This window comes from Gopherus evgoodei, chromosome 1 (genome assembly GCF_007399415.2).
Source record: "Gopherus evgoodei ecotype Sinaloan lineage chromosome 1, rGopEvg1_v1.p, whole genome shotgun sequence".
Taxonomy (NCBI): domain Eukaryota; kingdom Metazoa; phylum Chordata; order Testudines; family Testudinidae; genus Gopherus; species Gopherus evgoodei.
In genome coordinates this window covers 308,263,336-308,407,514 of record NC_044322.1, presented here as the reverse complement: position 1 = coordinate 308,407,514, position 144,179 = coordinate 308,263,336, and the positions used below count along the sequence as shown (strand labels likewise).

General features: G+C 43.8%; 1 protein-coding gene across 4 annotated transcripts; it reads right to left on the bottom strand.

Moving 5' to 3' along the window:
• Window positions 1-38,535: 38,535 nt before the first annotated feature.
• On the bottom strand, window positions 38,536-110,333 carry SLC38A4 (solute carrier family 38 member 4). 4 transcript variants are annotated; one of them, XM_030548888.1, is made up of 17 exons: window positions 68,539-68,618; window positions 68,155-68,216; window positions 63,200-63,418; window positions 61,301-61,391; window positions 58,954-59,069; window positions 55,457-55,530; window positions 55,249-55,341; window positions 53,779-53,860; window positions 53,595-53,677; window positions 53,426-53,484; window positions 52,732-53,007; window positions 52,531-52,610; window positions 51,336-51,436; window positions 50,321-50,445; window positions 47,657-47,801; window positions 46,306-46,403; window positions 38,536-42,017 (listed from the first exon to the last, which is right to left on the bottom strand). In XM_030548888.1, exons 3-17 carry the CDS (start codon window positions 63,316-63,318, stop codon window positions 41,916-41,918), a joined length of 1,644 nt encoding a protein of 547 aa, XP_030404748.1. In that variant the 5' UTR covers window positions 63,319-63,418; window positions 68,155-68,216; window positions 68,539-68,618; the 3' UTR covers window positions 38,536-41,915. The 4 variants fall into 4 exon arrangements, with proteins under 4 accessions (XP_030404748.1, XP_030404750.1, XP_030404747.1 ...); XM_030548890.1 differs by lacking the exons at window positions 68,155-68,216; window positions 68,539-68,618 and adding an exon at window positions 110,248-110,333; XM_030548887.1 differs by lacking the exon at window positions 68,155-68,216.
• Window positions 110,334-144,179: the final 33,846 nt, after the last annotated feature.

Here is a 144,179-nt window from a genome sequence, read left to right as displayed (position 1 = left end):
ACCTACCTTGGCCGCGGCACCACCAGCAGGGATTCCGTCGACTCCGGGCCCTGGAGATCCGTCGAGTCCGGTCCCTCCTAGCTCCCCTATAAGATCTGGGGTGGAGCTATTGGTCCCTTCGATGCCAGAGACTTTCACTTCGGCGTGGGACCTAATTGCTCTCACAGAGCCTACCCAGCCTCAACCCCCGGTACTCCCGGTGCTGGTCATATCCAGAGGCAAGCCTGCGACAATGCGAGCACCGTCTCCGGACTCGCCCAACCAGCACCGATCCCCTTCGAGGTCCCGGCACTGTGGACGTTCTTGCTCCAGGCGCCGCTCGCAGTCCCGGCACCGCTCCCCTTGGCGGTACCAGTCGCACTCGCGGCGCTGGTCATCCTCCAGACAGTCTCGCTACTCCCGGCACCAGTCTGGATCGAGTCGCCACTACCGGCACCGAGACTCCAGGAGCCGTTCCCCTCGGCGATCAGCACCCCGGTCGACCTCCCGGCACCGAGCTGGTGGCAGGTCCCGGTCGACCTCCCGGCACCGCGCTGGACGCAGATCCCAGTCGACCTCCCGGCACCACGCCGGAGGCAGGTCCCAGTTCCGATCCCGGCACCGGTACGATTCCCGGTACCGGTCCCTGGCATTGAGAAGATCGTCGACGTCAAGACCGAGGGAGCCCTACCAGCCACGTTCGGCCCCACCATGGCCCTCCCGGCAGCTGTCTGTCTCATCGCAGACAGACAGCATGTAAGCCCTAGACGCAGACAGACCCGCGGCCCTCTTCCATGTCCCTCCTCCGCAGGATCAGGGACCGCAGCAGTGGGGTTTCTGGACACCCTGGGCGTATCATCAAGCCCAGGGCCCTCAACACATTCCACCTCAGCCTGTGACGTCTGAGCGCAGGGCTCCGGAGGCCTTGTTGTCTCGCCCTCCCCCCTCTCCGGCGGGGGAAGACCGATCCAACCAGCAGGACCCTGAGCTCCCTCCAGAATCAGAGGCGCTGGTACAGATGGAGCCCCCCGTGGACCAACTCCTACCGGGGGTTTCCTCGTCGTCCTCCCCCGATGAGGCAGTGGCGGGAACGTCATCCTCCAGTCCTCCCCCACTCGACCTCAGGGCACACCAGGACCTCCTCAGGCATGTAGCGCAAAACTTGAACTTGCAGGCTGAGGAGGTTTCAGAAATCGAAGATCCTGTGGTGAGCATTCTCTCAGCAGATGCTCCCACCAGAGTCGCCCTTCCCTTTATCAGGACTATCCAAGCCAATGCTAATACCATCTGGCAATCACCGGCCTCCATCCCTCCTGCTGCACGTGGGGTGGAGCGCAAGTATATGGCACCCTCCAAAGGATATGAGTACCTGCATATACACCCAACCTCGTGCTCCCTCGTCGTGCAGTCTGTGAACGAGAGGGAGCGCCACGGGCAGCAGGCCCCAGCACCGAAGTCCAAGGAGGCGAGGCATATGGACGTGCTAGGCCGGAAGGTCTACTCAGTGGGCGCCCTCCAACTCAGGGTCTCTAACCAACAGGCCCTCCTTAGCCGCTATGCCTATAACTCCTGAGTGGCAGCGGATAAGTTCAAGGAGTTGTTGCTTCAGGATGCGCGTCAAGAATTCGAGGCAATTCTTGGTGAAGGCAAGAAGGTCACAAGAACTTCATTGCAGGCATCCTTGGACGCGGCAGACTCGGCCGCCAGAACTCTGGCTTCAGGGGTTACAATGCGCCGCATCTCCTGGCTACAGGTTTCTGGCCTTCCTCCGGAGCTCCAACACACCATCCAGGACCTCCCGTTCGAAGGTCAGGGCCTGTTTTCAGAGAAGACGGACCCCAGGCTGAAAAGCCTGAAAGACAATAGGGTCATCATGCTCTCCCTAGGGATGCACAAGCCCGGGACACAGCGTAGACCCTTCTGGCCGCAACAGCAACGACAGCACTTGCCCTATCCCCAGTACCGCCAGTGGCAGGACTTTAGTAGACGCCGAAGCAGGAATGGCCAGCGCAGACAATCGGGCAACCAAGGGGGGCAGAATCAGGGCTCCTCTAAAGCCCCACCTGGCCCAAAACCTTCGTTTTGAAGGTGCGCCCGAGGATGCTGTACCAGTTTCCCCCACGGATCTGTCCCCCCCGTTTTCCAACCGCCTTTCATTCTTCCTCCCGGCATGGACCCAAATAACTTCCGACCATTGGGTCTTACGCACTGTGCAAACGGGATAACGTCTGCAATTTATTTCATACCCTCCCTCCCACCCCCCACCCTCGTCCCTTTTCAGGGACCCCTCCCACGAGCAATTCCTTCTTCAGGAGGTGCGGATGCTCCTCGACAAAGGAGCCATAGAGGCGGTTCCGGAGAACGAGAAGGGCAAGGGGTTTTATTCCCGCTATTTTCTGATCCCCAAGGCCAAGGGAGGCCTCAGACCTATCCTCGACTTGCGGGAACTCAACAAACATATGGTGAAGTTGAGATTCCACATGGCATCCCTGGGGACCATTATCCCATCTCTGGATCCTGGAGACTGGTACGTCGCCCTCGACATGCAGGACGCTTATTTTCATATAGCCATTTTTCCGCAGCACAGACGCTTCCTTCGGTTCGTGGTCGACCGCCACCATTATCAATTTGCGGTCCTCCCATTTGGCCTCTCCACGGCCCCGAGGGTATTCATGAAATGCACGGTGGTCGTCGTCGCATATCTTTGGCGCAGTCGCATACACGTATTCCCCTATCTCGAAGACTGGCTGATTCGAGGCACGTCAGAGTCGCAGGTCCGCAACCACGTCCGCAAGATCAGCAGACTATTTGGAGCGTTGGGCCTCATTATCAACGTGGACAAGTCCACTCTGCTCCCCACGCAGAGGATAGAGTTCACCGGGGCCATTCTGGACTCCACCTTGGCCAGGGCCGTTCTGCCGCTGCCCAGATTCCAGTCGCTGTCGGCCATCATTCGGCGCCTACAGACGGCACCCTTGACCTCTATAAGGACGTGCCTAACCCTCTTAGGCCACATGGCGGCCTGCACCTTTTTTACGGGTTATACGTGGTTTTGCATGAGGCCCCTCCAGTCTTGGCTTATTGCACAATACCGTCTGGCCAGTCTTCGGCTGGACGCGGTTATCACCATCCCCCAGGAGGTATTGGATTCCCTCTGGTGGTGGCTAGACCAGTCCGTAGTGTGTGCGGGGCTCCCGTTTCATCCGCCCCAACCCTTGGTATCCCTAACAATGGATGCCTCCGACCTGGGCTGGGGGGCCCACCTCGGAACCCTGAGGACGCAGGGCCAGTGGTTTCCTCAGGAAGTGGCCCTCCACATCAACATACGGGAGTTGAGAGCAGTCCGTCTTGCTTGCCAAGCGTTCTCCCATCAGCTTCAAGGTCACTGTGTCTCAGTATTCACCAACAACACGACGACCAGGTACTATATCAACAAGCAGGGCAGCATGAGATCCTCTCCCCTATGTCAGGAGGCGATGCAGCTCTGGGACTTTTGTATTGCCCACTCCATTCACCTCATGGCTTCCTTTCTCCCCGGAGTACAGAACACACTGGCAGACTGTCTGAGCAGATCCTTCCTTTTGCACGAATGGTCCCTTCACCCGGACGTCGCCCTCTCACTCTTCCAGAGGTGGGGTTATCCCCGGCTGGACCTCTTCGCGTCCAGAGGGAACAGGAAATGACAGATGTTCTGCTCTTTTCAAGGGCGGGAACCAGGGTCGGTAGCGGACGCCTTCCTTATCCCGTGGACGACTCACCTGCTCTATGCGTTCCCTCCGTTCCCACTTGTCCACAAGGTCCTTCTGAAGGTGCGCAGGGACAGGGCCCGCTTGATTATGATAGCTCCAGTGTGGCCCAGACAGCATTGGTATCCGATGTTGCTGGACCTGTCTCTGGCCGACCCAGTTCCCCTGCCCCTTTACCTGGAACTGATCACCCAGGACCACAGCAGGCTCCGTCACCTGGACCTCCAGTCTCTACACCTCCCGGCGTGGCTTCTGAGTGGCTGACCAGGTCGGAACTTCGGTGCTCTACCCCTGTACGTCAGGTACTACTGGGCAGCAGGAAACCTTCCACTAGAGCGACGTACTCGGCCAAGTGGAAGCGTTTCTCCTGTTGGTGCACGGAGAGGGGTTCCCTCCCTATGGAGGTTTCTATTGCCAGTATTCTCGATTACATCTGGTCCCTCAAGCAGCAGGGCCTGGCGATATCGTCCCTTTGAGTTCACCTGGTGGCTATCTCCACCTTTCATCCGGGAGGAGACAGCCGTTCGGTTTTCTCTCACCCTACGGTGACTAGATTCCTGAAAGGTCTAGAACGTCTCTACCCCCAGGTTCAACTCCCTGCCCCTACCTGGGATCTCAACCTGGTTCTGACTCAGCTCATGGGCCCTCCATTTGAGCCGTTAGCGACTTGCTCCCTGCTCTATCTCTCCTGGAAGACTGCTTTCTTGGTGGCCATCACCTCAGCCAGACAGGTGTCAGAACTCCGGGCCCTTACGGTAGATCCCCCGTATACGGTCTTCCATAAAGACAAGGTGCAGCTGAGGCCACACTCTACCTTTCTCCCCAAAGTGGTCACAGCCTTTCATGTCAACCAGGAGATCTTTCTCCCTGTCTTTTTCCCAAAGCCCCATTCGTCCTGCAGGGAGCAATAACTCCACTCGCTTGATGTCCGTTGGGCACTCGCGTTTTATGTGGAGAGGACCAAACCTTTCCGTAAATCCCCCCAGCTCTTCATGGCAGTAGCGGACCGAATCAAAGGGCTTCCCATTTCCTCACAGAGGATATCTTCGTGGGTAACGTCCTGTATCAGGACCTGTTATGACTTGGCTCACGCCCCTACGGGCCGTGTGACTGCACACTCCACCAGGGCACTAGCATCATCGATGGGTTTCCTTGCCCACGTGCCCATCCAGGAGATCTGTAGGGCGGCGACCTGGTCCTCAGTCCACACCTTCGCTTCCCATTATGCCCTGGTCCAGCAGTCCAGAGATGACGCGGCCTTCGGCTCTGCAGTGCTTCATGCCACGGCTTCTCACTCCGACCCCACCGCTTAGGTAAGGCTTGGGATTCACCTAACTGGAATGGATATGAGCAATCACTCAAAGAAGAAAAGACGGTTACTCACCTTTGTAACTGTTGTTCTTCGAGATGTGTTGCTCATATCCATTCCACACCCGCCCTCCTTCCCCACTGTCAGAGTAGCCGGCAAGAAGAAACTGAGGAGCAGGTGGGCAGGTAGGGGTATATATCGAGTGCCATGGCGGCGCCACTCTAGGGGGCGACCTGCCAGCCCTCTGGAGTTGCTAGGGTAAAAAGTCTTCCGACGAAAGTGCACGCGCGGCGCGCACACCTAACTGGAATGGATATGAGCAACACATCTCGAAGAACAACAGTTACAAAGGTGAGTAACCGTCTTTTTTAACTCTGAGTCTTGAGCTGAGTCACTTAGCAATTCAAGGAGCTACAGTTTTGTCAGTGAAAGCAAAATCAGGATTTTAATAGACTTGGATGTAATTGTTCCATGGTTCACTCTCTTTTGTGTTGCTCATCACAGCAGCAGTTTAAAACAATACGTCACAGAACTTCAACCTTCGGGCCAACAGAGGCCACCGTAGTTCTGTATCTGAGGTCGCCCATCTATAGGCTCTTAGAACAGATTATTTTCTTTGCATTTCAATCAAACAACTGGAAGCAGTTCAACACTAGCAAGTCTGTATGCTGCTTGTGACAAATGGGTGCTTTCTCCTTCTCCACCACAGACATTCAAATTAGCTCAGTCAATGGTGGTCCTGAACATTGGTGGATCTGGGTCCTCATGCCCTAATATTGCTGGAGCACGGGAACCATGGGCCCATATAACTCCTGGCCCCTGCTCTAGGGAAATTACAGTGTGTGTCAACTTTGGAGGCCCCTTGTTCCATGCTTTGTTTAAAGCCCACAGTTCCACCCTAGTACCAAAACATTCTACCCCTGGTTGTATAATAGAACATCCTAAACACAGGATCTGGTCAAATCTCGTGCTTGCTGGAGTGCCTCTATCCTGGGACTCATTGCTATGTCTTTGCTAGCCATGTGTGTGTATGTGTATTGATGTCCAGTAAAGTACTATATATGATTGTCTAACCAGTGGGTATCGATCTCTTCCATAATGGTATCTCCTCCCCTTCCAGCCATCTCTCCCATCTGATGGCTGGAAGTTGGGAGTTGGCCAATGTGATTGCAGAGCCATTGGCCATTATCTCTGAAAACTCATGGTGACTGGTGGAGGTCCTGGATGATTGGAAAAAGGCATATATAGTGCCCACCTTTTAAAAAGGGAAGAAGGAGAATGTGGGGAACTACAGACTGGTAAGCCTCACCGCAGTCCCTGGAAAAAGCATGGAGCAGGTCCTCAAGGATTCCATTTTGAAGCAGTTGAAGGAGAGGAAGGTGATCAGGAACAGTCAGCATGGATTCACCAAGGGCAAGTTATGCCTGACCAGCCTGACTGCATTCTATGACAAGATAACTGGCTCTGTGGATATGGGAAAGCAGTGGACGTGATATACCTTGACTTTAGCAATGTTTTTGATACTGTCTCCCACAGTATTCTTGTCAGCAAGTTAAAGAAGTATGGATTGGATGAACGGACTATAAGTTGGATAGAAAGCTGGCTAGACCGTCAGGCTCAACGGGTAATGATCAAAGGCTTGATGTCTAGTTGGCAGCCAGAATCAAGCAGAGTGTCCCAGGGCCCGGTTTTGTTCAATATCTTCATTAATGATCTGGATGATGGGATGGATTCACCCTCAGCAAGTTCGCAGATGACACTAAGCTTGGGGGAGTGGTAGATACGTTGTAGGATAAGGATAGGATACAGAGTGACCTAGACAAATGAGAGGACTGGACCAAAAGAAATCTGATGCGGTTCAACAGGGAGAAGTACAGAGTCCTGCACTTAGGACGGAAGAATCCCATGCATTACTACAGGCTGGGGACCAAGTGGCTAAGCGGCAGTTCTGCAGAAAAGGACCTGGGGATTACAGTGGACGAGAAACTGGAATTGAGTCAACAGTGTGCCCTTGTTGCCAAGAAGGCTAATGGCATATTGGGCTGCATTAGTAGGACCATTGCCAGCAGATTGAGGGACATGATCATTCCCCTCTATTCGACACTGGTGAGGCCTCATCTGGAGCATTGAGTCCAGTTTTGGGCCCCCCGCTACAGAAATGATGCGGAAAAATTGGAGAGAGTCCAGCGGAGGGCAACAAAATTGATTAGGGGCCTGGGGCACATGACTTATGAGGAGAGGCTGAGGGAACTAGGTTTGTTTAGTCTGCAGAAAAGAAGAGTGAGGGGGGATTTGATAGCAGCCTTCAGCTGCCTGAAGGGGTATTCCAAAGAAGATGAGACCATTACTCCTTGTTCTGTCATCTGGTACCACTGAGAACAGCCTAGATCCATCCTCTTTGGAACCCCCTTTCAGGTAGTTGAAAGCAGCTATCAAATCTCCCCTCATTCTTCTCTTCTGCAGACTAAACAATCCCAGTTCCCTCAGCCTCTCCTCATAAGTCATGTGCTCCATCCTTAGATGTTTCTAAGGCCCGGATTGACAAAATCTGACTGGGAAGATTTAGTTGGGATTGGTCCTGCCTTGAGCCGGGGGTTGGACGAGATGACCTCTTGAGGTCTCTTCCAACTCTAATCTTCTATGATTCTATGAGCTAGGTTCCTCCCAAAATGGGAAGGGTAGGGTAGCTATGATCTAGGTTCTATGATCTAGGTTCCCCCCAAAATGGGAAGGGTAGGGTAATTACAACTTCCTGACACTTGTTTAGGACCTGTGTGTTACACAATTGCCTTCATTCTCCAACAGATACAATAAGTTTGTACAGCAGGTCTCTTAAAAACAAAGGAGGCATCTGGCTATGGGGCCACCTATTGATAAGATAATGCGGGGGATGACTTCTCATTAAAAGGAGGATAGCATGTATCATCTAGCAAGACTAGGACCATTTGGTCTTTCCTTTTAGACTAGGAGACACGCAAATTCAGCTTCTATGTCAATCAATGTCAGCATTAAACAAAGACTGTGAATGGCTTGCCAACTACAATACCAGTTTCTCCTCCCTTGGTTTTCACACCTCAACTGCTAGAACAGGGCCTCATCCTCCCTGATTGAACTAATCTCGTTATCTCTAGCTTGCCTGCATATATATACCTGCCCCTGGAAATTTTCACTACATGCATCTGATGAAGTGGGTATTCACCCACGAAAGCTCATGCTCCAAAACGTCTGTTAGTCTATAAGGTGCCACAGGATTCTTTGCTGCTTTTACAGATCCAAACTAACATGGCTACCCCTCTGATACTATGTCAATCTACTTACTCTTTCCTTCAGCCTCACTGTGGGAGATCTCCCCTCCTTTTCCTCCTCCAGGGCAAAAGGTGCAATTTGACTCCCTGTTGAGTCTTGGATGCTCCCCAGCTTGAGAACTAAAAGATTAGGGAGCTAAAGACCTAACCATTTTGTCTGGCTCTTCCAAGGAATTACTATTTGCCTACTTATCTGATTACTCAGAAAATCCTAAGTGATGTGAATTCTAGTACAATCATGTATATTTCTCCATTGAAATAAACCCGCTGGGCTGTGTTCTAGCCATCAGGAACTGAGGAGGCTCCATTCCATCTCAAGTACATTTTGTGAAAAATTCAGAGGACAAATTCACAGACAGCTGATTTCCCGTGACCTGCTCTGCTCATCATCAGATCAGCAACTGTGCTGGAAATTCTTAAACCCACCACGTGTCAACCAGACTTACAATAAGCTAGAAGTGGTAGCTTTGATCATACAGCAAACATGCCCTAATGATTACTTCAAAATATCAAATTAGGGAAACAGATTTTGGCTCAGCTTGTGTTCCCACACAAGGCACAAAGAGATGCAAGGTGGGGCACTGAGAACTTGCCCTACACTGGCTATTTGATTCTCCCAGGCTTTACTTTTCTTCCCCCCCCCCCCCCGTGAATGGGGCTGCATAGCTGTGCTGGGATACCAGGGCTTGTATGCTGCAGTAGGTATAGGGCTGGCACAGGTTACACACTGGAGCAGGGGAGAACTGGAGTCTGCTTCCCAAGCTGCTCCGGGTTTAGCATAATGACACATTACCCCATACACAGGGCTTTTGGCAAAGCCACAACTTGTCCTTAGTTAGAGATGGAAAAACCTATTGGATCAAATCTATGTCCCTGGAAATGCAACTGATTATCCCAGATAGAGAACATAAGTGTCAGATATCAAGACTGACAGTACATTTAATCTTACTTAAAAGAGCAAGATGAAAGCGCTACAGCTTTTCAAACAATAAATCTGGATTTTGATATATTTTTTAGCTTAATTTCCAAATTTCATCTCATCTTGGCTAGCATAGCAAACCCACCTAGTGTTGACTTTATCAGATATAATGAAGTTGCTGTTGTTGAATTATTCTTTGATGCATTATACTTCAATGTATTTATGGCCTCTCACTCATAACATGAGGATTCATGATGTGTGTGCCAATGAGTTTGAGGACAGCTGCAGAAAAGAGGTCAAAAGCAGGCTGTAAGGTGGCATCATGTTATAGAACAGTGTGAACTGTATCATTCATTCCCATACCCAGCTTTTTGTCAAGCAGTTTGAAAGAGAAACTTAAAGGGACAGAAGTACATGTGGTGGCTCACAAAAGAAATTTCTTGCTAGCTCCTTTTTATTGGATATTAGGATTAGATGTCATATCCTGCAGGAATTCTCAAACTTGTCACTGATGCCTAACTGATTCTTTGTTTATCATTTCCAAAATATTCAGGGAGGGGAAGAGACTTGGTTCAGGGCAAACTGAAACTGAAATTTTTCAGCAAATCAAAAATGTTGGAGAGGACAAGTGTCTGTTCAAATGAAACATTTCATCTCAATTTTTGGTGTTTTAGGTCTTTTGTTTAATAAAAGCAAGGAAATGAAGTTCTAAATTCAGAAAACACAAGAAGGTGATGGGCACCTTCTTTTGCCTGATAGTCCAGTGGCTGGACCTTCACCTGGGATGCAAGAGTTCTGGATTTGAAGTCCTGTTCTGGAGCATGGACTTGAATGCAGGTCTGCACACTTCCAGGTAATTGTCTTAACCACCAGGCTATATTGGTGGGAGAGGGGAAGGGTGGCCTTTCGATTTCTCCTGTTAGTACATAGATCTGGCACTCTTTCCTCATGGTAGTGACACAGTAAGTTCTACCTGTAGAAAGAGACATACAGGTGTTGTGCAAAGGTCAGTTCCTCATTGAAGATACTATGAAGCACAAGTTCAAGTGTTGCAGATTCCTTCAGTTAAAGATGTCCTGTTGGCTTTAGGAAGTTAATAGTTTAAATGGAAACAGTATGAGCAAGCAATGAGTATTATGAAAGAACATGTATCACAAAGACCTAATCAGATTGCATAACTAAGAGACACATCTTTCCTTATGTCAACAATTGCATCTCACACAAGGATAAAATTTACTCCAAAATATGAAACAGCAAAATGATTTTCATAATGGCATAGAGAGTACACTTATAAAGTTTGCAGATTATGCCAATCTGGGAGGCGTTGCAAGTGCTTTGGAGGATAGGATTAAAATTGCAAATGATCTGGACAAACTGGAGAAATGGTCTGAAGTAAATTGGATGAAATTCAATAAGGACAAATGCAAAGTACTCCACTTAGGAAGGAACAATCAGCTGCACACATACAAAATGGGAAATGACTGCCTAGAAAGGAGTAGTGCAGAAAGGGATCTGGGGATTATATGGATCATAAGCTAAATGAGAGTCAACAGCGTAACACTGTTGCTGAATAAGTGACCAGCATTCTGGGACTCATCAGCACGAATGTTGTAAGCAAGACGAGAAGTAATCCTTCCACTCTACTCCGTGCTAATGAGGCCTCAGGTGGAATATTGTGTCCAGTTCTGGGTGCCACATTTCAGAAAAGATCTGGACAAACTGGAGAAAGTCCAGAGGAGAGCAACAAAAATTATTAAAGGACTAGAAAATGACTTCTGAGGAAAGGTTGAAAAAAAGGCTTTGTTTTGTTTGAAGAAGAGAAGACTGAAGGGCAGGGCCGTAGCAACAAAGAACGTGGCCCCCTCCGAACATATGTCCGGGGCCCCTTACAATGCAGAAACTGGAATGCGGTATTTATTTTATACAATATACAGGGTTCATATTATGTATACATAGGCCTACAGTGTACATGTATTCCATATTTATGCAAAGCGCTTCTTTCAAGCCTTGTTCTCCGCAAATTGGTTAATCAATGCGTCATAGTCCAGAGCTCTGGCAATCTTGTTTTCGACTGAGATAACTGCAAGCGCAGAAAGCCTGTCATCTGTCATGGTTGAGCGCAGGATATTCTTGATCAGTTTCATTCTGCTGAAGCTCCTTTCAGCACCAGCAACAGTAACTGGTGTGGTCAGAAGAATTCTGATGCAAATGCAAAGATTCGGATATATCTCCTGAAGGCTGTTCTTGTATATGTACGTTAAAAAATTGTTTGCCATGACAAGTCCATTATGAGTTCAATTCCATTATGAGTTCGTTGGCATCAATGTCTCCCATTTTTCTTTCAAAAATTTTGCCGTGATTCTCCAGTTCATTTTCTCTGTGACACTGCTTCAGGCTGTTAGTGTTGTGCAGAAATCCAAACAACTTATACCACTCCACGAGTTGGTCAAATCGCGACGAAACAGAAAATATGGCCTGATCAGTGAGAAAAAGAAAGAACTGCGATTTGAATTTTTCTTCGGCAGAAAGACTACTCGAATCATCAGCACATTCGTAATCAAACATTCTCTTCTTACGTCGCACCCTGGTTTCTGGAAACACCTGCTCAATACCCATATGCTCTGCTATTTCATGTGCATTTGTGACCACAGAGTTATATCCTGTATTTTGATAGTCTTCCAAAAACTTCACTGTAGCACCGACTTCTGCCTGCAGTACGTCAATTGACACATCTGGTGACTGAATTAATTTGCTGGTTTTATTGACGTGAAATAGTATATCGTACCACGTGTACACGGTCAGAACAAAAGGCCACGTAGTAACATGGTCTAAAAGCGCACCGGCTTCTGTTGCTGTATTGCCATCTTTCTTTTCAAGCGCATATTCTTGCAAAGATGACAAAGCATTGCACAGTTCTTCAAGGTGATAATGCAATGGTTTCATAGCATCAATTCTTGACTCCCAACGAGTATCCGATAACCCTTTAACAGATATTGGCATGTGTTCTTGAAGTATATCCCAACGTGAAGGTGAAGAAGAAAAGATAACGTATATTCTGTTAATCAGACCGAAAAAGTCAACGGCATATTTCGATTACTTTGCCGCGTCTGAGATCACAAGATTCCAAGTGTGAGCTCCACATGGTACATACAAGGCACGGTCATTTATTTCTAGCACGCGGGCTTGAACTCCTTTATTCTTTCCTCTCATATTTGCACTGTTATCATAAGCTTGGCCTCTCATGTCAGCAATGTCTATTCCTAAGTTGTTTGCCTTTTCAAGAAACGCTTCCAATAAGCCCTTGCCAGTTGTATCATGAACATTAAGCAAACCAACAAACGCTTCACGAATATTGACACCATCTTCACCATTGCATTCAACAAAGCGTAACACCACAGACATCTGTTCTTCATGTGACAAGTCGGGAGTACAGTCCAAAATAACTGAATAATATTTTGCTTTTTTAAGCTGCGCTCTTTTGGCCTCTTGAATGTTACTGGCAACAAGTTGGATCAGCTCATTTTGGATCTGTGGACTGAGGTACTGAACATGTGTCTCTGCCTTCTTAATCCTCTGTAAAAGTTCGCTGAGGACAGTATCACACTTTGCAAGCAATTCAAACAGTCCCAAAAAGTTGCCATTCGAAGGATCGCCGAGCTTTTCATTACTTCCTCGAAATGCCAAGTTTCTTTCGGACAAGAAAATAACGACATCAACCATGCGTTTGACAACATTTCTCCAGAAATCTCTTTCTTTCAGAAAAGCCTGCAATTTGAGTTGGTCAATAGATGTACGGTTTACTATGCCTGACCAAAGGTCAAACCATTTCACCATACAGTCTTGATGACCTTTGCCTGTTTCATGCTGCTGAAGTCTTTTTGACAGTGCTTTCCAAGCAGATGTTCCATGACATAGCGGTATGTCGCCAGTGCCAAATAATTTACAACAAAAACAAAAAATGGCATCTTTCTGAACTGAGTACACTAACCATGAACATCTTATTTTCTCGCCATTTGCCATGGTTCGATAGAAATGAGTACTTGTGAACCTCCGTCTTTCCTCATTAAATGGAAATTTGTAACTTTCATTCTGCGGTGGGCCACGTGCAACAATGTCACACACTTGCCTGTCCGATATTATAGACGGCCAATCTCCTGGATCATCAGTCAGTGGTTCAGATTCAGATACTTCTTTCCCGGAAGCAGCTGGAATATCTGTCACAGTTTGTTTGATAGAACAACTGGCTTCACCTTCGACATCACTTGAAGCACTTCTGAATACTTCTGGATATGATTCGTCGCTGCTAGAGCTGTCCATTTCATGTGCCTGTACCTGTACGTTGGATTGCAGCTCAAAATACGTTCACAACTTTGGAATTTTCTCAAGTTCCTTCTTGGCATCTTTTGCTGCCTTTCGTTTACTAGCTCCGCTCTTATACATTCTCTTAAACATCACAAAGCACGCTTCTGGGTTGGAAATGATAAAAAACTAAACAACTAAATTAATAATATTTATCTGCCAACCGCCATTATGAATGCAAATGCACATTCTTTGAATGGGTCCAACTAAAATTCAAAACTGACCAACAGACAACTGATGTAGCCAATAGCATTATGATGTATCATAATGACTTCACGGTTTTGTCAGGAAAACCGACATGGATTGTGCAATAGCGTCAATAAATGTCACTTACCTAGTTATACCTTACATTTTTTTTTGCCACTTTTAGGGGCTCCCTTCCTTGCGGGGCCCCCTCCGGTCGGAGGGTATGGAGGGCGCTCGCTACACCTCTGCTGAAGGGACAAAACAGCATTCAAGTACATAAAAGGTTGTTATGAGGAGGAAGGTGAAAAATTGTTCTGAGGCTAGGACAAGAAGCATGGCCTTAAACTGCAGCAAAGCAGGTTTAGGTTGGACATTAGGGAAAATTTCCTAACTATCTAACCTGTTCTTAAAAAGCTCCAATGACAGAGATTCCACAGCCTCCCTAAGCAATTTGTTCCAGTGCTTAACCACTTGACAAACTGCTGTCAGGAATGGTCTATTATTACTTTGCCCTGCCTTGAATGCAGGGGACTAGACAAGATGACGTATCAAAGTCCCTTCCAGTCCTACACTTCTATGATTCTATATGCAAAGTTGCTTATGCTATTCCTTCAGAGGCTGCTGGTGGTCTTGAAAATGCCATTTCTCTAAGGAGAGGATCATTAGATGAAAGACATTGTCAGATGAGGGATTCCCAGAGCTGGGGAAGGGGTCCCATGTCCCAGCCACAGGCCACCACACAAACACCTACTCCCTCCTAGAGTTAACTCCTGGAACAAGTACAACATCTAACAATAGAACAACACTTTTATCTAATCCAGGCAAAGAATCATAGAATCATAGAATATCAGGGTTGGAAGGGACCTCAGGAGGTCATCTAGTCCACCCCCCTGCTCAAACCAGGACCTAATCTACAACTAAATCATCCCAGCCAGGGCTTTGTCAAGCCTTACCTTAAAAACTTTAAGGAAGAAGATTCCACCACCTCCCTAGGTAACCCATTCCAGTGCTTCATCACCCTCCTAGTGAAAATTTTTTTCCTAATATCCAACCTAAACCTCTCCCACTGCAACTTGAGACCATTACTCCTTGTCCTGTCATCTGCTACCACTGAGAACAGTCTAGATCCATCCTCTTTGGAACCCCCTTTCAGGTAGTTGAAAGCAGCTATCAAAATCCCCCTCATTCTTCTCTTCTGCAGACTAAACAATCCCAGTTCCCTCAGCCTCTCCTCACAAGTCATGTGCTCCTGCCCCCTATCATTTTTATTGCCTTCTGCTGGACTCTTTCTAATTTTTCCACATCCTTCTTGTAGTGTGGGGCCCAAAACTGGACACAGTACTCCAGATGAGGGCTCACCAGTGTCGAATAGAGGGGAATGATCACGTCCCTTGATCTGTTGGCAATGCTCCTACTTATACAGCCCAAAACGCCATTAGCCTTCTTGGCAACAAGGGCACACTGTTCACTCATATCCAGCTTCTAGTCTACCCTAACCCCTAGGTCTTTTACTGCAGAACTGCTTCCTAGCCATTCGGCCCCTAGTCTGTAACAGTGAATGGGATTCTTCTGTCCTAAGTGCAGGACTCTTTTGGCCCAATCCTCCAATTTGTCTAGGTCTCTCTGTACCCTATCTTTACCCTCCAGCATATCTACCACTCCTCCCAGTTTAGTGTCATCTGCAAACTCTCTGAGGGTGCAATCCACACCATGCTCCAGATCATTAATGAAGATATTGAACAAAACCAGCTCCAAGACCGACCTTTGGGGCACTCCGCTTGAAACCAGCTGCCAGCTAGACATGGAGCCATTGATCACTACCCGTTGAGCCTGATGATCTAGCCAGCTTTCTATCCAACTTATAGTCCATTCATCCAGCCCATCCTTCTTTAACTTGCTGGAAAAATACTGTGCGAGACCATATCAAAAGCTTTGCTAAAGTCAGGGTATATCATCTCCACTGCTTTCCCCAAATCCACAGATCCAGTTATTTTGTCATAGTAGGTAATTAGGTTAGTCAGGCACAGCTCGCCCTTGGTGAATCCATGCTGATTGTTCCTGATCACTTTCCTCTCCTCAAAGTTCTTCAGAATGGATTCCTTGAGGACCTGCTCCATGATTTTTCCAGGGAGGTGAGGTGAGGTGAGGCTGACTGGCCTGTGTTTCCCCGGATCCTCCTTCTTTCCTTTTTTAAAGATAGGCACTACATTAGCCTTTTCCCAGTCATCCAGGACCTCTCCTGTTCGCCATGAGTTTTCAAAGATAATGGCCAATGGCTCTGCAATCACATCCACCAACTCCTTTAGCACCCTCGGATGCAGTGCATCCGGCCTCATGGATTTGTGCTCGCCCAGCTTTTCTAAATAGTCCCGAATCACTTCTTTCTCCACAGAGGGCTGATCATCTCCTCCCCATGCTGTGCTGCCCAGTGCAGTAGTCTGGGAGTTGACCTTGTTCATGAAGACAGAGGCGAAAAAAGCATTGAGGTCATTAGCTTTTTCCACATCCTCTGTCACTAAGTTGCCTTCCTCATACAGTAAGGGGCCCACACTTTCCTGACCTCCTCCTTGTTGCTAACATACCTGTAGAAACCCTTCTTGTTACTCTTAACATCCCTTGCTAGCTGCAACTCCAACTGTGATTTGGCCTTCCTAATTTCACTCCTGCATGCCTGAGCAATATTTTTATACTCCTCCCAAGTTATTTGTCCAATCTTCCACTTCTTGTAAGCTTCTTTTTTGTGTTTAAGATCAGCAAGGCTTTCACTGGTAAGCCAAGCTGGTTGCCTGCCATATTTACTATTCTTTCTACACATTGGGATGGTTTCTTCCTGCAACCTCAATAAGGATTCTTTAAAATACAGCCAGCTATCCTGGACTCCTTTCCCCCTCATGTTATTCTCCCAGGGGACCCTGCCCATCAGTTCCCTAAGGGAGTCAAAGTCTGCTTTTCTGAAGTCCAGAGTCTGTATTCTGCTGCTCTCCTTTCTTCCTTGTGTCAGGATCCTGAACTCGACTGTCTCATGGTCACTACCTCCCAGGTTCCCATCCACTTTTGCTTCCCCTACTAATTCTTCCATGTTTGTGAGAAGCAGGTTGAGAAGAGCTCTGCCTCTAGTTGATTATGATAATTAATACATTTATGTTGTGGAAAATGTAAGAAAGAATGATTCCAGAACAGACCCCGGATTTGGCCTGACCATTAGAAAGAAATATGTCTCTCAGCCTGCTCTCTCAACCTGCTGAGTTTGTGTAATTGAAACAGGCCTGCCAGTTTGCAAAGTCTGTGCTAATTGTAGAAAAACATCCAGAGACAAAAGAGTTTGTTCTAAAAGTATGGCTGGTACAACTTTGTTTTTCTGAATTGCAGAATTAGATTTGTGAACCCTCCCCCCCACCTCCACCCACACACACTCCTGCATGCTTATCTTGTTTGTTTCCTTTTAGATGTAACAAGTGTGATGAATAGACTTATTGAAGTCTGCCATGTTCCACTGATTTTAGAATGGTTATGTTAAAGGATGGGTAGCTGATAAAATGCAGATGTGACAGGATATACGTTTGCTTTTGAGTGTTATTGTCTGTATGATTGAATGAGGAATGAAAGATTAAAGGTTGTGGTACCAGCCTTAAAATAAGACCGTTTGGCTGAAGAAAACAGCAGACAAGATACCCTGATAACCCTGAGGGCATACTTGCCTCAAAGACAGGAGGGCGGAAGAATCGAAGAACAAGATAACAACATACTGTCATTCCTGTGCCATCTGCGTGATTTACTATCACTTAAAACGTGAGACCTGTCATTGATTATCACTTCAAACATGACAACAGCATGATGAGGCAAACACATGAGGATGGATCCCTATAAGAACAGACCCTGAAGACTGAGGACTTTGGGTCTGATTCTGCAAACCAACTTCCAGGAGCATCAGATGTGTATTTGATAAGGCCCTGCTTCCTCCTTGTGTCCAGGCCACCTGGCCAGTGGCTTGGCAAGAGCAACTCTAAGGCTGGTAACTATGATAATAACCTTGCAGAACCTGTGTGTGTGTGTGTGTATGAATGAATGTATAAATGAATGTGGAATTGAATGGATGTTATAGCTATAACTGACTGCTTACTATGATTCTTTCTGTATTCACTATAAATGTGGCATATTGCCTTATACCCTTCAATAAGATCCTGCTGTTTTTTATTTTCTTAGTATAGCAGTTCCTACAGCACTTGCACCAGGAAATTGTCCCCTACACTTTCCAAAAACTTTCTGGATTGTCTGTGCACTGCTGTATTGCTCTCCCAGCAGATATCGGGGTGATTGAAGTCCCCTCTGAGAACCAGGGCCTGTGATCTAGTAACTTCTATTAGTTATCTGAAGAAAGCCTCATCCACCTCATTCCCCTGGTCTGGTGGTCTAGAGAAGATTCCCAACACAACATCAGCTTTGTTGCTCACACTTCTAAATTTAATCCCGAGACTCTCAGGTTTTTCTGCAGTTTCATACTAGAGCACTGAATGGTCATACTGCTCTCTTACATACAATGCAACTCCCCCACCTTTTCTGCCCTGCCTATCCTTCCAGAACAGTTTATATCCATCCATAACAGTACTCCAGTCATGTGAGTTATCCCACCAAATCTCTGCTATTCCAATCACATCATAATTCCTTGACTGTTCCAGCACTTCCACTTCTCCCTGCTTGTTTCCCAGGCTTCTTGCATTTGTGTATAGGCTCTTAAGATAACTCGCTGATCATCCTGCTTTCTCAGTATGAGGCAGCAGTCCTCTCCTCTTGCATTTTCCTGCTCATTCTTCCTCCTGGTATCCCATTTCCCCACTTATCTCAGGGCTTTGGTCTTCTTCCCCTGGTGAATCTAGTTTAAAGCCCTCCTCACTAGGTTAGCCAGCCTGCTTGCGAAGATGCTCTTCCCTCTCTTTGTTCGGTGGAGCCTGTCTATGCCTAGCAATCCTTCTTCTTGGAACACCATCCCATGGTCAAAGAATCCAAAGCCTTCTCTTCGATACCATCTGTGTAGCCATTCATTGACTTCCACAATTTGACGGTCTCTACCTGGGCCTTTTCCTTCCACAGGGAGGATGGACGAGAACACCACTTGTGCCTCAGACTCCTTTATCCTTTTTCCCAGAGTCACGTAGTCTGCAGTGATCCGCTCAAGGTCATTCTTGGCAGTATCATTGGTGCCCATGTGGAGAAGCAGGAAGTGGTAGCGATCCAAGGGCTTGATGAGTCTTGGCAGTCTTTCTGTCACATTGTGAATCCTAGCTCCTGGCAAGCAGCACACTTCTCGGTTTTCCTGGTTGGGACGGCAGATAGATGACTCAGTCCCCCATAGGAGGGAGTCCCCGACTGCCACCACCCATCTCCTTCTCTTGGGAGTGGTGATCGTGGAACCCCCATCCCTAGACAGTGCATCTTATGCCTTCCAGTTGGTGGAGTCTCCTTCTGCCTCCTTCCCTCAGATGCGGCATGGGCCACAGGGACATGCTGGCTGCCGGTTCCTGCAGCTCCCATTGTCCAGGAACGGCAAACCACGGTCACTGGGAGCTGCGGGCAGCCATGCCTGCGGATGGTCAATGTAAACAAACTGTCTCATGGTCCGCCCCGCGGATTACTTTGATGGGCCACATGCGGCCCGTGAACCACAGGTTGCCCACCACTGTCCTAGATAGACACACACAGACTCTCTGCCCTGCACTCTGCTGCTGCTGTGTGCTCAAACTGGCAGGGTTCTCTGTGTGGTCAGTCTTAGCTGTCCTGTCATCTTATGGCTATGTATTTGTAAGAGTCCCCTTTTGCAAGCACCAATGCACCAGCTGGTTCTTCCACCAAGCAACTTCTAGTTCAGACACTGTCTCTGTCCCTCCAGCTCAGGGCTGCTGCTGCTCTGGCTCTCTCTTTGTTCTCTCTCCAAATCTTCCCGAGATCATCATCGTCTTTGCTCATTGGCTCAACCTCCTCCCATCATGCCAGTTCATTCTGTGTCCTTGCTTTGAAGTGGCACTCCTCACCGCATCTACAGCCAGTCTGGATTTTACAGAATAGCAGGGAGCGGCTTGGCCCATTTCCACAGTTGCAAAGAATAAGGGTGCAAAGAAAACATCTTTGAACTATGTGGTTTTTAGAAGTAAGTTCAGTGGTCTAAATTCTTCTCTCAGTTACACCTATGCAATCTCTAATGAGGATGAAATCGATGGATATAAACGAAGGGTAAATGTAACTTTCTGTTCCAAGTGCTTTCTAATAAGGGGGCAACATTTCATGAAATGTTAAAACTTCTCATTTTTGTATGATTTTCTCTGATCAGAAAGCTGCCTGACATAGTTTAGGTTGTAGCTGAATTTTGGGTATATCTGAACTGTATGTGATTTAAAGGAGTTTTGTTATAGCCACGTTGGTCCCAGGATATTAGAGACACAAGGTGGGTGAGGTAATATTTTATTGTACCAACTTCTGTTGGTGAGATAAACTTTTGAACTACACAGAGCTCTTCCTCAGATCTGGAAAATGTACTAAGAGTGTCACAGCTAAATACAAGATTGAACAGAAAGTTTAACATAAGTAGTTAGCACATATTCTAAGGAACCATGAAAGGAAAAGTGGCCTGTTAACACTCCTGTAGTCATAGGAGAAGAAAGTGGGTTAGTGAGTTACAGATTGTAAGACCATAAAGGCTGTAAATCCAGTGCCTGTATTAAGACCATGATTTTTAGTGTCTCTAGCAAAGTTACGAATTTAAGCACCCAGGTTCAGCTTTGGAAAGAGCTGTGTAGGTTTTCTTTGAGGATGAGTAGTGAGAGGTCAGATATAGCGAGATCGCTTTGTGAAAAGTGTTCACTCATAGATGATAGGGTGTTTTTGTCTTTTATTATTATTATTATTATTTTATTTTATTATTCTCTATATCTCAGTGATAAAGTTAGTAGGATCACTTTATGTGTTTATATATATGTTTATATGCAGCTGCCGTATTATACAGTTGATTAAGCCTTATGACCCAATACATTTTGGTGGGTTCAGCTTAAAAACTATTCACATTGGCTTCTCAACCTATGCCCTTAAATATATCAGCTTCTTAATATAAAACAAATACCTTGATATATATACACACCTTTGTCACAGATCAGTAAAACATTTCAGTATGGTTGAATGTAAAATAGAAGAAAAAGGTAAACGAATAAGCTACCTCACAACTTAGCAAGAAGTTCTGGTTAAGCCTAGCTTGCTAGCTGTTGTAGTTACTCAACCTGTGTAAAACACAAACAGCATCTGCTGTTAGGCCTAAGGCTTTAAAACATGTCTAAGTTATGCTAAGATTCTGGCCTGTGTATAACTGTGTGTGACATTAAGAGGTGCCATATTTTCTGTATTGTCACTACTAGAAATGGAGGTGGGTGAGAACATGGTTTTCCTGGCCTGCAAAAATGTGAGATTTCAAGAACTTTTACCATTCCACATCATGTCAAACTTAAGACCTTCCAAAAAAAATTGAAAAAGTATTGCACCCCACTCCAGTCTCTCTGGCCCAATGAATATTTATACAAAATGGAACAGCTCCAACAGAACAACTGAGAAAGACCAACCCCAGAATAGCCAGATGGTCAGGGCACTGATCTGGGAGATGCAGGGTCAAGTCCGTGCTCTGAATCAGGTAGACCAGAGTCTAGACTCTGCACCTCTCTTTTCCCAGGTGAGCACTCTAACCAGAGGGCTATTGGCTATTCTGGATAGGGTTGCTAGTTTTGGTTGAACGTATTCCTGAAGGTTTCGTCACATGGCATAATCTTTAATTACTGGAAACTCCAGGCAACCCTAATTTGGGGGTTAGGCCCAGGGGCGGCTAGACATTTCACCGCCCCAACCACGGCGGCATGCCGTGGGGAGGGGTCTGCCAGTCGCCAGTCCCGCAGCTCTGGTGGACCTCCCGCAGGCTTGCCTGCGGGAGGTCCACTGAAGCCGCGGGACCAGCGGACCCTCCTCAGGCATGCCTGCGGGAGGTCCACTGGAGCCACGGGACCAGTGAACCCTCCGCATGTCGCCAAAGGCTGGTTGCCTGCAGCCCTCCCGGCGACTGGCAGAGTGCCCCCCGCGGCATGCCTCCCCAAGCACGCACTTGGTGTGCTGGGGCCTGGAGCCGCCCCTGGTTGGGTCAGTCTCTCTTATCTTGATCATGAATTGCATCGTGGACCTGAGAAACCTTCCCGATGAAAGTTTGTCCGCCATTTCAGTTCCTACAAAAAGTTTCAGTTTTGACAAATTGGCATCTTCTAATGAAAAGTCATTTTGTCAAAAAATTCCTGATCAGATCTAGTTACTATATGATACTATTTTGGAACAGGGACAGTCTGTTTTTTGCATACTATCCATCAAGGAGCATGTGCATTTCCAAACAAATAGTGGTAACTCTAGTAAATACATCTCCACACCAGCATTCCCAAGTGGAGACAGGTTCCCTTCACTCTGTATTCCTTCTCGTGGATGAGTCTGGGAGTTAGCTCTCACCCCATCTGGCACACCTTTCTGTTCATTGCTCACATTGCAGCCCCTCTTTCTATAACTTATGGTTCTCCCGCTTCATGATTTAGCCGTCTGGCCAGGTCACTTTATAGTCCTTTCCTTCCAGAGTAACAAAGTCCCACTGGACAAACTGTCTGGACAATATCCCAGATGGCCTTCCATTCCACATATTCAGGTTCTGTGGCATGTCCCACTGGCTGGCAGGGGAACCTGGGCCCACCCACTACTCCAGGTTCCAGCTCAGGGACCCTATGACTAGCAACCTGGGTCTGAGACTGAGAAGGCCTTGTTGCTGTTTCCTTGAGCTCCTTCCTACCCCACCTCTCTATCTGCTTACCAATCTCTAGAGTTGTCCTCAGAACTTCCTCTACTCCCCATGGCTATTTTACCCCTCTAATCCTCTTGTAAGATGCCCCAGTCATGGGCAGGACCCCAGGGCTTATTATCACTCTGGATCACCTCCTTGTCCCTGTCCTTTCCCTTGAGCAAGTGACAACAGACCTTATTTCTTCAGATTCTTCCAGGTTTATAATCCTATCCCAGCTTCTCCCCCAGCTGGTCTTCATCTATAGTTAGGCTTTATCCAGCCCTGGCTTTCCACCAGGTGCAACATATACAGTTAATTGGTCCCTTATGGCCCACATTCACTCACTCAGGGCTTGTGTGGGGTGGATAGAATTCTTGTGAACAAACAATTGCACTTTTGCAAACATTTCTAAAGCAGAGAAAAGGCATCATGAATACCACCAGAACACATTTTTGGTGTTTTTTTGAACAAATGTTTAAATACTTTCAGTATTTGCCCAGCTTTACTCATTCTGACCTCTAAGCCATCTAGTTGAAAGAGGACTGTTATTAAATAATGGGTGTAAAGAATTTTCAGATCTTGTCTCTAAACTAAGGGTCAGATTGTAGAATCCTTACTCATGTTGGTGAATATTTAGTTTTGCAAGTAATCCCATTGATTTAACTGGGATTATTCATGTGAATAACTATTCACCAGCACAAGTTCAACAGTGTAGCTCTATGTATTAATAGTTCTAATAAAGCAAATATACAAAAGAACATGTTATTCATTTGAATTTTTCATGAGGAAGCAGAGATAAAAATGGCCTTTTTAATTATGAGTTTTCTGGAGACCTCTATTATAGACATGCTTTGAAATGCTGATTAGGTGACTATGGTAAATGGGACGGACCTCAAATTAGAATGTTAGGTAATAACCAAGGGCAAAGAAAGGCCAGGAGGAGCTGACAGAATAGTTTCAATTTCCATTGCTTAGGTGAAAGCAAGCTTGTTACTAGATATTGTACCACAGCGTACACAACCTGAAAAGCAAAACAATTGGAAGTCTTGGTTCCCACATATTTAATTCTGAACTACAGACTTTTGCATGAACTGAAAAAGGTCCCCCAAAATCACTATATATTTTAAAAAATGTCCTCCCTATTTCACAGTCCTGTAGTGTCCGTCTTACTGAACCGATTTGTAGAAAATTATTTTAAGCCTTTAGGGGTGGAGGAACAAGTAATTACAGGTCTCGTCTCACAGAAAGAGGAATTCATTGTTTCGAGATTTAACTTACATTGCATTTCATTGCATCTCCCAGTAAGCAGATGATGATAACACATCACCATGATAAGAGTGGAAATATACAACAGAAACAGGAGTGGGAATGTTCAGACATGCTGGCAATGAGGCTGTGCTGTTGAGCTCTTCTTGTAGGAGTAGTGCCAGAGTGCTTGAAGGAGGAAGTTTTATAAAATGCCTTTTTGAAGGTATTATGAATATTTTGCTTTGGTCACACATCACTTTTCATTTTTGGTTTTTGTTAGGTGATACATGTTTGTGAGCAATTTTAGGGACTAACTTGTAAAGCAGTGAATATATGACTGTTGAAACATTAAAGGAGATCTTCATTAAGCTGTGCAAATTAATCATGTTGTAACGAAATCTGAAATCAGGGAAAACTTCATTACAAACCTGAAAGTTTAACAAACTTTATGGTGAACCACAGCTGAGTTTACCTGTGCTGATTTATAGTTTCATGTTCAGCTTCATTTGGTTTTGACTCCAAACCAGGCAAAACTTGGCAGTTTCAGTTGGCACTAGTTTGAGATGACAAAATTAATTCCACATGTGGGTTCATGGTGCCAGAGGAGAATATTAGCTCCTCTTTGGGGCTCTTCTAATGATAGGGTTCGATGTCTAGTGTCATTTCACACTCGCAATTGAATTTTTTTTTTCATTATTCATAAATCCTTAGAATGAAAACTGAAAGTAAAGATGAAACTTAAAATAATATTCTGCATGGGTGCAAACAATCCAATTTAATTAGCCCATCTGTTATAGGAAACTCTTCTCTTCTTGTTTTAATTATTTGTTTTTTCCACAATTGAAGAAAATTGTCAAGCAACCACAAACTCTGTTAAACTGTTCTTACTATTCTAAAATCAATTATCTGGTATGCACATAATTGGTGGGTCTAGCGTGACCAGATAGCAAGTGTGAAAAATCAAGACAGGGGGTAGAGGGTAATAGGAGCCCATATAAAAAAAAAGCCCCAAATATTGGGACTGTCCCTATAAAATCAGGACATCTGGTCACCCTCGGTGGGTCCTCATCTGAGGATGTAGGAAGCTGGTATTGCATCAGAAATTAAATGCTAAATGAAGGGTTTTGTATACATGATTAGACGTAAGTGTTTTAGCAAGCAGATTATTAGCTTGTCATTGTTTATTTTTTGTCACAGAAAGATATATGTCTAGCTTTTGTTATTAATTAGTGGCTCAGGACTTGATGGTTATCACTATGCTGCACACCTTGGATGCTCAAACTTTATGGTGATAGTGTGGCGTTAATCCAAATCTTGCTGGTCTAAAGTCCAAGCCCCTAATACCGGAGTTAAAGGACATGCTTACGTAACTGTTAGTAGTACAGGACCTAGAACATACAGTTAACTAGTTCTGATTCCATCTGAGAGAGAGCAGTACTATATGCTAATGGGAGAATTACAATATTATTTTTAACAGGAACATAAGAATGGCCATACTGGATCAGATGAAAGGTCCATCTAGCCCAGTATCCTGTCTTCTGACAGTGGCCAATGTCAGGTGCCCCAGAGGGAATGAACAGAACAGTTAATCATCAAGTGATCCATCCCCTGTTGCCCATTCCCAGCTTTTGGCAAAGAGAGGCTAGGGACACCAACCCTGCCCACCCCGGCTAATAGCCATTGATGGACGTATCGTCCATGAATTAATCTAATTTTTTTTGAACCCTTTTATAGTCTTGGCCTTCACAACATCCACAAAGAGTTCCTCAGGTTGACTGTACATTATGTGAAGAAATGCTTCCTTTTGTTTTTTTTAAACCTGCTACTTGTTAATTTCATTTTGGTGACCCCTAGTTTCTGTGTTATGAGAAGGAGTAACTTATTTACTTTCTTCACACCAGTCATGATTTTATAGACCTCTATCACATTCCCCCTTAGATGTCTCTTTTCCAAGCTGAAAAGTCCCAATCTTAATAATCTCTGCTTACATGGAAGCTGTTCCATACCCCTTATCATTTATTTTTGCCCTTTTCTGAACCTTTTCCAATTCTAAAATACCTTTTTTTAGACGGAGTGACCAGATCTGGACACAGTAGTCAAGACATGGACGTACCATAGATTTATACAGAGGCAATATGATAGTTTCTGTCTTATTATTCATCCCTTTCTTAATGATTCCCAACATTCTGTTAGCTTTGTTGACTGCTCCGGCACACTGAGTGGATGTTTTCAGAGAACTATCCATGTTTCAAAGATCTCTTTCTTGAGTCGTAACAGCTTATCTAGACCCCATCATTTTATATGTAGAGCTGGGATTATGTTTTCCAATATGTATTACTTTGCATTTATCAACACTGAATTTCATCTGTCATTTTGTTGCCCAGTTACTCAATTTTGTGAGATCCAATTGTAGCTCTTCGCAGTCTGCTTTGGACTTAAATATCTTGAGTACTTTTGTATCTTCTGCAAATTTTGCCACCTCACTGCTTACCCCTTCTTCCAGATAATGTACGAATATGTTGAATAGGACTGATCCCAGTACAGAACCCTGGGGAACATCACTATTTCTCTCCCTCCATTCTGAAAACCGACTATTTATTCATATCCTTTCTCTCCTATCTTTTAACCAGTTATTGATCCGTAAGAGGTCCCTCCCTCTTATCCCATGAGAGTGTACTTTGTTTTAAGAGCCTTTGGTGAGAGACCTGGCTCTGCGGGTAAGGTGCTGTGATGAATGCAGATGGCTGTTGGCTGTTCTGGTGTCACAGCAGCTTCTGGTGGCTAAAAGGCTGAACTGCAGCACTTCTCAGGCAGAATGTATTTTCTGCAAGGGAAAAATTCTGTGCCAGTCATCAATTCCACGCCTACTTAGTGGTGCAGAATTCCACCAGGAGTGTAAGGGCAAAAGGGAACTTAAATAATCTACTCTGACTTCCTGCATATCACAGGCTATTATATTTCACCCAGTTACCCCTGTACTGAGCTCAAAAACGTGTGTTTGGCTAATACATATCATCCAGAAAGGCATCCAGTCATGATTTGAAGACATCGAGGGAGGAAGAATCTACCACTTCCTTTAATATTTTGTTTCAGTGGTTAATGACTTACTGTTAAAAATGTGTACCTTATTTCTTATTTGAAATTGTCTGGCTTCAGCTTCCAGCCATTGATTCTTGTTATGCCATTTCTCTGCTAGATTAAAGAGTCCTTTGTTCTGATTTATGCCTCTTTATTCCATGCAGATCATAGACCCTTCACCATTGCCTTCCATCTTTGACAGTCGCTTGCTGCAGTCTTAGTTTCTTCCCATGTCGTTTTGCTGGTTTTCACTTCTACTTCTATTGTGTATTTCCATGTTATATCTCATTGCCTCTTGCCCTAGGGGTTTCAGTCCAATGCCTGCTTTATGTTGTTCAGGTCCTTCCTCCATGTATATCCTAACCATCTCCATTTTTGTTCCATAATGTCCTGTTTCACCCTCCTTCGGAGTTATTTGTTGTTTGTTTTTCCTGGCAATCTGATATTGCGGAATTGTCTAATGCAGCTGTTTATGAAAATGTGGAGTTTATTGACATCTTAATAAATCTCTAAGTTTCAGCACCATATAGTACAATCAATTTTACAATTGTGTTAAATAGTTGAAGTTTCATTTGAAGGGCAAAATTTCTGTTTCTCCAGATTAGCTTTAGAGTTATGAAGGCATGCTTGGTTTTTGCTATTCTGACTTTAATGTCTTTGTCTGTTCCACCTGTCATACTTACAATGCTGCCAAAATATGTGAAATAGACCACTTCTATGTCAACCCCAGAAAGTGTTATTGGTGGTGTCCTCTAAGTAATTGGAGATATGAATGCTAAAGTAGGGAGCAGCAACACTGGCAGGGAAGTAATTATGGGGAAACAAGGCACAGTGAAATGTTTGCTGATTTTTGTGGAACGAACTACCTGGTCATTGGAGGAACTATCTTCCCTCACCATACTATTCATAAGATAACGTGGAGGTCACCAGATCACAGAAGAGGGTACCAAATTGATCACACTACAATTCAGCACAAATGGAGAAGAACTTTAGATGTACCTAGCAGGAATGAGGCATATGTGGGAACAGACCACATATTAGTGGTAGCTAAAGTGAGAATAAGAATAAGAACAGAAAAGAAATCTGAACCACAGAGATGCCCATGTTATAACATCTGCAAGCTAAAACAGATGACAATGCAATAAAAGTCCAGAATTGCTTTAGCAAATAGATACTAGGTCCTTGAAGATGATGGAACAGTAGAAGGCAAATAGAAACAGGAAAATGAAACTTGTGAAGTGGTGGGATTCAGGAAGAAACACTACAACAAACGATGATCTGAGAATACATGGCAGAAAGTAGAGATGCAAAATTAATTGAAACTAAATCAAGTAAGAACACAGATAAAGCAACTCCAGGAGGAATATACTATAAAGAACAAAGAAGCCAAAAGAAGTGCTAGGAATGCAATAAGATTTAATAGACGAAATGGCAATAGATGCACAAACTGTGGCAGCACAAAATGACATGAAGATACTGTACAACATTATTAGACAGTTGTCAGGGGGAAAAACAATATCAACCAATCGGTTCAAGACAACGAGGGCAACTTAACAAGGAAGACATCTGAAACATTAAATAGATGGAGGCAGTATTTTAATCAACTACTGAATGGTGAGCCAGTAGCCAATCCCCCAGAGAGAGGGGAAAAATCTGGATCTGAAAATAGGTCCTATCGCCAGAGTAGAAGTAGAATGGGCAGTCAATTGGTTAAAAAATGGAAAGGCACCAGGTCTGGATAACATCCCAATGGAGATTCTTAAGGCAGACTTGAAGAACACAGTAGACATTCTGATATCAAAATATATGGGACGAAGAAATAATACCAAATAAGTAGAAAAAGGTCATAATGAAGCTGAGAAATAAAGGAGACCTCAGTCAGTGCAAAAACTGGATGCTGTCTATCCCAAGTAAGGTATTTACAGGTATTATTTTCTATAGAATAAAGAAAGCAGTAGATTCAAGGTTGCAACAAGAACAGGCAAGGTTCAGACAGGAGAAATCATGTACAGATCAAAGAGTAATACTACATATCAGCATAAAACTGTTGATTGAATGGCAGTCACTACTTTCCATGAATTTTATAGATTTTTCCAAAAGCTTTTGATACAGTGGATACAACAGTTTTATGGAAGTTGCTACACCACTGTGGAATCTCTCAGAAATTGTGAACATCATTCAGAGCTTCTTTGAAAATGACATGCTAAGTAATACGTAACAGTGAACTGACTTAGACATTCGAGGCTACTATTGGCATCAGGATGTCGTATGTCACCCATGATCTTTTTACTGGTAATGGATTGGGTGAAGAGAGAGACCACAGCACAACCAAGGATCATACAAGTTAGAAGACCTTAACTTTACAGATGACATCTACTTGCTATAACCCATAGAGGTGTGCAAGCCAAAACAAATGTTCTCCAAGCCTAGGCATAATTAGTAGGGTTGAAAATCAACACAGAGAAAACTAGAACCATGAGATTTATTGCACAAAGCCTTTTACTATCCAGTATTTTGTCCCGATGAAGGCACTTGTCTAGTGCAATTCAATCACCTGTCAATCTTCTATTTGATAAACTGAACAGCTTGAGCTCTTTAAGTGTCTCTCTCTCTGAAAGGCATATTCTCCAGACCTTTAATAATTTTGTGGCTCTTTTTTCACCCTCTCTAATTTTTCAACATCCTTTAAAAAATGTATGCAGTATTCATCTCACCAATGAGTGAGTCACTGTTTTTTCAGAGCCACTGTTCTCCAGGATGCAGTCCCCTATTTTGTATTCTTGCATTCCTTCTTCCTAGATGTCTGACTTAGTAGTTGGCTGTATTAAAACACATATTGTTTGAATGGGCCTGTAACAGTGGAGCCTGCTTGGGGTTAAGCCAAGCTTGATTACTAGATGATCACCACCTGAGAGGAATCAGGGATTCCAATAGAAAAGGCTGCAGGAAGTTTCCGGGAAGGGGGTTGTTGAGAGAGGAGCTGAGACTGCCAGAGGCAGGAAGTTCAGTGGCAGAAGGAGTAGCTATGGGGATTAAGTTTGGCTCCTGCAGAGCCCTACCCAGATAAAGCCTGTAAGTTAAAGAAGTGAAGATAAAATGAAAAACTCTGTATGTTTTTGATTTTGAGTTCTGTTTTTGTGACAAACTGTTGCCAGCCTGAGGAAAACTGGTGGAATTAAAGGATTGATCTTAGAAGGAGCCTGAGAGTTGTTGAAGAGGCCCAGATGAAGGGGAGAAAGAGGCAGGATGGCCACAGAGGAAACCTTAGTCACGAAGGAGCATGCAGGAGGCAGTAAATAGCCATCATGCTATAGGGCCCAACTTATCAAGCAATCCAGTTCACTCTGTATGACTGTCATGTCCTGCTCATTATTTACCACTCTGCCAATTTTTGTGATCCACAATTTTATCAGTAATGATTTTATATTTATTTCCAGATCACTAATTAAATTATTGAGTAGTACTGGGCCTAGTACTGATCCCTGTGGAACCCCACTAGCAGTACCTTCATTTGATGATGATTTCTCATTGACAACTACTTCTTGAGATCTGTCAGTTAGCCAGTTCTTAATTCAACATCAGTAGAGCATATGTTACATATATAGTGCTAATTTTTAATCAGAATGTTGTGCTGTACTAAGTCAAAAGCCTTACAAATGTTGAAGTACATCCATGCAGTTACCTTTATCAACCAAATTAGTAATCTCATCAAATAATTAAATTGGATTTGTTAGACAAGACCTATTTTCCATAAATTATATTTCTTAAATTCTTAATCAATTTAATCCTAGATCAGCTTTACCAATATTTTGCAGGGAATTGATGTCAGGCTGACCTCCCTCTAGTTACCTGCTTGCCCTTTTAGAACATTTGGACTCTTGCCGTCTTCTAGAATGTCCTCAGTATTCCAAGATTTATTGAAACTTAGCATCTTAAGAAAGATCAGGAATGGTGTGGGTCTGCTGCTCAGTGGAGAAGGTGAGCTGGTAACAGAAGATGATAGAAAGGCAGAGCCGCTCAATGCCTACTTTGCTTCAGTCTTCACACAAAAAATAATGTGACAGGACAACTAACAAAGTTATCATAGACAATAAAAGGGACAGATTAGGACAAGTAAAGAACACATCAGAGGTCTTCTGACTAATTTGAATGAATTTAAGTCAGTGAGGTCTGATGCCATTCATCCCAGAGTGCTTAAGGAATTAGTTGAAGAAATCTTGGAGCCACTGGCAATAATAATTGCAAACTCATGGATGACAGGAGAGGTCCCAGAAGACTAGAGAAGGGCTAATGTAGTGCCCATCTTTAAAAAGGGGGTAAAGGAGGAGCCAGGGAACTTAGACCAGTCAGCCTGACCTCGATATCTGGGAAGCTACTAGAGCAATGTATAAAACATTCAATTTGCAAATACATGGAGACTGATCACTACCAAGCAGCATGGATTTACTAAGAACAAATCATGCTAAATCAACTTGATTTCCTTCTTTGTCAAGGTGATTGGTTTGGTTAATAGTGGGAATGGGGTGGACATAATATACCTAGACTTTAGCAAGGTTTTTGACACAGTACCACATGACATTCTGATAAGTAAGCTGGAGAAATGTTGGCTTAGTGGAACTATCATTAAGTGGATACATAATTGGTTAAAGAACCACAAACAAAGAGACTATTAACAATGATAACAGATTGGAAGGAGGTCTTAAGTGGGGTTCCACACGGATCTGTTCGGGGTCCTGTGTTATTGAACATCTTTATTAATGACCTGGATATAGGACTAAAGAGCATATTGATCAGATTTTCAGATGACACAAAGCTGGAGATAGAGGATAGAGCTAAAATTGCAAGAGATCTTGATAAATTGGAGAACTGGGCTATAGACAACAAAATGAAATTCAACAAAGACAAATATAAGTTGCTACCTTTAGGGAAGAAAAGCCAAATGCACAAATACAGAATGGGGAATAGATAACTGGCTTGGCAGCGGCACTGCTGAGAAGGATCTTGGAGTTGTGCTGGGTCACAACCACAATATAAGTCAACAATGAGATGCTGTTGCAAATGCAATTTTGTGCTGCATTAACAAAGGCATAAAATGCACATCCTGGGAAGTGATAGTACCACTCTATTTGGCACTGGTTAGGCCTCAGCTGGAGTACTGTGTCCAATTTTGGTCACCTCTGATAGAAAGGATGTAGAGAAACTGGACAGGGTTCAGAGGCAAGCGACAAAGATGATCAAAGGGATGGAATGCAAGTCATGTGAGCAAAGGCTGAAGGACCTTAGAAAGGAGGAGGTTAAGGGGGGAGGGGCATGATAGTGGTCTTCAAATACTTGAAAGGCTTCCATAAAAAAGTTGGAGAAAAATTGTTGTCTCTTGCCACACAGGAAGGACAAGAGGCAATGGGTTCAAACTACAGCATAGCAGATTTATATTAAATCAAAGGAAAACTTCCTAACTGTGAGAACAGTAGGACAACGGAACAAACTTTTTTAGGGAAGTCATGAAGCTCCCTCACTGGGCATTTTGTAAAAGAGGCTGGATAGTTATCTGTTTTGGATGGTTTAGACACAACAAATCCTGCATCTTGACAGGGGGTTAGACTAGATGACCTTTGCTGTCCCTTCTAACTCTATGGTTCTATGATTCTATAATCAATGAGACAGATCTCCTCAGTCAGCTCTTTTAGGACTCTTTGGTGCAAGAAATCTGGGTCTGCTGATTTTAAAATGTTTATCCTAGTAGATGTTATTTAACAACCTCCTTGGTTATTAGAGGACTGGAAAGTACTTCATCATCCTCATATGCTATGAGTACATCATCCTACTTCCTTCCAAATAGGAACAGAAATATGTATTGAACACTTCTGCCTTTTCTGCATCAGTATTAACATTTTTACCATCTCCATCTACTAACGGGCCTATACCATTGCTAAGATTTCTTTGATTCCTAATATACTTAAACTCCTCGTCCTTAATCCTACCAGACATGGATTTTTCCCTGATGACTTTAGCTTCCATTATCAATCTTCTGCCCTGCAGAATTTACAATTTCTAAAGTAAGACACTTTCTTTGCTCCAAATAATTTACACCATAAGAAGCACCACGCCAGGATAGACCACAGAACAGAACTTCAGGTGAGGGAGTGTATGTGGTCACTGGTGATGAGAACAAGCTGGGAAAATTTTTTGCATGAAGTGTCAGGGAAGAATTTGAAAGACGATGATGCCAGAAAACTTGAAAGGGAGAGGATTTTTCATATGGCTTTAATCACACTTGTTTTCTCTTCATTGAATTGAAACTCAATATTTGCCTTAGGTAAGTGGCAAATCACAGTGGGCCACTTATTTTTCTTATGTGTATAACTATTTATGGCCCAAATCCATGGGTATTCTACATGCCAGCAAGAGGCCCAAATAATTGTGAGTAGTTTGCAGTTGTGTATAGTACTAGTAGCAGAGATGTGGCGCTCTGTGCTGTGTGTGGAGGATTAGGGATGATTTAAAGATGAGGAGAAGGAATGTTTGCACTAGGTGAGTCCACTGAGGGTTGTTGTTGTTTTGGTTTTTTTTGACAAGCAGACTGGTGTCAATGTATAACCTTTATTACGAATAGGAAATGCGTATAGAAATGAGGTAACAAAACTTCCTATTATTCTGTGTAGCTACACCCTCCCACTGCCCTGTCCTGGGCTTCTTTTTTTTCCTGCTTCAAGCAGGAAGTGTCACAGGAAACCAAAGAGTGCATAAAGCGTATACAGGAAATGTGGCATCTGTATGCTTCCTGGACGACTTACTCTATAGCATATCTTCCCTGTTTAAGATCCCTTTACTGAATTAAAATGCTATTAAATTAAAATAACAGCAAACATTAACAAATAGAATAAAATAACTGAATTACCAGCTCTCCAGGTTGCTTTAACACAACTTTAAATGTGTCTCCATCAGTCTTTCAGGGTATTCCCAAACTGCTTTATTGCAAACCTCTAGGAGACAAGTCCTTATTTGTGACAAATGCTTCAGTCTCATGGTCAATGACAGGTTCTGTTTGTGAATTGTTTTTGCCTTGTAAGTCTGCTTTCATTTCACTTGTTCTGGCCAAGTTGTCATGTATCTAGAGCAGATGCTTTTGATTTCTTCATAAAAAGACTTCTTTTAAAAAGTGGAAGTCAAATCCTAGTGAGGCAAATAGAAAGGAGCATAAACACTGCCAAATAAAGTGCAAGAATGTATAAGAAAAGCCAAAGAGAAATTTGAAGGACTAGCCAAAAACTCCAAAGGTAATAACAAAATGTTTTTTAAGTACATCAGAAGCAGGAAGCCTGCTAAACAACCAGTGGGGCCCCTTGATGATCGAGATACAAAAGGAGCGCTTAAATATGATAAAGTCATTGCAGAGAAACTAAATGGATTCCTTGCTTCAGTCTTCATGGCTGAGGATGTTAGGGAGATTCCCAAACCTGAGCCGGCTTTTGTAGGTGACAAATCTGTGGAACTGTCACAGATTGAAGTGTCACTAGAGGAGATTTTGGAATTAATTGATAAACTTAACATTGACAAGACACTGGGACCAGAAGGCATTCACCCAAGAGTTCTGAAAGAACTCAAATATGAAGTTGAGGAACTATTAACTAAGGTTTGTAACCTGTCCTTTAAATCGGCTTCTGTATCCAATGACTGGAAGTTAGCTAATGTAACGCCAATATTTAAAAAGGGCTCTAGAGGTGATCCCGGCAATTACAGACCAGTAAGTCTAACGTCAGTATAGGGCAAATTATTCGAAACAATAGTTAAGAATAAAATTGACAGACAGATAGAAAAACATAAACTGTTGAGCAATAGTCAACATGGTTTCTGTAAAGGGAAATCGTGTCTTACTAATCTATTAGAGTTCTTTGAAGGGGTCAACAAACATGTGGACAAGGGGGATCCAGTGGATGTAGTGTACTTAGATTTCCAGAAAGCCTTTGACAAGGTCCCTCACCAAAGGCTCTTACGTAAATTAAGTTGTCATGGGCTAAAAGGGAAGGTCCTTTCATGGATTGAGAACTGGTTAAAAGACAGGGAACAAAGGGTAGGAATTAATGGTAAATTCTCAGAATGGAGAGGGGTTACTAGTGGTGTTCCCCAAGGGTCAGTCCTAGGACCAATCCTATTCAACTTATTCATAAATGATCTGGAGAAAGGGGTAAACAGTGAGGTGGCAAAGTTTGCAGATGATACTAAACTGCTCGAGACAGTTAAGAGCAAGGCAGACTGTGAAGAACTTCAAAAAGATCTCACAAAATTAAGTGACTGGGCAACAAAATGGCAAATGAAATTTAATGTGGATAAATGTAAGCTAATGCACATTGGAAAAAATAACCCCACCTATATATGCAATATGATGGGGGCTACAAGTCAGGAAAAAGATCTTGGAGTCATTGTGGATAGTTCTCTGAAGATGTCCACGCAGTGTGCAGAGGCAGTCAAAAAAGCAAACAGGATGTTAGGAATCATTAAAAAGGGGATAGAGAATAAGACTGAGAATATATTATTGCCCTTATATAAATTGATGGTAGGCCCACATCTCGAATACTACGTACAGATGTGATCTCCTCATCTCAAAAAAGATACTGGCACTAGAAAAGGTTCAGAAAAGGGCAGCTAAAATGATTAGGGGTTTGGAACGGGTCCCATATGAGGAGCGATTAAAGAGGCTAGGCCTCTTCAGCTTGGAAAAGAGGAGACTAAGGGGGGATATGATAGAGGTATATAAAATCATGAGTGATGTGGAGAAAGTGGATAAGGAAAAGTTATTTACTTATTCCCATAAAACAAGAACTAGGGGTCACCAAATGAAATTAATAGGCAGCAGGTTTAAAACAAATAAAAGGAAGTTCTTCTTCATGCAGCACACAATCAACTTGTGGAACTTCTTGCCTGAGGAAGTTGTGAAGGCTAGGACTATAAAAGCGTTTAAAAGAGAACTGGATAAATTCCTGGTGGTTAAGTCTATTAATGGCTATTAGCCAGGATGGGTAAGGAATGGTGTCCCTAGCCTCTGTTTGTCAGAGGATGGAGATGGATGGCAGGAGAGAGATCACTTGATCATTGCCTGTTAGGTCCACTCCCTCTGGGGCACCTGGCATTGGCCACTGTCGGTAGACAGGATACTGGGCTAGATGGACCTTTAGTCTGACCCGGTATGGCTGTTCTTATGTTCTTATGTTCATAAGATTTTTGCCTTTGTCTGTGAACTAGTGTGTCTATTCAAGTGTCCATTACTCCCTCCACAAGGAAATCCCACTGAAATGGCTCAGAGTGTTCCCATACCCCCAATTCCTTTTTCATTTCTTTAGTAACTTTTATATAATGGTGAGGCCTAGATATTCCTGTGGTGGCGTCTGAAAGCAGGGTGCAAAATGCCCATCCAAGTGCTACCACCCGACAAGCAAAGTTAAGATGACCTATAATAGATTGCAGCTCATTAAATGTAACTTTCTTGGCCTTTACACAGCCGCTAATCAAGCCCAGTAGCTCTCAAGGCTTATCCTGAGGGAATTAAGATATATCCATTAGTGTGTCTAGCTGAATGCCCAGGTAGATCAGCTTATAGGACACCTGGGCTGGGGCTGCTTCTGCTGCCTGTAGCTCCTGCTGCAGCTCTGGGCTGCTGCTTGCGCCCCTCCCCCATGGCTCCTGCCAGGGCGGGGGCACCCATTTTTCAAATTGTCCAGGGCCCCTGGGCACAGACCCCATGCATTAATCCACCACTGGTCCTGACTAGAAGCTAGGAGCCACTGTTTGGGGCGCTCCCAGAAGCACTGCAGAGATCGGACCCTCCTCCACCTCTGGTAGCCTCCTCCAGCTGCAGGAAACTCCTGTAGGCAGCACAGAAGTGAGTATGGCAATCCTGCAACCCCTACAGCAGTTTTGAGACCCCCCCCCCAATCCCCTTTTTAGATTAGAATCCTCACGGTTACACCACCTTGAAATTTCAGATGTAAACATCTGAAATCATGATATTGGCCCATTTTAAGACCCTCTGGCTGTAAAATCGACTAAAGTGAACCCCGTGAATTTGGTAGGGCCCTATACATGACTGAATGGTTCTAATATTCTATTAGCCTTTCCCCTTCACCCTGAACAGCTCTCATAAAAAACATTTTTTCCACTAGGAACAACACAGTGTTCCTCAAACTTTCATTATTTCTGCAAAACTTTACTCTCTGTCCCCACCCATCTGCACAGAATGCATTGAGGACATTGAGGGCTTCTGTGCCTGCCATTGTTAGGAGAAGAGCAATCTTTTGCTCATTGCCAAATTGATTTGCCCCAGCGTCGTTCATATACAGCTTAAATTGGAGAACTTACTCTACAGCATGCACTGTAGCACAGCTACAGGACGTTGGGGAAGCAGGGATCTGTGTCTGCTATTCCTTGCTAGCACTGTGTTAAAAGCCATTTGTCATGGTTGAGTCTGAAGATCTGGTGCTTCTGTTCCAACAGTTTGTATGGAGAAACATATTTTTGGCTATGTTCTTCCTCAGACAAACATGCGTGTCAAAAAGAAAGGCTAGCAGCAAATAACATTTTAAAACTCCAGCTCGAATTTAAAAGTTTTTAAACAGAAAATTACCATATGCTATCGACTCCAAATAGCTACTATATTTTGGATATCCCAGTAAGTATCCTGGATGACTCTATCATCGAACACATAACGCATGTAATATACATGCATATAGCCACACAACCTTTTCTAGGTGCTAACTTCTCTTTGCAGTGTAGAAACTGCACAGATCTATGAACAGATGCAAAAGTGGGGATTGTGAAGAAGTTATTTTATGAAGGAGGTGGCACTGTTTGCTGCCTTTTTGGTTTGTAATATATGTGGAGATATAAATCTCCCAAGAGAGGGCTGAATTTTTAAGGTTTTAGTGATGCCCCTATGTGCAAATCCATCTGACCATCAGAGTTTGTAATGCATGCTGGAAATACTGTAGGTAAGGAAGCAAACCTGGCCGATTTCTATCCACTAGAGTAATCTTTATTTAATATGAATAGCCCATTAACTTTTAAAAACTTGTATTCAAGCCTTGATTCTCGGAATTTAAATGATCCGTAAGCTTCATTCTATTCAAAAAGAAGCAATATCACCCAATGTTATTAATCACATGAGATCATCTGTCTAGTTGAGTAAGTTCAGCATTCCTGATTCCATCTGGATAATCAGAGTCTGACTTTTATTTCTGAGCGCCATGAGCACTTAAGAGAGAGAGATAAATAAAGCATGTGCAAGAAGGAAAATCAGCAGTCAGAGCAATTTCCCTGAGGTGGCTTAGAGGTGAAGGTAGACAACATCTCTAGCTGAGTGACACATATCCGGAGCCTGATATTAAAGTATAATGACACAGTGATCCAGTAGGCAAGGCAGTAATATTTTCTATGGGGGATGCAGAGAAAAGAAAGGGCAGTAGCAGCCAGAGTGCTGCAAACAAGAGTAGAAGGCAGAATTTTCCCAAAGCCTGATATAAAAGAAGAAGAATAGAGACTTTTAATGTGAGAAGGGTATTTTAATATTATTTATTATTGGATAACAGCTTGAGCTGGTAGTTCAAGGAAAAATTGTTTAGTTTCAGTCTCCAAACGCTCCACAAGAGGACAAGTCACGGTAGGCGGCATGGTTATGCTACTGCATTGGGTGTTCAGTCACACAATCCATTGGGTTAACTAAGCAGAGAAAGTAAATAAATGATCAACCTTGTATGTGCATCCCAAAGGCCAATAAAGTCATAAATATTTTTTGTATACTATTAGCGGCACAAAGATTCAGTTAAATATATGCCCAAGATTTTAAAAAATGATTAGTGATTTGGGGTGCCCAAAGTGAGACACCTGAAAGAAGCCTCATTTTCAGAAAGTGTTAAGCTACCCAAAATCAGGCCACTTTAAGGCGTCTCAGTTGGACACCCAAAATCATTAGTCAAAATCACTAGTCTTTTTTGAAAAGCATGGCCTGTGATTTTGATAAAATAATACTGTACACTTATATGGTGCCTTTCATCCAAATATCTCAAAGCACTTATCAACAGTTACTAAGTATTATCCTTATTTTACATATGGAGGAAACTGATAAATAGCAAAGTTAATTGACTTCCCCAAGGTCACCTAGTAGCACAGTGGAAGAATTAGGAATAGATCCCAAGTTTCCTGACCTCCAGGCTGCTTCTCTAACCACTAGAGAGTGCTGCTTCTAGCTTTGCTCTTTGCCTCATTTAAAAAAACAAACCAGATCATACCAACTTAAAAAAAATCAGCAGTCTTTTTGAAAAGTTAATTTATTATGCACCAGTATACATTTTTGTCATAAAAATCCTCCCAAGGCCTAAATATTACAAAATGAACAAGAAAATTCAACTTCAGCCATCTCCAAGAGATGGTAAATAAATTAGTACATAATGCTATGCTTATCCCGCAATATGTGTGGCAGCTAACGCTGCATATAGTGGGAAATATGCTGTAGCTGTAAAGTTTGACATTTTATAATGAATTTGAAAATTGTTTCTGAACACAGTTATGGCAGGTTCAAGTTAACCACTCATTTTTCATGTGAAACCAAATACTGTCATGCAGTGAAAAGGCGGCAGATTGCACTATTTCCCTATAGTTTTTCTAGTTGTATCTTTACTACAGTTCTATTTCAGGAGAGTTAGATTAAATGATTACCAAATATCTGAATGCATTTCCAAGTCGTCGATGAGCAGTCCCTCCAAAACCAAAACACAATTATAATTCAATGCTGCAGTCCTTCTACATGCATAATTTTGACTGAGGTCAATAGGAATTTTGCATGTGTGAAAGGATTATAGCATCAGACACTGATGTTGAAGATGGTCTGTATCAGTGCAATGCACTCCCTTGTTTGTATTAATCCCCTTAAAGATCCTAACCAAAATAATATTGCATTTTTTTCTTAATAATGAATACATACATAGAAATGTGCTCCAGAATACCAAGGTTACAGTACTTTTATATAAGAATAAAATAGTACACAAAAAGATATAACTCAATTGGGACCATTTCTTTGAGACATTAATAGCTCTGTGTGTGTGCACACACAGACACAGTCAATTCTAGAACAAACTAAATACGTTAGTCAGACAAACCATAACTCTGCATGGCTTTACTAATTAATACATGGCTGAATACACCATAGTTTTTAATTTTCAAATCTAAACAATTGGCTGAATTGTCCCCTAACTTGTCTAATCCCACTGAAATTAGTGGGCCTGATTCTCCACTCAGTCACATTTTATGTCAATCTAATCTGATTCCACTGACTTGATTTGCACTGGTAAGAATGGAGAGATCGTGTGGTCTAAATTAGATCAGAACTTACCCCAGATGTCATTAAGTAAACAGCCAGAGCCCCTAAGCTAGTGAGTGCTAACTAACCACCCATGTATGTAATATGTAACTTCTCTTTTTTTTGCCTAGAATGATAAACTTGCTCTTGAATTAATACCTTTTCCTTTGTATTGAATTATATAGCTTAATTGTATATGTTGACTTAATGCTAATGCATACATATGCAAGCTAAAATATATTAACAGTAGAAACTACCTAGTTTTGTAATCTAGGGCAAAAATACAGAATTGTATAGCATATATTGACAATTCTTAGAACAGGGGCCTGAATTCTTGCAATTTTTTTATGATACTGTAGTAAACATTAGAGTGTCTTGTTACACAGGTAACAGCTTGGGCTTTCACTGGTATCTGTCAAGCACTGATACATAAAAATGAACTTTTTACAGACCCAACAACCCAATCTGTTTTCTTCAAAATAGTATAAAGTTTGTGGCTAAAAACAAAGAACTACACATACAAAAAAATCAAAAATAATGTACCATACATTAACATTCTGATAGGTAGAGAAAAAGAATATATACATAAATATATATATAGTAAATCACAGTTTCCTGCACTGAACACATCAAATAAAAATGTATCAAACAATACTGAGTGGTGTGCTTTCACATGCCTTGTGGTCTCCTTAAATCTCTGAGTTATAATGGAAGACGAGTTTATTGACAGAATACAACTTGTTCAGTGACCCAGATTCACACCTGTTTACAAAAAACCCCAAACCCCACACCAGAACCACCTGCAGCTCCCAGCACAGATATATATAATAACAGAACAATAGCTATGTAGAAGTCTTATTTAAATACAGCCCCCGGCTCTGCAACTGGATCTATGCAGGTGGACCCCTGCCTTATAGGGCAGTCACATCCGTGCAAGAGTCTGCTCACTCAGATCTGATTGTAGGACTGGGGCCCATGTTGGCATGTTTTCTTGCTTTATTTTGAATGAGGGTTTAACAGCTGTAACACACCTGATGACTGACAGTACAGGTAACAACAAATTTAACATTCAGCTTTGTTGACTGGTTGGTCAAAGTTGTCATCCTCCTGACTTGAAAGAACAGTGATACTTAGATTTCAGACCACCTAGGTAGTTCCGGGCCTTTCTCTTACCTTCTGCCCTGCTTTTAAGCTATATCCATGTATTTCAGTTATAAAAAGGCACCAGCTGATTTTTTGGACACTGCTTTGTTTTCCAGTACTCTAGGAACTGTAGTTATCAAAATAATGGGGGAAAAAATTGATGTTTGAAGACTATATGCACAATTACCCTTATTGTGCTTTTGGGAAAAAATTCACAACACACATTTTAGTATAACCCGGCTAGAAATGTTCAGCACAGGTGTTTAAAGTATAAATAACTATCTCTTGAAAGAAGGATGATTTAGTATTCCATAGGGTTCTAGTGGCATTACTAGTCACATTCTTTGGAATCTTGCAATTATTAGCTAGGAATAACACTCCCATCTAGGTGTCAAGAGTCTTTTGGAGCATGGTATCCAAGCATTTCCTGTCTGAGACGTACTTTCACGGCTGCACAGGTTAGTGATGTTTGGAACTTGAAGAGTGGTAAATCCAGTCCAATGCAATTAGAGTCATGCTTCCGACCATAAAGATTATGCCAACTATGAGAAATATCAGAGCCTGCAGTTGGGGGAAAAAATCATATTAATATGGAAAATATGTTAAGTCACAGAATAATTCTACTGAAATCACATTCTATATCTGTCCCCTACTAGGGGCCTGAACCTATGAAGTTCTACTTGCATGAGCAATCTTTGATAGTTCCTCAAGGTACTATCCTCTGGATCGGCGGGTAGTGATTGATCTATCGGGGATTGATTTATCACGTGTAGTATAGATGTGATAAATCGATCCCCGATTGCTCTCCCATCGACTGCTGAACTCCAGCTCAGCAAGAGGTGGAAGCAAAGTTGACGGGGGAATGATGGCCATCGATCCCACGTTGCAAGGACGCAAAGTAAGTGATTCTAAGTCGATCTAAGATATGTTGACTTCAGCTACACTATTCTCGTAGCTGAGTTGCGTATCTTAGATCGATTCCCCCCCCCCCAGTGTAGATCAGACCTCAGTGAACCTATCTGGGTGAAAGTTACTTCTGTATAGAGGGCCAGCATGAAGCCAGTTCACAATTTAAGTGCCTCTGTACAGGGGTGAATGTCACCATATGTGAACAAGGCTTTGCAGAATGGGCCCTAAACAACTACTTGCTAGTATTTACTTGCTTCATTAGTATGAACACTAATATGATTTATGTATCTTCTGGTTTTGTTTTACCTTTAAAAATGGCCACACATGGTCGGATAGCAAGAACAGCTTCTGGTAGTAAGCCCTTATGCCTTGATTCAGGAAAGCACATATGAATGTGCTTCAGTCCATCCCTATTCAGGACAGCACTATGTACGTGCTTAAATTTAATTATGTAGTTAAGTCCCAGTGACTTCAATGGGACTTACATTCTCAGATTCTGAATTGGGACCTTTAATGAGCATAATCTTAGGACATTCCAACTCCTGCCACAAAAATTAACGTTGTATTCCATCTAAGTGAAGGATGATAAATTCTGAATGTTGCAGACACAAAGAGAAACACCAGTGAATAGACACAACTTTGCTCCAAAAATCTGCAAAAATATATCTTACATAGTAATGTAGTTATTTAAATGTTTATTCTTTTTATCTATTTAATATGTATAGATTAAACTTTTTCCATGTTAAATATTTCAAATAATTATATTTCTGTATATATTATCAAAATCTTTTCTGATTAATTTTCAATCTATACTTTCCCAAAAGATACTTGTTTAAAGAAATTATAGATGTTATTAGAATATTAGGGTTAGAAGGGACCTCAGGAAGTTGTCTAGTCCAACCCCCTGCTCAAGGCAGGGCCAGTCCTCAGATTTTTACCCCCAGTTCCCCAAATGGCCCCCTTAGGGATTAAACTCACAATGCTGGGTTTAGCAGGCCAATGCTCAAGCCACTGAGCTATCCCTCCCCTCTCTATGGGAAAAGAAGACATTGATATCACTGGCTAGAGCCTAGCATGATGTGGATACCTGCTGTGGATATATATGCCATGTCTCCTGTATGTTTACTAACCTACCTCAAGCAGGATCTTAAATACCTCTATTAATCAGCGTTACAATATCCCTGTTAACTGTGACGTATAATCTCCCTCCTAGTCCACTGCTCACTACTTCTGTGAGAGACAGTCACTTGTTCTAAAGTATGTGGCAGTTGTGTGCTATGTCTAGATGTTAATTAGGGACTGTTTGAAATGAATAAATGCCTTTTACATGTGGTTTAAAACAAATGTTAATGCAGCCACACATTGCCATTTAGCCCATCACAAAATGATTGTCCATTTAATGTTTCTCAAATACGTGCCTGTTCCAGTTTACAAAGGTAACTTCCACTATGCTATAAATAGATAGATGCAGTTTTAACACAAGTAGCATTGGTACAGGAGGGTCCCATGTACTGTCCTACCAGTCCTCCTTATGCCTACACTGATCATTTCTTCTAGCAGAAAAGGTCAGAGACAGACTCATGCATATACAGCCTACAATCTAGTCAAGTTTGCATGCTTGATTATTCGCCACTCTGGAGCAGATGCTGCAGTGATAAATCTTGTTCTGTTCTAATTTTATGATGCTTATCTAAAGCCAAACTAAAATAATTTCATTTATAATGGCTAGTTCTACCCCAGCCCAGCCAGGATTCCAGCAGCCAAACATTGCTTCTTCACTAACTATGTTGCAGGTATTCGCATTGCAATGTGGGTAACATTGTGAGCTACACCTTGCCTTCAGCTTGTACATTAGACTCTCAAAAATATGAATAGAAGCACTATGCCCAGATTAGGAGCAATACATGAGCCCTCTATTTTTAAAATAATACAGGGTATGCAAACACTGCAAAAAAAAGTGTTCTTAACTCGGATTAAAATAGCCTTGATGACAAGACAACTTGGCTTTTAACTTGGATTTGCAGCTCAAGGTAAAGCCAATAGAGAAGCCTGGGGTTGCTAACCTGAGTTGAAAGTTGCTATGTCTTCACTGCAATTTTAACCCAGGTTAAGACTACATCTTTTCTTTTTCCTGCAGTGTAGGCATACCCTAAGGGTGAAATCTCAGCCCTATTGAAGTCAATGGGAATTTTGCCCTTGACTTCAATAGGATTTCATCTTTTGTTAATATATTTTGTACATTCTCCAGAGCTGTTTTCTCTTTATCCTGTACTGGTCAGCATCCCCAGTAGTGACTCCTTGTGGACATACGCTTAGAAATCTCCATAAAAAGATCTCTATTCTGGTGGCTGTGGCTAGTCACAAGAACTTGCTGCACTGACCAGTGCGTCTCTCCAGATGGCAAACAGCACAGCACAGCTCCAAGTGGCTGTTTGAGACATGTGGTAGGGCTTCTGAAGTAATATCGCAGCAGTGCTGATGTACTATCATCCAGCATTAAATGGGCAAATTCTGATCCCAATCCAGTTTTTAAATGGGGGTGGGGAGGAGGACATCCAATTAACTTGACACCAGAGCAGGCGGGGACACACAGGTAAACAGACAGCTCAGTAATAGTTGCCCACAAAGCAGTGTGAGATAGCAGCATTGCGTGCATGTGAACAATGGACTGAACTAATCTGATTTGCATTGAACTCAGTTCACTTTGAAGGAGAACTCCACAGTTTGCAATAAATGCGGATTTAGTGAGTTATAATTAGGCGTGGCAGAATTCAATTTTTTTAAATATAATTTTGATGGATTATATCAGTTTATTTTTAAGCATTTTTGATTTTTGTTCATTTACATTTTCACAGTTGTGGGAAATTATGGGGGAATCACACAATGGCAGAGTGTCAGACAATAGTTACTTAATGATGGTAGATGTTGCGATTCAAAAAGTTAAAGCTTTATAACCATTAAAACACAAATTGTCAAAATATACAGAGCAAATATCTTTAAATCAAATTCTAATAAGTTCTTACGTGACATTTTTCTGACTTTGCCTATCTGTAAATTTCAGTTATTATTGATGGAAATTTTTTGTATAGTGGTTTGTGTGTGTGTATGGTGAAATTGATGTTCATTGGCATTTACCAATTAAGAGTCTAATCCAGGGGAGACCAACCTGTGGCTCCAGAGCCACATGCGGCTCTTCAGAGATTAATATGTGGCTCCTTGCATAGATGCTGACTCTGGGGCTGGAGCTAAAGACACTAACTGTCCAATGTGCCAGGGAGTGCTCACTGCTCACCCCCCTGCTCAGCCCCCATGCCACCACTTCCCCCTTCCCCTGCGCACGCAAAACAAATGACTGAAGTGGGTGGGAGGCATAGGGAGTGAGCGGGAGGTGCTGATTGGTAGGGCTGCTGGTGGGCAGGAGGCTCTGGTGGCTGGAGGGTGGGGAGCTGATTTAGGGGCTGCTGTCGTATTACTGTGGCTCTTTGGCAATTTACATTGGTAAATTCTGGCTCCTTCTCAGGCTCAGGTTGGCCATCTCTGATCTAATCCTTCCAAGCCTACCTACAATTAAGTGTGTCTTGTGTACACAAGCATTTTCAAACCGGATTCATTTTTCTTAATCTGGTTTAACCTCCCTGTATAAACAAGCCTGGCATTTCTCAAGAGCACTAATGTCCTGAATGCTAGTCAAGGACGGTAGGATTCCACTGCTCTTTTGAGGGACTTTAGAACCATCTGCTGGTCAGCTCCATCCCTTGTGTAAGAGCTAGTGTTGCAGCTCACAATACAGGGCAAAATCCCACAGACCTGATACTGGTTATTAATTCTAATGAAGCCAATTTGGGCTCATAATTGCAACAATCAATGTGAAACAAGAGCTAATTGTAACAAAATAAAAAAAAAACACAACTCCTCTTGTAATTCCCCCTACTTTACTCACCCCAATCTTCTGGGCTGACCTCAAGGGTTCTTTCTTGACAAGCCGTAGATAGAAGGCAGCAGGAAGAATGAAAATCAACATTGTGGCAGCCGATGCACCTGGAGCAGAAACCATAATTGAGTTCTGGTTAATATGTGCAGCATTTTACAGAAAGTATACCTGGAGTGTTAGCTACAGGCTCAGCTATAATTCAGGTTATGCAAAGGTTTTCATTATAACATCATGTTTTCAGTTAGTCATCACTTTTTTACATGTTCACCTTTCAGACTGAAAAAAGTATCCCCTTTGGGAGCAAAGGATAGGGTATAGCAATGTTATTATTTCTTTGAGAGGCATCATCTGCTTTTTTCCCATAACTATTTGACTTCAAAAACGAGCTGCATATCAAAGAGAGGCCAGTCACTTTGGACTGTCATGTTTTCCCCCTTTGTTTTTTAGAACAACTAAAAGACATTCTCTTTATCCTAATAAATTATCAACAATATAGCAGTTTTGTGGTATTTCCCTAAGTCTACATATTTCTGCCTTTGAAAATTACAAAAAGTCATACTCGTTTAAAAAGGTTACAGTAAACTGTGGGCTTGTGCTATGAATTCCATCAGATAGTTCAATTCAGATTATTTCAGTGAGTAACAGTTCCCAAACTCTGGACAGGAAAGCTGTTCTTTTCATCCCTGGCAAGGTTCTATCCACTGTGGTTTAACTTACTATACAATTATTCATATTTATTGTCATTGCATAGTAAGATTCATTCAGAGTAGAAAGTTTTCTAACCAATAATATAATAAAAAAGAGACATAAACTATATTGGCAATTCTGCTGAGTAACATAGACCTTCTTTACAGACCAGGAGTGGGTAAAAAACAAACAGTGAAAAGGAGACCAGTGCTATAAATGCAGGGGAGACTTCCTCCAGGAGTATTTGGATCTCCTGACTCCTCAACCAACACTTTGAAACTGACAGAAAACAAGTGTGTGTGTGGTGGGGGGTCAGGGAGAGAAATCTTTTTCCTAATTCTTTTTTTTTTTAATCCAAATTTGGAAATTCAATACATCTTGACCAGTTCTATAGATGGTGGAGTTTCTTAACTCTCAAAATTTGAAATGAAGCTTCTTGACATTTTTTGTTCTCTGTGACTTATACAGGCTGCCAACTAAAGTCTGGTACCATTTAGTTTGGATGAGTCATTTTCAGGCTCTTTTTTTTCTTTTAACCCTTCCAGTGCAAAATCAGGAATAAGTGCACTGAAGATACTGCATTGTAAATGAGACAAAATTCACTTCCTATATATGAAAGTAAGGCATTTTGTTTTGATACAGATTAACAACTGAAAATATTCATGAAACTTACCAATGAATCCAAAGATGTCTTTAATAGCAGGCACAAAAATTACAAGTGTGTTAGTAAATGCAAGAATTACTGCTGCGATCAGGAAATGCCTTATCCAATTGAATGGCCTTTTGGGAAACAACAATGCGATGACTGATGAGCGGATCTGTAACAGGAAAAATAAAAGCAGAAGATAGTGGATTTTGCAACTCATTGCTCTTTTAAGATCTGTGCTAGTTTTCCAGTGGGAAATTTTAAACAAAAAAATATATTTCAATTCATTTTCTTCCCTTAATGCAATCTCTTTTACCATATGGATGTAGTTTGAGGCTTGAGTTCACAGTTTATTACAGAAGCTCAAATATTTACCAGGTAGAAGACAAGGAAATAGGGTGTAAAAATTAGGGAGAAAAAAAATCTCTTCCACTAAAAGGTGCTGGTATCAGGAAAATACAAAGAATCCCATAACAAATACTAACTAGCAGAGGAAAAATGTATGTATGTATGTATCAAATATAATCAGATGAGTTATTTTAGACCTGAACCTGATTCCACTGAATTCTGTGGGAGCTTTACCACTTACTTCAGTGGTAGCAAGATCAAACTGTAATTTATTTCCATTTTAAAATATATAACAAAATAAAAATTAAGCAGATATGAAGATGATAACAGTCAAAACTGTATTTATAAGACTATAGAGAACAGATTCTCTTTGCTCATTGTGACTTCATCACGGCTTTGAACATAGTTTCTTTGCTTTTGTACAAGCAGAGATAAGTAGGTAAAAGGTCAACAGCAAATCCATTTGGCAACAGCAGATAGTGTTACACTGCAATATTGCAAAGCGGTGAAGAGATCCTCAGGGTGGGAGTAGAACAGTATATGTTCATATACTTTCAAAAAACATATGCTCCAAATCATTCCCATCTTTTAAAATAATAGCTGATTCTGAACTAGTTGGATAATTTAGTAGGAGTATGATTTTGTGTCAAACTTGGAGTCTTTACATTTTAAAAAAATATTGAGAGATCTGCATTTTAGAGTTTCAGGTCTAAGTGTTGTGAAGAGATAAGTGGGTTTAAAATAATAGATTTTGAATTTAATATTGAACAGCTTTAAAAATTCTAGGCCAGGCCCTCATGCTGATTTATACCAGCTAAAGCACTAGTCTCTTTCTCTCTACTCCGTTATGTGACATTTCCAGTATGTTATATCTGGCTATGTGGTTCCACTTCAAATGAAACCTGTATTTAACTTTCATTGATGATTAATGCCATACAAAAGTAAATTTAAAAACTCTGATATGTGAAGTATAATTTTTTGTAAAAGAATAAAAATGGCAAATACTTCAAATAATTAAAGTTACAAATATTGTTCTCAAAATTAAAAATGTAGAGAAAAACTAATTGTTGGTGTAAATTTCATGATTCATTCTACACTGTTCATCTGAAATAATACTTCAATAATGCTGAGCTAGCTAGGCTGATTGGCCATATAGAATCATTCAGTACACTGGCTTTACAATATCTGACACTGCTTCTTTGGAGTTACCTTAATGGAGCACTTTATGACCGTGGAATCTAATTGCTAAAACTTTATTTGATAAAAATCTGGCAGATGTGGTTTTTTTTTAAGCTGTAATCAAAACGGTGTTGCCTTTTAGCCTATTTTCAACTGCAAAATGATCACCGTGGTTAATAGTTTAACTGTGAAAACAAAAGTGATATTTACACCACAGCTTCAGGACTCAATCCAAGCTAGCTGAGTTGATCACTTTGTGTGTGTTTTATACTGGGGTTACACCGTAACCTCTCAAAGATATTTCTAAGGGCATATATTATATTACCTGAGCAGTTATCATTGCTTTTAAAAATACACATCAGTATGTCTGTAAACAATACACATTCAGGACTTATGATTCAAAATGTAACCTTGCTGTAATGCAAAGGCCATCATGCAGCAGTACTCTGAGAAACCCAGAACTGCTGCGAGGATCAGTCAGCTGCACAGGAGCTGCTAGAGCATGTGACGCAGTCGGAGCTCGATCAATAACAGTGTTGGATTTGGTTCTGTATGGCGTCCCAGAAGCTAGTACATGCACTACTTCAAATATGAGCATAAGAAGTAAGGCTGTCGATTAAACGCAATTAACTCGAGTAATTAACTAAAAAAAAATTAATTGTGATTAATCACAGTTTTAATCCCACTGTTAAACAATTATAGAATACTAATTTAAGTTTATTATAAATATTTTTGGACTCTTTTACATTTTCAAATATACTGATTTCAATTACAACACAGAATACGATGGGTACAGTGCTCACTTTATATTGTTATTTTTTATTACGAATATTTGTCCCAAGAAGGTGCTCAGGATCACTAACACGCCAGCCTAATTTTGCTAATCTTGTTAAATACAATACACAGGAGACCACAGATATACTTGGCAATAATCCTTTGGCTTTGATATGCTTCAGTTTTTAAATGTTCAGTACTCCAAGTTGCCCAAAAGTGCAGCTGTTTGTCTCAGGTAAAATATAAATGAGAAAACAGAAAATGTCACAAAATCCGGGGGCTTAGTTCTTTTAAATGTTAAAGTATGACAAAATTAATGTAAAAATAGATAATTACAGTCCATGTGTATCGGCTGCTCAGATTTAATCTTCAGAAGATATATTTACTTACAGGGAAAAGGACTATGGGCACAGTCAAGGTGACCGCTACAAGCACTGCCAGGCGAACCAGCAGAAGAGGGGTGTCGAAGGTGTACACTTTGGTGTATGTATGAAGTAATTCATCTTCAACTTCTCCTACAAAAGAAAATTAAAACAGGCTAAGCTCATACAGGCACAATCTATATTTTCAAAACTAAGATTTTATAACTTAGCAAGATGAAAGAGGGTGTATCCCTGCAGTTGTGGTCAGACACATGCTACTGATTAGACACAAAAAATGCAGTTTTGCTCAACATCAGTCCCTCTGTGGTAGAAATATTGGTGGTAATAACATTCAGCATTTATATAATGCGTCTCATTCAAGGATCTCAAATTACTTTACAAAATGTGCTATATAAGCCTCAGATGGGGAAACTGAGATACAGAGAGGCAAACTGACTTCCCCAAAGGGTGTAGAACTCCTGGCTTTCAGTCTGGCACTCTAGCCACTGGACTAAACTGCTTCTCTAAAAGGTACAGTGGACACTTATGTTTTGAAAATATTCCACATGCAGTAATTATGTGCAGCACTAACTGTTCCATGCCATATGCTTTCATGACATAAGAGAGGAACTAATAAAGTAAAAAGCAGTGCAAGTTTAAGCTGAGTGCAGCAGCAGCAGTAACATATGGTCTACTAGGTCTACAGACTAAGTTATACCCGGTAGTCCCTCCCTATGGCCTTTTGTACACTAGCATGTATTGCACGAGTTTTCAGGAAAGGTGAAGCTGCAACAGTGGTGTAGCAGTGGTGTAAGAGCTAGAGACAGAAGTGCTCCATTGTATTGTGAAAACCTGCTGAGCATTAGCGTATCGCCAGCTTGGCTTCCTTTGGCCATGTGGAAAGTGTGACATCTACAGCTTCTTGTTTACTGAATGCTTGCAGTCATGACACACAGCTGTTCATTCTAACCAGCAGGTACTGATAACCTCTAAAAGAAGAGAGAAACTTCTACAGAGAATATGGCTTTGACTCACTGACTCACCGAAGAAGGTAAGATAACCAAAGAGAGCAGCAAGCAGATACATGATCAGCATTCCAGCAATGGAGATGTTTGAAACATTCTGCATCCTCTTTCGTGACCGGCTGGGTAAGAAGGGAAGAATAACAGTGTAAATAGTTTATAAAGTTTATATTGTACGTACCTTCTAGTGAAGTAACAGTCCAAGCTGTATTCTGTTAACATTGTCACTAGTTAGTGAATTCAAACCTAAATCAATGTTATAACAAACTCAAGTGAGTTTCAAAGCCCAGTATCACACTGTACAGAACAGCTCAGAACAATTTGTATACATTAAGGTTTTATATTCAATTGCTAACTTGATAGTGTTAAAATGTAAATGTATTATAACTATGTATTTATATAACATCAACTTCAGGCTGAGGCTTTTAAAGTAAAAATGTAGATGCTAAAATATAAAAACATTGTTCCTAACTCTAGGCCCCAAGCCTACCATCGGCTTTGCATGAACGCACACTTGTGTCAATGCAGAGCTTCACGGAGAATCAAGGACCAACAGAAGAATAGGTAAGGTCAATTCTTCTTTAAAATGCACGTCGTTAAATATTTTTACAAGAAAGTCCTGAATTAGGATTGGCTGGAAATGGGCATTAAGCATCCATAAGTTTACTTCCTCAAAACTCAACAATGCTAAAATATGGAGTAATGTAAACTGGCTAGCATGAACATGTGTGATAAATTACTGCATCTGATTGGCTGTAGCATAAATTTGGAAGAAATAATTACTGACTAATGAGAATTCAGTCAGACCCTATGAGAAGATCTTTGCTACATGATACAAGTCCTTATTCCTGCAGCCAGATCCTGCAGGGAAGATCTTTGCACCCACCTAGAGTCAATGGGACGCTGAGAGATGTAAAGGTGAGCACTGACAGATACAGGTGCAGGACTGGAGCCTCACTCATGAAGATGTTTTTGATGTTCTGCAACACTTGAATTCATTACCATAATAGAAATGTTTCCAAATATTTCACTTCATTTCAAGGAATACCAAGATTTATGGTCCTTAAGGTAAGTACTGACAAAGGTAAACCTCAGATCAGTAATCCTGATGTATGTTTTATCATCAATATCTGCTGTTCATGATCTGATAATTGCTACTGGGTTAACTATGGAAGTGTGTGACAATTGTTTTTAAAAGTAAAGTTAAGAGCCTTACTCTTTAAGTTCACTGTATATTGGTAGCACCTCAGGGTGACATACGAATGCAAATGCCAGGATGGGTATTGTATAGGCAGTCTGAAAAACAAAGGTGTTTAATGTGAGTATTCACTACTGAATCATCTGAATTTATTGTGTTTGGCAGCAGTTTAGTTGTGGAATTAAGGGCTATAGACAGATTCTGTGGAATCTCCCTTACCTGTGAGTTAAACACAAAATATTTGGGTTGGCACATGTTATCACTATCACTATGGGCTTCATATTCCACTCCACTTGTGTGTAGGGAGTCTTTTGCCTCCTCAAAATCCGTGGTGTGCCCAGGTGTATTGTCCATCATGAAATTCACTCTAGAATTAACAGACTCATTTGGTAATATCACTAAGTGCACTGGAACTGAGTTGTTGTAGGTCCAGTTTCCAATACTATTTTCCAGGACAGGGAGAGGGCAAGGTATTTGAGATTTCTTGTAGATTACCTAGAATAAGAATAGAAAATGTCAACACAAGTCTATAGCTTTGAAAAGGTGGCTTCTATTTACACCCTTGACTGAAAACATTAGTGGCTGAAAACTTAATGTTTTAAGGTGGCAAGTTGTGATTACTGCCCCTGCTTGGCTAGGAATTGATCATATCCTATTAGTTTTGTTACTCTGCCTCCACCTTGATTTTTGCCTCATCCTCCTGTTATGTTTTGCTTTTTAGACTGTAAGCTCTTTGGGATAGCGACTGTCACATACAGTGCCTAGCGCTATAGGGTTTTGACTAGGCTGGCCTCTAAACGCTAGTAATAATAACTAAGTACAGAGAAGACATCTAACATTTCTTAATTATTTACAGATTCTGTATTTCCTACTTTTGATTATAGCTACTGATATATTTCATATAGTCACATACCACAGTGAGAAAGAAAACCATGCAGGTAAGTGAAAATCCACTCGTATAACCAAGGTAACCTTCAAAGAAAGAATAAAAAAAAAACATGCAGTTAAACCACACATAAATTCAGATGACTAATCAAGATAAGAAACAAAATAATATATTTTAAGTAAGGAAATAGTTTTACCTAAATTTTTTAGAAGGGAAAGTGGAAGAATAATTCCAACTGACACAAGTATAACGAGGTAGTTACCATTCAGGTACCACTCTCTAAAGAGGGGGAAAAACAAATCAAACCAATATTAATCATTTCTGCCAAGGTTAACTAGAATATTTTCATTGAAGTCATAGGTTGTGCAAAACAGACATACCCAGAATTCTCTTCAAGATGTAGAAATGCTCGGATTACTTCAGGAAGTTCATATTTAATAATAAAGAGGTAGCTTGACATTGCTGAAAAAACAGACATATCAGCTAAGTAAAGTAGAACAATATAATCCCAATGCAGGGTCATTACTATTAACATTCTTTAAAAAAATAAGAGAAACAACAAACTATATATTATTTTGAAAATGCAATATATACATTGATTTTAGTCAAACCTGCTTAACTCTGTGAGCATGTAGATGAAAAGAACTACAGAGTCCAGTTTTCAGAATTGGGTGTCTAAGTTATGGTACCTAGACAGTTCTGTATTTTGGTGCTCAAATCACCATTTACCTACCATAAATGGCAGTGCGAATACACAGATGATAACTTGACAGTGCTACCTATTAATAAGGTAAGAGCCATATTCTGAACTAAACGTAGCTTTCAGCCCTAGAATATGATATAATTATTATTGAATTAACAGTGCACTCGAGTCGCTGTTATTCTGAAATATACATTCTTACCCCATCTCTTTGTTTGCTATTGTAAATCCTGCTGCTCTGATAGCCTATTTTCCTCAGAACTCTCCATCTATTACTAATAATAAACTTGGCTGCCTCAACTTCTGACTCCCCTCTTTCCAAGCTGTCTAACTACTTAACCTTTGTTTTCCCTGTGTTACATTCCTCTCTCATCAACTAAGTATAATCCCTTGTCTAGTTAAACTGTATTTGATATCTGGGCTTCAGTAAGGAAGGACAGAAGCTGAGACACGCATGTTTGTTGTGCACTCATAGATGGGTCTTTGAAGAGTCATAGTAGCCAATCAGAAGAGAAGAACTAATTGTGCAATTCTCTCTGTTTTGAATGGCTACTATTTTAGTATAATTATTAAATTGCTATATAATTGACAAGATTCTTTTGCTCTGGATGGCTGATTGTGATTGGCAGCCAGATTATAGAGGTTTCCAAACAGTACCAAGTTTTAAAACACTGAGACCATACACATTTACATTTCATCTCCAGTGAGCTAAGGCCAATCCTGCAACTTTTACTCACATGGGAAATAACTTGGGACTGTTATACATGTAATGGGATGTCTCATGTGAGTGAAGTCTACTTGTGTGAATGATGGTTGCAGGTTCAAGCTCTTAGAAAGTGGGAGATGAGGGTGCTCAACATCTCACAGGATCAGGCCCAAAATAAAATGTGGCGTCAAGAGATAACTGAACTGGAAAATCAATTGCTGAGCACCTTTCTCCTATTTTTTTCTGTTACTGTGAAAACTAATGTGTCTGCCTTTTTTTCCTATGCATATCACTGGGAACCATATACTCCGCTGTGCTCAATCCATGATGGCATCCACATCAGTCTGAGGACATGTGCTACCAAGGGAGACCAGTGTTTATTTTCATTATGCAGAAAAATATTAAGCTTTAAAATATTTATTTATAAGAACATTTTGCCCTTACCACCAATATTCTGCATTATAATAGAAAGAAAAGCACCATATTTTCCAGGCCATCCAAATGCCTTTTCACCTAGTTTTTCATATATTAGGGAGCCTAGATGCAAAAAGAAAATATGGTGGGCTGTAAAAATGCACATTGTTAAACACATTTAAAGGAGAAATATGTGCATGCAACATGAACATTCAGTTAACCAACAGTGTCCTCATACCTCCTTCTTTTGAGGTCTTCAGTAAAAGGTGAACTGAATAGAGTGATAATATTGCTATACTGAGCAGTAGGATTCTGTAAGGAATAACAGAAATTAGAATCTTGAAGCTGACAATAGAGATAATAAATTGACTTAACAGAACAGATGTTGAGTTGCTGTCCATCAGTTTAACATGTACATTGTCCCCAAAACAGTTTGAGTACTGGAGTCATTGGCCATAAGGCAGAGGTAAGCTTAGGCAGTAATTTATTTATATACCCTCTGGCAACCTGAACATGCATGTTACACCATCTTAGCTTGCCTCTATAGACTTCCTTAGACTCACTGAGGCTCTGATTCTGCATTGTTCCATGAAGGCAGATTCCTGCACCCACACAGAGCTCCCGTGAAGTTAACTGGGCTCCGCATAAGCGGACCTTCCAGCATCCAAGGCCTTAGACTCCCACCCATTTATTGACATGTAACTTAACCCTGTCTCCTTACCCAGCACCTCTGAACCATCTGAAAAACTGTAACAACTTCAATGGGAGCTGTTGGCTACCCCCTATGTTTGAAAATCAGAGCATTTGGCTGCTTATGAACCATGGAGCCTGAGCTTTGGAGCTCATATTTGACACTATAGATATATAGAGAGATCTCATGTAATGATCAGAGATAGCAAACACCACTTTATGACACTGGAAATCTTGCTTTCTGAAATCATACAGCACTAGCTTCTAACCCTGGCTGACAGACTGTGAGATACTGATTCTTGAATTCATATAATTCTGACTACCCTCAAGCTTCCTCTACATACTATTTCAATTTTACATGATTTCAGTGGCTGGTATTTTGAGAACTACTGATGCAAGGTACTAATGCTTTATGTAACTTTTTCAGGGCAAATATCTACCAGCAAATATCTCCAACAGCTGGTGATGGGATACTAGATGCGAATGGCTCTGGGTTACTACAGAGAATTCTTTCCCAGGTGTCATTCTAGTGGGTCTTGCCCACATGCTCAGGGTTTAACCGATTGCCATATTTGGGATCTGGAAGGAATTTCCCCCGGGTCTGATTGAAAGAGATCCTGGGGTTTTTCATCTTCTTCTGCAGCATGAGGCACTGGTCACTTGCAGGTTTAAACTAGTGTAAATGGTGGATTCTCTTGAAATGATCATTTGAGAACTTCAGTTGCTTGGCCAAGATTATGGGTTTATTACAGGAGTGGGTGGGTGAGGTTCTGTAGCCTGTAATGTGCAGGAGGTCAGACTAGATGATCATGATGGTCCTTTCTGGCCTTAAAGTCTATGAGTCACTATATTCTGGGCAGCATACTGATCACCCCCTTGCCTTCAGCCTGTGAAAAGCTCCCATAAACACTGCATGACTGAATTGTACATATTTTGGGGGAGATGTTCTGGGGTACTCTATGTAGCTACTCTCCTATTAACTAGAAGATTTGGGTGAAAAATCCACATGGGAGTTAATGCTGATTATTGCAGCATTAAGATACCAATCCGTGGCCTTCTACCCCATGCAGAAAGGTACGTAAGGAATCGAATGATAGCAAGGCTCCTGAATTAGCTATAGTACAAGAGGAAAGAGGCACTGGGGTCAGTGTAAAGGTGCTGGTCCACCATGCAGATCCGTGTGGGGTTGGGACCTGAATTTCTTGTGGATTTTGTAGAGCTGTGGAATTTCAAGGCCACATCCCCTTTCCCCTCCATGTTGCTGCAAACCATTCCCCTATGTGGGGAGAAAGCAGGGAGGCCACTACAGGGTTATATTTTCTGAACTTTAGGAACATTTCTCCCCTCCTGTGGAAAATCTCACTGAAAGGGAGCATTCAGGCCATCTCTGAACAATACATTAGTGACAGTAAATATAACCTGAATTAGGATTAGTACAGTAGTTTTCATTTGGCAAATGGAATTTTTCAATCCTTTTGAAAGCTAAAGTCACAATCTATAAGTAAAGAATCATGTATAGCAAGTAGATGCCTGACACCGAAGTAATGATATCCTCCACAAACTAGTCTGCTTTTAAACGAGACTCTCCCACACAAGAAGGGAGAATGTTCTCATCCCCAAAGTATGAAACTATTATAGGACAGAAAGTGAGCTGCTGGGTGGAGAAAGGGGTTTATGTTTGTTTTTTATTAGATGGCACTATTTAAACATTATCCCAGTCTAAGGGTGACAATTTTTATTTCTGCCAAAGCTAACGTGACTGGCTCGTGATAGTGTTTATGTAAAATTTAAGATTTGTTAGCCGTAGTTTTGAATGTGTGGAACCCTATCAGTTAGGATTTAGAAGATGTAGTAGAATTTTTTTAGCCAGGGCTAATATACAATGGAATAGAGATACTTCATAGCTAGGTTGGTTATTACTGAACACCCTAAGGAAGAAGAGTTTTGAACTCTAAAAAGTTTTTTAAAAAGCCTTTCAAAGTTTCTTGGCTCTAGAGCACTCCCTTTTAAAACCAGTTTCCATTTCTGCTCTCACTAAGACATTTAACTGCCTGATTTGTAGGTGCTGTCAGGTAGTTAGCTGTCAAAGTGGTAGCATCTACCCTTATATTTAATTTCAGGCAAAAACTCTGCATTCAAAAATAGGAGATGCCATTCTCTCTTGGGACCCAAGTATATAGTTTCAGAGCCTGCTGCAGTTTTTGTTACACAACTTTCAAAAGTCAAGAGGAATCTCACAGAGAAAACTCTGCAAGCTGATCTGAAGGTTTAATTTTTTCCAGCAATGTAAAGCAATCACCCACCCTGCATTCTACGCTTTCTACTAAACAAAGGAGGATTAGTATTAAGGCCCACATAAACAACCAGATTATAAAACTAAAGCCACTTACTAAAGTGGGACAACTTTTAAATGTTGTCTCTCAACCTGATAGGGGTAGCTGGGGATGTCTGCACATAGATGTCTGTTGGTGTCTATCAAAGCATATGCTGTGTACATACCGTATGTCAGCGACATGCCATTTCTGTCTTCAGTGGTACAGACAGACTTTAGAGAGAGCGGCTGACATTAAATATTGGTAAATCTGTAACCATATTTGCATTAAGCCCCACTTTCTGTTTCAGGGCTAGAGTTATATGGGCACAAAGCATTCTTCCTCTGTCTCTACAAAGTTATAATTATAAACATATAAATAAATGTATACTTTACTGCTTGTGTGGAATTGCCTGTACTGAAATAGTGGGAATGCTGTTGTTATTTTAGGAGAAAGAAGTACACTGTCCTTCCAATTTGGTTTTTGACTAGACAGTATAAATTCCCAGCAATGAATCTAATACAAAACACAGCTGACATTAGGATGGTTTATCATCATTAGACAGGGTCTTGCAATACTGTTAAACAGTTTTCATTACTGGAGACCTTAAAAATCTCTTTATCTATAAAATGTTGTTCTTCACTTAAGCATTTTTCTCTAATCACAGAAACACTGATGCTAGCTCATTAATTACATTCTCCCCACTTTTCTGAGCCACTTTTTGAATACTTACACAAAAAGTATAATTCCTGTGTTGGCCATGGCATATGACAGCCCTAAGATGCCACTCCCCATGATGGCATTGCTCAGGTTAAATGCTGACATTCCAAAGGAAGTAGTTCCTGGATTCTATTGAAAACAACAGAAAACATGGTAGTTAAGTTGTGGCTTAATGAGAGCAGTGTAAAACTGTGCTTTTTCAAGTTGTTAGCTTTCCCTTCCTCTGTTCTGTTGAGTACTATGGATGTTGTCTTATCACACTGCCTGATCCTACCAACATTTTTTACCACAGAACTAGTACTTGTATTACTTGTATTTCCAGAGTGCCTAGGATCCCTACCTACCTCAGAGGGCTTACAAGAATAGTACTATTATGAGAACTCCCGTCACTTCAAGTATTGTCACAGTAGTATGTGTTTGCAGCATCAACACAATAGATTTCTTTTGTTCAAATCTGGGATCAGGCCCCTCAAGTGAGTTCACACAAACAGCTGGGACCTCACTCTCTAGCTTTTAGACCAGTTATTACGGTATTCACCTAGGAGAGGGAATGGCAACCTTTGGCACGTGGCCCATCAAGGAAAGCCTCTGGTGGGCCAGGCCGGTTTGTTTACCTGCCGTGTCCGCAGGTTTGGTTGATCGCAGCTCCCACTGGCTGTGGTTCGCTATACCAGGCCAATGGGGGCTGTGAGAAGCGGTGCAGGCCAAGGGATGTGTTGGCTGCCCTTTCTGCTGCGATCGGCTGAACCTGTGGACGCGGTAGGTAAACAAACTGGACCAGCCTGCCAGGGGCTTTCCTTGACGGGCCGCGTGCCAAAGGTTGCTGATCCCTGTCCTAGGATGTGGGAGACTCCAGAAGGAAAAGGGATTTGCCACCTCTCGAGTGAGTGTTCTAACCACTGGGCTATAGGATACCCTGATGCAGGGCTCCCTCAGTCTCTCCTGTTGAAGCTGTTCCACTCTGAATAAATGATTAGAGTCAGTGGAGCAGGGGACTGGATCCAGGGTCTCTCACATCGCGGGTGAGTGCTCTGACCACCAGCCTAAAAAGTCATTCTCACTCGCTCGCTCGCTCTGCTCCACCTCCACCTCAATGACGCTTTAATTGTTTATCCACATTGGAATAGGCTCAACAGGAGAGACTGAGGGTGTCACACATCAGAATATCTCATAGCCCGATGAAGGTGCTCCCTCCTCTGCACTCCAGCTTCTTACAAAAACAGGACAGGTGCCTGACTCCAAAGAGGGTTCCCCAGCTCCGAATCACTAGCAGAGAAGGGCCTCCCTGCAGTCTGGATTTAGGCACCTATCTCTGTGAGAGAGGCGGGACTTAGCGCATACCTTTCTGATCAGCATGTTCCACTGGCTAGCTTAGATGGCTCCCTGTCTACCGTGCTGGATTTTGTGAATCACAGTCTAAGAGCCTAACTCAGACTTTCTGGATTGCAGTGTGTTCCTGTGATTTTCTAGATGCCTAAAATATAGGTGCTGTGCTGTTCAGCGTCACAGTGCCTAACTCCTTTTGTGCATCCAGGCCTTAGACACATTCTTAACTTTGCACATGGGAGAAGTCCTTTAGAGTTCAGTGGGACTATTTGTATGTAAAGCTAAGCATGTATACACTTGCATGATTGGGGCCTAAGACTGGTGTAAATAAGATCACATCTGGTCCCGCTGTTTTAAGCTGATCACATTAAAGTCTGGCTGTAAACTGAAATGTGACTAAAATTGGCACTGCTGGGTGCATGTTTATTTGCTTCATCTATGGATTACAAGATTTTTTTCTAACTACCTGAAAGCTTGAACCTGGGATTTAAAATTCAAGCTTCTCTACCATTAGCTGTAATAGATATTCTGTGGGCCAAACAGTATCCTCAGAGTAACACCAGTGTAAGTCAATGCAAAGCTAATAGTTGTAACTGGAACAATGGGCTGGCACTGAGTTACTGAGGGCAGCATTTAATCAAAGGAACCTTTACTATTGGGGCTGGCAGGGAAGAAAGACCCCAGCTTAATTATCAGATGCTAGAGTGAGTTTGCAGGGTTGATAGTTGGAAAGAAAATGTTTATTTACATGTAAACAGAGAATATTTTATCTAGCAATCACTGAGACACAATCCATGTTGAACCTTGTGGTGCCATGTTTATAGTCAGAGTAGAGTCATGACTTCATACTTTAAATGATCCAGGCAGCCAAATTGTAACCGCTCTACTAAAGCAGGAATAAACAGAATATGCTGGTTAGATGCTTTGGTGAGTTTTGCAGTAACATTGTTTACATTTTCAAAGAGACTCATGTAGATTGTCCCTACTTTCCAATATTCCTGTTTCTAACACTTAAAAATTAATAATAAACTTACATATTCCTCCTGATAATCTGCCAATTTCTTTTTGCCCAGAAATCCATTTGGAAGGAACTTCTGACTTTCTGCATCATCGTTAGCAAATTGACTGAACACAAAGAAATAGCAAAATAAGAAAACAATAAATAAAGTTTACTACACATAAGAGACTAATGGTCCAATTCAGTGCTTACTGGAACCAATGGAAAGACTCCAACTGCATCAGTCAGGCTCTGTATTCAAAGCTCCTTACTCAGTTTTATTCAGTGTTTCCTCTAGCAAAACTCCCACAGATGTCAATGGGATTTTTACTGAAGGAAGCACTGCATTAAAACTGAATGAGACACTCAGAATTGGGCCTACAAACTTTGTTTAGTTTTAAAAAAGTCTAAACCACACATGGCAGATTCATAGCTTTGAATACATCTCCCAACTTCTGTCAACAGTGCTGTCTTCCTTAGCAGCATTTTCCTTCCCAATATCACACATCCTGGTTCATTTTATTTACATTCTTGCAGGCTACCCCTTATCCTTTACCTCAGAAGCCCTGTATACCAAGTATCCACCTCTCCATTTCTAATCCCTCCTCAAAAGACATTTCTGTGAACCCTATCACTGTTAACTCCACCCCGGAAGAATTGCTATTATTTACTCATATAAAATAAAACCACTTTCCACCAACAAAAAGGCCTATTGCACCACAATGTGATAATTCCAACTACTGGTCACTCAGTGCTTTATGTACCATATCTGAACTCTTATGTATTATTTGTCTTTAGACCTTGATCCTGTACTCAGATCTGCTAGCATGGAACCCCTAGAACATTCTGGGGGTGCAGGATCAACACTAGCAGATTTAATTGCAAGACCAGGGCCTTAAAAAGGAAGATATTGATATGAACCTAAATGGAACTACAGGATCCAAGCACACCTGGGGAATATTTGAGTTGACTTTCCAGGTAAACCTTATCTTTACAGAGGATCAGTGTGAAATCCTAGTACTCCCCTGATTGCCAAAGTTTGGATCCAGATCTGAACTTTGGCCTGGCTGTGTTTAGGGGGACTGAAGAAATATATTATTATTTTAAGAGTTAAATTGAATTTGGGAGCCATGCGTGTAATCTAAGAGCAATGGCCAGGATTTTCAAATGTGGGTTCCCAAAGTTATGCTCCTAACTCTATATTTAGGCACTTAATGACGCGGCCTGATTTTCAGTGTTGCTCAGAACCCTCCTGTTCCTATTGATTTTTACTGAAGTTTTGCCTCAGTAAAGCCAGACTTAAAATTGTGATGTTTCTTAACAGTCAATATTAACTTTAGCTCAGAGAATCATTGGATATCTATTTGATTTCTTGGTCTTAACGGAGACATTCTCCAGAAATTTTTCTATTAATGAGCAAAGTAAATGAAGAAATAAACTGCTTCTCTGTATAAAACTTTCACATTGGAATTGCGTGTTTAGAAGGCCACTGCTTTGTCTTGAAATTAGTTTGAAGACTACGGGTTTTAAAACTAAGAGACCTCTGATCATGTAAATTGCAAACAAACAATTCTGAGTGACAGAACCCTGCCATTGCCTTTATAAATATACAGGTATTATGAGAACTGAGTGTTTATGATATTGGACAGCTTGTGTTCAGAGTCATGAACTGGAGAGTCAGTGGTGGCAAATCTCAGCACAGATTTTACCAATGCATCTCATTATTGACCTGGAATATCTCAGCTATTCTACCCACGATGATAATCATGTCAAAGAGTGCAGTGATTTTCTGAACTAAACAATCAGACTAGTTTTAATTTGTGACCTAATCTGAATTTCATTTCAGGATGCTGTAAGTGAAAGTCTGGTGCATCTCTTAGTCTTTGATTACCTCTTTTTGGTCTGAACATAAAGAACTTTTTATTTAAGTACATACCTGCTAATAGTAGCCTTTTCTGGATCTATTATATCAGTGTAGCTGTCTTCAATGCTTTCTCCGCTATTGCTCTCCTCATCAAGTTTGATGTTGACATTTTGCAGTTCCATGCGATCCATTTGAGTGGTCAGCGCTTTCTAGCTTCTACAGTGTAAACAATACTGTACCTTCTGCTTACAGGTTCTCTCCACCATGTGTTAACTTTCAGAACACTCTGTTCTGCAAACAGATCACAAAATAACTCATTAGAATTTTCCTCAAATTAGATAAATGAGTGTGATTCACTCTGTTTGTGCTTGTTCTTTGTAATAACATTAAGAGAGCAACTGCTGCAGATTGGGAAAATTCTGGGTAAATACAAGCACAATACTCTTTTTTTATACAACATCTTTCCACTCGATCTTTCTCAAAATGTAAGAAGACAGACCTACACAATAGATTTCCAACCTCTTCTAGAATAATAATAAAACACAGGTATATATAGTCTATCTATAAATAACTATCACTGTAAACAGATTTAACCTAAAATCTGGCAACAATTAATTTGTTAAATTCTTTTTCATAATTGATACCCTGGATAACCATTAAGATGCACCCTTAACCTGAGATTAAATACATCAGGGTTGGGTTGTTGATAAGGAAATGCTATGTATAAACTTTACTGACCATTGTATGAAGATTATTTTTCTGAAGGAAACACTTGGCGTCTTGAAACGTATATTGCTAGATAAGTATGGCTACATGTTAAAAATAATCAAGCTGCTGCTGGCTGCACTATGCGTTTCACCCTATCATATCTCAGTTTAATACTTGTCCATCAAAACTTTTAGATAGTTTATATAATTTAAAACTATCTCTCAAACAGAATTATTACATATTTACAGAGTTTAATATGCCTTTACTCTCACAAGATGGGGGTCTGGATAAATTATAATAATCTGGATAAATAATCATCTTTTTATATGGCCCAATATAAACCATATACTTTATAATATATATAGTATGATGATTTGTCTTTGGTATTAACATAAGTTGATCTTTACAATCTCAGTTTACAGATACAGTTTTACATCTGTTTATTCATTCCCATGTTTGATAATAAACCACTAATATTATGCAGTTGTACAGCATTTTTTTCCTTCCATAAGTACTTTATCAAAATGACAATAATAATACCCCCATTTCACAGATGGAGAAACAAAGGCATAGAGAGATGAAGTGACTTGCCGCAAGTCATATAGCTGGTTACTGAACTATGGACCCCTGACTCTTTATCTTTGTGCCTCCCAGTATAATACATTAAAAGAATCCACCATATATTTCCTGAGTTATATACCAGAAAATAAAATACTGTATTCTTAATGCTATAAATGCCTAAAAACATTGCAGGATAAAAATTAGTATTAAAAAACCCAGCGCAAGCAAAATTTCATTTTTGCTTTACTCTAGCCCTATGCCTTCAACTACTTATTAAAAATTCTCCAGTTTTTGCATTCATGAATGTTTAGTTCCGCACTTAATTACCAAACTTTCACTAGTCTATATAGCCACTAATATGCCATTCCTAATATCTGCAGTCTCAAACTTATTTTTAGCAGCGCAACATTAAAGTGTGTGTGCAAAATGTAAATGTAAACTTTAAACACCAACACTAGAGGCTAAAACTGACCTTGTGTCAAAAACTACAATAAATTTCCTTATTCCGGTAACATTTATTTTTATCTAATAATTGAACTGTAAAAGAATATCAAGGTGTTTTTGCCAATTTCCTACCAGAGATAGCTGCTCTGTTTATTCCTTTCTGCTGCCACTCCAGGACTTAGACTGAGACTGATTACTGAATCTGGCATTAGGTCAGAGATAGCTAGGCAGGCTTACATTCCAAGGATCTGATTTTGCCCAATGAGGACATGAATAACTCCAGCTGAAGTAATGAAAAGAACTGGGTCTTTGCTGAGACAATGGTAAACTCATTCATAGCAGTATCTCTAAAACCAAACTTTTTTGTGTTCCAAGAAGTAGATTCATATTGTATCCAGATGTTTATTTTAAATCTATATCTAAGAAAATCAGACAAATAGATTAGGCAATCGAACATACAGCCTGCTAGTGATGAAGAAAATCTCTGTTGTGAACACTAATAAATGCTCGCTTTAGAAATATTCTTCCAATTGTATCAACACTGCTATACTGACATTTTTAGTGTTGAGGAACAAAGAGAACAGTGTAGCAGAAACATTACCATGGATTAATTTACAGAGAGATTAGGCTAAGAGAGAAATTCTGTACTGCACAGTCTGTACTATATTTGGAAAGGAAAGAAGAATATGACAGAAAAATATGTATTAGGTTGTAGGTAGTATTTTGCAGGTTCTATTTTAAAGGCTGATCCTTCAAACACTTACTTAAGTGACTCATTTTACTTCTTGTCTTAAGGACTATAAAATTACTCATGTGTGGAACAGTTTTCAGGATCAGGCGCTTGGTACTGAATCATCATTAATTTTAGGTCCCAATCCTGTAAACACTTACTAATGAATGTAGTGCTTATTACCACAAGTAGTTCCCTTGATCTTCATCAGTGTTTGGAGGATTGGGACCTTAATTTGTTGAAATCCTTCTCTCCACGTCACCGGTCTTGCAAACTCTTGCAGCCACACGAGCAACTTTGGTTATGTGAGCAGGACCATTCCTAGCTATTCTGGGGCCTTATGCACCCGCCCCCGCCGGGGGTGTAGGGCCCTAGGCCTCTTCAGAGGGGGGGGGAGGAGCGGGCCCCAGGCCTCCGTGGAAGGGGAGTAGGGGGGTGGGTCGCAGGCCTTCTGGGATGGGGGGGAAGAGGGAAGGGACTGACTTCGAGGGCAGGGAGGAACCACCCCCAGCACTCACCAGTGGTGTGGCTGATGCTGGGTCACTGCACTCCCGCTGCTGGTGAGTACAGTGCCCCGCCCCTGCTGCAGAGCTCAGGGGAGCAGGCTGGAGCAGCATGCAGCTGTACAGGGCACCAGGAAATTTCCTGGTGCCCTGTACAGCTGTATACTTTGTGTATGGGTAAGGACAGCCCTGCATGTGAGTAGTTCCAGACTCCATGGGAATATGCACATGCCCAAAGCTACTCTTGTGCTTAAGGGCTTGCAGGATCAGGGGCATAACTGAAGACTAGCACATTGCTGCACCTCAATTCCATGATCATTTATTTGGAAAAATTTTAATCAGTCACCCTGTCAGGATAGTGTTCCTTACTCTGAACACTTCTCATACCTAATGAAATCTTAAATTGTAGCTTGCAGTACTGTTGTAGCTGTGTTGGTCCGAGGATAGGAGAGAGACAAGGGGGATGAGGAAATATCTTTTATTGGAGCAGCTTCTGTTGATAGAAGAGACAAGCTTTAGAGCTGTACAGAGCTGAAGAAGAGTTTTGTGTAGCTTGACAACTTGTCTCTTTCCTCAACAGAAGTTGGTCTAATAAAAGATATTACCTCACTCACCTTTTCTCTCTGAAATTGTATACATTTTTATTTAATAAAAAAGACTACTAATTAATATGCATATATATTTTGTTCAGATATTACTACCATGTATTTTACAGATTACAGACTTTTTACAGTCCAATCCTTAGGTCCCAGTCCTGCAAATATGTATATGTAACTTTACGCATATGAGAAATTTTGTTGAAATCACTGGGACTACTCATGTAAGTAAACTTGGATACTTGCATAAGTATTTGCAGAAGCAGGGTCTATGTTATTTATTCACATAATTGGAAGCTCTTTTTTTTCCAGAAATGTATAAATATTTCCAAAGCATATTTTATGCAAGGCAGTGAATGCATTGAAATGTTAGTTAATCTTACCCAAATCTGTGTGGAATCAGTTATTTATTGTGCAAACTTCTGAAATATGATCACCTCAGGCAAGTAACTACAGGCAAACCTATTTTTAACTTGTATCTAGGGTGGAAAAAAATCCTGAGTTCAAAATCTCTGATGTACTTCACCTTCAAAAGAATCTATTCACATAAAACACACTGTTCACATAAAACTCCAATCTTCCAATAGCTGGCCTATATATCAAAGATGTAATGCAGATTTTACATGCTCCGTTGCCAGCCACCACTGAGTATTGCTATTGCTACCCTAAGAAGTACAAGCTACAATGTTTGGAAACAGTGTCTTTTCCCCACAAAGAATTCTAAAGGCACACACATAAAAAAAGGGAAGCACTGCAAATGCTATGCTAAATGACAATATTATACACCAGCTCCTTTTTCTATTTTAGACCACTACTATTTTTTCCCTTAGGTATACATGTCAGAAAAGTCTAATAGCTTAACTATGTTCCTTAAATTCAGCTATAACATGCATAGGCTTTTGCTGCTTCTTGTGGAACAAGAAGGCAGGCTGAAACAAAAGGATGACTTTTTTGTTTAAGATATTACATTAAAATGAAAATATTGGATGCACAAAGCATTACCCCTCTAAAGCAATATTTCTCTCAAAACCTAGGGCTATGTTCATCTGCTTTGCTTTAGAATAGAACATAATTTGGTAAAAGGGACTCAGAAAATGTGTTCAAATAACTGCTTTTTAATAGGTAATGAAACAATTAAGAAAAACATGAACTTGTTTTTCCATTTTATTTCATAGCAACTTTGATTTACTTTCTGCGCTGCATCTAGGATTCTGAATAAGCTGAGATTTATCAATTAAGTTTATCTGTGACCTTGCCTTATTTGCCTAACAGTTGCATTTTCAAGCATTTTGCAATGGCTGGTATTCTTATGTCCTATCACTGTTTATGAATCTATAGATTTTCCAGACTCTGTCTCAATGACAATCCTTTTAAAGAATTAATGTTGTTTTTAAAGCAATTTGAAGACAAAAAGTGCCATAATTGCTACCTTAAAGTAAACACACAATTAAAATGAACAATTTATTTTCATATTCATTTACTTACTTGGATGTTAGCCAGGTAAGCCAAAAGTCTTGATAAAAATTCTTAGTAGTTAACCAGAGGCCCTAAAAGAACACAAGCATATCATTCCAAATTATCTGGTCAACTTTAGACCTCCTGCTATTTCATTTCTTAGATTTTGATTTTCTGTCCAAAAAAAGGGGACTAAATTTCATGCCTGATGTAAAAACCAATACACCTGCTAATGCCAATTACAACTACAGTATAGCAAATTTTAACTGCCAGTTCTTCACACTTCATTTAAATTTACAAATGAATTACATTTGCACAAAGTTATTTCTCAGATTCTTCCGTTTAAAATGTGTTAAGTGGAAGAAATATACAATAAAATGAATAGACATTGTAAAGTTACATTTTTAGGTTTACCTCCAAATCAAACACGTAATCTTGCTTGCTTGCTTGCTTTCTAAGCAAGTAATATCTTAACTTGCACCTGTAATAGAAAGTTGGCTCATATGAGACCTTGTGCAGCTGGACAATCATTTAAAGACAAATGGGAGTGTACTGGATGAACCAATCAGCAACAACAATACCCCAACACCTCCCTTTGTCAAACTTGCGTCAGCTCTTTTAAAAAAAAAGGTAAATCAATTTACTGGTGCAAACATCAGTCATCAGAGGTATTTGCTCTCTGAGCTTGGTGTTCTAACAAAATGCATATCTACAGAAAGTTTTACCTAGACTTGTGTCATAGTCAGGATGATGTAGATTAGTTGCTATTTTAGTTTGCTAATCTGGATGTTCAAGGAAGAGATACAATATTTGTAAACTAATTTTTCCATCAGCATCAAAGTGACAGTAACACAATTTAGTTATGAAAGTGAGTGACAGTATGGTTTAGGACCTATAGCCAGGGCTTCTGTGTTCTCATTCCCAATCTACCACTGAATTATGTCCAGATCATTAACTGAGTTCTACCTAGGCAGGATTGGGGCAATGGGGTATGGTCTTTGACATATTGTTTGGCCTGTGTTTGTGGTAGTTTTCCCATCTGGAAAATGCTGACTTTTTACTGTAATTATTTACCTCATAGGGCTGTTGCAAGGATTCATTCTAATATATGTAGTGCACTGTATATGGGAAGTGTTAAATATTTATTTATTTGAAACACGTGCTTGGGGAGAAGCTACATTTCAATATATCATTTACGTAGTTTAGGATTTGTGCTCTTTTATCTAACTAAATAATAATTATAATAATTCATAAACTGTATGGGCATAGTGATTAAAACACTGATTGCATGTTAGAGAAGATGCAAGTTAGAATGGTTTTTCATTATTTTAATTTTATGAAAAGGATTACACTCAATTAAAATTGGCTTTGTAAATACACACACACTCACACACACAATTAGTCATTTTTTAATGGAGGAGAGCTAATTCATACAAATAAAAAACATTATTGAAAACCTGTCCAAAAGAGCTTGTGTCATTAAAAAATTTAAATAGGCCCCAGTCAACTTAAAAATTACAATTCTTCCCCAAAATGTTGTAACTACTATTTTTGTAAGTAAACCCTAATATTACTGTAACTGAAAGAGATTAGAGGAAAAAAGTATTGATTTTCAGTTTGTTTACTTTGTAAACTGGGTGTAGTCAGTTTCACCATTTCCCCCTGTTGTTTGTATGGTGTTTTGTGCAGCAGCAGGGGAGAAAAAAACATTTCTTTAAACAAATGAAAATGTGATCACAAACCACAAAAACTGGCAGGGGAATTCAGCGATAAATGTAGTATCAACTCAGGCGCAGCTGTAAAAATTACTTTTAATTATTTTTTGATCTAACTGAAAAAATATTTATATAAAGATTAGCTTTCATTTATTTTTTAAATACCAAGAACATGAGTTCTACCATTTAGTTATCTGCCACGACCACCTATTTACAGCCAAGTTAGGCGGACTCAAAAGAGTGACTTTCTTTTCTTTCTCCCACAATCATAGCAATGCTAGCCTGCCTTTATTAATGGGTGCATTGTCATTGGATGGAAGCCTCTAGGACAGCATCTGGTCACTTAACTCCAGGACCAACTCCCGGACCTATTCCTGAAAAGATGAGACAAGGTGGGTGAGGTAATACCCTTTATTGGACCAACTTCTGTTGGTAGGAGAGACAAGCTTTTGAGCTTACACAGAGCTCTTCTTCAGCTTTGCCTCTCTAATATCCTGGAACAAACACAGCTACAACAATATTGCATACAACCCTGAAAAGATGTCCTTTCAGGGAAAGCTAGTCTGGTGGTCCTGGCATCAACAGTCCAAATATCCATCACAGATCTTATCTGTTCAGTGGGCCCTCAAACATGGAAAGGCTAGAAGATGGAGGCATCAGCTCAACTATCTTCTGTACTTACAAGGTTTTGTATACAGAAGAGCTCTGTTTCTCTGGCTGAGAACCGAGTTAGCACTAGTGGTAGTAGCCAGTGCCATTTGGTAAGCCTTAATACTTGACAGCATGTACAGTCTTCAGTTGGGTGAAGGATCAGGTGGGTCCTCTCAGCCAATATTAGCAGTACTTGAAATAAGGAATGGCTTGCAAGTGCAAGCAAAATGCCTCCCACATTCACAACTACCAGGCCTTTCAGTTTATGTAGGCCAAACCTCATTAAAGGACCTCACAATAAAACCTAACAGCCATTTTTAATATGATAAGAATTTGTGCCATCATTTGGATGAACCATTGGCCAATCAAAACTTGCTTTGATGACAGATGATGCTATATAATATTGATGGGATAAACCACATTGTAGTTTGAGCTTGTGGTGATCCTAATGGTGTAGGAGATTTTTTTCACCAAAATACAGAACAGTTTGTCCTTGTTTCCAGAACTTTGCATTTTGTTAAATCTTTAACTATTATATCATTAGCAACTTCACAGGACAATCCACCCTCACCTATAATTTCTTTTTCTTTTTAAATTCAATTACAATATGCCCATTTGGGGCCAAAGTTGCACTTCTGACTCACATGAGTAGTCCCATTGCTAAAGAGCACTGCTTGTATGTGCAAGGCAAGCAACATTTGACCCAGAATAAAAATCATTCATTAGTTACTTTAAGTAAGGTACCATTTTGATAAAGACTTGGGTCCCAAGTCTGTGGTTCTTTGCACTAGCCGTATTTCTACTGAAGTCACAGAAGGTTTCACTGGACAACAGAATTGGGCCACCGCTTTCTAACAATTGTCATCACACAAATGACTAAAATAAAACTTCAAAGAAAAAGCAAATTTTAATTTTGTATAATAATTGGTCCTGTTCATTAGTGCACTATAAGCCTGTCTGAATATTAGTACAGATGTAATAAAAGGATCTCTCACATACACACACACCCCCAATCCACATTCAAAAAGGACTAGAATACATTTTCTCTAGAGATTGGTTCAGTCCTAGATAAATCCCATTCTATACTTTATGTCAAGAAATATACAAAGGGCGGGCCAAATCATGTATTCCTTACTGTGGAATTCAATAGTCCACTGATTTCAGTGGGAGTTTTGCCTGAGAAAGAATCACTGGACACAGCAGGTCTTCTGATCTTGATTTATATAGTTATATACATAATGACCCACACAGTGAGAGGGAAATATACTTTTTTTAATGAACCCTTGTTAATATTTACAATTTTGCTGAACAAAATCAAGAATACTTGACAAGGTTCACTAGCTTTTTTGTAGCAGAATATCCCTCAGATATTCTGAGCGAAGCAGCAACATTGCATTTCTCACATCGAAAAAGTGAGAGACTTTGGTGGAACTCAGAGTCTATTGTAGAATATTAGTCTTTTCATCTCCACGTTTAAACCAGTCCCTTTATAACAGGTCTCACAAAGCAAATGTTAAAAGAAGAAATATCCAGGAATATTCCAAAGTTCACTGAGGAATGTCTACAACAGATAATATAAAACTTGGGTGATTCACCTTTACTTAAGAAAGCTGATTCTTCATATTCAGCACTAATTTCTGAATTGTGCTATTATAGTTATATTTCATATACATTAATGTGTTTGCCAATAGACCTTTGGCAGTTAGCTTTCCATTTTAAGTGGAGATATAGATGGCCTACAATATTTGCTTATGATATTACAGTGTCAGTTCATTGTAATGAGCCATGATGTCACCAATTATAAGGATTTATTGTTGCTAGATTTTTCGAGCAGAAGTTAAAAGCAGATAGTGGGGACATATGTTAATAAATGCAAAATATTTAAAAGAATATTCAGAAAATAAATTGTGACTGAATGCAAAACATGTTCTTGTTTGAATGCTTCCAGTAATGGCCATAAACATACTTTCTGGGCTTTACCTCAGGGCTTCTTGTTGTTCCATCCCCTAAAATAATAAAGACTACTTCAGTGAAGCCAATTTTTCAGATAACTTGTTACAAAAATATATTCTTTTCCCAACACACTCAAGAACATCCTACATTGTGTTTGATGATTATTATTGGCGCTGATCCTGCACTGAGAACTGCACAGATGCAGGGGGTCCACCCAGGGGATTCTCATTGCAAGCTTCTGGCTATTATTTGTATTCTATAAGTGCCCATGATATGTTAAGTGCTTTACAAAAAAAGAAAGCAAGCAGTGCTTGTTCTACAAAAAAACAGACAGTTGTAAGGTATGGGAACAATCAACAAGTAGTGTAGCTGGGTGGTAATTGGTCATAGCCCAGTATTTCTGTAATTATTTTATTTACAAAGGTATGTAAATAAAATAATTACAGAAATACTGGGATATGATGTGTAGGGAATCCCAAATTACCCTATAGCCATGACATGATCCTTACTTGCAGATATTACAAGACTTTTACATCGATCTACTTTGAATTGATGCTCTTGCTCCCCATTCACCAAACTTCACACTACACCATGTATTTGTTCCAGAGAGCTCCCTTTTGTTGTAACAAGAGAACAAACACTTAAATTTTTCCCTTAACCCCTTTCCCAAACTCATGCAATAGTTATGGCTGAAAGCTAACTTGAAGTAATGATTTCAGCAGCTGACGGGAAAGGACTATTAGATAAATGAATTTTTTTGTAATGACATTTTGGGCTAAATGGTGGCTTTTAATCAGTGTCCTTGGTAGTGAGTCATGTACAGGCCCAGTAACTCTGCAGGAGCATTTTGGGGCATTGTGTCTCATGCAAGTGTAACGCTGACAGAGCCTGGTCATCAGTGGGAGGGTTCGAACCTGGGACCTCTGGAGCTTAGTGCATGAGCCTCTACCACATGAGCTAAAAGCCAATTGGCTGTTAGCTAAGGCTGTAGAGCAGACTCATTAATTGCTCTCTCTCTCTCTAAATCAGGGGTGGGCAAACTATGGCCCAGGGGCCACATCTGCTCCTTCAGATGTTTTAATCCAGCCCTTGAGCTGCCGCTGGGGAGTGGAGTCCAGGACTTGCCCGGCTCTGTGCGTGCTGAGGCTCTGTGTGGCTCCTGGAAGCAGCGGCATGTCCCCCCTCTGGCTCCTACGCGTAGAGGCAGTCAGGGGGTTCTGCATGCTGCCCCCGCCCCAAGCACCGCCCCCACAGCTCCCATTGGCCAGGAACCTCATTTCTGGCTCCACCCCAGAGCCCTCACCTCCTCCCACACCCCAGCTCCCAATTTTGTGAGCATGAATGGTCTGATATACAATTTCCATACCCAGATGTGGCCCTCAGGCCAAAAAGTTTGCCCACCCCGATCTAAATAGTCTTGGTGCCACTAGAGGGGACAGAACACCACACCCAGGAGGTGTGTGGGTTACACAAGCCCTGTGTCTTTGAGAGCAGAAGGGAAATTGCCGCTATGCCTTTTGAAAGGGTGCAGCTTGCATTCCTATCCAGGTGGGGCAAAGTCTGCTGGTTGGTAGAGAAGTGACAAAATCATAGCTGAATATTTTCTCTTCTGTCATAGACGCACCAGACTTGAATGTCATAAGGGACCATTTTAATCATCTAGTCTGACCTCCTGCACATTGCAGGCCACAGAACCTCACCCACCCAATTTATAAGGGCTAATTTTGCAGCAGACTATTACACTGAGCAGTGCTTGTGCCTCTCTGAATGCAAGGACTGCAGTTATGCCTGCATGTCATCCTCTAGCCCATGTATGTTCAAGCTATCCACAAACTGGCTTTTTCTGTTTCAGTTTTTTAATCCTACTGTGAATCAGATAATTTTTTGCAATTTACTAAAACAGAAAACTATTAGTCTGATCATTCTTCTTGAAGACACTGATCTACCTTTTCTATGTAGGAGAACAATGACACTTTCAAATAAACCAGGTAAGATGAGATGAGATCTAAATCAATCAATGGTAAGAATGGTCATACTGGAGCATCTAACCCAGTATCTTGTCTTCTGAGAGCAGCCAATGCCAGATGCTTCAAAGGGAATGAACAGAACAGGGCAATTATTGAGTGATCCATCCGCTGTCTTCTAGTCCCAGCATCTGGCAGTCAGAGGCTTAGGGACACCCAGAGTCTGGGATTCCATCCCTGACCATCTTGACCAATAGCCATTGATGAATATCCTCCATGAATTTATCTAATTCTTTCTTGAACCCAGTTATAATGTTGGCCTTCACAGCATCCTCTGGCAACCAGTTCCATAGGCTGACTGTGCCTTGCGTGAAGAAGTCCTTCCGTTTGTTTTAAACCTGCTGACTATTAATTTTGAGTGCCACCTATTTCTTGTGTTATATGAATGGGTAAATAATGCTTTCTAATTTGCTTTCTCCACACCATTCATGAATTTATCATATCCCCCTCTCCTCCCTCTGTCTTATTTCTAAACTGAATGGGCCCAGGATTTTTAATCTCTCCTCATATGGAAGCGGTTTCATACCCGTAATTATTTTCATTGCCCTTCTCTGTGCCTTTTCCAATTTTAATATATCTTTTTTGAGCCAGGATGACCAGAACTTCAGGCAGCATTCAAGGTGTTGGCATATCATGGTTTTATATACTGGAATTATGATATTCACTGTCTTATCATCTATCCCTTTTCTAATGATTCCTAACATATTGTTAATTTTTTTTATTACTGCTGCACAGTGAGTGGATATTTTCCGAGAACTATAAACTAGGCAACAGTGAATGTAGACCCATTCATTTTGCATATATAGTTGGGATTATGTCTTCCAATGTGCATTACTTTGCATTTATCAACATTGACTTTTATCTGCCATTTTGTTGCCCAGTCACCCAGTTTTGTGAGATCCCTTTGTAACTCTTTGCAGTCTGCTTTGAACTTACTATTTTGAGCAATTTTGTATCATCTGCAAATTTTGCTGCCTCACTGTTTACCCTTTTTTTCAGATCATTTATGAGTAAGTTGAACAGAACTGGTTCCAGTACAGACCCTTGGGGGATACCACTATTTACCTCTCCATTCTGAAAACTGACCATTTATTCCTACCCTTCGTCTCCCCCCACACATCTTTTAACCAGTTACTGATCCATGAGAGGATCTTCTCTCATGACTCCTTGCTTTGCTCAAGAGGTAAGGGACCTTGTGAAAGGCTTTCTGAAAGTCCAAGTACACTGTACCTACTGGATCACCCTTGTCCACGTTTGCTGAACCCCTCAAAAATTTTAAATAGATTTGTTTCATGCTTTCCCTTTACAAAAGCTGTGTTGAATCTTCCCCAACAAATCATATTCATCTGTGTATCTGATAATTCTGTTATATACTATAGTTTAAATCAAATTGCCTGGTACTGAAGTTAGGCTTACCAGCCTGTAATTGCCAGGATCACCTTTGGAGCCTTTTTTAAAAATTGGAGTTACATTACCAGATGACTGGAGAATAGCTACAGAGGGTGATTTAAGTGATAGGTTACATATCACAGTCAGTAGTTCTGCAATTTCTTATCTCAGTTCCTTCAGAACTCTTGGATGAATTCAGTCCGGTCCTGGTGACATATTACCATTTAATTTATCAATTTGTTCCAAAACCTCCTCTATCAACAATTTATTGTGGGACAGTTCCTCAGATTTGTCACCTAAAAAGAATGGCTCAGTTGTGGGAATCTCCTCTGAAATGAAGACGGATGCAAAGAATTCATTAGCTTCTCTGCAACAGCCTTGTCTTCTCTGAGTTCTTTTTTAGTACCTCAGTCATCCAGTGGCCTCACTGACGGTTTCACAGTCTTCCTGTCTCTGATGTGCTTAGATCTTTTTTTTTTTTTTGCTGTTAGTTTTTGTGTCTTTTCCTAGTTATTCTTCCAATCTTTTTTGGCCTGCCTAATTATACTTTTACACTTGATTTGCCAGTTTATGTTCCTTTCTATTTTCTTCAGTAGAATTTGACTTCCAATTTTTAAAGGATGCCTCTAACCACCTCTTTTTATGCTGTTTAGCCATCGTGGCATTTTTTTGGGTCCTCTTACTATTTTTTTTAATTTAGGGTATACATTTAATTTGAGCCTCCATTATGGTTTTTTTAAAAGATTCCATGAGGCTTGCAGGCATTTCATTCTTGTGACTATTCCTTTTAATTTCCATTTAACTAGCTTCTTCATTTTCATCTAGTTCCCCTTTTTGAAGTTAAATGCTACAGTCGAGGGCTTCCCCCCCCCAAAAAAAAGGATGATCTATTTAATTACATATGGTCACTACTACTAAGTGATTCAGCTATATTCACTTCTTGGACCAGATCCTGTGCTCCACTTAGGACTTAATTAGGAATTGCCTCTCCCCTTGTGGGTTCCAGGAGTAGCTGCTTCAGGATGAAAACATTAATGTTGTCTAGAAATTTTATCTCTGCATTGTGTCCTGAGATGACATGTACCCAGTCAATATAGGGATAGCAGACTGGATACATAGACAATTATAGTGCTTCAGCTCTATATCAGGCACATGGCCTGGGAGACTTGTGGATTGTGGCAACTTACAAGGTTTCCTTGTTTACTTAAATTAATAATTAGAGAGATGAAAGTGAAAGTGGGGTTTGATCCTCATTTACAGCACAACTCCTTTACACTGTTTTGGCAGTTCAAAGGGGCCTTAGTGCAAGAGATTCAGGCTCTTGATCTTTATACTCTGGGAAGGATAGTCCAGTGATTAGGGCACTAACAGAGGTTTTACGAGATCTAGGTTCAATTCCCTGCTTAGCTACAGACTTCCAGTGGGACCTTGGACAAGTCACTTAGCCTCTCTGTACTTTGGTTCCCCATCTGTAAAATGGGGATAATCTTTCCTCACAGGGATGTTGTGAGGATAAATACATTAAAAATTGTGAGTTGCTCACATACTATGGAGATGGGGGCCATATAAATACTAAAGATAGATTGGTTATTAATTAACAGACTTAAAGCTAAAATTTAAAGTCTTGTCAAAATACAATGGGGAAAAAGACTACCCCAGAAAATGTAGCCTAATGTGAAAATATTCTATTCTGTGTCTTGTTTAAACTTTTAAAATTTCAGCTCTGGAAAGAGTATTTTTTCCTGTCAGTTCCATATATTTGTATTCTCCGACATCCCCTAAGCCCCATGGTTAGTTGCTTTATGTAATGCTTCATCAGCTTTTACAGCAATAACAGAGAACCATATGGCTTATAACAAAATATTATTCATATTATTGTTATTGCTCATTATTATTATTGTCATAGGAGACTATGCCTGGATGTGCATTTTTTCCCTTTAAAAAGAGTAATCTGGCTCAGCTGTTTAGACTCTAAACCATATTTAGTATACTAACGAGTTTTTTGTTCCTTTTCTTAATCTGTGAAAACATGTTTTTGCTCTGATCAAACTGAACATACTGTGAGGTTTGCCATTCCTGATCAAACTATTGATCCACCAACTTCAGTCACCTACCTCGACATTTGCCAATGTCTGATGTTTCAGAAGAAAGCAATCTTGCTCTTAAGATCTAGTAGTTCCCCTAATTCTGGGAGGCTCGACATGGGGGCAAGTTCATTCCTGACTCCTAGACCTAAAACATCAAATTGTATTCCAGCGTGTTTCTCCGTTCCTTCTATACTACAGGGCCTTAAAACTCTTTGAGGCAGGGACTCTTATGTACTGTATCTTTGTACAGTAACTATCACAATGCTGCCCCAGACAGGTTTTCCTGTAGTAGATACTGCAATATACATATTAAATAAATAAATGACAACAAGGTAATAAAAATCCTATTTTAATATATTACAAATACACTGCACTTACACAGAACCTTTGAGCAAAAGGTCTCAAAACACTTCATTAAACCTGTACTCTATTTCTGTTTCCCACTAAACCAGTGGTTCTCAACCTATTTATCATTGTGAGCCACATATGTCTTATGTGGGCCGCATCCAATACTACCTCTATGGCCCTGAGGATGTCACATGGGCCGCAGCTCTGGGCTGATTGGGCCACAAGCACTAAACTAACAACCTGAATGAATGTAGAACTTCTGCCATTTTTTCTTAATGCAAGAGATTTCATAGAAATAAACACACTGTGGAAACCCAGTCTCAAATGATCAGTTCTTAAAACTGTTGCATCCCATTTTATCTCAAAGAACTTTAGTAAAAGGATGCTAAACCATCTATAAAATTATGCAGTATTTGGTAAAGGATGGGATTTTACTAGATGCATGTCCACAGATTACTCTGGTACAAAATGACTACAAAAAGTCTGTCTGGCTTTGTAGTAAAATGATTAACTGTTGATGTTGTCACACATACAACAGGTGTCATAGATCATAGATTCCAAGGCCAAGAGGGACCATTGTGAGTCTTACCTTCTGTACAACACAGGCCACTGAACTTCCCCAAAATAATTCCTGGACAGGGGCGAAAGTAAAATCCAGCTGTTACCGGTATGGGTTCCACTCGCGCCTCCACCCCCGGAAGGGGCAGGGTCTTAGACGGAAGGGGCGGGGCCAGTCCAAATACAAGCAACCCACCTCTCCTACATACTGCATGGATTCCTCCCATTGCATGACGTAGATATAGAAAATAAAGCTACTATTACTACTACCAGTATTGTCTGTAATAAAACTACTATTGAAATAAGCCTGAAAAACTGAAAACTCACTGTCACATTTTTCTCCTTGTCCTCCCTCCTCCTCCTCCAGCCAGGCTTCCCATCGTGGCTAGGCTCCACTTTCCCTCGACCCCCGCACTCATCAGGGGCTGTAGCGGCTTCCCTTTAGCTTGTAGCAGGGAGCAGGAGGACTGGCTGAGGGAGAAGCCTTCCCAGGTAGCCTGCTGCCTGCATAAGAACAGTTTAAACTTAGCTGTTCACTCCAGGACCACAGGATTGGGGGCTATGTCTGGCATCCTTGTTAATTTCACTCAGGGTTGTTGGGGGGAAATATACAAGATACTTAGAGAAAGTTTTGTCAATTTCAGACTCTGCACTCTGCAGGACACCAACACCATCAAAACAAAAAGAGATGTGAGCCCCTTGTCCTAAGGCCATTTCAGGTGTTTAATTCAATATATAAAGAGAGTGGAAGAAAACTACTATTTCTTTCAAAGGAGGCACAATAATTTCCCCGAATATCCAGTTTTCCCCACCAATCCCTTTGTGCTTTTGTCTGTTGGGCTATTTGCTTTCCCTGTGAATCTCTAGTTGTTTTACCAAAATTGCTTTGCCCAAAATAAACCCTGATCAGCAGAACACATCTTCCCACCATGTTCTCCATGTGGTTTTTTAAAAATAGTAACATTTCAAAGAGGATCTGCAAGCAGTTTGGACATCACAACCATGATCCTCTGCTGGGGAGGGAATGGGATAGATTTGAACTTGGAAACGGTTCCTGGTTTTGATTGTATTTTTTGTGTATTATATTATTGAACATCGCCTCATTCAGGGGACAGAAAAGAACTTCCTTGGCTTTGGTCACCCCCTCAACAACTGTGAGTGAAATTAACAAGCATGCCAGAAATAGCCTCGAATTTGCGGTTCAGACCGCGCAGTGAACAGCTAAGCATATGTCTACACTAGAGGATTATTCCGATTTTACATAAACCAGTTTTGTAAAACAGATTGTATAAAGTCGAGTGCACACAGCCACACTAAGCACATTAATTGAGCGGTGTTCGTCCATGTACCGAGACTAGCGTCGATTTCCGGAGCGTTGTACTGTTGCTAGCTGTCCTGTAGCTATCCTATAGTTCCCGCAGTCTCTCCTGCCCATTGGAATTCTGGGTTGAGATCCCAATGCAAAAACAGTGTCGCGGGTGATTCTGGGTAAATGTCGTCACTCAATCCTTCCTCCGTGAAAGCAACAGCAGACAATCATTTCACACTCTTTTTCCCTTGATTGCCCGTTTTGCCTTTTGTCACTGTCACATATGTGTAATGTATGCTGCTGACAGACGTGATACTGCAGTGCTACACAGCAGCATTCATTTGCCTTTGCAAGGTAGCAGAGACGGTTACCATCCCTATTGCACCATCTGCCATGCCGTTGTAAATTGGCAATGAGATGACAGTTATCAGTCGTTCTGTACCATCTGCTGCTGTTATGGGTGCTCCTGGCTGGCCTCGCTGAGGTCAGCCAGGGGCGCATGAACAAAAATGGGAATGACTCTCCGGGTCATTCCCTTCTTTATGTTTTGTCTAAAAATAGAGTCAGTCCTGCCTAGAATATGGGGCAAGTGTACTAGAGAATCAGAGAGCACAGCCGCTCCATGTCAGAGCCCCAGAGATCCTGCAGAAATGATGAGCTGCATGTCATTCTAAGGGGTGCCCTGCAACAACCCCACCCGTTGCTTCCCTCCTCCCCCAACCCTCCTGGGCTACCGTGGCAGTGTTTCCCCATTTGTGTAATGAAGTAATAAAGAATGCAGGAATAAGAAACACTGACTTTTTATTGAGATAAAATGAGGGGGAGGAAGCCTCCAGCTGCTATGATAGTCCAGGCAGGACATTAAAGGGTGGCGGGGGAGAGGAGCCCCACCTCCCACTGCTATTTTAGTCTAGGCAGTACAGAATCTTTTCTTTAGACATGAAAGGGGAGGGGCTGATGGAGCTCAGCCTCCAGTTGCTATGATGAAGATGGTTACCAGCCGTTCTGTACCATCTGCCGGGAATGAGCGGGAGTCATTCCCATTTTTACCCAGGCGCCCCCGGCCGACCTCACCGAGGCCAGCCAGGAGCACTGTCATAAACAGATGGTTAAGGGTTAATGTCTCTTTTACCTGTATAGAGTTAAGAAGCTCAGTAAACCTGGCTGACACTTGACCAGAGGACCAATAGGGGGACAAGATAGTTGGTGGAGAGAAGTCTTTGTTTGTGCTTTTTGTTTGGTTCGTTGTTCACTCTCGGGACTGAGAGGGACGGGACATCATTCCAGGCTTTTCCAATCTTTCTGAATCAGTCTTTCATGTTTCAAAATTGTAAGTAGTAGCCAGGCAAGGCGGATTAGTCTTTTGTTTGTTTTCTCAACTTCTAAATGTGTCTTTTTGCTGGAAGGATTTTTACCTCTGTTTGCTGTAATTTTGAATCTAAGGCTGGGGAGGCGGGAGTCCCTCTAGTCTACATGAATCTGAGTACTGAGTACTGTAAAGCATTTTCCATCCTGATTTTACAGATATAACTTTTACTTTTTTCTTTCTTTAATTAAAAGCTTTCTTTTTTAGAATCTGATTGATTTTTCCTTGTTTTAAAATCAAAGGGATTGAGTCTGAATTTACCAGGGATTGGTGGGGGGAAAGGAGGGGGGATGGTTAATTCCTCCTTGTTTTAAGATCCAAGGAGTTTGGATCGGTGTGAAGCCTCTCAAGGCAACCCAGAGAGGGGAAAGTCTGGGGGGAAAAGGAGGGGGATGGTTAATTTCTCCTTGTTTAAAGACCCAAGGGGTTTGGGTCTGGGTTCCCCAGGGAAGGTTTTGGGGGAACAGAAAGTGTGCCAGACATTAAATTCTGGCTGGTGGCTGTGTACCAGACCTAAGCTGGTAATTAAGCTTAGAAGTGTTCATGCAGGTCCCCACTTCTTGTACTCTAAAGTTCAAAGTGGGGGAAAAAAGCCTTGACAAGCACTTACGGGCTGATGATGACAATGGATACCAGTCATATTGTACCGTCTGCCACCAGGAAGGGGATAATGGTGTTCAGTGCTGCAGCAGCCTGTCTACCAACAGCATTCAGTAGACATAGGGTGACATTGAAAAAAGGTGATAAACATTTTTTTTTCCCTTTTCTTTCGGGGGGGGGGGGGGGAAAGGGTGTAAATTGATGACATATACCGTGAAACACCCAGGAAAATGTTTTTGACCCTTCAGGCATTGGGAGCTCAGCCAAGAATGCAAATGCTTTTAGGAGACTGTGAGCACTGTGGGATAGCTGGAGTCCTCAGTATCTCCTCCCTCCCTCCATGAGTGTCCATTTGATTCTTTGGCTTTCCGTTACGCTTGTCACACAGCACTGTGCTGTGGTCTCTGTCTATCATAGCCTGGAGATTTTTTCAAATGCTTTGTCATTTCGTCTTCTGTAACGGAGCTCTGATAGAACAGATTTGTCTCCCCATACAGCGATCAGATCCAGTATCTCCTGTACAGTCCATGCTGGAATTCTTTTTGGATTTAGGACTGTATCGCCACCTGTGTTGATCAGAGCTCCACGCTGGCAAACAGGAAATGAAATTCAAAAGTTCGCAGGGCTTTTCCTGTCTACCTGGCCAGTGCATCCGAGTTCAGACTGCTTTCCAGAGCAGTCACAATGGTGCACTGTGGGATACCGCCTAGAGGCCAATACCGTCGATTTGCGGCCACACTAACCCTAATCCGACATGGCAATACCAATTTCAGCGCTACTCCTGTCGGGGAGGAGTACAGAAATCAGTTTAAAGAGCCCTTTATATCGATATAAAGGACCTCGTTGTGTGGACGGGTGCAGGGTTGAATCAGTTTAACGCTGCTAAATTCAGTTTAAACACGTGATGTAGACCAGGCCTAAGTTTAAACTGTTCTTATGCAGGCAGCAAGCTACCTAGGGAGGCCTCTCCTTCAGCCAGTCCCCCTGCTCCCTGCTACAAGCTAGAGGGGAGCCCCTGCAGCCCCTGCTGAGTGTGGGGGTTGGAGGAAGCACTGAGCCTACCTCTGTCGGCAGCTTGGCTGGAGGAGGAAGGAGGAGAGAAACAGATGTGACAGTGAGTTTTCCCCTTCCACTGACTTTTATTAGCTATGGATTTAAGGCTATTGTATCCTCCCCCACCCCCAACAGCCCAGAGTGAAATTAACAAGAATGGTAGGAATAGCCCCGAATCCTGTTCAGACCGTGGAGTGAACAGCTAAGTTTAAACTGTTCTTATGCAGGCAGCAGCCTACCCAGGGAGGCTTCTCCCTCAGTCAGTCCCCCTGCTCCCTGCTACAAGCTAGAGGGGAGCCGCTGCAGCCACTGCTGAGTGTGGGGTCGGGGGAACAGGGACCCTAGCCCTGTCGGCAGCCTGGCTGGAGGAGGAGAGGGAGAGAAACAACAAACAAATGTGACAGTGAGTTTTCCTTTTCCAAACTTTTATTAGCTTTGAGTTTGAACTTTTTGCTATGCAGCCAAAAGAGGTGAAAGTAATCCAGTACTGAATGCTCCACTTACTTGCCGTACACTACTGCACCTTTTTTTACCAGTCCTCCGTACCAGGCTGTACCGGCTTACTTTCACCGCTGTTCCTAGGGTATATCTTTTAGAAAAAACAGCTAATCTTGATTTAAAAATTTACAGTGATGGAGAATTTACCTTCTAAATTGTTGCAGTGGTTAATTACTCTCAATTTATGCCTTATTTCTAGCTTAGATTTGTCTAGCTTCAACTTCAACTTGCAGAAGTGACTTATTGCACATGCGATTAATATACTAAGTCAAATGGTTTAAATTTTTAAAACTTTACTGTATTTGCACTGGATATTGGATTCTCTGCCCCATCTGAGCTCTGCTTGGATACAGTGGAGTGTCAGCCAGAAGCAGCTCCAACTTACACCACTGACAAAAGTTTCCCTCAGTGACCTTACCCCAGGAGGATACAAGTATCCAGCACAGCGGCTGGCTCTACTACCTTCTCCAGCTTTGCATTAGTGGGGAACTTCCCGGCACTGGGAGAACTCTCTGCTGACTATTTATGAGCAATTTGAGTCCACTTTCCACCAGTTGAGCAATACAGCATAACCTGGATTTAGTGACTGGAGGATCTAGCTCATTACATCTGGATTAGATAAATAGGATCAAACCAATTTTCAAATGCCTTTGTGTCTGAGATTGAGAAAATGCTAATGTAATTGTTTAAAACGATCTATGTATTGCTAAAGTGCACCTAATTCATAATATATTTTATCTTATACATGATTATATTCAAAATTATGTAGCAGTAATTTCTAATGAAACATGATCCAGCCAAACTAGTCTTTTAACTCAAAGTTGTCTCAACCTGTTTTAACATTAAAATCACTTGTCTCATAAAAGTTTTAAAGTTTCAGGAAATTATATTAAGAATAATGATCAGTCTAACAGCATTATATAAAACAATGACATCAATTCACTTAATAAAATTCTTCAACTTAACTGCAGTATTTTGGTACAGTGACTGAGATGATTGCTTTTCTAATTAATTAAAGACAGGTTCATTTAGGCAGTTACATTCTTTGTCCACAACAAGCAAATTTTTAATTAGTGAGCCCCTACTGCTATCAAAAGGCCTTCATTATTTGTTTTTCATTCTCTCTCTAATCCTAAACCAACAATGTCTGTGCTCACCAAAACTCTTGAGAGACAGTTGATTTTGGAATTTTGTTAATGCTGTGACTTCCTGGAGATGTGCAAATCTGTTCTTATCCAAAAAGTAACATCATTAGCCATTAGGGAATAATCTAAATTAGACCTGTAATGTTTTAGCTTTTCCATCTATATTATTTTTCTCTTCAATGGCCTCTCTAGTCCCTTGCAATCTAGGAATAATGTTGGTAGTACACATGGACTGGTGGGCCTTTTAAAAAATGTAACAAGCTGTCAGATAGGCAGGGATGAGGGAGCACATATTTATTCGGAAGTTGGGGCTATCACCACGAAAGGTATATTCTTTTGCTTTATCAAATGTTTCTGTTCAGTTCTTGTTCTTTGTCATAGTTTTAAAAATTAGTTTTGTTTGCATGTCAGACCGTAGTTCTTTTAGTAACAAAAACCAAGGTGGTTATTGCCCCTGACACTTGTGACAGTGTCTTTAGCAGGTGGCTTTCATCTACTGGGTGTTGGGAAGGCAATTTACATGGGGATTTTGGTGTGGCATGGATGCTCAGTCTAGTAAGTGGAACTTCCAGTCAGACCACATATTTTCTCTTCCACTGATCCCACTAACAATGCTAAAGGCAAGGCAAGGCAAAGTGATCCTTTATCGCAAAATGCTCCAGAAGAGCCTAAAGAATTTAGGATTGCCCAACTATCAGGCTTCTTTCAAGGTGAGAGATATTGTCAGACAAGGTCTAATCATACCTCACAATTTGACTGCCAGATGCTGAAACTGGACGACAGGGGATAGATCACTTGATAATTTCCCAGTTATTCCCTTTGAAGCATCTGGCATTGGCCACTCTTGAAAGACAGGATACTGGGATAGATGGACCATTGGTCTGACCCAGTATGGATGTTCTTATGTTCCTATGTTCTTAACATAGACCAGCCACTTAAAAACTGAGACAAAGACACTGAGATGTGGAGCACTCTATTGCAAATCACAAAGTGTACTGTATGCTAATGATGTTTCAGTCTGAAAGGCCTTTCTGGACAAAAAGGTTAGAAAAATATTCACAAACACAGAAAAGAAATACAGATCCTAATGGTCTAAATTTTTAAAATAATAATAAATTTCATACTGGTAGAAACGGCACCTAATAAAAAAACCTGTTATTATCTTTTTGTCAGTATTAATAAAATACAAGTTCATGACTTTTAATATGCAGTTAGTGTATATGTTTATCAAATCCCATTAGTAATCATAGTTCCTGAATCAGCTGGCTGTGTCGACATTCTAGAAAACACAGCAAGTATATCACACCAAACATTAGGGCCTCAATCCTGCAAACACTCTTGCATTTGAGTGACTTCACACAGGCGAGTAGTAGTTCTACTGAGTGTTTAAATGAATATATCTCAGTATTTTTGTTTAATAACTGTCATTTCATCTGACTGTGTAAAATGTCCTCATTAATTTAAAATGCCTATTTTCTTACCGCCAGCTATAATTTATTCAATATAATAAAAATGTTATTATTTCTTCAATTTGACTGTATTAAAATACAATTTAAATGTAAAATAGGAATCCAACAATTTCAGCAGGAAATGAACTCTCACTTTTTTGCACCACATGCTTTTATGTTAGGTTTGCATTATAATATTGTATAATTTTGTAAAACTCTTGATTAGCAATTTTGCAAATCTGAAAAACACAATTCACAGGTTTCGACCATGACCCTTGAAAAAATGTAAGAGAACCACCTCATTACGAGATATACCTTGCAATAGATATTTGTTTAACTTGAACTCTGCAAGTGCAGTTGCCCAGTGCAATTGTACATATTTGCTCCTGAATCCTTTCTGAAAGGCACTATTTAAACATGTTGATGCACTGCATTGAGATTTTTTTTGTACCCATTCCAGCAGGCTTGACAAAACAAGAAGACTCAGAAGATAAATCTGTTTTTTATATCAAGAAGCACTACAAGGTAAGTGAACTACCTTTTACGTTATATGTCCCCATTTAAATAAAACATGGCAGGCATGCAAGCTCTTGTGGAGGTGCATGGTATGGTTGTATTGCTCAGTCAGATTTCTATTTTCAATTGTATTAATGTATTTGGACTCTAGTTGTCAATCTTTGGTTTAATGGCAATGAGTTTGTTACTGTAGATTCATTGATGTGTTAGGAGGGAAGGAGAAATTGGTGTGTAAGGCAAATTTTGTGGTCCCCTCAATCCAACCCATGCCCAGAACCCAGGACGTAGTTCTTGTGTCTGATCCCCTGTGGCTTGGGGTATGTCTACACTACGGGATTATTCCGATTTTACATAAACTGGTTTTGTAAAACAGATTGTATAAAGTCAAGTGCACACGGCCACACTAAGCACATTAATTCGGCGGTGTGCATCCATGTACCGAGGCTAGTGTCGATTTCCGGAGCGTTGCACTGTGAGTAGCTATCCTGTAGCTACCCCATAGTCCCCGCAGTCTCCCCCACCCATTGGAATTCTGGGTTGAGATCCCAATGCAAAAACAGTGTCGCGGGTGATTCTGGGTAAATGTCGATACTCAATCCTTCCTCCGTGAAAGCAACGGCAGACAATCATTTCGCACCCTTTTTCCCTGGATTGCCCTGGCAGACGCCATAGCATGGCAACCATGGAGCCCATTTTGCCTTTTGTCACTGTCACCATATGTGTACTGGATGCTGCTGACAGATGCGGTACTGCAGTGCTACACAGCAGCATTCATTTGCCTTTGCAAGGTAGCAGAGATGGTTACCATCCCTATTGCGCCATCTGCCATGCCATTGTAAATTGGCGATGAGATGACAGTTATCAGTCGTTCTGTACCGTCTGCTGCTGTTATGGGTGCTCCTGGCTGGCCTCACTGAGGTCGGCCGGGGGCGCATGAACAAAAATGGGAATGACTCCCCGGGTCATTCCCTTCTTTATGTTTTGTCTAAAAATAGAGTCAGCCCTGCCTAGAATATGGGGCAAGTGTACTAGAGAATCAGAGAGCACAGCCGCTCCATGTCAGAGCCCCAGAGATCTTGCAGAAATGATGAGCTACATGCCATTCTAGGAGGTGCCCCTGCAACAACCCCACCCGTTGCTTCCCTCTTCCCCCAACCCTCCTGGGCTACCGTGGCAGTGTCCCCCCATTTGTGTGATGAAATAATAAAGAATGCAGGAATAAGAAACACTGACTTTTTAGTGAGATAAAATGAGGGGGAGCAAGCCTCCCGCTGCTATGATAGTCCAGGCAGTACAGAATCTTTTCTTTAGACATGAAAGGGTGGGGGGGGCTAATGGAGCTCAGCCTCCAGTTGCTATGATGAAGACGGTTACCAGCCGTTCTGTGCCATCTGCTGGGAATGACCAGGAGTCATTCCCGTTTTTACCCAGGCGCCCCGGCCGACCTCACCGAGGCCAGCCAGGAGCACTCACGGACTGATGATGAAGATGGATATCAGTCATATTCTACCGTCTGCCACCGGGAAGGGGAGGCTGGTGTTTAGTGCTGCAGCACCCCGTCTACCAACAGCATGCAGTAGACATAGGGTGACACTGAAAAAAGGCAAGAAATGTTTTTTTTCCCTTTACTTTCGGGGGGCAGGAAGGGTGTAAATTGACGACATACACCCTGAAACACTCGGGAAAATGTTTTTGACCCTTCAGGCATTGGGAGCTCGGCCAAGAATGCAAATACTTTTCGGAGACTGCAGGGTCTGTGGGATAGCTGGAGTCCTCAGTACTCCCTCCTTCCCTCCAAGAGCGTCCATTTGATTCTTTGGCTTTTCGTTATGCTTGTCACACAGCACTGTGCTGCGGCCTCTGTCTATCATAGCCTGGAGATTTTTTCAAATGCTTTGTCATTTCGTCTTCTGTAACAGAGCTCTGATAGAACAGATTTGTCTCCCCATACAGCGATCAGATCCAGTATCTCCCATACGGTCCATGCTGGAGCACTTTTTGGATTTGGGACTGCATCGCCACCCGTGCTGATCAGAGCTCCACGCTGGGCAAACGGGAAATGAAATTCCAAAGTTCACGGGGCTTTTCCTGTCTACCTGGCCAGTGCATCCAAGTTCAGATTGCTTTCCAGAGCAGTCACAATGGTGCACTGTGGGATACCACCCAGAGGCCAATACCATCGATTTGCGGCCACACTAACCCTAATCCGACATGGCAACACCGATTTCAGCGCTACTCCTCTCATCGGGCAGGAGTACAGAAATCGGTTTAAAAAGCCCTTTATATTGATATAAAGGGCCTCGTGTGGACGGGTTCAGGGTTAAATCGGTTTAAGGCTGCTAAATTCGGTTTAAACGCGTAGTGTAGACCAGGCCGGGCTTTAGGTAAGACTGCAAACATGGAATTTTATGATGTAGGCACTTGGACTAGCCATCAAATCATTTCACATAAGCTACTGAACAGCCACCAAGTGGTAATAGTGACTTTCAGTCATTACTGTTCTGGGCTAGGTTCAATGCAGTGACCTAGAGGTGAAAGTTCCTGTCTCCTGAACCAGTCACACTTTACATGTCCCTTCTGAGCTCTGTTTTAGCCATTCTCTAGCCAATGTCAGGATGGGACACTTTTCAACCTGCCATTTAGCTGGAGAAGTTAATCCTAAGCAACCCAAAGCACTCTCTTTAGGATAAATTCATGCCTTCTGCAGCAATTCCAGCTGTGAAAGCCGGAAACAATGAAAGTCAATGTTAATGCTAATAGAACATAGCACCTATGATGTGCTTTCACAGGAGCTGTAGCATTAGTCTTCCTTTTCTTAACTCTCTTTGTTTGCTAGATAAAGACCTAACTACAAGCTAATATCCAGATCCTACAAGCCCTTAGTCATTTATGCATATAAGTAGCTCCACTGACTTCAGGGAGGCTGCATAAGGAAAGAGGGTGTGGCCCTAGTTCAATGCAACTAAATGCATCAACAAAAAACCACTTTGCACACCTGAAATGGTGTTTTCAAATATAAACTAAAACCAGAAAATGATCCAGCACTACAGAGAAAAGGCATTTCTGTGTCACTCTACTGAAAATCACTATCTCCTTTGCTTTGTATCTCAATGCTTGCATCAATGTATTTAGGCAGTAAACTGCAAAGTAAAACCATGAGTCCAATCCTGAATTTCTTATTCAGGTTACACTGCTATTTTGCCTGAAAATCAAGTGATTGGGCCTGAATATTTACTCTCTTGCTCTTAAATCACAAAAAATTTATGGTCCTGCAGTGGGTAGCAGTTTTGCTCCTTGCTATTGTTACATTAATCAGATCATCACACATGAATTTGTTTTAAAAGCGGTATGAAATATTATCTTAGACCAGGGTAGCTATATAGCGAGCTTGTGAAATAAAGATTCATATCCTGACTGTGAAAAATCACAATGTAGACATTCAGGGTTGGACTGGAGCCGGAGCTCTGGGACCCTGCAAGGGTGGAGGTCCCAGAACTTGGGCTAGAGCCTAAATGTCTACGCAGCAACTTTTAGTCTCATGAGCTAGAGTCACCTGACCTGGGCCAGTTCTGGCTGTGCTGTGGGTCTTTTATCCCTGTATAGATATACCCTTACTTTCAATGGAATTTTCTATCTCTTGTTAGCTTGTCACATGATTCCTCTCCTTCTCTGCAATTCACTTTACATTCATTGCTGAAATATGCAACTTTTATTTTGTCCTTTTAAAAAATTATAAGAAGAAAAAGAAAGAGCAGAAAGCATGAAGTACGGTAAGACTGAAAGTGTTCTGTAACTTAACACCAGTTCAAGGTTCAGGACTTGCTATTAATTACCCTGGTAGAAAAAAATTTCTTTCCTTTTTTCCCCATCAATATTTTGAAAACCTTGGATTATCTCTACTCTATGTTAAGAGAGTGATGAGAAACAAGACTATTAGTGATAGTTTTAAGAATGAGCATCTGTCATAAACAGATAGTTAAGGGTTAATGTCTCTTTTACCTGTAAAGGGTTAACAAACAGTGAACCGGACACCTGACCAGAGGACCAATCAGGAAACAAGATACTTTCAAATCTCGGTGAAGGGAAGCCTTTGTTTGTGTTTTTTGGGTTTTGCTTTGTTCTCTCTGGGATCTGAGAGCAACCGGACGTACTACAGGCTCTAATTTTCTATTCAAATAGTAAGTGCAAATAGAAAGGCAGTTTAGTCTTTTTAATTGGTTTTCTTTATTTGCTAATGTGTATTTGGCTGGAAGTATTTTAAATTGTATTTCTGCTGGAGGAGGTTTTTTCTCCAGTTTCTATAAGCTGACAGACCCTGTAACTTTTACCATCTAAATTGCAGAGATAACTTTTACCTTTTTTCTTTCTTTTTATTAAAAGTTTTGCTTTTTAAGACCTGTTTGATTTTTTTCTCCTAGTTAAGGCTCAAAGGAACTGAGTCTGTACTCACCAGGGAATTGGTGGGAAGAAGGGAGAGAAAGCAGTGGGAGAAGGGAAAGGTGAATTTCCTCTTTGTTTTAGATTCACAAAGTTTGAATTTGTATTGCCTCTGGGTGAAGGGAAAAGAAGAGTGGGGGGGAAGCTAACATTCCTCTCTGTGTGGTGATTCAAGGAGTTTGAATCACGGTGATCTCCTAGTGTACCCAGGGCGGGCAAGAGCTGGGAGGAAGGAAGGAGGGAGAAGGGAAATGGTTTATTCCCCTTTGTTGTGAGACTCAAGGAATTTGGGTCTTGGGGTCCCCAGAGAAGGTTTTGGGGGGACCAGAGTGTATCAGGCACTGGAATTCTTGATTGGTGGCAGCTTATCAGATCTAAGCAGGTAATTAAGCTTAAAGGAATTCATGCTGGCACCCCAACTTTTGGACTTTAAGGTTCAGATTGGGGAAAGATACTATGACAGCATCATCGTAGGAACTATCAAGACTAAAAGCAAATTACTGATTGCAAAGCTTTTCAATGGAATATGAACTATACCTTTCCAATCCTTATATATAAAATATGTATAACGATACTTACTTCCTACTATACAGGGGTGTTGTGAGTATTAGTTAACGCTTGTACCGGATTTTGATCATGAAAAATGCTATATAAGAGCTTTCGTTATCATTAGACAACTTACTTTAAAATATCCATGCCGATTACTCTCTTGCTTTTCAAACTTCACCCCCTTTCTCTCTGATGTGATTTTAGCATCTGATGTCTCATAAGCAGCTAAAGTTAGAGTCTAATGTTTTACTCTGTTTGAAAGCTGGCCTTCCAGACATTAAGGATCAAACGATGCCCCTTCCACACTGAACAGTAACTTACTCAAGGGGTTATCCATTCAATAGCAAATTTACTCCAAGTGATTCCATTGGTTTCAATATGAGTAGGGTTATTATAAGTTGGTCCTAAAAGAATAAATCACTGGTTTCTGGATATAGTTGTTCTCAATAGCAACTAAAATCATGTCAAAATTGAGGTGGAAAAAATCCAAAATAATAAACAGAATGACATAATTTTTAACGTTTGATATCTCACAGCCTGTCAGAGTAAAAACACTTTCATAAACAAATGCTCCCAGGAATGATAAACTTTCCCAAGAATTGGAGCACAGATCAGAAAGAAAAATATCTGATTCCACAGAGAAAGGTATAGTTCCATAAGGCATGGAAGTTGCTTGTGTAACCAGAAAAATTGTGTAACCAGAAAAATGCTACAGGCAATAGCCTCATGTCTTGAACATCTGCACATGGAAAACCAGTCAGCAAATCATTGTGGCCCAGCAAGATTGAAAGAGAATCTTCTTCTTCCAGCTAATGGAAGGTAGCAGGTGTGGCTGTGGAATGGCTTTCAAGATCTACATTCTACAGCTCTGTCGATGTAATAGAGGAGCAGGTATTTCTAGAACCCATTTATAAAGTATCTATGAACAATAGAAAAAAAATAATGGCAACTCTTCCAAAGTAACAACTATATTTATGAAATGCCAAGTCTTTCACAAAATGAAGAGCAAGTAAATTTGTAGTTAAGACACAGTCTTAAACTCAGTCCATTATTCCTCAAAAATGTAACATATGCCCATGACATCAGACATTGCAAAACACAGGTACTGCCAGGCAAATTATGGGTAGACTTTCAGCTATAAAGATGACTTGAAATGCATATTTTAAAAAAGTAGTTAACTGTAAAGATATATGTGCTGAACGTTCCAAAGAGCAAAGGTAGGTGAGGCCTTCAGCAGATAAGTGATTTTAAAAGTACAATTTTTTATGTTTTAGGTGCCATGAAGTTTGGCTGACACATGGAACTAGCCTAGAGAGGATCAGGTAAATGGTTATTTTTCCCAGTATACAGCATCACTTTGCAAAGTTTGATTATTTTAATTGGTGCATAAAAACATATATTCTTTAAAATGGCAAAATCACCCCATCAGCTAAAAAGAACAGTGCTTACTTCAGTACCCTACCCTGCCCATGTATAAGTGAGCTCTTTGATCCGGTAGGGGCATACATTGTTGTATTGTAGAATAGTGCATGCTGGGAAAAATCACATTTAAAGCTATAACTCTGGGAATGTTAAAGCACATACAAAACCCAACAGACTGGGTAAGTTTTGTTTATCTATTCAATGAATGTCCCTCTGACCTTTGCTGTAAAAATTCAGCACACAGGAATGAGAGAACCTAGATAATTGTGTTGAGTAATTGCTCTTCCTCCCTGCAGGTTCTCACATGTGCAGTCTCAGAAGGTTGCATTCTTGCTAAACCCCTGTTGAATGTACTTGTACCAATTCAGTGGTGTGCCTGCTGTCTTGTGCCTAATGAGGTAGAGAAATGCATCAATGTAAAATAGCTAAAACTAAAGCTAGATAATATGAAAACAGTATTTGTTGATGGGAAAAGCATTAAACAAAGTGGGTGAAGGCTGCACCTGTTTGAGGTGTGTGTCCCACTCTTTGGCAATAAGGTCTGCAGCCAATGAGTCATACTCAGTTGTTCATACAGCCAGAGGCTGTGACTTGTTTTTATATGTTCTGTAGGCCTGCCAGAGAGATCCATGCCTTTGTCACTTCAAAGGGAATGCACTCTAGTTGGGGCTGCCCTTAAGGAAAACAGGGATGTTGTGTATTTTGTTCCTATGGCAACTGAGTTAGATTATTAGGGGATAGCCCAGCCAGCTTCGGCCTTAGGCGAGCTCTGTGTCTGTAAATAAATGGTAGTTTTGTTAGCTGTCTGCTGTCTGCTCTCAAGTGATTTCTTCCTAAACCGGCTGCTTCCAAGGATATAACAAGTGGTGACGGAGGATGGGATTCCGGTGCTGCTCCAGTAACAGAAGGAAGTAGAAGTCAAGGTAAAGAACAAAAACAAAAAAACTGCTTGTTTGCACTGACTGTGAAAGTGAAACTAAAAATCATGGCTATTCTGACCGGGCCACTGGAACCTTTTGATGAGAATATAGTGCAGTGGCATATGTATACTGAGCGTTTTGAGCTTTTTGTTATTGCAAATTACATTACAGAAGCGAAGAAGGTGCCAATATTCTTAAGTGTTGTAGGGGCTAAAACCTATTCCCTGCTACGCAGTTTACTACACTCTGTTAAGCCTGAGACTAAATCTTACAGTGACATTGTGGGAATCCTGGGGTCCCATTTTTCCCAAAACCACTGGTAATTGCTGAAAGATATTGGTTCCACAAAAGAGACCAAAAAGAAGATGAAACAGTTGTACAATTTGTAGCAATTTTAAAAAAGCTAGCAGAACACTGTGAATTTAAAGAGCTGTTAAATGATGCCCTGCATGACAGGTTAGTGTGTGGCCTCTACAGTGAAGCTATACGGAAGCGCCTACTGACAGAGGCTCAGCTTTCATTACAGAAGGCTGTTGATATTGCTGTCTCCATGGAACTGGCTACAAGGGAGGCACAATACATCGGTGCATCCCCTAGGGTGCAAAAAGTGTCACAAGAACCTACCCACAAAACTGTGCAGAGTCAAGAATGTTACCGCTGTGGTAAGCCAGGTCACCAGGCATCAGAATGCTGGTGTAAGAACCTGGTGTGTTGACACTGTGGCAAAAAGGGACACATTGAGTGTGCCTGTAAACAAAAGAAAAAGAGGCCTGTGGTCTGGCCAACAAAAAGAGGAACCCTGTATACCCTAGAGCAGATCCCAGGATGATCAAGGTGATACCTCATCGCAAGAGGAATTGCCACTGCATGTTTTGTCTTTGGCGGTGGGGTCACATGAATACTGGGTAACCCCGTTGTTGGATGGCAAACCTATACGCATGGAACTGGACACCGGTGCAGCAGTCTCGCTGGTCTCCGAGACTGTGTATAAAGAAAAGCTACAGCATCTTCCGCTTAAGGCAACAAAAACTGTTCTGAAGATGTATACAAGAGAAGCTGTGCCCATGTTGGGCACTATTGATGTCAAGGTAGAGCTCAATGGACAGGCTGCTAAATTGCCACTGTTTGTGGTGAGAGGTAACTACCCAGCCTTAATGGGTAGGTCTTGTCTTGGGAAGATTCAGCTGAACTGGGCAGAAGTGCACCGGATGACTAAAGAAGAAACCAGTCTAACCCCTATACTAAGGAAACATGCTGCTGTTTTCGGAGATGATTTTGGAAGTATGAAGGAAATCACTGTGACATTGAACATTAAACCTGACAGTCCACCAAAATATCTGAAAGCCCGAACTGTGCCATATGCCATCAGGCCAAAAGTTGAAGCAGACCTGGAGCGCTTGGTCACCAGTGGAGTCCTAATTACCAGTTAGCCGTAGCTCATGGGCCACTCCTATCGTTCCAATAGTGAAGAAAGATGGCTCTCTCCGGATTTGCAGTGATTTTAAAGTCACTGTCAACCCAGTGTCGTGTGCAGAGCAATACCCGCTTCCCCGCACTGATGACCTCTTCGCAAGCCTGGCTGGGGGACAAAAGTTCAGTAAGATTGATCTGAGTCAAGCATATTTACAGATGCACATTGATGAAAAGTCCCAAGAGCTGTTGACTATTGTGACTCATCAGGGGCTTTATCGATACTGTCACCTACCCTTCAGAATAATGTCTGCTCCCGCCCTGTTCCAGAGGGCTATGGACCAGATCGTGTGTGGCTTGTCAGGAGTTCAGTGCTATCTGGATGATATCCTGGTCACTGGAAGGAATGAAGAGGATCACTTAAAGAATTTAGAGGCTACCCTACAAAGACTGGAAGAGTATGGCCTATGCGTTCGCAAAGACAAGTGTGAATTCTTCAAGCCCTCTGTTGAATATTTGGGACACATCATTGATTCTGCAGGTCTTCATAAGGCCCCTGCAAAAGTTAAAGCTATTGTGGAGGCTCCCCCACCTCGAAATGTAAGCCAGCTGCGCTCGTTTCTAGGACTACTGAACTATTATGGAAAGTTCATCTCATAGTTAGCCACACTGCCAAAACCACTTCATGAGCTCCTGGGGCAGAACAAGGCCTGGAAGTGGACTGAAGCCTGTGATGTTGCATTTAACAAAGCTAAGGATGCATTGCTAAATTCTGAAGTTCTAATGCACTTTGATCCATCCTTACCCCTACAATTGGCCTGCGATGTCTCCCCTTATGGAGTGGGAGCAGTCGTGTCACACATTATGCCTTTGGGAGAAGAGAGACCTATTACTTTTGCTTCACACACTCTAAGCAAAGCAGAAAATAACTACGCCCAAATCGAACGTGAGGCGTTAGGAATTGTTTTTGGAATTCAGAAGTTTCATCAGTACCTGTTTGGGCAAAAGTTTACTCTTCTCACAGACCATTGACCTCTGACGTCAATTTTTGGACCTTACACAGGCATTCCCCCATTAGCTGCTAGTCATATGCAACGTTGGGCATTGTTACTTTCAGCACACACATATGAAATCAAATATTGGAAATCCACTCTGCACGGCAATGCAGATGGCCTCTCAAGGTTGCCTTTGCCGGTCAAACATCAAGATAGTGCCCAAAAGGAAATCTTCTACTTTGAACAGGTAGAGAATACACTCATCACTGCTACTCAGATAAAGAAGGCAACTCGCGTTGACCCAGTATTGTCCCAAGTTATGGACCTGGTGATGCATGGAAAATCTCGACAAACCTCTCCGGTCTCACCCGACCTTGCTACCTACATGTCCAGGAGGACGGAGTTATTGGTCCAATCTGGTTGTTTGTTGTGGGGGAGACGTGTCATTATTCCACCACCACTGAGATCACAGATGTTAGAACAGCTACATTCCGGTCACTGTGGAATAGTGCGCATGAAGGAAATTGCACAAAGCTATTTTTGGTTGCCTGGATTGGACAGTGCTATTGAAGAGAAGGCAAAAGCTTGTATGTCATGTCAGGGTGTGAGGAATGCACCCCAGTGGGCACCCCTACACCCATGGGACTGGCCTGAAAACCCGTGGCAACGTATTCACATTGACTTCGCTGGCCCCCTTGAAGGAAGCATGTTCTTGGTGGCAGTAGATGCCCATTCTAAATGGCCAGAAGTCTCTAGAATGCAGTCCACTACCGCAGAGAGTACTATCCAAAAACTACAGGGATTCTTTAGTTGTTTCAGTCTGCCAGAACAACTTGTGAGTGACAACGGACCGCAGTTCGTCTCTCAGGAGTTTCAAGATTTTATGACGGCAAATGGGATACACCACGTCAGCACCATATCATCCATCCACCAATGGATTAGCTGAAAGATTTGTGCAGACAATGAAACACGCTTTGAAATCAGCACGGGGACAATACTCCATTCAAAAGCGTCTGGATAGCTTCTTACTTTCCTACAGACACACACCTCATGCTATGACCCAGGCATCCCCGGCCTTTCTAATGATGGGACGAGAGCTGCACACTTGCTTTGATCTGCTGAAACTTTCTGAACCCCAACAAATTGTGCAACATCAGCAGCAATATCAAGTCATCAGATGGGCACCCAGAGCAAAAGACCAAACCTTTAGCCCAGGACAGCCAGTTTTGGCTCAGAATTATACTTCCAGAGCTAAATGGGTCCCTGCCACGATCATCACTCAAACAGGACCTGTTTCCTACACAGTCCGGACTGAAGAGAATCTTACCTGGCGGCGACATGTAGATCAGCTGTTGCCAGGTCATGCCAGTCCTCAGGACACATCTGCAGTTGAGTGGTCTGACTTCACCTCTTCTGGTGAGACACCGAATCACAAATCACCTGTTCCTGTTCTCCTCCATTACTGCCGGCGGCTGAGATACCCCTTTGCCCAGCACGAGCTGATACCACCTCCTCACCTGTTCATGCTGCGGACCCTGAGCCCATGGTACTTTCGGGTGCAACAACACCAGAAGTTCGCCGCAATCCACCTAGAGACAGAAGGCCTCCTCATCGGCTGGATCTTTAGCGAGGGCGAACCCACGATTATGGGGCAAAATAATCCCCAGGGTTTAGCCGGGAATGGAGGCAGTCTACCCTCCTTCTCTAGTCTAGTGTGTGTTTTATTTAGGGGATGTTCTTATTAGGGTGGGAGGAATATGTTGTATATTTGGTTGTCATGGTTTTTGTTCCTATGGCAACTGAGCTAGATTATTAGGGGATAGCCCAGCCAGCTTTGGCCGGTTAGGTGAGCTCTGTGTCTGTAAATAAATGGTAGCTTTGTTAGCTGTCTGCTCTCAAGTGATTTCTTCCTAAACTGGCAGCCCCCAAGGATATAACGAGGGAGGTTTCAGCTGTTGCAATATGCAACCCCTTGCCTCCGAAAGCAGAGTTTATGGGCTTGCTGTGAGTACGCTGCCCTGATGTTTCATGCTCTGTGCTTTTGTCTGCCTGTTTCTGAGTACTTATTACCTTTAAAGACTTCAATGTTTTAGGATCCACTTATCTGAGGGATTATCTATGCCCTGTCACAGTGATCAAGACTTGCTGGGTTGCCCTTGCTGATGCTACTTGGGATTTCCCTCTCTAGAACTGCCAAAATAGTCAGTTGAAGACCCTTGCGTAATGGAAATCAAGTCTGTTTGACAGTTGGCCAGACCCCATCCCCTCATATGACAACCTTTAGAGCAGAGTGCATAGCATGTTTATTTACACACATCTTTGATTAACCATTCCGGAATGTCTGAAGGTTATGGGCAAAATCCTGGTCCGACTAAAGTCGACTAAAGTAAATTGCAAAACTCCAATTGATTTCATATCCAGGATTTCATGCTATTAATTCCAACCAATTTTCTTGAATGGAGACTTAAATGGAGGCCACAGAGTTGCACAATTATTATATATGCATGAGAAAAAGACAGACAAATTGTCCTGTTGTTTTAGAATGACATTGTTGAATGTTACCGACTATACAAATAACCCTAAAATTGACTCCTGATGAAAGTATAAATATAAAGACTGTTAGGGGAAAAAAAGGCTAATTACCTATACCTTCGCTGTGATGTCGTTTTTGAAGAGTGTACTGTCTGCTAGGTAAAAATCACTCTTTGTTGATGGATCAGTGGCGCAACAAAACATAGAATCCATTCTTTTCTATATTTTATACCTATTTATTGATCTAGGAAGGATATTCTATTATTTCTATATGGCTGCAGCTCTTGGTCTCTGAATGCTGAATACTCAAACACTGCACTGCATTTGAAAACAGCATGAAAGAATCCCATGACCATAAAACATGGAGCTGCAGTGCATATTCTACTCCTGAGGGCATTCTTTGCCAAAAATTGTGCACACATTTTAAAATTCTGCACGTTTTGTCAATAACTAAATATAGAGGCTTCAGCATGGCAGTGGGGAGCACAGGCTACTGACTGCATGGAGATGGGAGATCATCCTGCAGTCTCCCCACCCGCACCCCCACAACATGGACTCAGTGATAAGGCTTCATTTGACCTTGACACAGCACAAGGCTTGGGTCTGCCCAGAAACATTCTGGGGCCCTGCCCCTCTGTGCCAGGTGCACCAGGACTGAGGCAGGCGGGTTCAACTAGGCAGGATCCAAGTGCAGAGGGGCACAGGATGGGGGGATCCACGTGTAGGGTGAGAGGATTCTGTGTGGGACTATCTGGGTGCAGGCAGCTCAGTGGCGGGTCTAGGTGTAAGGGGATGTGAATGCACAGAGGCGCAGGTGAAAGTGGATGGAGGTCAGTGAAGGGGTCTGGATGCTGGGGAGTGGAGCTTGGTGGGGTAGGGGTCTGGGTGCAGCTAATTGGGGGTCAGTGGCATGGGGGTTTGGATGTAGGGGCTTAGGATGGTGCAGGGGTTGGTCTTAGCAGATTGGGGGTTTGAATACAAGGAGCTCAGTGGGGGGTTCTCTGGGTGCAGGGGTGGGAGTCCGGAGGCCTGAGTGCACGGGGCTCCAGATGCATGGGTTCAGGTTCAATGGGGTGGGGTTTGGGTCAGGAGGGCTAGGGGGGTTCTGGGTGTATAGGGTGAGGCTTGGCGCAGGTGTCTGGGTATGGGAGATCCAGATACATGGGGTTGGGCAGATGGGGGATCAGGTCCCTGTACAGTGACCCCTCACTCTGCAGCTGAAGAGCAATGGGGTCAGGAAGCAGGGGAGGATGCTGAGCTTCCTGCAACTGGGGGAGGTTTTGGGTGTGGGTCTGACACAGCCCCCGACAATCCTTGCAGGGGAAGAAGTAGTCCTGTCCTCTCCTGCCTTTAGCCTAACCAGGACTAGCAGCTGATCCTGGCTCAGAGTAGGAGCCACTGGCTGGAGTGTCTCCAGCCCTGCACTGATTTACCTCTCCGCTGGCTGCTCCAGGTGCCTGAAACAACATACTTGTGCAGTTAGGGAGTGGTGTGTGACTGCTCTTGCAGCTTCCCTTTGCTTCCCTGTCAAAAGGTCATTTTTCTGCAGGGAAGCAAAGAAATATGCAGGGGAACACAAATTCTGCGCATGCACAGTGGCGTACAATTCCCCTAGGAGAAATATTTTATTTAATACAGTGTTCTCTCCGTCATCTTTCTGCAGCCCAGTAATATTTAACCTTGTAGCATGGGACATTCAATACATCAAATGGCGTTCCAGAGACTGATCAAATAATGGAGGAGTGATGTCCTGATATTATAACAGCTCATAACAAACACTGCAATGCAAGGACATCAGAACAATTTTTCTGGAAGCTCCCAAAAATTCTGTTTTTCACAACGGGCTTTGATTTATACCTTAAGCAAACCTAACTTCTATATGTGGCATATGGCATAAGACAGGGACGAATCTGATGCTTTATTTCCTCTCTCTTTCTGGCTGTGGCACCGAATAGCCAGAAAAATAGCTTTTACCCCTTGCCAGCTGATGATGTGCAGACAGGTTGGAGGTTTTTATTTATATCTCCTTCCCCTTTTCTCCTGGCTGCTGGGAGGGATGTGTTTGCTCAGCCTCAAATTCAGGCAGGAGAAACACTCTGGTCCTGAGAACTCCATTCACTCTAACTGATTGATTGAAACTATCCCTGCTCCTAACTTATGTACTCCACAAGTGCCACACGTTAGCTCGTATGCAAGTCCCAGTATTACACATACAAGAATAAGGTGTAATTAGGTCTTACAAATAGGTCAGAGGTTTTCCATGTAAAATGTTGATTTTTAATTAAAAAAACCCCAAACTTGAAAGATGAAGATTTTAGGTTGAAAATCAATTGTTGGTGCTTTTCAGTGGATTTTGTTGTTGTTGTTGTTGCAGTTTCTGGCTCAAAATTTCTGATTGTCCAATGGGGAATTTTTTTTGAGGAAAAGACATTTCCCGCAATAATTTTCAATTAGTTGAAAACCTGATTTTGTTAATAAAATAATAATAATAATAATAAAAAGTTGATGGAAAAATTTCAATCAGCTCTACTTACAAACTAATGTGTGAACATTGATAGAGACACACTAAACACAATGTGAGATCTCACCAAGTGCAAAGGGTAGGTTCACTCAGAGTTATTTACCTTTTTCCAGAGCTAAGGATTAGAAAAATAAATAGATTTATAAAAGATTTACTCTTATCAATGCCCTGCTGTATTATATGTTATCCTGGAATACAGATCAAATAATTGTTCTAAAACAATGGACTGTCATGTCTGTAAGTTAAATTCTGATGCCATTTAGTTAACGGAGTAATTATGTAGTTAAAGGCCTGATTCTCATTTACACAAACGTCCCTTTAGCTTCTCTGGCAGTACAAAGAGGCTGTAAATTGAGTATAATGTAATTTACACCTATTTGAGGGGCTTCTTATGCTGTGTAAAGGGTCGTTAGTGTAAATGAAAACTGAGCCTTAAATAATAAAAGTTTTCTTAAATACAAAACATTATAATCAACATCTTGTGTTAATAGCCTACACATTTCAATAAAGTAAACAAAAAACAACAACGACAAAAGCCACTTTGGAGTGAGAGGATTTAAAAAGTAGGATTGACACAAACTTCTAATCTTTTTTAACAAACAAAATATCTCTAATATTTCTTCATTTTATGTGTACACATACATTCATATTACACATATAAAACACATGCATTCAAAAAAAGTAAGAAAGCTGTAGGTTTGGTTTTGAAAAGCCTTCTTTTTTCTCCTTTAGTTTAGACTTTTAGGCCAAGTTTCATCATGAAAACAAGTATTTATGAGAAAAATGCTGACATTGCCTTACTACTAGCAGCACTAACAGAGATTGTTACAATGTCTATTTACTCTGGTACAGTATTAAATAAGATATGTGAACTCACCATAGCAACCCCTGCATCACATAGCAGATATGCTGCTTCTAAGATACAGTGGAACCTTTCTGAAGAAATACATTCAGACAAACATCTATCAATTTCAAATTGTTTTTACAATATATTGTTAACAGTACAACACAACACAACTTGTTGCTATTTAATTTATCTGTTTGTTCTTGCACCTTTGCCTTTGATTGACAGTGCTTCGTCTTTATTGTCAGGAAAAAAGTAAACTTGGATATTTACCCAATATCCTCTGAGGTAAAAACTGCTGCAAATAAATTATTTAGCATCTCAGAAATGTCAGATCCTTAATGGCTCTCTTTGCTCCCTGACAGTCCAGAACACCCACTATTTCTCTTGCAATCTTCCGCCTTCTCGATATCCTGAGATTCTGCAAAGACTTACATCTGTGAGAAGTCCCATTGACTTCCATGAGGGAAAATGACTTCAGTGGAACTACTCTTAGGAGTAAAGTTAAGCACGTTATGTTTTTCCAGAACTGGGGCTATCAGAATGTATGGTTTACTTTTAAGTCTTTGATTATGTCTATACTACAGACCTTAGAACGGCATAGCTGTATTGCAACAGCTGTGCTGCTGTAAGGTCTCCTGTGTAGTCGCTCTTTGCTGGTGGGAGAGAGGCTCTCCTGCCGACATAGTACTGTCCACACCAGCAGTTTTGTCGGTAAAACTTATGTCAGTCACGGTTGTGTTTTTTCATACTCCTGACCAACAAAAGTGTTGCCAACGAGAGTGCTAGTGTAGACAAAGCCTTTGACTACTTGCTATTCATTTTCCCTCTTACTGCTACTAATTTTCATCATGCATTTTACCTGCAATACTGTATGCTCCTTTTAATTGTCTTGATTGGGCTGGCTTTCCATTTTTGCATAAATGAAAAATGTCTTGTACCGTGCCCTTTAATCAGGCAGTTGTTTTCTTCCTTTTTGTTTAGGAGTATGCATACTTTATCTCAATCTGCTAAGCTTAAGTAGCTTCCCAAGTGAATCTAATTTCCTCACTTTCATCTATGAGGTCCAAACTATATCGTACCATAGGCACAATCTTGTATCTCAAAAAATCCCAAATCCTTGGCATAGACATGAAGTCATTCATGCTGCTGCTTTCCAGTTATGCCTAATGATTATTCTTGATTATATTCCTGTTTGGCAAAACTGGTACCCAAGCCTCGTCCAACCAAACTACATCCTTGCTGCCAAGCCATCAATATACCTTCAGTCCAAACAGTTCCATGGAGGAATTTTCTGTAGGACTGAGAAGGAAGCCCTCAGTTTGTTTTGGTCCAACCATGGCAGTGGGGTTCACACATGACAGTCCAATCATAGTCTGATCTTTCTTGGTAACTTGGTAGCCCTACATGCTCCCATTTTGCTAGATAAGGCTGCCAAAGGAAATGCTGATGATGCATATTGGCACATACCTTCCACTTTGAACCTTCTTGCACTGATTACTTGAGCAATTACTTGAATTGCTATTGGCAACTGCTTTTTTTTTAAATCTCTATTGTATTTAAAGAAAGGTGAAAGATTATACTGGTCAGTCTTCTTGAAATACCAGTTCTACATTTAGCTGTGTACAGGATATGCTGCTCACTGGGGTTCACTGGAGTAGGCCTGCCAGTTTACTTTCTATAGAAATATAGAGCAATAAGGGTGATGTCATGGTGGGCATTTGCTATAAACCACCAGACCAGGATGATGAGGTAGACGAGGCTTTTTTTGGACAACTAACAGAAGTTTCCAGATCACAGGCCCTGGTTCTCCTGGGGGACTTCAATCACTCTGACATCTGCTTGGAGAGCATTGGCCTGCTAAACCCAGGGTTATGAGTTCAATCCTTGAGGGGGCCATTTGGGGATCTAGGGCAAAAATCTGTCTGGGGATTGGTCCTGCTTTGAGCAGGGGTTGGACTAGATGACCTCCTGAGGTCCCTTCCAACCCTGATATTCTATGAACAACTCTATGTTTAGGTCTATTTAGAAAAACTAGATACGCACAAGTCCATGGGTCTCGATCTAATACATCCGAGGCTGCTGAGGGAGTTGACTTATGTGATTGCAGAGCCATTGGCTGTTATCTCTGAAAACTTGTGGTGACTGGGGGAGGTCCCAGACGATTGGAAAAAGGCAAATATAGTGCCCATCTTTAAAAAAGGGAAGAAGGAGCATCCGGGAAACTACTGACCGGTCAGCCTCACCTCTGTCCTTGGAAAAATCATGGAGCAGGTCCTCAAGGAATCAATTCTGAAGCACTTGGAGGAGAGGAAGGTGATCAGGAACAGTCAAAATGGATTCACCAAGAGCAAATCATGCCTGACCAACTTGATTGCCTTCTATGATGAGATAACTGGCCCTGTGGATATGGGGAAAGTGGTGGATGTGATAAATCTTGACTCTAGTAAAGCTTTCGATACAGTCTTCCACCATATACTTGCCAGCAAGTTAAAAAAGTATTGGATTAACTGGATTGGATGAATAGACTATAAGGTGGGTAGAAAGCTGGCTAGATCGTCGGACTCAGTGGGTAATGATCAATGGCTCAATGTCTAGTTGGCAGCCAGGATCAATCGGAGTGCTCCAGGGGTTGGTCTTGGGGCCGGTTTTGTTCAACGTCTTCATTAATGATCTGGATGATGGGATGGATTGCACCCTCAGCAAGTTTACAGATGACACTAAAATGGGGGGAGAGGTAGATACGCTGGAGGGTAGAGATAGGGTCCAGAGTGACCTAGACCAATTGGAGGATTGTGCCAAAAGAAATCTGATGAGGTTCAACAAGGACAAGTGCAGAGTCCTGCATTTAGGACAGAAGAATCCCTGCACTGCTACAGGCTGGGGACCAACTGGCTAAGGGGCAGTTCCGCAGAAAAGGACCTGGGGATTACAGTGGATGAGAAAGTGGAACTAAGTCAACAGTGTGCCCCTGTTGCCAAGAAGGCTAACAGCATATTGGGCTGCATTAGTAGCACTGCCAGCAGAACGAGTGATTATTCCCTTCTATTCGACACTGGAGGCTACATATGGAATATTGTGTCCAGTTTTGGGCCCCCACTACAGAAAGGATGTGGACAAATTGGAGAGAGTCCAGCAAAGGGCAATGAAAATTATTAGGGGGCTGAGGCATATGACTTATGAAGAGAGGCTGAGAGAACCGGGCTTATTTAGTCTGCTGAAGAGAAGAGTGAGGTGGGATTTGATAGCAGCTTTCAACTACCAGAAGGCATTTCAAAGAGCATGGAGCTAGGCTGTTCTTAGTGGGGGCAGATGACAGAACAAGGAGCAACCGTCTGACATTGCAGTGGGGGAGGTCTAGGTTGGATATTAGGAAAAACTATTTCACTAGAGGTGGTGAAGCAATGGAATGGGTTACCTAGGGAGGTGGTGGAATCTCCTTCCTTAGAGATTTTTATGGCTCGTCTTGACATAGTCTTGGCTGGGATGATTTAGCTGGGGTTGGTCCTGCTTTGAGCAGAGGGTTGGACTAGATGACCTCCTGAGGTCTCTTCCAATCCTAATATTCTCTGTTTTCTAAATATGAACAAATATCCTTTGCAGACGTACCACAAACCAACTGAATCTTAGTATCCCCATTATGTGTCAGCCATAGAATCACATCCCTCCTAGAGCTCTAAAATATCAATAGCACAATCATCACTATTAATTATTAGTTAAGCTCCAGCTGTAAGTGCAGTGGTTCACATGGAACATCAGCGATAGTACTTGATAATAGTTTTGCACTTCAGTAGTGCCTTTCATGCAAGACTCTTACAACGCTTTTACAGACATTAATTAATTAAGCCGCTCAATATACCTACCATGTGAAGCTGGTAGTTTTATATATTATTTTACAGATGGGTATGCTAAATGCTCCTTAAGGACATTGAGGAGTTAGGTGAACTGGCCATGGTCAAAGAAAGAGGCAATGATGGAGACCAATGAAATAGATCCTCTACCCTCAAGAGCAAAATAAACCCTGACATCTAATTTAAGGAGGAGATGTGATAACTACAACAAAGGTTGTACCTCTGCCTATTCAGTTACCAATAGCAGACCAATAACGAGATCCACTTACATAACTAGAGTGACACATCCCCTGCAACAAGTCAGTGGTGTGAGATGGTAGCCGTTAAATCCTGAGCCAGTCCAGAAGAGCTATTGTACACAAAAAAGTTAAAGTAATCTAGAACAATAAGCATGGGCAACCCCAGTATCATGGGATGGTGGATGGGAACTCTGATGAGGTAGAGTTTACACTATAAGTATTCTCATCTTAAATCTATCCCCAAACTCCCCAAACAGGATAGAATATGTTACGTGAAGAATGTAAACCACTAAAATTTAGAAACAAAATAAAGATAAAAATAGATACATAACAGAGTGAACTAATGACACATTTTTTAGTACAAGTACAGAAACAAAAAGTTTCACCTGGTAAAAAATATTCAGGCATCTTCAATATTTGAAATTTCTCTTAAATGTTTGTTTCTAGCAAATATCCAACAGATTTACATCACTGAAGTGTTTCAGGTTGACCCACTTAATTTTAATATTCCAAATGATGTGCTATAATTACTACATGAAATAAATATCTTTCTCATGCGTGAATAGAGAAAAATCCTGTAATGTATTATAAAAACAGTCACCTCAGCAAAAATATAAATTTAAAATTATGGACATATTTCTGTTCTCTCCTGAAAAGAAACATAAAAATCAGGCAGCTTTGCATCAAACCTACAGAAATGCCTAGAAACACCATAAAACTTCATACAAATAAATAAATATGACAAACCATATACTTGCAGATAAAACAAGTTTTCAGAGAGCTGTGTAATAATAATAATCATAATAATTAACAAACTGATCCCTATTAACCTGCAATTTCTGGTATTCCTCAAAGGCTGTGAATATACTTAGATGAAACAGGATCTTCCTCATTAGGCTTGATAGGTAGACTTGTTTGAAATAGTCTCAGTCAAAATAAATTACTGCTTAGGAACTCTGCCTTTGTCAGTGCTGAGGGAAGTAAAATAACAGTCACAATAATAAAAAATGTTCTCAATTGCCTCTATCCTTAGAAACCTGATTATTATTGAGATATACATGTTAATTGAGACCGTTTAAGCTCAAAATGACATTGCTGTCAAATGGCTGAAATATTAGTTTGTATGTGGGTCTTTGTACCTACATCTTCTCTTCCATTGTCACAGAAAGGAGATGGAGTTTCTCCTCCAGTGCGCAATGCTAAATTCTGCTTGTCTCCATATAAATCAATAAACAGAGCTAAATCCAAGGTGGAACAAATAGTTTAGCATAAATAGTTTGCACAACTGTAAGGCAGGGATTCTTAACCTTTTTCTTTGACCCCTCTCCCTCCCGCTATAAAAATTCCATGGCCCACCTGTGCCACAAGAACTGTTTTTCAGGAGATTAAAAGCCAGGACTGGCATTAGGAAGTATCAAGCAGAGCAATTGCCCAGAGACCCACGCCACAGGGCCCCCATGAAGCTAAATTGCTCTGGCTTCAGTTTCAGCTCTGGGCAGGGGGGCTTGGGATTCGGCTTTCTGTCCTGGGCCCCAGAGAGTCTTAACACGGTTTATTTTGGTGGACCCCTGAAACCTGCCTGCATGCCCTCCCGAAGGGCCTTGGACTCCTGGTTGAGAACTGCTATTGTAAGGGACCATTCAAGGTAGAGTGGCCCATTAACACCCCTGCAAGTCATAAGCCAAAAAAGGTTAGTGGGTTACAGTGTTGTAATAAGCCATAAATCCCCTATCTCACATATTTTACTGGCAAGGTGAAACACAGAAGTCTAGGGATGGGGCTGAAGGTCGCTGCCACTGGAAACTGTAAGGGCACTAAACTGTCCAGTACAATTACTCAGTCTGAGACGTGGGCAGATCACCAGATCAAACCCCCCCCCCCCGGCTGAAACGCCAGGGACTGTGTAACAGCCACAAATGCTTACAGCCCAAAGACCCCTCTCCTCGTGGTGTGGCCTGGAGCATCCCTTCAACACTGACCCCCCCTGCCGCGGCTGTGCCCAGCGCTGCAAAGCGGCTCGCTCCCCTTCACAGCTCGTGTGGCCAACAGCGGGTCTCGCCTCCCCCCCAGTCTCTGCCTCGCTCCCCGCAGCCCCCGGTCGCAGCGTCCCCGCCCCGGCCCGGCAGGCTGCGCCCAGGGCAGACAATGGAAAGCTCCCCCCGCGCTCCCCTCTCCCCCAGCCGGGCCAGCGGAGCTTCCGCCCCGCCCTCCGAGCTGCTGCAGAAGGGGGCGGCGCTACGCGCAGGCGCGGCCAGCCCCGGCAAACAGGGTGGGCGCTCCAGCTCCCGGTACCGCCTCTGCCCAGCTGCCGCGGCCCCCCCCCCGGGCCGGTGACAGGTGGCGCTGGCTGCCAGTGAGGCCAGCGGCCAGGAGACCCGGCGGCGGCTGCTGCTTGCACAGAGCTCGCCACCGGAGCCCGTGGGTGGGACAGCAGGGCACAGAGCCCCTCGGGAGTACGTGGAGCAGCCGCCCCGCCTGGCGCCCCTATCTACAGACAGTGGCTCCCCCCTGTATTCACCGCCCCCCGGCAGGGCTGCGCCGCTCGCTGCACTGCGTTTGCGGCTGCGAGGGGAGCGCGGCGCCTCCAGGGCACACGCCGCGGGACTGGCGAGGCGGCTAGTGCCAGGCGCCAGCAAAGCAGGGCCAGGATCCTGCGAGGCCAGATCCGGCGCCCCTGGCTTCTGCCGGGGAGCTGCTCAGCGTGAACACACCTGGTCACAAGCGTCACCAAGAGCGGGGACAGGCGCGGTCCCTCCCTCCCAGGCACTGGCACAGCAGCTGCTCTGGCGATAGGGGGACGTGTCTGTTTTCAACGCTGAACGTGGCAGGGGTTTTCGCTTCTATTCCAGGCTGCATACACATGAAAACTTCTACATCCCTTCCTTCCTACCTAGCAACTCGTATTCCCTGCCGCCCGCAGCACAGTCTCCTCCCTCCCCTGGCCCCCCTCTCTCGGACACTCTGAATTACTGCCCCTCCCTAAGTTCACTAACCCCTTGTAACACACACTCCAGCACAGTCCCGGCACAGGGCCACTCTCCCCGCGCCGGAATCCGATCCTGTGCAGTCTTCTCCCAGCGGAAGCCTGCCACCCTTTCTGTGGGGTGCAACCCGCACCCTATTCCCGTAATGCATTGTGCAACCCCCCCCACCCCCGTCTCCCCATCGCACTTCGCAAACCGCACACTTAATACATTTTGCCATCCTTCCTATCAAGCCCTCTCCGCCAGCCCCCAGCAGCAGCACGACGCCCTCTCTGCACTCTGCAGCTCTTCCTCACAGACCCCTGAATAACTTCCCTCCCACGCTAGTAGAGTGCTTTCGATATGTACACAACGACAAAGAAACACAATGAAACCACGAGCAAGACACAACTCGCTGGGTTTCGTTTGCAATTCCGGGCTCCCTGTTCCAATGCAAACTCCCACACATACAATAAAGCCGTCCCCAGTCGCCCTCGGTAGTTTGTGGCGTGCTGCATGCCCACAGTTAATACGGTCATTACACTTCAATCCACTCAAAGCGGGCTCATTTGAAATGGTGAAAGCCAACATGTTAAAAACAGCCGTTCTGCCAAGCCTAAACGTAGGCTGTACTCACACAAGGATGTGAGGGTGTGTTACACCCTGTAGTAAGAGATACCTGTAGATCCATATGTATAAATAGCTACATCCGTATTTAACAAGCTTTCTTGGTCTTTAGAAATCGCGTAGAATTGTGTTCAAAGAGCTAGAATTACCCACCTTGTTTTTGGTAAATTCTTTTAGGACGAAGCACATGTGAAAATGGCACGACCCTACGAGGAGTGTTAGAAAGTGTGGATTGAGACCCTCTCTTTTCTTTTCTTTTCTTTCCTGCTTTCTAAAGAGTGGAAATTTCCATCATGTGATAGGGGGCAGCATCCCCAGCCTCTCATTTCACCCGGACCCCTCCCTTTCAGAAAAAACCACCAATGGTAGTGAGCTAGCAACCTGAGATGTAAACAAAAAGCATCCTCCCAGGTGGACGTGTTCAGCTGTTCTGTGTGTGAAAGGGAAAAGAGGGAGCATGGCTATAAAGAAAAGTAGCACAATTATTTTCTAAACAGAATAGAATTGACTCTATTCCAAGTGATTTTATTCTGTTATAATTTAATATACAGTTTTTAGGGAGTTGTGTTTTAAATGTATGCTTTTTGCGTAATGCACTGTGATGTCTGTACATATTCAGGGCTTACAAAAGAAAAACCCTAATGATGTTGAGTAGGGTATATTTAATCTCATTTTCAATATTTCATCATAATTGTTTGTCCAGTAGAAGTGGGAACAGAAATGTACAAGATGCAAAGCCTGAGTTGCAATCTCTATATATCCAATGGCTATATTATTTATCATTATAGATGTTTCAAAGAATCCTTTAAAACTGATCCCATGGGCAAATTTTTGACCATCCCTCTGTTGAGTCATAATGCCATTAAACTTACCTGTTTTTTTAAGGAAAGCTACTAGTTGCCAAATAACTCAGCGAGAGTTGTGTCTGCTTGAATTTGCTCCCTTTTGTTTTTTGATATTCCTATGACAGCACAGTTTGGCATGTAGCATATTTTAGCTGTGGGCAGAGTAACAAATTGTTTAATATAGGACCACAACTCACTGATCTACATATTCTCCTTTGGAGTGTGGTGATCTTATTAATAAGAAGTATATTAAGTATTTACATATTATTAATATGACATAACTACCATTTTGCTATTTCAGATGAGCTCACCATGCCCTTAGTTTGCCGCTGTCATTCTTTAAGCCGGTGCCTCTGTTTTTATTTTCCCTTGCATGCTAGTTGTACTATGTAAATTAAATATGTTGATATGGTGCTCGGCCCCAAAATGAGGACATCAGGACCTTACCCACTCTTGAAGACAATGCTTTTGTAGGAAAGGCCCCCTGAGATTATTGAAACTGAAATAATTTTTATAAATCTAACTGACTTTTCAAGGTTTATATTGTTATGTTAAACTTTTCATTCTGTTTAAACAATGGAACTGATTAGTTGCTAGTAAGTTTCATCAGGGCCCGCCCTAAAACAAATGGTGCCCCAGGTGAAGAGCTTCTTCGGTGCCTGCCTCCCTCCAGCACTTTCCTTACATGTCCATTCCTTATCTTCAGGAAAATCTACTTCAGGGCATCTTTTATTTTCTATGGGAGGAGAGGGGGACAGGCAGTATGAGGGAGAGCAAAAGTCTATGTTCTGCAGTCTTAGAAAGTCATCAAACATTATGTGTAAAGCATGGCGAAAGAAATAACAGTATTTTTGTATATTGTTGAGTAGATAGTGGTTACATAGATATCTCTGGCATCTCATTAAATATGACCTTTATTAGCCTTAAAACACAAGTATACTTTCACAATTACACAATAAAACAATAAAACAAGGTTCATAATATCACAGCTGGGCTCTCACTTCGTTCTTATATCTCACTGACTGACTGGTGATGGCCCGCCCCTTATATATCCACGAAGTCATGGTTGACAACATTCTAGAAGGGTCAAGGAGAATCTGGAAGGTTCCACGAGATTCTACAAAGGTCCAGAACATTCTAGAAGATTAGTGATAAATAAATCCACATATGGAATACCTGAAACATTTTACTTCAAACATTCTATTTTCCCTTTTGTCGCTAACAACAAAAACAGCACCCTGGCCCTGGCGCCCTCCAAGCCCAACACCCCAGGCTGTCGCTTGGGTCACCTGACCCTAAATCCGGCCCTGAGTTTCACTTTGGTTGTTATACATGAACAGCAGAGTAGGCTCTTGTGATTGAATTCGGACAACACGGGGATAGTTAAATCCAATCTTCATGACATAGCTTGCCCTTTTTTTCTTGCTATAAACTCAAATAAGTATTTCATTCAACACTAAGTGTTTTTAAAGTAGCCCCACACATCCTACCTCAAAAAACGAAACCTAAATAATGAGCCATTAAGATCCATTATGACAACTTAGTATGTATTGCTGTAGATATTAATTGAATAGTTCCAGTCCTTGAAAAGTCACATCCCTTTGCTTTATGTCCTCTCTTCTCACAACAACATATTTCCTCTCTGCTTTTCCTCCACCTGCATTACCCTGATGGAAACAATCTGTTCCACAGATCATTTGATCTAACATGATGTTATTCTTTTATAGTTTTATGCATGTTTTTTCTCAAAAATTCAATTCCAATTTACTTTCTGAAAAAGAATTCACCACCTTAGGATTCAACTTTTTCAAAGGAAATTCTTCAGGTAACTATAACATGTTATCTGAATACTTTGTAATGGTGTACCTCTAGGTAGGTTAAAATTAAATTTCAGACACTATGTAGTTCAAAGCAGTATCAGCTTTTTCACCATTACTATAATAGCTACCAGCCATTTTAGATTTTTGGAATATATGACAGATTTTTTTTTTATTTTAATTCATACACCCACAAAAGTAATCACTGTTACTGTATTCTTTATATTTCTTTTGATTGCAAAATATTAAGAAAGTGAGCTCTCTTTCCTACAGTAGCTATTGCTAAGATTCCTAAACATGGATGATGCATATATTATATGAGCTTCAAAGTGAGGTATATTATTTTTATTATTTATGTTGAGGTAGCTAATGGCCAACCAGATTGGGACCACCATGATACTACGTGTTGCACAAACACAGAAAATGGCAGTCCCTGCACCAACCAGCTATTTGAGATAGCTAGTCAGTTTCCAAATGGTAATCCAATGTAAAGTTAGTTAATTAAAATTTAGTTATTTCAGGTACAGGAAGCATTTCAAGTAATTTGTTTTCATTTATTCTTACCATTTTCCTCACCACTAAATTAACCTTTATATATATTATCATCAGTACAATAATTACAATATGTTTTTAAATAAAGTAATAACATCGCACAGTTCAGTTACATCCATAACCCTTATTGAAATGAAATGTTTTCTTGGCTGAACCAAACAATAAAACTTTTATAACTCAAAATAAATTACATAAAACATTGCTTCGCATCCAGAAAGTGACTATAAAATGGCATTGCAGGGTTCCATAGTTATTTTCTTTCAGTGACTTACTTACGAACCATTTCTCAGTTTACAAATAAAAACAGTTTTCCTAACTGCTAGCCCTGAAAACTCACCCTGGGATCTGAAAGTCAAGCTGTTTTCTTTGTGGCTCATGCCAAAACAGACTCCATCTGACTGAGTTGCTCTGCAGCACTGACACGAATGAAAAGCAATAACATATTTTTGTCAGTAAAATGAATAGATGTAACCCTGAATACACAAAATGAACAAATTCTCCGTGAATAGTAGGATAAGAAGTTTATAGTCAGTTTGTAGAGAAGAGCTGTGCTTTAAAGCAAGTTCCCATGCTGTTATGTTACAGGGGAACTTCTTAAATCAAGACACTGAGACTCATCAGTGAGATACATAACTATGCACTTTACTGACTCTTTTTGAATTATATGAGTATTGACATCGCACTAACTAAACTCACATCCTTCTGTCCCAGCATGCTATGAGTTTAGTGTAAAACCTGAGATGGATTCCTTGGAAGGCAGTCTCTCCATTGTTTTTTCCAAAATCCTAGTCAGGAATACGAAGATCTGTCATAAGAACAGCCATACTGAGTCAGACCAATGGTCCATCTAGCCCAGTATCCTGTTCTGACAGTGGCCAATGTGAGGTTCTTCAGAGAGAATGAACAGAACCATCCATCCCCTGTCGCCCATTCCCAACTTCTGGCAAATACAGGTCAGGGACATTTCAGAGCATGGTTTTCCATCCTTGCCCATCCTGGCTAATAGCCTTGGTGGACCTATCCTCCGTGAACTTATCTAGCTCTTTTTTGAACCCTCTTACAGTCTTGGCCTTCACAACATTCTCTGGCAGAGTTCCACAGGTTGACTATGTGTTGTGTAAAGAAGTACTTCTTTTTGTTTGTTTTTAAACATGGTGCCTGTTAATTTCATTTGGTGATCCCTTGTTCCTGTGTTATAAGAAGGAGTACATAGCAGTTCCTTATTTACCTTCTCCACACCACTCATGATTTTATAGACCTCTATCATATCCTCCCTTAGCTGTCTCTTTTCCAAGCTGAAAAGTCGCAGTCTTATTAATCTCTCCTCATATGGGAGTAGTTCCATACCCGTAATCATTTTTGTTGCCCTTTTCTGTACCTTTTCCAATTCCAATATATCTTTTATGAGATGGGGTGACCACATTCACACAGTATTCAAATTGTGGGCATACCATGGATTTATATAGAGGCAATATGATATTTTCTGCCTTGTTATCTATCCTTTTCCTAATGATTCCCAACATTCTGTTAGTTTTTTTGACTGCCGCTGCCCATTGAGTGGCTGTTTTCAGAGAACTATCCACACTAACTCCAAGATCTTTCTTGAGTGGTAACAGCTGATTTAGACCCCATCATTTTATATGTATAGTAGGGATTATGTATTCCAATGTGCATTACTTTGCATTTATCAACACTGAATTTCATCTGCCATTTTGTTGCCCAGACACCCAGTTTTGTGATATCCCTTTGTAATTCTTCGCAGTCTGCTCTGGACTTAACTAGCTTGAGCAATTTTGTATAATCAGCAAATTTTGCCACCTCACTGTTTACCCCTTTTTCCATATCATTTAGTAATATGTTGAACAGTACTAGTCCCAGTACATACCCTTGGGGAAGCAGGGCCGGCCCCAGGCACTAGCTAAGGAAGCAGGGCAGCCAATACAAGTTTGGGGCAGCCAATACAAAGGGGTGGCACTCCGCCTGCTATTGAGGCGGCACGTCTGGGTCTTCTGTGGGAATTCAGCAGTCCCTCTCTTCCTCTTTGAGCTGCCGCTGAAGTGCCTCTGAAGAGCAAGGGAGAGAGTGAAGGACCCGCCGCCAAACTGCTCCTGAAGAGTGGAGCAGTGTGATTGAGCTGCCATTGCCGATTGGCTTTTTTTCCCTTTTTTCCCCCCCCGCCGCTTGGGGCAGGAGAAAACCTGGAGCCAGCTCTGTGGGGGAGAGCACTATTTACCTCTACATTCTGAAAACTGACCATTTATTACTACCCTTTGTTTCCTATCTTTTAACCAGTTACTGATCCCTGAGAGGACCTTCCCTCTTATCCCAGGACAGATTACTTTGCTTAAGAGCCTTTGGCAAGGGATGTTGTCAAAGGCTTTGTGAAAATCAGAGTACACTATGTCCGCTCTTGTCCTCATGCTTTTTGACTCCCTCAAAGAATTCTAGCAAATTGGTGAAGCATGATTTCCCTTTACAAAAACCATGCCCAGTACTTTATGCATAATATTTAGAATTGCATATTCCCTCCCATACTTTCTGCCTTCTAATTACACTTGTCTATTCCAATCGCCATGAGTTTTCAAAGATAATGGCCAATGGCTCTGCAATCACATCTGCCAACTCCTTTAGCACCCTCGGATACAGCGCATCTGGCCCCACAGACTTGAGCTCCTCCAATTTTTCTAAAAAGTCCCGAACCACTTCTTTCTCCACAGAGGGCTGGTCTCCTTCTCCCCATGCTGTGCTGCCCAGTGCAGTAGTCTGGGAGCTGACCTTGTTCATGAAGACAGATGCAAAAAAAGTATTGAGTACATTAGCTATTTCCACATTCTCTGTCACTAGGGCCTGGTCTACACTGGGGGTGGGGGAATCGATCTAAGATACGCAACTTCAGCTACGAGAATAGCGTAGCTGAAGTCAATGTATCTTAGACTGACTTACATCGCATCCTTGCGGCGCGGGATCGACGGCCACCACTCCCCCATCAACTCTGCTTCCTCCTCTCGCCCCAAGTGGAGTTCTGCAGTCGATGGGGAGAGGGTTCAGGGATCGATGTATCGTGTCTAGATGAGACGTGATACACTGATCCCCGATATAGACATACCCTAGGTTGCCTCCCTCATTCAGTAAGGGGCCCACACTTTCCTTGATCTTCTTCTTGTTGCTAACATACCTGAAGAAGCCCTTCTTGTTACTCCTAACATCTCTTGCTAGCTGCAACTCCAAGTGTGATTGGGCCTTCCTGATTTCACTCCTGCATGTCTGAGCAATACTTTTATACTCCTCCCTGATCATTTGTCCAATCTTTCTACTTCTTGTAAGCTTCATTTTTGTGTTTAAGATCAGCCAGGTTTTTACTGTTAAGCCAAGCTGGTTGCCTGCCATATTTACTATTCTTTTTACACATCGGGATGTTTGTTCCTGCAACCTCAATAAGGATTCTTTGAAATACAGCCAGCTCTCCTGGACTCCTTTCTCCCTCATGTTATTCTTCCAGGGGATCCTGTCCATCAGTTCCCTGAGGGAGTCAAAGTCTGCTTTTCTGAAGTCCAGAGTCCGTATTCTGCTGCTCTCCTTTCTTACTTGTGTCAGGATCCTGAACTCGACCATCTTATGGTCACTGGCTCCCAGGTTCCCATCCACTTTTGCTTCCCCTACTAATTCTTCCTGGTTTGTGAGCAGCAGATCAGGAAGAGCTCTGCCCCTATTTGGTTCCTCCAGCACTTGCACCAGGAAATTGTCCCCTACACTTTCCAAAAAACTTCCTGGATTGTCTGTGCACTGCTCAACATTGCTCTCCCAGCAGATATCAGGGTGATTGAGCCTGCTCCACCTTCACTCAGAAGTTATGGCTCCTTCCTCAGGAGTGGGCCCAGCTCCCACTATGAGCATTGTGCCTTGGCATGTGGGGTCACAGTGCCATTCAGGTTTGGCTCCGTCGCCCCTCAGTGAGACAGAATATCTTCAATATCTTGCAACTTTGTTATCTGAGGAATGGTGAATAACTTTCTTCAATGCGGTATATCTACCCTTAAAGAAAATAACTAAATCCTGGGTTTTTTTACGTTTCCTAATATTATACACTCCACTGTAAAAGAGAGAGAGATTGAATCAAGGACTGTGTTCCCTGCCATTTACAATCCCCTGTTGCCTCCTCTCCTGTCTGTATTTTGATACCATTACAGTGACCACTCCAGGAAAAGCAGTGTTAAAAATCCTGTTCAGTATTGTCAACCTCTTTGATTGTGATGTTGCTGCTGGAAGTAAGCAGAGAGACAAGTCAATGTGATCCAGGTGGAACAGTAGCAAAATACTAGCTGACAAGTGGAAATGCTTGTACTCCCCTGAGAGGATCTTTGGACTGTATGCTCCAAGGTGCTTTTGTGTTGGACACCACATAGTGGCAGTGTTTGTTATGGAGGGTTGAGGTACTAATCCCGAGTTTCTAGTAGCATCCCTACAGGGGTAGACTTAAGCTTGGTTTAAGTTAAAGTATACATACACCTTTTTCTGTCTCCTCCACATGTGGGTTACATTTGCTTAGATTCCATTTGGCACTGGTGGAGTAAGTTTAAAGACATTTAAGTAAATATAATGGAGTTTAAGTTAACATTTTGGGGCCTAACTTACCATCTTGCATATCACTCTGAATTTGGCCCAAATGTGTGCATATATTAGATACTTTGACCTACACATACATACTTTGTAAAGACAAGTAAGTTAATTTCAATAAATAAATATTAAAATAAGGTCTGAGTGAACCAGCAGGATTTATGCATAATGTATATTAAAGGGAAAAAGTCACTCTTATTTTAAGATATTTTAGCATTGGTGGTGTTGTGGGGCCCTTTAATGGCATCTATTTTTTCTTTTTTTCAAGTATTTTCACTGAGTAATTATTTCTTAAAAACTGAAGTTGAGACTTCATTTTAATAATCACAGCAATGTGAATTTACACTTGCCTTTGCCTAGGGGGCAAACAGTTTCACTTAGATAATGTCTGTACACTGGAAAATGTATCCATGGCATAGTACTACTCTCTAGTGCAAAAAACAACCATCCAAAAACAAAGTTAATTTATTATTAGTGGCTGAAACTAAATGCACAAAAGTGAAGAAATTCAGAGTTAAGGCATCAGCTCTTTTTCTGTAACTCAACATGCTCTGTTTATGTATTGCAGCATCTGCTGTCGGTTATGTAAGATCTGTTGCAAGAACTTGCGGTATGTGGTGAGTAAAGGACAGAGTTCATGTTTAACTCTGAATTTTCTGGGTTTTAAGGACTCAGATTTAGATATTTCCCACTTCTACTCATTGTAATATAATTTAATTTGGTTTTTTTAATTATTATCATTATCATCATCAGTGGCAATAATAATACTGAAGTAGTGTCTACAGATTCCAGTCCCATTGTACAACCATAAGTAAAAGATGTTCCCTGTACAAAAGAGTCTACCATTTAAGTAGGGTTAAAAAGAAGGTTAGCAATCAATGGACTTAATCCTGTTCACCATATTCAGATGAGTAGTCAACTGAACTATTCATAAGAGTAAGGTGAGCATGCTTTTGTCCAATATTATTCATTAGTAGCTTATTTAGTAGTAAATAACACGTTAAACCATTATGTGATGAATTTCTCCTTTAACAACAATAGCAAGAAGAGAACACAGGGACTCAGTGTCTACCTATGAACCAGGATTTGTTTAACCTGAAGCAACTTGGAGAAGGTTAACACAGAATTTTTTTTATCAGTAATATCTGGCAGCATTTAGTATCAGAGAACAGATAGGCTAACACTGCTGAATTACCGTAACTGATTAGGTCAACATTTTTAAAGTCTATACTGACAAGTTGCAGTTACAAAAACACTGAATTCTTCACTTGAGTCAAGTGTTTTGTAAACAACCTGTACATTCACCCTTTGAACTATGTAGACATTTTGCTGAGGAAAATCTAGTATATGATCAGTTAATTAAAGAAGGTATCCAAATGCATACATAAAGGGGAAGACTTAGAGGTGCATGTGCAGCCTTAATTCTAGCATTTCCTAACTTTTCAGTGCTTGACTTTGCTATCTTAACATTTTATAAAACACCACCACACTTTACACGCAAACTATAATATCTATGCATTGTGGCAGGGTGGATAGTATACTCTCCATTGTTCCTCACTGTTTTATGTACATATTTAGGGTTAGTAGAATTCAAATAAAAATTTATTTTTTATAATGTTGACATGTAATGGTAGAAAAAGTATGATAATATCTTCTAATGCTTTAGAAGTAGTATATGATCACATAAGTAAAGGCTATCTTAATACATATGAACAAGGGATCAGAGCAAAAGTTACACACACATTAACTTTGACATTTCCTCACTTCTGACTTTTTATTTGTTTTTGCAGCTATAATACACCCTTAACTTACTGCATGGAATTTCCTATGTTTTGTTTTTAAAATATTTGGGGGAAAATTAGTAGAAGAATCTTGAGACTTTAGGAACTCGCTGCTGTACTAATTTTCAAGAATAATGGATTGGTTCCACTCTCTTCATGCTAAAAACAGCCAAATTGTTTTTGCTTAAACTTTGCACAGTATTTCACCTTCAGTCAAAGCATGGAAATTTTCAGCCTGAATGAGGAAAATTTCATAACATTACTAGCTGTGAGGTAATATACCAATATGAATGTTGAAACAATAGGTCTTTTACATATTAGGTTCCTGTTGTTCCATGATTTATGATCCATCACTGTTGTATGTGCAAATCAAAAACTTCTTGTATTTTTTCCCTGAGAGTCTATGAGCCTCATTTCCTCCTTTCTCTCTCTCTCTCATTCTCTCCCCTTCCTTTGATTCCCTCTGTTTCTCTTTAAGACAATGATATGGAATGAATGAGAAGGGCGAGTGAGTCAAGAGAGAGGGAATGAATGAATAAAGACGTAGATTAAATGAAGGAGGGTACAGAATGAAAAAGGAATAGCCTGAAGGTGGGAGAGACTGAACTTAAATGTTTTAAAGTTGATCTCAAGCAGACATTAATTCTACCCACAGGACATATAGAGAGGGAACATTTATTATACTCATGTTTATTAGCTATAAAATATAAATATATGATGACTATTAAAGTATAAACCAGGAGGATAAAATCTATCATATAATTGATATAAACTAATATTTATAGTCTGATTAATTTAAATTCTTATGTCAGTGTTTACTTAAATACTAGGAGTAGAAGAATGAATATTTAATGGTGGGTGAGTAATTCTGTGTCAGAATAATTCAAGGCTTAGACACAGTGGTTCTGTTTATCTAACAATGAAGTTGATTTTGGCATCCATTCCGCTTTTTTAACACAAAGTTCTAATGCAAAGCATTTGAAGCACCCCATTGTTATTAAAGATGTTAAAAACAACCCAAATATGATGGGGACATTCCCCCCTCAAAATGTCCAGAATTTATTTTTATAGTCAGAGTTCACTTTTGGTCTGTGAACTAAAAGAACCAAATGATGAGCCAGACTAAACCAATGAACATGCAACAACCCTAATAGCCTTCTGAGAATGAAAGGCTGAGACACTGAGTTGCTCTTTCTTCAGGAATGATTTCTTAATATTCAGAAATGCCATTTCTAAAAGGAATATACAATTTATAACATCACAAGAATGAAGTAGAAAATGTATGTTTATTCATTAATTTATTTCAGTTTCAGTATATAAAAAATAAAAGAGTACCTATCTCAGACCTAGGCAATCTGGGAAGTAATGAAAAATGTATTTCAAAGACACATATATAGTAGTAGCAAAACTACAACTTTCTCTGCACAAAAAAAGTCAAACCACAAACCTGGAAATCCCTCACCTCAGCTCCTACAAAACTCCAATTCCCTCCCCCTCAAATAGAATCATAGAAATGTAGGTCTGAAAGGGACCTTGAGAGGTTATCTAGTCCAGCCCCTGCACTGAGGCAGGATCAAGTATTCCTAGGCCATCTTTAGTAAGTTTTTGTCTAACCTGTTCTTGAAACCCTCCGGTGATTCCACAACCTCTTTAGGTAACCTGTTTCAGTGCTTAACTATAGTTAGAAAGTTTTTCCTAATCTCTAACCTAATTCTCCCTTGCTGAAGGTTAAGCCAATTACTTATTTCTTGACCTTCCTTTAATGGACATGAAGAACAATTGCTCACCATCCTTTTCATAACAGCCCTTAACATATCTGAAGGTTCCCCCCTCACTTCTTTTCTCAAGACTAAACATGTCCAGTTTTTTTAACCTTTTCTCAAATATCATGTTTTCTAAATCTTTTATCATTTTTATTGTTCTGGACTCTAATTTGTCCACATCTTTCTTAAAGAGTGGTGCCCAATACTTCAGCTGAGGTCTTACCAGTGCCAAGTACAGCAGAACAATTACCTCCTGTTTCTTACATATTACACTCATGTTAATAAATCTCAGAATTATGTTAAGCTTTTTTGCAATGCATCACATTGTTGACTCATATTCAGTTTGTGATTCACTGAAATGTCCTTGTCTGCAGTACTATTGCCTAGCTAGTTATTTCCCATTTTGTATTTGTGCACTTGATTTTTGACTTCCTAAGTGTAGTACTTTGCACTTGTCTTTATTGAATTTCATCTCACTGAGTTGAGACCAATTCTCCAATTTATCAAGTACCAGACCCAGGGCAGACACTGCAGTACCCGACTAGATATGTTCTCTCAGTTTGACAATACGTTATTGATAACTACTCTTTGAGTATGGTTTTACAACCAGTTTGGTATCCATCTGTAGTGGGGCGGTCACCCCGCTCCATTTAGAAAGGGGTTAAAAGCAGTCAAAGGAGGCTGGTTGGGTAATCAGCCACAGGTGTGGTTGCACCAAATTAAGGCACAGCTGTCCCTGATAAAAGGGCAGGCTGAGAGAGTGGGAGGAGAGACTCTTGCTTCAGCTAGGGAGCAGAGAGGACCAGACTGCCTGGGAGAGCAAGCAGGGTACCTGAGGCAGAGCAGGGCTGGGGAAAGGCAGTCAGAACTGAGAAGCTCTGGCCTGGTGAGCCCCCAGGCTGAGGTTTTACTAAAGGCCAGGGGAGATAGTAGGGCTGCAGGGAGGCAGCTGGGGCTAGAAAGGCAGCAGGTCCAACCCCCTTGCCAGGGGTGAGTGGCCATTACAGACTGCGGTTTGCCACTGAGGGGCTAGATGTTGATGACTGGCAGTAGCCACTGAGGCAAAGTGGGTATAGGGGTTTGGGGGTCCTCTGGGAGGGGAGGCCCAGAGTGTGGGGGCACTGTTGTGGTAAGGGGCACTGGTGTCTGAAAGGGATGCAGGGCTTGAAGTGCTAGAAGTGGTGGAGATTTACAGAAAGCAGGTTCCAGTAGGAAGACACCAGTCAGCAGCAGGTGCTCTGAGGCTGGAATCGAGCTAATTCCCGGATGACCAGCAGGAGGTGCCACACTGGTGAGTTGGCGCTTTGCTACACCACGTTATAGTAATTTCATCTAGATCACATTTTCCTAATTTGCTTATGAGAATGTAATATGTCAAAAGCCTTACTAAAATCATAATGTATCATGTCTACTGCTTTACTGCTATTCAGTAGGCAAGTAACCCTGTCAAAGAAGCAAATTAGGTTGATTGGGCATGATTTGTACTTGACAAATCCACGCTGGCTATAATTTATAACCCTAATATCCTCTAGGTACATATTATTAAACTGATTGTTTAGTAATTTGTCCCAGTATCTTTTCCAGGTATCAAGTTAGCCTGACTGGTCTATAATACCCTGGGTTCCCTTTTTCCCTTTTTAAAAGATAGGTACTATATTTGCTCTTCTCCAGTCCATGGGGACCTCACCCATCCTCCATGAGTTCTCAAAGATAATCACTAATGGTTCCAAGATTTCTTAAACTAGTTCTTTAAATACCCTAGGATGAATTTCATCCAGCCCTGCCCAATTGACTGTATTAACCCTATCTAAATATTCTTTAACCTGTTCTTTCCCTATTCTGGCTTGTGTTCCTTCCCCCTTGTTGTTGATATTAATTGTGTTAAGCATCTGGCCACAATTAACCTTTTTAGTGAAGACTGAAGCAAAATAGGCATAAAACACCCCAGCCTTCTTGATGCTATGCATTTTTTTGCTCAGCTTCCCTGCTAAGTAGAGGACCTACACTTTCCTTCATCTTTTCCTTGCTCCTGATGTATTTATAGAACCTCTTCATATTGCTTTTCATGTCCCTTGCTAGGTGGAATTTATTTTGGGCTATGGAGCTGTTTAACTGCAGTGCAGACATTTGGCTTGGGCTTGAGCCTGGGTTGTGGGAGCCTCCCCATCACAGGGTCTGAGGTCCCAGGCTCCGCCCCTGAAAGTCTACACCACAGTTAAAGAGCTACATTGCCTAAGCCCCAGGAGCCTGAGTCAGCTGACACAGGCTAGCCATGGGTATTTAATTGCAGTATAGACATACTCATAGATGCAAGTTATCTGCGCCTGCTGATTTTAATAATGTTTAACTTTAGTCACACTGTTTAACATCCTCCTGAGATACTAGAGGAATGAAAAGAGTGTTATCAGATGATATGACTGTCATCTATTCCCCCCCCAATACAGAACACTATTGGGTTCCATAAAGAAGAACAATGAATGTGCCCCCCAGCTCCCACCTATATGGTTTTATTACTCTGTGAATCCATGCTTCTGGCATTAACATTCCCCCTTCCATCCCATTTTCATGCAGAACTAGAGATGTGTCTCAGAGATTGTCATAAAACACAGGGGATGAAGGTTGAGTGCACAGTAGCATCTTGGTTGTTGGATGTGTGGCTTCTTGGCTGCTTTGCCTCTGTGAAGCAGACTTACATGTTTTTAAGCTGCCTTTGGCTTTTCCATTGGCAGGTAAGACAACTCAACATTTGGTCTAATGTCATCACACAGGAAAGTCAAGTGAGAAACTTGAACTTAAGCTTAGAAGCATATTTGAAATAACACATATAATATAACCAGTTTAGTGACTGATAATGATAAAGTTGAGGGGGAAATGGCAAAAGTAGGAAATTCAAAAGTTAAAGCTGGCACTTCACTCTTAATCTGCCTTGCTACAAAAATCTTATATAATATTTAAAAACATTTATACAATTGTAGGGCCAAATTATGACTTCAGATACCCCAAGAAACAGTGAGTAATTCCACTGGCTTTGCCCTAGTGTCACAGAGCAGAACTGGGCCCATAATGGCCATAATAAGTGCCAACACCCACCTATAGTGTGAAATCCTGGCCCAATTGAAGTCTATGGAAAAACTCCCATTGACTTTCAGTAGGGCCAGGATCTCACCCATAGTGTTGATAACAAGTATTAACACACAATACAGCCTCTTATGTATGGGAGAGGTAAAGAAAGGAAATGTGTGTTTTTCCCAATAATTTAGCTTTTTAAAAATCCTATTATCTTTAAATTTGGAAGTGGTACCTATACTTCTTCACCCTAACCACAGTCATATCCTGGCTTGCTAAAGAACAAGATGTAGCACAGCTGCAGAAGTAGAAGACATACCCTGATTGACTACAACACCTGTCATAGCTTGAGGTTGTCATTAACACATAATGGTTGACCAACAGGGATCATAAGAATTTTGCTACTGTTAATGACTGGAGCTGGCTTTTAAAACTAAAAGGAGTGTCTATAAAATTCATCAGCAACACATAGCATGTCTCTGATCACTTGGGTTATGTTTTGTCATGTAATATTAGGTGATCTGCAGATTGTTACTTGTCAACTTTAAAGGAATAGTACTTAAAGTGAAAAGAAAGTGGACTATGCGAATCAGATGGGAAATAATTTGAAATAGAGCTACTCCTTGTTATGGTCTAATGTAGGGTGACCATATTTTCCTATGCTGAATATGGGACACCTGGTAAAATTACTCCCATTCAAGCGAGTTCAACAGCAATCAATCAGAACTATGCAATACAAACATTCAAATTACCATCAAATTGACTGAGCCTCTGTTAAAAAGAAATACTGGATTCTTTTTATTTACCTTATCTTTAAGTTTTTAGGGTTCACACGGAGAGGGGTAACATACACACCCCCATGGGGAGAGGTAACAAACCCACACTCCTGTACACCTCTTGTCCACAGGGGGTGGGGGTGACCAACCAACCCAACCTTCCCTGCCCGGTGCTCTCCGCCCTCCGTGCCTGGCTGGGCCCTGGGATGGACCCATCTCTCCTGGTACCTGGCACCGCGTGTTCTGGGAGAATGCATGGTCACATGTCCCCCCTTTCATATTTCTGCCAGGGTTCAGACCAAAATGTGGTCAGCAACAGCCTTTCAGCACTGTGCAGGAGCCACTGGACCCCACCCACTCCCTGCTGGTGGGCAGGCGGCTGGCGAGCAGGGATCCATCCAGCAGCAGGACCTGCCGTACTGATGGTGGGGAGACAGAAAATATGGGACAATTTGCCCAGTTTTAAGAAAAAGTCGAGATACCTGCAGGAGGGCTTAAATATGGGACTGTCCTTTTAAAAACAGGACGTCTGGTCTCTTTAGTCTAATGGAATCTTCCGTATTTTAGATGGGAAAAATCCATTGCAGCATAGAGTCTGAGGGGAAAAATCAAGTACACGACTTATATGAACAGATCAGAGCCTAGGCCCTGACTCAAGAAAACAACCCTATTTTGGAAAACATGTGCTTAAATACTTCCCTGAGGAGGGCTGGATTTAAGCATGTGTTTTATTGCTTTACTGAAACAGAGGCCTGTGCTGTATAAATACAAAATAAAAAAATGCATTACAAATATATCATATGTTTAGACCCGCAAAGAAATTCCAAGCTGATGCTTCATTAAAAGTGTTGAAAGGAAATTCCATGCTGACATTGTATCAGGATGTTGTATGAGGAAAAAAAGTTACTTAAAATGCAATCTAACTAGTACATATTTATTCAAGACAGTCTTATTTATTGGTAGAGCTAGGAGAACTTTGTTGTAAACAATGTATTTGGCAAATTGAAGTCTTTTTTTTGGTTTATGAATTCTCTGAAAATTATTCACTGTTTTTACAGAGTTATTTTGTTGTTTAGAAATTGTCTTAGTTTTTACGAACATATTTGACCAATGAATGTTTGCAAATTCTTTGTAATGACTACAGCTGGTTGAAAAGTTTTGAAATGTCATTGAAATTTCAAATTTCATAATACAAAGATAAAATCTGTGTGAAAATGTTCACAAAAATTATGTTTTGTATTTCAATCAGTTTTGTTAGCTGGTATTCAATTGATTATTTGATAATTAGAAATCTGCTATGCATTACTGATCATCTAATTCATATTTTTTCTGTTTCCCAATCAGATGACCTAATGTTTATAAACGTCTATCCAGAATAATTTTTGCATTATAAATCTGATTTTATTTCTTGATATTGGTTATAGATCCAAAATTTGTTGCTTGTGAACATTTCTATAAACAAAACTTTAGTCATATTTTTTTGCAAACAGGAAACAAAGCTAAGCTAAAATGATTATTGTTATTACAAATATCAGTCCAGTATAAATCCAGTTGCTAGTTCACTGAACTTTTCAGATACACATTTTTACACTATTCCATTAGCCTTCTTTGTTGCACTTTCCCTAAGATGACATGAAACGTTATACTAGAGCAGCACGATAAAGCTACAATATGTTGATTTCTAGTATTGTGAAACTGAGGGAGTACATTTCTAGATATTCATGGATAATTTTAGCTCACAGTGATTGTTACTTCATTCCTTAGTTGAGGGATGTGGGAGGTTTGTCCCTGTCACAGGCTAGCTGCTGACATTTTAAAGCAAGCTAGGCTCGGCCTTAAGAACATAAGAATGGCCATACGGTGTCAGATCAAAGTTCCATCAAGGTCCATCTAGCCCAGTATCCTGTCTTCCAACAGTGGCCAATGCCAGGTGCCCCAGGGGGAATGAACAGAATAGGTATCATTAAGTGATCCATTCCCTATCACTCATTTTCCTCACTAGGATTTAGCTTTAACTTTTTAAGGATGCCTTTTTGCCTCTCACTGCTTCTTTTACTTTGTTTAGCAATGGTGGCACTTAACTGTGACCTGGCAGCTATCTCCCAGCTGACTGTGGTGGAGACTTACTTATAATGACTGATGCAACTGCTGGGAAACTGAGAGATGACTATCTACTCATATTAGAGAGGAGACCCTGGAAAGAAGAATAAGTGGATCTTCCTCTCTAGGAAGAAGAGCCTGGGGAAGTCAGGCTTGAAGGCACACAGGGAGCATGGAAGGTGTAGAGATAGTGTCTGCAAAGAGAAGCTCTGTAGGGACCAGGAAGCAGTGAACTTCAGGAGCCTGAGGGGGGCAGAAGAATGATTAGTTTGAGTATTTATTTGGGTTTATAGTGGGACTTTTAGTTACCCTGGAAAGGCACTGTAATTAAGAGGTGAGCTGGCCAGAGGGCCAGGCCATAGGAGACTCAGAGGCCAAAACGTGGGGCTAAGGCAGTGGTCAAAAGAGAGTGCAAGGAAGAAAATTCCCTGTAATGCTGTGACTTGATGCAAGCAGGGACTTGGGTGATAAGAGAAACTGATAAGTCCTACACAGCAGACCCCTAAAGGGTCTACTAGAGGTAGGAATAGCATTCACACTACCAAGGGGTCCATAGTGCAAAGAATGAACCTGATCAACCTGCATAAATTAGGCCTTTCTCTTGCAAGTGCTGAGCACTCTAGCCCAGTTCAGCAAACCATTTAATCATGTGCTTAACTTCAATAGGATTACTGAATTATTTACTCACTTACTTTGCTTTAAGCATATGCTGAAGTATTTTACTAGATTGGGTTTGAGCACTCAAAGCTTTACAGGTTTGAGCCTTCCCCTCAGAGTGGATTCAGTCCAGTAGTTTATGCTTTGCCTTGCAGATTTGGAGGGAAGAGGAACATGGTGAAGAATATCCTTGCGGTGGGTGTCTCTATTATGAAGCATGCATTGCTTGAAAGAAGATTGTTCTACTGTCTCTGCTTACGCTGTTATCATGGCTTGTTAAAATCTGTGGTATATGGAAGAGTAACCTGATCCTCTATCACAATTTTTACAAATTATAGGCCATATCCTCAACTGGTGTAAATTGAGGTAGCTCCATTGACATCAGTGGTGCTGTGCTGATTTATAACAGTGGAGATCTGGCCCATACTGGGTATAATCCCACAGAAGTCATATAAAACATGCAGCAGTGGTACATGTTTTATATGTCTATGACATCAAAGTTGCACTTTCCCACAAGTGACTAATTTATATGCAAGTGACAATTCAGAACATCCTTCACAATACTGACAGTCTGGGCCCAAATCTGATGATGTATTCTTTATAACAAGCACAAAACCTGGTGTTAAATGTTTGCAAGAAAGGGCTCTAACAATAAAAAGAACACACAATAGCAGTAACTAACTAATCGTTTGAAGTATCTAATGTCTTAGTCCAGTAGATTAGCTGTGATTACATTTACATTACATTACATTAGAACCAAGAGAAATTTAATTATTGAGATACAGGATTGGGGGTGCAGGAAACAAATGGAGTAGTAAATGTCAATGCCCTTGGCTACACAAAGGGTTGTGGTATTTAGTCAGATTTTAGACACTAAAAATTAGAGCCATTTAAATCTTACTTGGATTGTGATATGTAATCAAATGAGCTGTTAAATGCTAAATGTAATCTTAGTAATCAAATGGTGTTCAATTTGCAGTCTCTGTACCTATTTAACTAAATGTTAATCAGGAATTTTCTTAAATGGTTCAAGAAACAAATATGGTTAAACTCAGCCTCTGAGACTAGTAGTCTTCAAGAGTACAGCTGGTTGGTAAATTAGGAAAGAAAATGCAAACATTTTTGTGTTTGAAACTTTGCTTTCATCAATTTTCTGGCCAGCTCTGTCCAAATGACATATAGATGTTCATAGTTACTTATCTGTCTCTTTCAGGTAGCATCTACTCATTCCTATTTTCTAACTGCACTTAAGTCATGATTTAAACAGAAACATTTAAAACATTCTTTTTCTGTCTTAAATTTACTTTTGCTCTCTTAAAGACTCTTTTAATATTTTTCTGAAAGAAACTTGCTCTCTAGGTGAAGTTATCTTTGACTATGCTTTCATTTATTGGATCTATTTTTAGATCATCTATATATGTTTGACAGAGAGGCCAGCTATTCACTGAGCATATGCAGCCCTCTGGCTTGGAGTTTACAGAGCTTTCTTTGTTTATTTCAAGGATAATTTTTTTTCAGATTTTCTACATCATAAGTCATGTAGAGAATTACTTCCTCTCACACAGTTCAACTGTCAAAAGTTAATATTAGTCTACTCTTTTGTGCTTGTAATTTAAAGTGAGCACAGGTACAGTGGAGCATTTCCACATACAGTCAGTCTCAAAGTATTGTGGTTGATAAACTGGTCTGGTAACAAATCCAATTCTCCTAAAATGGATTATCTTAATATACAGTGACAGACCCAGACCAGGGGGTATAGGAGTCTGGTAGAGGGCAAATATACTGGTCCTATTGGCATCCAGCGGGGGTGGGCGGGCTTCTAAAGGGCCTCCCCCCAGCCTAAGGGGAGGACCCACAGGTCTGGGACACCAAATAATTATGGGGGACAACTAATGAAAAAAAACAGGATCGGGAGTGAGGTCATAGGGCTAAACAAAGGGAACCCGATGGGGACACTGAGCAGAGAACCCCGGACAACGCCCACTGTTCCTCGAAGACGTCAAGGGAGCCAGTGGACGCCGCCCAGAGGAATTCTGCCCGGATGCGTGAGCAGACGGAAGAACGGAAATAGGCCCTACAGTCGCAGGAAATCCCGTCGGCCAACCTCCTCTCCCTGGTGTTGTAGATGGTCAGTTTGGCCAGGGCCAAGAGGAGGTTGAGAAGGAGATCCCGCGACTTCGTGGGGCCACGGATGGGGAGCGTGTAGATAAAAAGGTGAGGGGAAAAGTGCAACCAAAAACGCAGGAAAATATTCAGGAGGAGCCGGAACAGGGGCTGCAACCTGGCACACTCCAAATAAACGTGCGCCAAGGTCTCCTTCTCACCACAGAAAGGGCAGGTGCTAGGGACAGATGTGAACCGCGCCAAGTACACGCCCGTGCTCACGGCTCCGTGAAGGAGCCTCCAACTGATATCCCCGGCGGGCCTCGGGACCAGGGCAGAGTACAAGCTGGCCCACCGGGGCTCCTCACCCTCGAGAGGCGGCAGGAGGTCCCGCCATTTGGTATCGGGGCGGGATGCGAGGGTGAGGTAGTGAAGGGTATGGAGCACGAGCGAGTACAGATGTTTCCGTGGCGCGGTCTGGAACAAAACTGGCTGCAGATCATGCAGCCGGCTGGCAGTGAAAGGGTGAGGGGCCGATTGGGTCCACGGGGCAGGGGCCCGATAAAAATGTCCACGGGGCCTGGGGTGGACGGTGGGCTGGGCGTGCCCTCTCGCAGGACCCGGTCGAGGTAAGCCCGAGCAGCGGGCAGTAAAGCGGCCTTCACCTCCTGAAGTACGCGCTGGGGAGTACGAGGTCTGGAGAGCCCCATGCGCTGAGCGAGCATCAGGGGATCCAGCCAGTCTCCCCGGTCGTAGTCCAGGAGGTCTCCGACCCTGGTGACTCCTGCCGAGACCAACCTCTGGCACACCGTGGGGGACTCCGCCACCTGCACACGAAGCTGGGGATTGTGTAGCAGGGGCTCCGCGAGGAGGTCAACCCCCACGGTGGCCGCCACGGACCTGGTCGTCGAAAAGAGCTTCCAGGTCCGGAGGAGGTCTTGGTAGAAGACCGGCAGCCCGGAGAGGTCTCGCGGAAGACCTCTCGGATGGAGGTAAAAGAGCTACCGGTCGTATCGGAGCCCTCGAAAGCGGCGGAGGAAGGCGTGCGCCAATACGCTCCACGCCGGACTACCCGCACCAAACAGGAGCCTCTGCAGGGCCTGGAGGCGGAAGACATGGACCTGAGCGCGTAAGCACTTCAGGCCCTGCCCCCCCTCCTCCAGGGGCAGGTGGAGGACCCCTGCAGAGACCCAGTGCGTCCCTGGCCAAAAGAACTCCAGAATCACAGTCCGGAGGTTGGCCAGGAAACCCGGGGCCTGGACCAGGGTGTTGAGTCGGTACCAGAGCATGGACAGGACCAGTTGATTAAGCACCAGCGCCCTCCCCCGAAGGGAGAGGCACCGGAGTAGTCCTGTCCATTTCCGGAGCCGCTCCGTCACCCTGCCCTGCAAATCCTGCCAGTTCTCCGGCGGAGATGGATGCGTGGCAGAAAGGTAAACGCCGAGATAGAGCAGCGGACCCGCGCTCCACCGGATGGCCTGAAGCGCAGGTGGGAGGGAGCTCGCCTGCCACCCGTCCCCGACCACCAGGCCAGAGCTCTTGACCCAGTTGACTCGGGCGGAGGAGGCCGCCGAGTACACAGCCTGGCAAGCCTCCACCCGCGCCAAGTCGCCCGGGTCCTGGACCACGAGGAGCACATCGTCAGCGTATGCCGACAGGACCAGCCGCAGCCCCAGCTCCCGAAGCACCAACCCCGTCAACCTCTTGCGGAGGAGACAGAGGAAGGGCTCGATCGCCAGAGTGTACAGCTGGCCCGAGAGGGGGCACCCCTGCCGCACTCCCCGCCCGAAGCTGACCGGCTCGGTCAGGGTCCAGTTGAGCCTGACAAGACACTCCGCAGAAGCGTACAGCACCTGGAGAAAACCCACAAACTGGGGTCCGAAGCCGAACGCTCGCAGAGTGCCCAGGAGATACCCGTGATCCATCCGGTCGAACGCCTTCTCCTGATCCAGGGACAAGAGGGCGAACGACAGGCTATCCCTACACCCCAATTCCAGAAGGTCCCGGACCAGATACAAGTTATCAAAGATGGTGCGGCCCGGGACGGTGTAGGTCTGGTCTGGATGGACCACGTCCGCCAGCACGGACCCTAGCCGCATTGAGATGGCCTTCGCAACAATTTTGTAGTCCGTGCTGAGGAGCGAGACGGGACGCCAATTCCGTAAGTCGCGGAGGTCCCCCCTCTTCGGCAATAAGGTCAGCATGGCTCGCCTGCACGAGAGAGGGAGGACCCCGCTCTGCAAAGCCTCGGCCCAGACGGTGACCAAGTCTGGGCCGAGGACGTCCCAGAACACGCGGTAGAACTCCACGGTCAGCCCGTCCAAGCCCGGAGATTTATTGGTGGGCATGTGACGGAGGGCCTCCGAGAACTCGGCCAGAGTGAGAGGCAGCTCTAGCCGGTCCTGGTCGCCCATGCTGACCGTCGGGAGCCCGTCCCAGAGCACTCTGCAAGCGTTAGGATCGGTCAGATCCGGGGAGAAAAGAGTGGCGTAGAAGGCCCTGGCCCTCTGGCACATCTCCGCCGGATCCGTGAGGGGGGTGCCGTCCTCCGCCAGGAGGCAGGTGACGTGCTTCTTGGCCCCCCTCCTTTTCTCCAGGGCATAGAAAAAGCGGGAGCCGCGATCCATCTCCCGAAGGAGGTGGATGCGGGATCGAACAAAAGCACCCCGGGCCCGATGGTCGTCGAGGGCCCGGAGCTCCTCCCGCTTCTCCCGGCACGCTCCGCAGAGGGATGGATCCTCGGGGTTGACGGCCAGACGCCTCTCCAGCTCCAAGACCTCCCGCTCCAACTGCCCTATCGCCGCATCCCTCCGTCGGCTGGCACCCCGAGTGTAGTCACGGCAGAAGAGCCGGGCGCGCACCTTCCCCAGATCCCACCACCGCCGCGCCGAGGAAAAGGCGCGCCTCTGCCCTCGCCAGGCCAGCCAGAACTCCCGGAAGGACGCCACAAAGCCCGCATCCTCCAGCAAACTATTATTAAAGTGCCAATAGGCCGGCCCCGGCCTCTCCGCGCAGAGAGAGGCCGTTACGGTGGCAAGGTGGTGATCCGAAAAGGGGGCCGGCCGAACGCTGGAGGAGTGGGCCCGTGAAAGGTGGAAACGTGACAGGTAAATACGGTCCAGCCGGGAGTGGCACGACCGATGGGCCTCCACCCGGACGAAGGTGAACGTCGAGACGTCGTCTGGGTGGTGGTCGCGCCAGACGTCCACCAGGAAGTGGCGGTCGACAATCTCCCGGAGGATATCCGCAGCTGCCGGGCACTGCTCGGTCCCCGAGCGGTCCCGTTCCTCGAGGGTGGTGTTAAAATCCCCTCCCAGGACCAGGCACTCACGAGGATCCAGGGAGCCAAGGAAGGCGGACGCCTGCTGATAAAAATGTAGCCTCTCCGGGGCCGATGTCGGGGCGTAAACATTGACGAGATTAACCACAAGCCCCTCCACCCGGACCCGGAGGTGCAGCAGGCGACCCGGCACAGCCTCGGCGACCCCTAGCACCTCGGGCCGTAGGTCGGGGGAGAACAGGGTCGCCACTCCAGCCGCGCAGACAGAGAAGTGGCTAAAGTAGGCCCCGTCCCCCCACTCCAGCCGCCAGCTAGCTTCAACGGCAGGATCCGTATGGGTCTCCTGCAGGAAAACCACAGAGTACCCCCCCTCCCGGAGGAAGGAGAGCACCTGGCTCCTGCAGAGACCCATCCTACAGCCTCGGGTGTTTAAGGTGGCAAGGATGATCGGCGCCATGAGGAGGGCTGGGGGTGATCCTCGCTGGCAGAGACGCCCACGGCCTCCGGCAGGCCGCGCAGCAATCCGTGACCAACCCCAAAGGTGAGTAAGGAGTCACAGAAGACACGGACCCGCCGGTAGGCCGCGGTGGTCTGCTTCCCGGTCCTCTTACCCTCCCCCATGAGGGCCCTCGCGGCCCGGAGGACCTGATGGAAATCCCCCCACCGCTGGAGCGCAAGATGGACTTTGTTCTGGGAGCCACGGACGTCCTCGAGGAACTCCCGCAGCTCCTCCCTCAGCGCATGGGGGGGTGGGGTCACTGATCGATGACTGGCCCCCAGTGGGGCCCCCGTCACAGCCCTGTGGCCCACTGAGGCGGGTAGGCAGGGGGCAGATCCCCAACGTGGCAGCAGATGGACTGACGCCACACGACCCGCCCCGCTCCCAGAATCAAGAAGGGGCGGTGGAAGGGGAACAGCAGCCCCTGGGGGGTCGGGACAGGAAAGAACTAGTGAACCCGCTCCCTGGGAAGGATTGCCAGGGGCGGCACTGACATCACAGGAAGTGGGGGGGACAAGGACAGAGCCAACAGGAGTAGGGCGGGGATCAGGGAGAGAATCTGGGAAGGAGGTAGAGGCAGGATCCGGAGCCCCCATAGGTGAGACGCCGGAAGGTGGCTCCTCCTGGCCAGGCTCAAGGATCTGGGAAGTGGGCAGGGGACCCCTAACGATGCCGGGCTCAGCCACTGTGGCACGTGCGGCAGCCTCGGCATCCAGAGAGAGATGGTGGTCAATGGGGTCCCCGCTGGGGAAGGAGGGCGGGTCCTCCACACCAAAGAGGGACACCCCCTGGGAAGCAGGGCTCGGCAGCGAGGCACTGGCCGTCGCCCCAAGGGGCTCGGCGGCCGTCAACAGAGTGCCACCCGCAGCCAGGTCGATAGAACATTCCAGGGGACTCTCAGAGGTGGGAGCAGAAACAGCGGGTAGGGGAAGGGAACCCAGGGACAGGGGGGATGTAGTGAGGTCGCCCAGATCGAGGCCCGCCGGCAGAGGGTCTTCCTCCCCCTGCGTGACCGGGGTCAAACCCAGGGCCTCGATTTCTGCGTAGATGGGAGGGAGATCACAGTCCACCACCCCAGGGCCCTCCCTGCCAGCACCCGAGGCAATACCCACCGCGGCGCTCTCAGAGGCGCCAAGTGGGAAGGGGGCAAGAGAGGCTCCCTCGGGGGCTTCCACGGGAAGGGACCCTGGAGGAGGGGCAGTGTTACCGTCCGGTGCTGCCACAGCATCCCCAGCCAGCTCCACAAAACGGGAGTCATCAGGGGGCAAGGCGGAAGACTCAACATCGGCGCCCCCCTTCCTGCTCTTCCGGGGGGCCTCCGAATCCGAAGTATGTAAAGAAACTCGAGCCTTCCGCTTGCCCCGCTTCCCCTGCACTAAGGACCAGCCCTCCATGGCATCATCCGGGGGCTGGCTAACAGGGGTCGGCTCGGGGGGTAAGGGCAATGGCTCAGGGACTCGAGGAGGCAGTGGTGGGACAGCAGAAACCGGGGAGGATTCCCCCTGGGATGAGCCCTCTCCCACGTCAGGGGCTAGCCCCGCCACACCCTCCTCCACAGAGGTGGACCGAGAAGGAGGAGGAGGGGCAGCTTCGGGTGCTGGGCAGCCAGGGCCACCGGCGATGACAGGGCCGGCGCCTTGCCGGGGCTCGGGGGTCCCGGACACTCCTCCGTGCTGGGCCAAGGGGCAGTCCCTCCGGACGTGCCCCATCGCCCTGCAGAGGTAGCACCGGGCCTCCCCCGTTGAGTAATGCACCCGGTAGTGGGCTCCCTGGTAAGGGACCAGAAAGGACCCCTCGAGCTCCTCTCCGCCACGCGCCGCCGGCGGCAGTTGAAGCTGCACTTGCCGGCGGAATGAGAGAACATGACGGAGGGCGGGGTCCTTGCAGCCCAAGGGGAGAGGGCTGATGACAGAGATGGGGCGCCCCAGGGCAGAAAGGGCAGGCAGCAGGGCGGCATTGGGCAGGAAGGGAGGGACGGAGGTCAAGATCAAGCGGACCCCCAGGTCTTCTAGCGGCTCCAGGGGGACGAACACGCCCCCCACTGCCAGGCCCGTCTCTACCGCCTCCTGGGCGGCAGCCTCCGACAGGAAGAAGACCACCTTCCCGTACATTTTGGAGGCCGCCACGATGGCCGTGGGCCCCACTACCCTGGCCAACGCCCGCACGTAGGTCTCCACGTGGGGCGAGGCGGGCACCAGGAGGCAACGGACGCCGTGCTTCCTGGTCAAAGTGGGAAAGGGGCCCCGGCCGCTGTAGATGTTGGCGGAAGCAGCGGTCGGAGGAGCAGCAGCAGGCGGGGGGGCATCCGCCACCTGGGCGTACGCCCTGGGGGCCGAGGGAGGGACATCTGCAGAGCTGGTGGAGGGAATAGCGGGGAGGGATGCCGCAGCCGGTAGCGGGGCTGCGGCAGCGGGGGCAGTCTCCGCCATGGAGGGCCTGGCCTTTCTAGCGGGGCCCTTACCCTTCTTCCCACCCCGACCCTTCCCACCAGCTGGGGGGGCTCCCCCCGAATCAGAAGGGGCGAGAGAAGTGGCAGCAACGGAGGTCTCCCCAGTACTCGCCGCCGCCGGTGCCCCAGCAGGGGCGGTGGTAGGTGGATCGGCAGCGGCGGTCGAGGTAGAGGCTTGGGCAGTGGACACGGGGGCAGGTGGAGGAGGGGTAGTGGGAGCATCGCGAGGGGTCTCCCCCGCCGCATCCCCCGCCATAACGAGAGCGGGGAGGGGGACAAACAGCGAGGGGAGGGGAAGGAGAGGAGGCGGCCACTCTTCCCCGCTAGGCTGCAGGCAGGGGAAGAGGGCGCCAGAAGGGGAAGGCTAAAGGGGCGTAGGGAGCAACCAAGGACTAAGGGTGGGATTGTTGCAGGGCACCAACGCAGAGGGGGGTTCCGGCTCCTCCAGTTGCACTAGGGGAGCGGGGGGGCAACGGCAGAGGGGGGAGTGCAGTGAACAAGGGGAAACCAGATGGGGAAGGGCACAAGCGCCTGAGAGGGGGCGTGGGCGCATGGGGGGGAACCGATCAGGGCTGGGGGAGCACAGGGTGGGGGGAAAGGGCGAGCTGAGATTGGGGTAGAGGGACTACGGGGACAGCTACAGGCCGGGGCAGAACTATCAGGCAGCAGAGGGAAATAGGTGGGGTGGACAAATGTGGCAAAGGGCAGGGGGTCAGTCCAGTATGAGGGGGGAGGTGGTGCACCCACGGGCACTTGTGCCAAAAAGTCAATGGTTGGCTGCTGCTGCTGCAGGCCCAAATGGTGGAAGTGGGCGTGGTGAGCCAGGCGAGCAGCTCAGACCCAGAGGCAGGAGTCCAAAGCAGAAGGAAAACAGCCAGCGGGGGTGGTGGAGGGGGCAATGAAGGTGGTGGGGGCGAAGGGGACACTGATGGACTGGGGGCAGGCTCCACGCCACACCCCCGGTGCCCCAGCGGACACAGTCCAAACCCCCACCACAAGAGCACAGTTTGAAAAAGACTCAGTCCAGAAAAGCCCCCTCCACAGTGGTCTTCATACTGTCTCCAGCAGCGGGTGGTCCTCTTCTTCTTCCTCTCCTCCTCCGGGCACCAACAGCTCCCCAGCAACAGCCACAGTAGGCCCAGCAGCTCCAGGTGGTGGTGGTCTGGCGTCCAGGCAGGAGGGACCCTGCTCAGAGGGTGGTGGTCTCAGCAACAAGAGCTGGGGTCCCTTACTCCCCTCTTCTCTGGGAAGCAGGCCAGCAGCCCCCCCCAAGGGGCTGTAGGTGGAATAACAGCAGTAACTGAGGTGGGGGGGGGGAACCACCAGCCAGCCAGCAAACAGACAGCAGAGAGAGGGGTAGGTGGTGGTGTCTAGCCCAGCCAGGGAAGCAGCAGGAGCAGGAACAGCAGCAGAAACAGCAGCAGCAAGGGCCCAGCGCCCAGCAGGAACAGCAGGAACAGCAGTAGCAGCAGCCCTCTCTCTCCTTCCTCTACAGCAGAGCGGTCCTATTGGCATCCAGCGGCGGTGGGCGGGCTTCTAAAGGGCCTCCCCCAGCCTAAGGGGAGGACCCACAGGTCTGGGACACCAAATAATTACGGGGGACAACTAATGAAAAAAACAGGATCGGGAGTGAGGTCATAGGGCTAAACGAAGGGAACCCGATGGGGACACCGAGCAGAGAACCCCGGACAACGCCCACTGCTCCTCGATGGCGTCAAGGGAGCCAGTGGACGCCGCCCAGAGGAACTCAGCCCGGATGCGTGAGCAGACGGAGGAACGGAAATAGGCCCTACAGTCGCAGGAAATCCCGTCGGCCAACCTCCTCTCCCTGGTGTTGTAGATGGCCAGTTTGGCCAGGGCCAAGAGGAGGTTGAGAAGGAGATCCCGCGAATTCGTGGGGCCACGGATTGGGAGCGTGTAGATAAAAAGGTGAGGGGAAAAGTGCAACCAAAAACGCAGGAAAATATTCAGGAGGAGCTGGAACAGGGGCTGCAACCTGGCGCACTCCAAATAAACGTGCGCCAAGGTCTCCTTCTCCCCACAGAAAGGGCAGGTGCTAGGGACAGACGTGAACCGCGCCAAGTACACGCCCGTGCTCACGGCTCCGTGAAGGAGCCTCCAACTGATATCCCCGGCGGGCCTCGGGACCAGGGCAGAGTACAAGCTGGCCCACCGGGGCTCCTCACCCTCGAGAGGCGGCAGGAGGTCCCGCCATTTGGTATCGGGGCGGGATGCGAGGGTGAGGTAGTGAAGGGTATGGAGCACGAGCGAGTACAGATGTTTCCGTGGCGCGGTCTGGAACAAAACCGGCTGCAGATCATGCAGCCGGCTGGCAGTGAAAGGGTGAGGGGGCCGATTGGGTCCACGGGGCAGGGGCCCGATAAAAATGTCCACGGGGCCTGGGGTGGAGGGTGGGCGGGGCGTGCCCTCTCGCAGGACCCGGTCGAGGTAAGCCCGAGCAGCGGGCAGTAAAGCGGCCTTCACCTCCTGAAGTACGCGCTGGGGAGTACGAGGTCTGGAGAGCCCCATGCGCTGAGCGAGCGTCAGGGGATCCAGCCAGTCTCCCCGGTCGTAGTCCAGGAGGTCTCCGACCCTGGTGACTCCCGCCGAGACCAACCTCTGGCACACCGTGGGGGACTCCGCCACCTGCACACGAAGCTGGGGATTGTGTAGCAGGAGCTCCGCGAGGAGGTCAACCCCCACAGTGGCCGCCATGGACCTGGTCGTTGAAAAGAGCTTCCAGGTCCGGAGGAGGTCTTGGTAGAAGACCGGCAGCCCGGAGAGGTCTCGCGGAAGACCTCTCGGATGGAGGTAAAAGAGCTACCGGTCGTATCGGAGCCCTCGAAAGCGGCGGAGGAAGGCGTGCGCCAATACGCTCCACGCCGGACTACCCGCACCAAACAGGAGCCTCTGCAGGGCCTGGAGGCGGAAGACATGGACCTGAGCGCGTAAGCACTTCAGGCCCTGCCCCCCCTCCTCCAGGGGCAGGTGGAGGACCCCTGCAGAGACCCAGTGCGTCCCTGGCCAAAAGAACTCCAGAATCACAGTCCGGAGGTTGGCCAGGAAACCCGGGGCCTGGACCAGGGTGTTGAGTCGGTACCAGAGCATGGACAGGACCAGTTGATTAAGCACCAGTGCCCTCCCCCGAAGGGAGAGGCACCGGAGTAGTCCTGTCCATTTCCGGAGCCGCTCCGTCACCCTGCCCTGCAAATCCTGCCAGTTCTCCGGCGGAGACGGATGCGTGGCAGAAAGGTAAACGCCGAGATAGAGCAGCGGACCCGCGCTCCACCTGATGGCCTGAAGCGCAGGTGGGAGGGAGCTCGCCTGCCACCCGTCCCCGACCACCAGGCCAGAGCTCTTGACCCAGTTGACCCGGGCGGAGGAGGCCGCCGAGTACACAGCCTGGCAAGCCTCCACCCGCGCCAAGTCGCCCGGGTCCTGGACCACGAGGAGCACATCGTCAGCGTATGCCGACAGGACCAGCCGCAGCCCCAGCTCCCAAAGCACCAACCCCGTCAACCTCTTGCGGAGGAGACAGAGGAAGGGCTCGATCGCCAGAGCGTACAGCTGGCCCGAGAGGGGGCCCCCCTGCCGCACTCCCCGCCCGAAGCTGACCGGCTCGGTCAGGGTCCAGTTGAGCCTGACCAGACACTCCGCAGAAGCGTACAGCACCTGGAGAAAACCCACAAACAGGGGTCCGAAGCCGAACGCTCGCAGAGTGCCCAGGAGATACCCGTGATCCATCCGGTCGAACGCCTTCTCCTAATCCAGGGACAAGAGGGCGAACGACAGACCATCCCTACACCCCAATTCCAGAAGGTCCCGGACCAGATACAAGTTATCAAAGATGGTGCGGCCCGGGACGGTGTAGGTCTGGTCTGGATGGACCACGTCCGCCAGCACGGACCCTAGCCGCATTGAGATGGCCTTCGCAACAATTTTGTAGTCCGTGCTGAGGAGCGAGACGGGACGCCAATTCCGTAAGTCGCGGAGGTCCCCCCTCTTCGGCAATAAGGCCAGCACGGCTCGCCTGCACGAGAGAGGGAGGACCCCGCTCTGCAAAGCCTCGGCCCAGACGGTGACCAAGTCTGGGCCGAGGACGTCCCAGAACACGCGGTAGAACTCCACGGTCAGCCCGTCCAAGCCCGGAGATTTATTGGTGGGCATGTGACGGAGGACCTCCGAGAACTCGGCCAGAGTGAGAGGCAGCTCTAGCCGGTCCCGGTCGCCCGTGCTGACCGTCGGGAGCCCGTCCCAGAGCACTCTGCAAGCGATAGGATCGGTCGGATCCGGGGAGAAAAGAGTGGCGTAGAAGGCCCTGGCCCTCTGGCACATCTCCGCCGGATCCGTGAGGGGGGTGCCGTCCTCCGCCAGGAGGCAGGTGACGTGCTTCTTGGCCCCCCTCCTTTTCTCCAGGGCGTAGAAGAAGCGGGAGCCGCGATCCATCTCCCGAAGGAGGTGGATGCGGGATCGAACAAAAGCACCCCGGGCCCGATGGTCTTCGAGGGCTCGGAGCTCCTCCCGCTTCTCCCGGCACGCTCCGCAGAGGGATGGATCCTCGGGGTTGACGGCCAGACGCCTCTCCAGCTCCAAGACCTCCCGCTCCAACTGCCCTATCGCCGCATCCCTCCGTCGGCTGGCACCCCGAGTGTAGTCACGGCAGAAGAGCCGGGCGCGCACCTTCCCCAGATCCCACCACCGCCGCACCGAGGAAAAGGCGCGCCTCTGCCCTCGCCAGGCCAGCCAGAACTCCCGGAAGGACGCCACAAAGCCCGCATCCTCCAGCAAACTATTATTAAAGTGCCAATAGGCCGGCCCCGGCCTCTCCGCGCAGAGAGGCCGTCACGGTGGCAAGGTGGTGATCCGAAAAGGGGGCCGGCCGAACGCTGGAGGAGTGGGCCCGTGAAAGGTGGAAACGTGACAGGTAAATACGGTCCAGCCGGGAGTGGCACGACCGATGGGCCTCCACCCGGACGAAGGTGAACGTCGAGACGTCGTCTGGGTGGTGGTCGCGCCAGACGTCCACCAGGGAGTGGCGGTCGACAATCTCCCGGAGGACATCCGCAGCTGCCGGGCACTGCTCGGTCCCCGAGCGGTCCCGTTCCTCGAGGGTGGTGTTAAAATCCCCTCCCAGGACCAGGCACTCACGAGGATCCAGGGAGCCAAGGAAGGCGGACGCCTGCTGATAAAAATGTAGCCTCTCCGGGGCCGATGTCGGGGCATAAACGTTGACGAGATTAACCACAAGCCCCTCCACACGGACCCGGAGGTGCAGCAGGCGACCCGGCACAGCCTCGGCGACCCCTAGCACCTCGGGCCGTAGGTCGGGGGAGAACAGGGTCGCCACTCCAGCCGCGCAGACAGAGAAGTGGCTAAAGTAGGCCCCGTCCCCCCACTCCAGCTGCCAGCTAGCTTCAGCGGCAGGATCCGTATGGGTCTCCTGCAGGAAAACCACAGAGTACCCCCCCTCCCAGAGGAAGGAGAGCACCTGGCTCCTGCGGAGACCCATCCTACAGCCTCGGGTGTTTAAGGTGGCAAGGATGATTGGCGCCATGAGGAGGGCTGGGTGTGATCCTCGCTGGCAGACACGCCCACGGCCTCCGGCAGGCCGCGCAGCAATCCGTGACCAACCCCGAAGGTGAGTAAGGAGTCACGGAAGACACGGACCCGCCGGTAGGCCGCGGCGGTCTGCTTCCCGGTCCTCCTACCCTCCCCCATGAGGGCCCTCGCGGCCCGGAGGACCTGATGGAAATCCCCCCACCGCTGGAGCGCAAGATGGACTTTGTTCCGGGAGCCACGGACGTCCTCGAGGAACTCCCGCAGCTCCTCTCTCAGCGCATGGGGGGGTGGGGTCACTGATCGATGACTGGCTCCCAGTGGGGCCCCTGTCACAGCCCCGTGGCCCACTGAGGCGGGTAGGCAGGGAGCAGATCCCCAACGTGGCAGCAGATGGACCGACGCCACATGACCCGCCCCGCTCCCAGAATCAAGAAGGGGCGGTGGAAGGGGAACAGCAGCCCCTGGGGGGTCGGGACAGGAAAGAACTAGTGAACCCGCTCCCTGGGAGGGATTGCCAGGGGCGGCACTGACATCACAGGAAGTGGGGGGGATAAGGACAGGGCCAACAGGAGTAGGGCGTGGATCAGGGAGAGAATCCGGGAAGGAGGTAGAAGCAGGATCCGGAGCCTCCATAGGTGAGACGCCGGAAGGTGGCTCCTCCTGGCCAGGCTCAAGGATCTGGGAAGTGGGCAGGGGACCCCTAACGATGCCGGACTCAGCCACTGTGGCACGTGCGGCAGCATCGGCACCCAGAGAGAGATGGTGGTCAATGGGGTCCCCGCTGAGGAAGGAGGGCGGGTCCTCCACACCCAAGAGGGACACCCCCTGGGAAGCGGGTCTCGGCAGCGGGGCACTGGCCGTCGCCCCAAGGGGCTCGGCAGCTGCCAACAGAGTGCCACTCACAGCCGAGTCGAGGGAAGATTCCAGGGGACCCTCAGAGGTGGGAGCAGAAACAGCGGGTAGGGGAAGGGAACCCAGGGACAGGGGGGATGTAGTGAGGTCGCCCAGATCGAGGCCCGCCGGCAGAGGGTCGTCCTCCCCCTGCGTGACCGGGGTCAAACCCAGGGCCTCGATTTCTGCGTAGATGGGAGGGAGATCACAGTCCACCACCCCAGGGCCCTCCCCGCCAGCACCCGAGGCGATACCCACCGCGGCACTCTCAGAGGCGCCAAGTGGGAAGGGGGCAAGAGAGGCTCCCTCGGGGGCATCCACGGGAAGGGACCCCGGAGGAGGGGCGGTGTCACCTTCCGTTGCTGCCACGGCATCCCCAGCCGGCACCACAAACTGGGAGTTATCAGGGGACAAGGCAGAAGACTCGACATCGGCGCCCCCCTTCCTGCTCTTCCGAGGGGCCTCCGAATCCGAAGTATGTAAAGAAACTCGAGCCTTCCGCTTGCCCCGCTTCCCCTGCACTAAGGACCAGCCCTCCATGGCATCATCCGGGGGCTGGCTAACAGGGGTCGGCTCGGGGGGCAAGGGCAATGGCTCAGGGACTCGAGGAGGCAGTGGTGGGACAGAAGAAACCGGGGAGGACTCCCCCTGGGACGAGCCCTCTCCCACGGCTGGCGGTAGCCCCGCCACACCCTCCTCCACAGAGGTGGACCGAGAAGGAGGAGGAGGGGCAGCTTCGGGTGCCGGGCAGCCAGAGGCACCGGCGATGACAGGGCCGGCGCCTTGCCGGGGCTCGGGGGTCCCGGACGCTCCTCCGTGCTGGGCCAAAGGACAGTCCCTCCGGACGTGCCCCATCGCCCGGCAGAGGTCGCACCGGGCCTCCCCCGTTGAATAATGCACCCGGTAGTGGGCTCCCTGGTAGGGGACCAGAAAGGACCCCTCGAGCGCCTCTCCGCCACGCGCCGCCGGCGACAGTTGAAGCTGCACTTGCCGGCGGAACGAGAGAACATGACGGAGGGCGGGGTCCTTGCAGCCCAAGGGGAGAGGGCTGATGACAGAGACGGGGCGTCCCAGGGCAGAAAGGGCAGGCAGCAGGGCGGCATTGGGCAGGAAGGGAGGGACGGAGGTCAAGATCAAGCGGACCCCCAGGTCTTCTAACGGCTCCAGGGGGACGAACACGCCCCCCACCGCCAGGCCCGTCTCTACCGCCTCCTGGGCGGCAGCCTCCGATGCCAGGAAGAAGACCACCTTCCCGTACATTTTGGAGGCCGCCACGATGGCCGTGGGCCCCACTACCCTGGCCAACGCCCGCACGTAGGTCTCCACGTGGGGC

Coding starts and splice junctions, on each gene's coding strand:
- SLC38A4 (XM_030548890.1), bottom strand. CDS start 63,318: ATGGATCGCATGGAACTGCAAAATGTCAACATCAAACTTGATGAGGAG. Junction 59,070..61,300: donor CAGATTATCAGGAGGAATAT/GTAAGTTTATTA, acceptor TGTTTTCAATAG/AATCCAGGAACTACTTCCTT. Junction 55,531..58,953: donor ACAGGAATTATACTTTTTGT/GTAAGTATTCAA, acceptor TATTCCTTACAG/AATCCTACTGCTCAGTATAG.